The sequence below is a fragment of the Mustela putorius genome, unplaced genomic scaffold, assembly GCF_011764305.1.
Source record: "Mustela putorius furo isolate JIRA1106 unplaced genomic scaffold, ASM1176430v1.1 tig00000129_pilon_pilon_pilon, whole genome shotgun sequence".
Taxonomy (NCBI): domain Eukaryota; kingdom Metazoa; phylum Chordata; class Mammalia; order Carnivora; family Mustelidae; genus Mustela; species Mustela putorius.
In genome coordinates, this window is record NW_025421290.1 from 44,202,008 (window position 1) to 44,345,201 (window position 143,194).

Here is a 143,194-nt window from a genome sequence, read left to right on the forward strand (position 1 = left end):
TAACCTACTGTTCAGCAGGGTTCCCACGGCAGCTGCAGGCCCAGGATGTTAAACCTCCCCTTAAAGGCAGTTTCAGCTGCGGTGAGGCAACGTCGGGGAAAGAGAAAGAACACAGCTGGACCTGGAGAGCTTTACGGGCTCGTTTTCTGGCGAGAGCACTGCCGAGAAAGTTCTGAGAAGCCACGCTGGCCGGAAACTCCGACACAAACCATTCTGGGGACTTCAGGATGTAAAGCTGAGTACAGGTGGGGGAGGCGGCAGAGACCCGTGACGAAGGTCTCTAAGCAGAAAGAGAGAGAGGCCACATGTCAAAACTCCAGTGGGCCAAGATTCAAGAAAAACTGAGCTTGCATGAAAAGCGTCCTGTCGTGGGACTGCACTCCGGTGACGTCACCACGGGAAGATTAGAGTTCTTACCCCAGAAGCTCTGATGCATTGATACTCAGTAAAAACCTTTTTTACTGGTTTACTCACATTTGTGTTTGAGAGATGAGCTTCATGGCGTTCTGAGTCCTCGGCAAGGAGGGAGGAACAGGGTAGCTTCAGGAACCGGAGGGTGAAGTTTTGGAGAAAACGTCATTGGTAATCAAGATGACCACACTGGGGTCACTCAGTAGCAGTGTGACGAGTCATGTCCCCTTCCTGACCTTCAGCATTCTCATCGCTCAGAAGGAGTGAAAGACCCATAAGAGATCCCTAAGATTATCAAATATTCTATGATTTACAAAGCTTGACCAAAGAGGCGGCCTCTAAATGCTTCTGCTTTCTGAAACGCATGCACTGTGCGAGGGGAGACGACTGGTGGGCGTTTGTTGCACCCCAGAAAGGGAGCGGCTGTCCTGGGCAGTGCAGGTTCCAAGTCCTGGTGGGAACCCGTCTCCCTACGGAGGCCAGCTCAGAGCAAGACAGGAAGTGATGCTCAGGTTCCCCGCAGCTGACCAGCAGAGTGAGAAGCCCCCTTTGCTGGCAAACATGAGTATGGGCTACTTGTTTCCTACGTGAAGCCAGGGTGGTGAGGGAAACCTGGAAACTTTTGGACACCTCAGACTAGAGCTTGTGGGGAGGTGGGGGATCCGAGTGTCTGGGGGCAAGGCGTGAACACAGAGGAAATAAAGAAGGATCGCTTCTTACTTGGGGCCTCCTAGCTGAGCTTCCGCAAGCCTTTCAACCCTCTCTGGCAGCGGGCACCATGCAAAGGCACTTGGCCATGGCTCAGCTGGATGGCCATTGCCACGGCCCCAGCTAGACTCAGGGCGGGTTCACAGACAGGTGAACGGAGCGGTGAGCCACACTGTCAAGCGGTGAGCCTTCTGTGGGATCTGTGGTTCAGGATGGCGTGCTGAACACATGGGCTCCTCCCAACCCTCGTGAAAGCTCATGAAAATAAGAGCAAAGACAGACAGACAATGGAGTAATAAGGGATGACAGCAGGCAAGAGATGCCAACCCACGTGTAGTGGGGCAGAGGTCCCGACTGCCCCACACCAGCATGGACATGCCACCGAGCGGCCACAGCAGCGGTTCTACCCCACAGGGGAGTCAGAGGAGCTCTATTTCAGGGGGATGCCGGGCACAGCAAGGCAGGAGCAATTCAGCGAGTCTCAGTACTGATCGTGATGAACTTGCCTGCTTGGGTCAGGACATGAGCACTCACGTGTGCTAGGATCTCTGGGTACAGCTCTACAGTCTGCGCACTGAACAAAGGCACTTGGCTAAGGGAAGAGTTGGTAGTAAAAATCTAGTCCTTGCTCCGCTACTCAAGTCTTGCCCAAGCTCAGGTCTACATCCCACTGGAGAAAGGGGCAAGAGAGGCCACCTGCCAGTCAAGCCAAGTGCCTATGGGTGGCTTCTGCCCATGGGGGCATCTTTCTCTAAGTCAGCCATCGAGAGGGAAGGCCTTTTCTTGAAATTATATGAGGACTCTACATAGGCCAGTAGCAGCTCTATGGATGTCCTGCTTTCCCGGGCAGGAGAGAAGTGAAAATATCTTGAAAGAAACATAATGAGTTCCCCTCCCATGGGGGGTCCAGGTGCCAATCCCATGACTTTAGAGTAAATCCCACCAGTTGATACACAGAGCTTCCAGTCTGTTTTCTGATGGCTCACCCTTCAATATGAACAGATCAGAGAACCCCCAGCCTGTGATGTGAAAGACAGAGCCTCAGACTGACCAAGAGAAAGGGTACTCAGAGGAGACAAAGCCAGTACAGGGAGCAGAAGGAACTTCCCCAAAGCCACTCTCCTGGGCATCCACAGGGAGAGAAGAGCTCCATCCCTGCAAGGAGAATAGGACATGATAAAACAGGAACAAGAGAACAGCAACAGAATATTCCGGAAACCAAGCATTAAACATCCATCAGGTATGTGAGAAGATAAAACTGAAGACCTCTCCCTAAGATCAGATCCCCAAAATAAAGAGGCCACACACAGAAAAGATATAAAATATTAAAGGATTATAGCTCAGAAGATCCAACACTCGGATAATGGGTGGTTCAGAAAGAATGTGAATCATTAGAAGATTTATGGGTTGTCTGGGTGGCTCAGTCAGTTAAGCGTCTGCCTTCAGCTCAGATCATGATCCCAGGGTCCTGGGATCGAGCCCCACGTTGGGCTCCCTGCTCAGTGGGGAGTTTGCTTCTGCCTCTGTGCTCACTTGCTCTCTTTCTTTCTTAAATAAAATCTTAGAGGTTCGGAAATCTGGATGGTGCCAGAAGTCTCCACAACTAGGCTGGGGGGCAGCAGGAGGGAGTTACTCTCCACCGGCAATCCTATACCCAGCTACACTGGGGGACGGGTGGCATCAAGACATTTTAAGGTATGCAAAATCTCAAGAAATTTGTAAGATTGACTTCCCATGTCACTTTCCTTAGGAAGTTACTAGACAACGTGCCACACCAAAAAATAAAAATAAAAAAATAAAAAACCCAAAAAACAAAGATTATCAAACCAAGGGGGATCACTCTGGCAAGAAAGGGCGTGCTACACAGTACACTACTTGACTCGGGAGTGAACTGTCGTTACTTGCCTACACTGAAGAGACATGTATGAAATAATGTGATGTAAGCACATCAGGGACACAAAGTGGGGGACAGAGAAGGGTGAGACCCACCCCATCTACCATAATAGAAGTTGCAGGTGCTTCTAATTTAAAACAGGAAAATAAGCATAAGCATGTTATGCAGCAAAGCAAAGGTAAATAATAAGCAATAGTTAAAAGCTCTGAAAGTGTTGCTTCCAGGGAACCAGACTTAGGGGACTGCTAGTTTTCATGAAAAGCCATATGGTACTTGTTTCTTCATAAACTATGAATATGCATTACTTGGATAAGAATTAAGAGTCAGTTCTTAAAAAAAAAAAAAAAAAAAAAAAACAACACTCAAAGCCATGGGGTGGTCTGTCCTGCAGGCTTCTCTAGACACCTTTGATACCCAACTTCCTCTCTCATGGAAGCCTAGACCCAAATGAGAATTTTTTTTGCCTTCAAAGAAGAAATTTGTTTACAGCCAACCGGAACCAAACGATTTTTAGGCAACGGGCCACTGGGTGGTTCTACACAGTACTACATGTTGTAACGGGTGGGAGAAGCAGCCTGTAGAGATTTTCTGGAACAAGGTCTAGCCCCACAAAATGGAATGATTCATGTTTGGGTCAGCTTCTCCCTGGCTCTTCCAGCATCTAGTTTAGACAAGGACCGCGTACTGTGCGGGGTTATGAAATACCACACACGTCATCTGTACTATCCGTATCTCTGAGCTTTCAATGATGCCAAGGGAGCTCAGTAATTAGCCCGTTCTCCACGGGACGCTTGGCCTTTAAGATGGAACCACTCCAAGCTCTTGACAGCTTTCGACAAGGAAGGCTCAGATTTGTTCTAAGAACCAAGGAAGTGAGAAGGCAGGCTATAACCAGAATGGGATTTTGGCTGTCATTGATCAAAATATGCTATGTAAATTCTTTTGGCCATGCTGGAATTCTGTAAACTTGAAGCCCGCTGCCTGAAATTTTAAGCAAGCTTCTCGCCTTGCTTGGAGAGAGCTCTGATTTCAGGAGGAGGAACAATTACCAGCGTGGTAGCCAACCGGCTGTCCCAGCGGTTGGCTGGGACCTCCAGAGGTCACAGGGGCCAGGCATGAAAATGAATGCAGCTTCTTCGCTGGGAAAATACGAGCGCAAAGCAAAGATTGTAGTTGGCCCCAGTTTTTGGTTTTGTTTAAATGAGGACATCTTTATCTAATCATTTAATTTTTTTTTTTTTTAACGACACTCATGGATGGACCCGAGACAGGTTTCATTAAAGAGGGGCCGGCTCTGGACCAGACATCAGGTGGCACAGATGCCCTTGCAAGTCTGTTCCTGGCTGGCTGTGTGACCCTGGTCAACCTGCTCTGCCTCTTTGGGTTCAGCAGACAAGAGGCTGTTTGAGGTCCCCTCCTGACCTATAGGTTTGTACCTCCTTGACCTACTGGTATGTGATTTTTAGAAGTATGGCTAAGGCCATGGAGGAGGAAGTAAGACGAGGGCCCCAGGGCCTGCAACTTGGCTTGCAACGGGGGTAGGAGGCTGGTGCAGGGCAGAAGGAAGATGGGAGGGTGGGTGGAGGTCTCCCCACAAACCGCCTGCTCCAGTCTACTTTTCCAGGTACCTTCCAGAATGTCTTTTCAAGAATCCCAGTATGACCAGCCACGAAGGCTGTCCGTGCTGACGCCCCAGCTCCAACGTCAGCCGCAACTTGTCCTGAGCCCAGCCATTCCTGCACTCCTCCTCCGAGAGTCTCCCCTGGCTAAGACCTCATTTGAAAGGAGGGTTCCATGGGTGGAAAACATTTGAAAATCACAGCTTTAACCTCAATCCAATCAATGCCAAATTGAACGTCCACCCTCTCTTCCCCTGCTCCCTCCAAAAATATTAGGGGGACAGAGTGCACCCTAGCTCCCTACACAACCCCCACTTTCCTCCTTGGGTTTGCTGTTCCGGAAGACAGCAGCTTTGTGCTGCTCCGATATAACCAACAGCCAGGCCACAACAGGTGCACGGACACCCAGCACCTTCACTCAAACCCCCCTCTGGGAGGAATACGGGGCAGTTTTCTTCCCCATGGAGGTCCCCCGTGGGGCATCCCCCCAGCTGTTCCCGTCAGGAGGATGTCCTCTGTAGAGTCAGGTCACTCGAGTCCATCCGGACCCTAAACACCTGGATGGGGGATGGGCTACGACCCAGCTCATGGCTAGATAGGAGCAAGGACGCTTCCTACCTGACGACGCAGGCACGCAGGATCCAACGCCACCTGACGCTCTAGTCTGACACACACCTGCATGTCGAGGACACAGCCAGGGAGAAAAGCACGCTCAGCACTTAACAGGACAGAAAGGAAACCGGGGAGAAGCAGGGAGAAGGGGGGCCGTTTCCCTGCAGCCCTCTACTGTCTGCACAGGTGCCCCCCTCCAGCCCCGAATAACAGTGAAGGAGGAAAAGCTCCCGCCCCCTGCTCAGGGGCCTGTGGATTTTTATTATGCAGACACGCGCATCAGAGTCTGTTGACGTCCAGCTGTGGGAACAGCAGCAGGCAGTAAACCAGGAGCCAGAGGAAGAGAATAAAATACATCATATCCGGCTGCTGGACAAACTGTGTCAGAGAGTCGCTCTGGGGCCTCTGGCTCTCTAGCAATGTGGCTTCGCCAGAGTTGTTGGCCCTCCTGCAGGACGGAAGACACAGGCAAGGCAGTTACACACGGGTCCCGGGTTGGAGGACTCCCCCGCCCTGCCTCCCCTGCCTGTAACCTCACTGCCCAACGGGAGAGCCCAGGGCTTCCCAGCCAGCCGGTCAAGAGGCCCCTCGGGGCAGGTGCCGACCCAAGAAGAGGGCCGGGGTCCCGGGAGAGCGCTGCGTTTTTGTGCAGGCTCAGTTCATCCGCACAACCCTAGGAGGGCTGGGCCATTAGCCCCATTCTGCAGATGGGCATACCGAGACTCACGGGGGGCCGTGGCTGGCTTGCTCAAGGCCACATAGTGACTAAACCCCCCACCCCCCTCATCCAGGACACCTTCCTTTATGCCACGGTGTCCTTAACGCAGAGCTGGACACTGACGGCACTCTGCCATCTGTCACTAACAGAGGGGACGTCATAAGTCATCTAAAGGAATAGAGTGCCCTGATTACAGATCATTTAAAAACAGCCATTGGAGACACAGGCACGCCCCGCCCCCCACCGCCCGGCTTTGGATTTTGGCTTTGGAACAGAACCTTGAAGATAATGACTAGACTTGACTTTGGTCTGACTAGTCTTTCTTCTTTTGTGTTACAGAGGGTGTCCCAATGTGATGTTTCACTTTGGCTTGGTGGATAAAACCTACGAGGGTGAGGTGGTGACCAACCACAGCTCCTAGTTCCGGCCAAGGAAAGGGCTGGGGGCATCATCTGACCGGAAGGGGGTTGGGGGCTTCTGCTTAGACCTGCATTTATGGAAAACTCAAGTGTGAGCTTCTTAGGGTCATCTGGGGTGGGCAGTGGAGATTATGAGGAGGGAAAACCACCTCTTCCCTGATCCGTGTCCTGATGCAGAGTCGAGGCCAACAAGGGGTTAAACCATGGCCTTTTGGTCTAGGGACTCATTCACATATGACAACGGACAGAATTTTTCTTTCTTAAAACTTAAAAAAAGATTTAAACTCTATTTATTACAAAGGTAATAAATGCTCCAAAACATTGAGAAAGCATGACTGCATTTCTTCATCTTCTAGTTTAAATTGTCAAAGTCTTTATCTCCTGAAAGAGAAAAGCACTACTTTCCTAAGGAGTCTGTCATGCCCGGTGGACAACATGAATTAATATTTCCATTTTACGGCAGAGGAGGGAAACAGGTCTTGCCTCTGGCCAGAGAGACAGGCTTCTAAGGGTCACACTCACGGGTGTTGGGCGATATTCAGAGAGGCTTTTCCACTCCAATAATCTAAGTCCTTCCAAGCCAACCAAAATCCATGGCAAATATTAAAAAAAAAAAAAAAATCAAGACAATTAAATGATTCGGTAACTTTAACACGGATAGGGGAATCTCCGGATTGCCCGAGTTTGGGGGATTTCTCTGGGCTCCTGTGTTCTACATGGGCTGAGATTCAGCAAGATCTGACTAGGTCATCTAGTTCTCGAACAGCAAGAAATACTTTCATAGACATCCTGGCATGTTTGTACTCCCTCTTCATGTCTGCTCTGATGCCATAAAACTGTAAAATCAGCTCAGTGAGCTTCTGAGTATTATACCTGCAGTGGCGACACAGAATGAACACGGGGTCAGGGGCGACTGGGTGGAGACCACACCCAGCATCACATCTCTCCTGCCCCACTCTACCCCTCCCCTGCTGCACCGCATAAATGCAGCTATGGGCTCATGACCCTGATCTGGCTTCAAACGGAAGCCTTATCTGAACCCTGCCCCCCCCCCCGGTGTCCATCAATTTCCACTCTCCCTCCTGCTTATATCCAGTTTCCATTCATTTGCTCTGCACCAGATATCTCCTCGCACGAGCTCAGGTGATGACTATGGCCATCTACCAACGAGAGGTGGAGAAGAGCCACCCCACAAGGTAGACTGCATCATGGAAAAAGAAAAAAAAATATATATCTATAGACCCCACAAAACTTGCGAGGAAAGACACCAACCTGGTTAACGTTCGGTTTCTTCTGTCATCCAGATCTGCTGCGTTCCTCAACTGAACATAGCTAACATGATCCTACAGTGAAATTTATAAACAAAACCCCCGCAACCCAATTAGTAAAGATGAAATCTCTGAAACAGAAAATAAAATGATTTTAAATATACAAAGCCGAGCATGCAGCACTGTTCTCAACATTGCAAACATTCAGTTCCCAAATCAAGTTGCTAACTGAAATTCTACAGCATTCTACCTTCTCCCCCAACCCCCCCCTAGTGAATCAGACAGGCACCACCACCCGCCACCCGAGTTGGGGTGCGGACCACGGTGCTCTGGGTCCCAACACAGCCCATGCTAAGAGTTGCTGCCTTAAAGTGTTGCATGGATATCTCCGAGGGTGGGCTTTCTAGGCGTGGGCACCAGGGTAGGGGTGGGGGTCTTGGGTGCACAAAGAGGCCTTCGGGCTTTACCATCATTTTTTATCACTTTATTTAGTCACACCCCCTACTGCCCACACTGGACATCCCACTGGACTACGCTTAACCACAAGGTTTGAACTTGCTTCTCTTCTATCCAAAAGTCTATCTGTTGCACATCAGTGATTTCAAAGCTCTGGGCTGAGGAGGAAGGATGGAAATGAACTGATTAGCAGGGCTCGTGCAGAAGAAGAAATTCACATACTAACCGATTCCAAAGACCTGTTAGTATGTCGTCGAATGTAAATGCTGGAGTCACTGTGACTAGTCCTGAAAAACAAACACATGTTTTGAATTGGTTGCCACCAAGGGCTCTTCGCGGCTCAGCTGTCTGGTCACCCCCATCCCGAGTCCTCCACCTGCGGATTTAAGGCAAGCTAGGATTTCGGACCCAGCAACGGAAATCTTATCCAATATGTTGGGTTGGGGTGTGCTTACAAATAATGGGATGGGTATTAGAGACACACTGTGGCCTCATCTACAGGAAAAAAAAAAAAAAAAAAAAAAGCAAAAATAACAGTGACAAAGAATTTTAAATAGAAAGCAGACCACATATTTTTCAAAGTCCCAGGGTTTCAGGGAAGGAAGGGAGGTCCTTCTCCCAACAGCCCAAAATCTGGGAATTGCTGGAGGTCCTCTGCTAATATCAGATCCAGGCTGAGACTGGCCATCCAGACTCCCTTTCTAGTGCTCCTTTCTGGGCAGAGCGCTGCTGTCTGACTGTCCAGCTCTGGGGTATGCCACCTCTTTTCCTTTCATGCCCGAGGATGCTCATTTCCTGACTGTATCTTTGAGGCTGATGTATGTCTGATCATCTACTAGAGCTGGTTCACACGGGGCTGAGGCAAAAGATACCCAGCCAAGCAGCCTGGCCATCTTAGTCACATATTGTAGGTCTCTGATCAGTTTTCCTCATCTGTAAAATGGGTCATCATTCCTTCCCCAGCTACTTCGTGGAGCTGCAGTGCTGGTGGTAAGAACAGTATACTCCAGGTCCCAAGGGCCCCGTCTTGCCGCTCGACAGAACTAGGGGTTGGGTGTCAGAGAGAGCCACCTCAGTTTCCTTAAGGCAAACCTCCCACGTGGCATCTGGGGCTCCAAGAAAAAGGCATCTGACCCAAGAGTTTATTTCCTGGGAATTCATACCTGGCAGCCTTGGTAATCCTGCCCGCTGCCATCCCAAAGCTTCACCAACCTCTTCCCCTGCCTTGGCATGTTTCCAGCTAATAGGTATTGAGTACCTACTATGTGCCAGGCTCTGGGTGTGGCCGTGGGAAACTTCAGTCCGTGTCCTCAATGCAAAGCCTGTGCTAGTTTCCCCAGCAGGTATCACAGCACAGGAACGAGACAAAATGTATCACGAAAATGTATCACAAAATGACAGCCTCAGGTGTCAGGGACCCAGCACTGTCCCACTTCACGGGAGTGCCCAGAGACGAAGGGAAGCCCGACCTGCTCATAGTATTTTCTAGTAAGAAAAGCACATCTGCTTCAGGAAGGGCTCCTGTCCTTCTCCCGCCCTCTCTTTTTCCGCCTGTTTTCCTGCAGGTGGTTTTTGTCTTCTAGGACCGTCAGGCTTCCCTCCTGAACCTCATTCTTTCACCAGAAATTATCAAGAGCCTACTGTGTGCCAAGCACTGGGCTTGGTGCTGAGCCCACCCACCACAGCCTGAGAGAGCAACCTGACTCATTCGTCATCCACCCGAAGAAGAGTTCTTATTAGAGGCCAGCTGTGAGCCAGGCGTGGCGCTAAGTGCCAGGACGGCTGTGCTCCCTCCCTGCCTCCGGGAAGCTGCTTCCCCGTCTCAGGGAACAGCAGATGATAAACAGAGCCTTACACAGACGACAGGAGAAAGGACTATTTTGAGAGATGCTGTGAAGAAAGAGAGTAGGATTGTGAGAACAGATGAAGGGGGATTAAAAAGAGCCCAGAGCAATCCAAGAAGGCTACCTGGAGGAAGTGGGAGTGGAGCCGAAACCCAGGGAAGGAAGTCAGGGAACGTGCAGGGGACAGAAGGGGTCCTCAAAGGCAAAGGAGCTTGGGGGGCATTCAATGATTTCAATGAAGGCCAAAGGGCTTGGCAGGCTGGGGAGGAAGGCAGAGGTGACCCAGAGCAGACACGGATGAGCCTGGACAGACAGGTCCTCCAGAGGTCCCACAGGCTCTGGGACAATGGGCCTTTCTGCCTAGACCAATGGGAAGTGCCAGGGGGGACCAAGTCAAGGTACAGTCAGGAAAACAGGCTGTGTCTGGCAGGGAAAGTGCCCGGGGCTCAGTCCCCTGCAGGATAGCTTTAGGCCAGGCACTGACTTTTTTGAGCTCATTTTCTCGGTTGTCAAAGGGGGCGGTGGCCCCCTCTGCATTGCAGGGGGCAGGGGAGATGACGTGGTGCACGGGAGGGGCTCCAGGGCTCCTCACTCATTGCCTCCAAAGAGCGCACCTCTGTCCATCTGCTGAACGGCTGCTAAGAGCTGACCGCAGCTAGAATGCAAGGCAATACCGATAGCTTTGCCCCGGGGTGGGATAGGAGGGGTGATGCCCGCCGCTCCAAGTAGATCCGTCAGATCTTTGCCGGGAAAAGCCAACTGGGCCTCCTTCCCGTACACACACCAAGATGACATCCCCTTCCAACACCGACCCGCTGTGTCTCCTCTTGCCTGGGACGGGTTTTGTGGGCATGGCTAGATGCAGCTGGTGTCCAACATGCTCAATCCGCACAAGGCTCCCCCTGCTCCTCCTGACCCCCTCGCTAACATGTCCTGTGTGACTGCTACCGGCTCGGGCTGTCTCCTCCACTTGGGATGCCTTCTCTCCTCGCCCCCAAATCCAGACCCCGCTATCCCTCCGTGCTGAGCTCAAAGAACATTGCACACTTTCCCTCCCGCTTGCCCGAGCCCCCGGGGGCTGGGGCCGTGCCCACGTCACCACTGAGGCTGACCTCTTCCCAGAGTGACTGGTCAAGGAGCACTACCAGCTGCCCTGTTTAGTTCTCCCGAACTAGATGACTAGTGGCCCCTCCCTGAGCTGGGGGGAACGAGATGGCAGCCCGGGCACCTGCCTACTAAGTCATGGATGTCTGCTGGATGGTCATGACCATGTCGCTATAGGGAGAGGGATTCTGGAGTCACGTGCAAAGTGGGCGGCAGTATTTTGCCCCTCACCTGGGCTCCCGTCTAGCCGCCTTTTATCCTCTGTAGAGCTGGTGCAGGAGTAGAGCGGAAGGGAGATGGAAAGCAGGACCCCTGCCAGCCCTTCCTCTGGGTCCCCCTGCCCTGGCTTCTCCCCACTCTCTCCCTAAATGCTGATCTCAATGATTTCCCTTTTGCAGCCAGTGTGGCTCACCGACCACAGGCCAGGAAGGCTCAAAGAGAGAATGTGGGTCACGGAGTCTGACAAGTCTGCATCCGAGACTCTAGCTCTGCCGTCCCCCAGGCTGGGTGGCACCCCCAGAGCCTCTGTGCCCACCGTGGTGACACACAGTCCCTCCTACCCGCCTTGGGTGCTGCTGTGAGAATCAATGAGGGATCGGATGGGAAACACTGAACGCATCAGGGCAGGTCAAACAGTGGCTATCGGGGGCTGGGCTATCGGGAGGCCCCAGAGCCTCTGAGTTGGTGATGTTCCACGCCCCACACTTACTCGGTCTCTGCCATCTTGCTGCCCACTGCCAGCTGCCCCCCAAAGGTCCTCGGAGTGGGGAGAAGGCAGGCCCAGGTCCTTCTAGCTCTCTGGGCAGCGTGGGGCAGCCCGGTGGAGAGGATGAGGGTGAATCTCTTTCTGATTCTGGCAAATGACCCATTGGCCAGATGAATTTTGTATGAACCTGTCTTTCCCTTGTTTCCCGGTCGCACCCCTCTGAGTCCTCGAATCAGAAACCAAGAGCGGAACGAGTTCAGGGAGCAACTCTTGAGCTTGGTCCCTAGGGAAGAAGAGAGTAACAAGATACCTGGAGAGGACTTTGTGGTCGCCAGGGTCTTCTTCTAGGTCCTCTGAGGATCGGACGCTGCCGGGTGCTATAAATATGGAACTTTCTACGTGGTCCACATGCTTCCTTTTCTCCTTTTTTTTACTGCTGATCGTTTCTCCCATTACCTTTTCTTCTAAAGAGTTCGCTAAGTTTCCCTGGTTTCCGAATTCCTGGGACTTAAGGACAAGACAACCAACCGTTTCAAGTCAGCGTTTCATGCTGGGAGGCCCAGGGTGTGAGCCACCCCCCGCCCCCACCAGCAGCGCTCCACTCCACCCCAAGTCCAGGAAGCTAGGGCATCCCCTCCAGTTCTGCCCCTCCTGGGGAGTCCTTCCAGCATGGCCTGTCGTGGAAGACAAGCCCACCCGCACTCGGGCTCCCTGGGCAGAGGGCAAAGGCCAGAGATTGTAAAAACAGCATGGGTTTCAGAGCCACTCAGACCTGCTTTCACATCCCAGCTGAGTGAGTTAGCTTTACCCAATCGACTTTCTCTTGCCTCAGTCTCCTTGTCTAATGGGTATAATCAATATCAGTCTTTTCTCACTACACCACAGTGTTTCCCATGAAGGCTGCCCCGTACAGTGGGCCATGTGGGGCCCTATACGCAACCATCATCTGCTTAAACAGAGGAGCGGATCGGGGAGGCCACGTGGGCCACCAGATGCAAAGGGGGCCCCTGAGCTGGGAGAGTTGCCCACAGACACAAACCCATAGCTCGTGGGATGACAGCTGCACTGTGCCTTTGGTGGCTCACAGGGCAACATATCTAGCATTTCTTTGATGAGGAAGATTCTTTGACAGCTGTCCGCAGTGGGCAAATCCGGAGCCCATCAGCAACGCTCCAGAGGGAAGTTAAGAAGCCAAGAAGCAGCGGCGCCTGGGTGGCTCAGTCAGTTAATGTCTGCTTTTGGCTCAGGTCATGACTGCAGGGGTCCTGGGATTGAGCCTTGCCTGGGGCTCCCTGCTCAGTGGGGAGCCTGCTTTTCCCTCTCCCTCTGCCTGCCCCTCCCCCTGCTTGTGTATGCTCTCTCTCTGTTCAATTAATAAATAAAATCTTAAAAAAAAAAAAAAAGGAAGCCAAGAAGCCTGGGGGTTGCTGAAGCCCGCTCTCCCTGGGTGTTACATGTAAACCGTGAATCTTGGAATACTGCATCAAAAACTAATGACATATTGTACCATGATGGACATAACAAAATTAAAAAAAAAAAAAAAAAGAGTCCCTTCAGGGGCTGGAAGAACCCGCTCAACAGGTATGGGAAGTGGGGGATTAGCTGTGCTAGTCCAGGAGAACAAAGGTCCTTGCAGGAACTAAAAAAAAACCACTCCCAGTAATTTGGAAATGCCAGTTCCTTCTCTGGGACCCCGGGGCCAACACTACCTTTTCTGAAAGGTGAAATGAGAAGAGGACATTTTTTTTAAGACTGGAAGAAACTTTCCATGTTCTAGTCTTCTTGGAAGACTTTACTTTTTTTTTTTTTTTAAAAGAGGCCCAGGTATCCGAGAAATGTTCCCGTGTCATCTTGTCTGACAGGAGGCGAGACTCCCAGGCCTCACCTGTCCTCCTGGGCCCCAAGCCAGCACCCCCTCCCTGGGACTACTGCGACCCCATGTGTGCCACCAAAGGCACACCAAGGACCAGGTGTGCTTGGGGGGAGCATGTGCTCCCTCTCATGGGAGGGGCGAGTGCCATGGGAGGCAGGTCAGAGCCCAGAAACGGAAATGGTGGCCCATTGGATCCAGGAACAGAAGCTCTCCCCAAGGGTCGTGCTGAGATCAGGGTACAGTAGAGTCAAATCTACGTCTCCCAATTCCATTCCCAGCCCAGGACTCGTCCAGCTACACCCCAGATCACCTGTCCACTTGCTGGGCACATGCACCTGCACCACCTGCTCCTGGCAAAGAACTTCTGTCTTTGTAAAGCAGAAGGACAGGTCTGCATGGCCGCAGCGACATTCAGTCCGCCCCGGGGGAGGAAGGGAGCTGCTAAGAAGCCATTTTAAATAGTAGAGACGGGCCGAGATGAAAATTAGTCTTTCTTCCTGTCACCCACTCAGTCCCCTTTCTTCTGTCCTAAAAGATCTTCTGTCCCTTAACAGTCCCGAGAATTGCTGTAGTTGTTGTCATGGTCCCCAGCCTGGGGACCCCAAGATCTGGTCTTCAGCAAGTCAGCAGACGGCAGGTGGCGGGGGGGGGGGCCCGGGTTCCTCACCCTGGCGGCAGAAGGGGCAGGTGGCAGGTGGGTCCGGGCACCTGCGGGACTCCCCCACTCCCTTCTCTCTCCAAACAGACACAGCCTCGGTCCTGCCGTGCTGGCTTCTAGGTCGTCCCTGTCGGAGAATTCTGCTCCACCCAGTGCGTTCTCTGGGATTGGCGAACCCAGAAGACCAAGCCACCCCTTCTGGCCCATCTAAAGCCTACGGGTCTTTTGTGGGGCTTCTGGGAGTGTCCCTTTCTCTGGAAGCCCTCGTGCAAGGATTTCTCATTCCCCTGAGCGCCTTTCAGCCCCTCCCTCAGCCTTGACTCTCCCCTGCTGCAAGCCAGAGTGTCATCTTTATCTTGGCCTTTGACTTGACCCTATGTGTGTCGCCTTACACCCCCCCCAAGCCATCATGCAATCCAGCCACCTTTGTTTCCTGCACGTCAAGCCCTCCCAGGATGCTCTCCAGAGTCTGAAGATTCAAATGCTCACTCTTCTGCTGGGACAGAAAATCACAACTTACCACACCAGGCTAGCAGAAGACTCGAGAGCTGTCATGCGTTGCTGGCTACAGAGGAGAAAGCAACTGTTCTGCCTGCGGAGAACCTAGGAAGGCTCCTAGGAGGAGGTGTCACTGACACTGGGCTTTGAAGGGGCCATCAGTGTTTGCCAAGCGAAGCTGAGGGAGGCAGAGCGGAGTGTGGAGTGCCTGGGAGCCTGGGGGAAGGCTGGCTTGGCTGGAGGGGAGGGAAGGGGGAGGACTGAGAGGAACAGCAGCTCAGGACCCCCTGTACCCTTTCATAACCCATGCCAGTAGCCCCTCAAGCTGCTGGGCCAGGCAAATGGGGATACCAAGTGGTGGCTGAGTGTATGCCCCGCTGCTAGAACTCTGAAGTGCGTGTCCCCCGCTTGTAAGCAGATAATGTACCAACAGGCAATTTTCAAAACTCAAGGCCAGAGTCAAGTGTGAGCGCACTGGGTTTCCTCAGACTGCTGCAGGAGGCGGGGCTCAGGTTCACTGAGCGTGCACTAGACGTAGCTATGAGTAGCACTGACCGTGATCACGGCTACCACTACCCTTGGCCCTCAAACATGACCTCATTCCATCCCCTCGGCCCCCTTGGGTGGAGGGCCAGGGCTATGGGGAGGCCAGGGAGGCACCCGACGTACAAATCTCAGGAGTGCTGAAGGGTGCCAGCCCCGTCCTTGCCCGAGCCTGAGCGAGCGCCTCCTTAAATTCTGGCCTGGGCTGCCCACGAGGGAATCTTCTCCTTCTCTATTTTGTGGAGGGAGAAGGGCAGAGTCCTCATGTAGGGCCCAGGGTTCCCGAACCCACGATCAAGTACCTGCTGGTTCTCCACATGGGAACTGTCTTCGGCCTCCCCTTGCTGGTGGTCATCTGGTGGGGACAGGTCGGCAGGTTCTGAGGTCAGTCTGGTGTTTTCCACACCCCCAGCGGGACATGGCACTGCGGGGAAACTGGCCTCGGGGACATCCTCGCCCAGCCCTGAGAAGCTGCAGCTGCTCTGAGACACCTCGGCCTCCTCGACCTCCTCGGCCTCCTCAGTCTCCTCGACCTCCTCGGCCTCCTCGGCCTCGTCCCTGGCTGCCACATCACACAGATAGCCATCCGGCTCCTCAAGATCCAGGTCTTCGTTTTTCAAGTCCTCCGCGCCCTCTGCATAAGCCTCCAGAACCGCAGCCAGGGGCACCTCATAGTGCGGGTAGTAGAATAGCTCGTGGGGGATGACGGAGACCTTGGACAGCGGCGGGGAGGGCTTGAAGTCCAGGCCCACCTCGCTGCGACTGTGCAGGGTCTCCAGGCTGACGCTGCTGCTCGGAGGCTCAGAGGGCGCCTCCCCTTCCGGCCCCTGCAGCCCCACAACCTCCCCTTCGTCCTCGTCCAGATGGCGGCGTGTGGACTTCCGCTTGGGCTTCTCGTACACCTCCGGCTTCTTATCAGCAGGTGCCTCTCCTGGGGCCAGAGAATGGCTTTGGTCTTCTTGCCTGGGGTCCTTGTGAGGTTCAAGCTTACTGGGCCTCTCCGGGGACTCATCCGAACCTTTCCTCTGGTGCGCAGACTTACTTCTCCTCTTCCCCAGTTTCTCAGACTGATTCTCCAAAACCTCATCCTCTGCTGGTTTTTTCTCATGAGGCCAAGGAACCTCCTTGAAAGCCTGGCTGGTTGAGGCAAAATCTATGAGGTCGTTGTTAAACGTAGAGGCTTTTAAAGGAACATCTTCATAATAGTCTTCGTTACTCATAGCTTCTACGGTCAGCAGCTTGACCTTGATCTCCAAGGAATCAGCCATAACAGTGTTGTCCCCAAAGGGTGAAAGCGGACAACTCTCCTCCCTGGGGCTGGCCGCACCCTCTGGCTCCCCGTTCCAGGAGGGAGAACTCTGGGCAGTCTGTGAATGATTGATCTTACCGTCCACCAAAGAGATGTCACCTGGGGACTCATCAGAGGCTGCTTCCGAACCTTTTGGAACCTCCTGTTTTGGCTTTTCCTCAGCAGTCTCAACTGCCAGGATGTACCCATCCTGCTTTGGCAATGAATCCTTTGTCCCTCTTGGGCTCCCTTCAAAGCGAAGGTCTTGACTGTAGAAAGGGTCCTTACTGCAGGAAGCAGCCTTGTAGGTGTCAGCCTCGAAGTGCACAGTTTTCTTGATGGGTAAAGAGTTGGACCTCCGGCTGTCCTTTCTGGATGATAAAATGGAAGATTCTGGAGGTGGGTCATTGGTGCTGCTGGCCTTACCTGGGACCCCTTGGAGGGCCTGGTCGATGATCTGGGGCGTGAACTCGGGGGAGCTGTCTGACAGTGCATGGCTGGACACACCACTGAGGAAGCATTCTTTCTCGCTCTCGGGCTTGTCACAGACAAAGACTTTGGAGGGTGGTGGTTGGCTGGCTTCATGGTTAACAGTGTAGGCTCGATCCCCGTTTTCAGTCAGAAGGAGCACTGTGCTCTCCTGTTCAGAGGGAGTTTCTTTGATGCGGACAAAGGTGGATTCGATAGGGGCTTCTCTATCTGAATCCATGAAATCTTCCTGCGAAGAAACAGGGCAACATAAAAATCAGAAGCGCTGAAGTACAATGTATATTCCATTTTCACAAAACAAAGACCAACATGGAAAAAGCCACTTCAGAACTAATGCAAAGCGTTCTCATGGAGAGATGCTAATAGTTGCTCTTGCTGAAATGTGAAAACACCAGAGAAGTTCAAAATAACGTATTTTTAAAAAATTTTTAAAAGATTTTATTTATTTATTTGACAGAGATCACAAGTAGGCAGAGAGGCAGGCAGGGAGAGAGGAGGAAGCAGCTCAGCTCCCTGGGAGCAGAAAGCTCGATGCAGAGCTCGATCCCAGGACCCTGGGATCATGACCTGAGCTGAAGACAGAGGCTTTAACCCCGAGCCACCCAGGTGCCCCAAAATAATGTATTTTTAAAAGCTATGGGTGCAAAGAGATCTCAAAGAACTGAACTCTAGAAAAGGACCAGCCCTTCCTAAGTGAGTCTCAGCTACTTTACATGGGTGGGCCATTACCTAGTCTGAGCATGGCTAAGAGAGTGAGCCTACTCAGGCTAAGGAAAGATTAGCTGAATCTTAATTGATTGCAGGGGCCAGTGTGAGAGATTAAATGTGGAGGGGCCCCAAATGCAAAACCAATTGTCTTCATAGACTATTTCTTCCACACGGGGACTTTTGCTAAGAAGCAGCTGAGAGCAGGGGTGGACAGCAGAGAGCCATCTTAGTGGTACTGGCTCCTGGCATACTGGTGGAGAGAGTCAACTGACTTCATCCTAAAATCATTGGAAACCAGATGGCTGACATTAAGTGAAACTGCAATGGAGCTGTTAGTGACTCTTGAAAAGGTCAAAACTATCAGCTACTCAACTAGGTCCTTGTTTGGGAAAAGGCTACATGTCTCTGGGGTAAAAATGTTGGCTATCTCAGTCTCTACTGTTCTTTCTTATACCAGGTCTAGCATAAAATATAACATTTTAAGACACAGAGAAGCAGGAAAATGAGATCCACAGTCAAGAGAAATGACAATCATTAGAAGTAGACTCCAATATGACCCAGGGTTAGAACTAGCAAATTAAAAGGCTCCAAAAGTAAGCAGGACGACAAGAAATACAGAGATAGTTCTCCAGGCTGAAGGGAAAGGACCATAGACGAAAGCCTGGATCTGAAGGAGCGACTACAAAGCACCCCATGGTGAATATATGGTCAACATAAAAGACTATTTAAAAACTTTTCTTAGGGTGCCTGGGTGGCTTAGTGGGTTAAAGCCTCTGCCTTCGGCTCAGGTCATGATCCCAGGTTCCTGGGACGGAGCCCTGCATCAGGCCTCTGCTCAGCAGGGAGCCTGGTTCCTCCTCTCTCTCTGCCTGCTTCTCTGCCTACTTGTGATCTTTGTCTGCCAAATAAATAAATAAAACCTTTAAAAAAAAAAACCAAAACTTTTCTTAAAAAGTCTCCTATTTAAAGCAGCAACAATAACAAAGCACCAGGGGTTAAAATACATATAGAAGTAAAGTAAATGACAGTAATAGCCCAAAGGAACAGAGAAGTGAATGGAATTACATTGTTACATACTTAAAAATGTATACAATATGCATTTTACTCAAAGCAATATAACAATTCAAGGCCGACTAAAGTAGATTCAAGATGTGTATTATAATCCCTAGAGAAGCTACTGCAAAGATAAAACAAGGAGATGTGGTCAAAAAGCCAACAGAGGAGATAAAATGGAAACAAAACAAAAATCAAATAATAATAATAATAAAAAAGTTAGGAAGGACCAAGGAGCACAGAACAGACAGGACCAATGAAAAACAATAATGGTAGATTAAATCTATGTCAATAGTTGAGAAACACACTAATAAAATGACTCACTAACTCTTGTGAGAACAGATAAAAAAGACAACCTAACTGTTTCCACAAGGACTGCTTTAACTATAAGCCACACACACTGGAAAGAAAAGATGGATAAAAGAAAAAAGGTAGATCATGTAAACACTAATCATAAGAAAGCCAGTATGGTTAGATTCCTATCAAACAAATTGCTTTGAGACAAAGACCAAAACAGCACAAAAAGCCAATGATCAAGGCATTGGAAACAAACAACAATCCTAAATGTGTGTGCGTTTATAGCACAGCTTCAACATCAGAAAGCGAAAACTAACGGAACTAAGAGAAACCTATCCACAACCATTAAAAGTTGGAGATTTTTAACATTTTCCCCTCACACTAGTTGACGGGGGAAAAAAATCAGTAAGTGTACACAATACTAGAAGAACAGAGTAAGCAACTCTATCCAATCGGTATTCAAAAAATGTCCAATTTTTCACTGCCTAAGACACCTTCTTTCCAAGTGCATGTGGTCCATTTACTCAAAGAAACCATATGTTGGGCCACAAAGCTAGACACGGTGTCTGGCACATGGCTGAGCTGGGCTTACCCAAGGTTTAGGAAGATGAATTACATTCAGCTGAATGGTTAAGGGACCATTGAGTGAGTGTCTAGATCGGCTGGGACTTCCCACCTGTATTCCCTTGAGGATGTATATGGTCAGTTCTGCAGTAATGTGCTGTGTTCTGTGAACACGGACCACTCTCTCCAGGTATCTTATCTCATTCAATCTCTTTCCTTCTAGCCCCAGTCTCCGACCCCAGCGCTGGGGAGGTCCAAGTGTCAGATTTGTTGACACGGTTACCGTAAGATTCAGTTGATTTCAGACTCTGCCTACAGCTTAAGAGCTCAGGGTTCATAAAGGCTCTGGTGCCTAGCATCTCAGAATTTAGTCATGGGCAGAGAAAACAGAATTATAAAACAGTCACAATCACCACCCTTTGCTGAGCATCAACTGTCTGGCAGGCAGAAGACTGGGTACTTTATACCATCAATTTATTCTTCATGCAACTCTGCCATGTGGGTACTATTTTCATTTCACTGATGACATGTATCAGAGACGTTAAGTAAGCAGCTCAAGGTTGCAGAGCTTTAAGTGGCAGAACTGCCATTCCAGCCCAAGGAATTCCTTTTTGGCATCTTGGGGAGTGATCTGTGGTGCAGGGACAGGGGGAAACACAGACACACAAAAAGGGAATGGAATGAGAGCCGAGCCACAGCACAGGAGGACCCTATCTGGCTCTTTGGAGGTGCACGAAATGGGGCCTCAGTTTCAGCCACATGTTGTCAGGGAATCTAAGAGCCCGAACTGAGGAGTCACAGAGACCTGGGGTCTCTCAGTAGCCGTGATCCTGGGGTGGTCTTTGAGCTTCTCTGACCATCTGTATCCTCATCTGAAACACACAGAGCCATGTCGGGTGGGAGGGGCAGCCAGCCTGGAGACGCGCAGGGCACCGATCTGACCAGCCTCCAGCTCCAAGTGCGGCTCTGCTCCCCGTCAGCATCGGCTTCTCATGCTTACTCTGCTTCTGTCTAGTACTTAACCACCACCTGAACCACTAGAATGTGTTTGCTCACTTGTTAACTGGTTTATCTAGTAGAACAAAGCTGTATCAGGTCAGGGGCCTCATCCATCCAGCTTACTGCTGAGTCCCCTTGAGCGTGTCTGGTAAATTACCAGTGAATTCAACAGAGATTTACTGTTACATTGTTGCCATCACTATTATCATCTCAAGGTTAGGCTGGGGTGGGTGCAAGTTCAGTAGAGCTGTGATAACTTCTGAAAGGTCTGATTTTGTTCCAAGTATAATCTGGGATTCTGAAAATAAGAGGGTGTGCTTCTGAACAGTCGGTCATTGTCTTTTTTTGCACACTCTGATAAAATCTGATAAACTGCTAAAATGTTCCATCGAACGCCTAGAGGATCAGGTCACCAATCCACGTGACAAGAGAGCACCGTTGACAATCTCAGTGAAGTCTGGTATGGGAAGATGTCTGTAAGAGGTATGGCTAGCCAATTTGCCATCCTGCTTTTAAACATAAACCCTACCTATGATTCTGAAATTAAAATGTGCCAAGGCAACGCTCAAGGGACTTGAGATCCAATTTTGACTATCCCTGCTTGTTGCACAGAGCAACGCGGCCTGAACCCCAGCTTTGTGTGATGCCAGCAGATGCGAATGTACGCTTTCTATATTAAAGGTAAGGGAAACAAACATACGGCCTCCAGCTCCGGGAAATGTTCCAGAAACTGTGCCACGTAAGTCACGATAGACTGCTCGTCTGGCGTGTCAACCATGATGTCTGTCAAGAGAGACACAGGAGTTAGAAGGATGGCAATCGTGTGGTGTTTAGACACGATCAAGGAATGCTTCATGGTGAAGAGCCCCCAAGAACTTTGAGGTTTTTTCTTCTCTTTGTTTTGTATTTGAGGAAATTGAGACCCAGAGGGGATGAATCACTTGACTATAGTCTCACATCTGGCTGATGGACAGCAGAGCTGGGATGCCGAAGAATCCAGAATTCCTCGTTCCCAAGGCTGTCCCCGTTATTTCCTGCTGAATTCCCACCTCCTCCTGCTCCCCCCACCCCAGGAGCAGCCTGTTCACTGCCGGCCCATCCGGGAGCCCGCTGAGTCAGGACCCTTCCTCTCTGCTGGAGGGAGTCCCAAATCAGCCCCAGCCACGAGGAAAGCAACCTGACAGACAGCCAAACACCTTAGAAGGGTGCTCACTTTCCAAGTCCGGCATTCCCCAGGCGGCGTCTGGTCCCGGAGGACATCCTGTGGGACGCCCGCCCGCTGAGGTCCGTTCAGTAAGATGGTCACTGCAGGCTATATATAAAAGTGACTATTTCCCAAACAACCTCAGTGTCCCCCGGGGGTAGGAGACCTACGGAGACTTTTGGTATGCCCATGAGCTAGGCCACTGTATAGAAACGGATAACAGAGACATGACAGCAACAGGCACAGCGCAGCTGTCATAATGACAACGCTCAGTAAAAAAAGCAAAAGACAGGCAGTGGGGACGGAGAGCACGGTTATCACGAGGAGCACTGAGCAATATACAGAACTGCTGAATCACTAGACTGTACACCTGAAACGAATACAACACCGTATGGTAACTATGCTGCATTAAAATAAAAAACTTAATTACAAAAAGTAAAATATAAAATCACAGCTGACCCTGGAACGACTCGGGTTTGAGCTGGGCGGGGCCGCTCACACGCAGATTTTTTTTTCCCCCCAAAAAACACAGTACAGTCCTATAAATGTATTTTCTCTTCCTTATGTTTTCCTTAGTAACATTTTCTTTCTCTGGCTTACTTTACCGTAAGAACACGGCGCAAAATTTATATAACGTGTTAATTAACTGGTCATGCTCTCAGCAAGGCTTCTAGTCAGTAGTAGGCTACTGGCAGTCACGTTTCTGGGGGGTCAGAAGTGACCCGTGGATTTCCAAGTATGATGGGCCAGTCAGCACCCCTACACCCACCCCCCCATGTTGTTCAAGGGTCACCTGTATACATGCACCAAATGATCTCAATTATATATATAAAAAAGTAATGAGATGTGCGGAAAAATACTAAGGGGCGGGGATATGGGAAATATAAACATGTCTTCATTAGATTTTTCTGTATTTTCCAAATTTGTCTACATCTTATGTCACAAAAATTGTTAACAAGCAAAAAAAGAGAGAGAGAGAATGAGCGCTACCTTCTGGCTCCAGGAGCCTGGGGATGTGGAGGGCCTCGTGTGCGATGCTGAAAGCCTTCTCCAGGTTCTCCCGCATGGAGTCTTCCAGGGCCTGCTTCATGTCCACCAGGCTGGGGTCGATGGCCTTGATCACTGCCAGGAAGGCCATCCCGCTTCTCCAGCTGCCGGCAAAGTCCTGCACCGCCACGCCATACCTGCAGCAAAGCGGCCACGCCGGCCACGCTGTGGGTCAGGACAGGCACGCCCCTCCCCGGCGAGGAGCCCACACGTGGCAGCCTCACAGGCCTCGGAGCCCCCTGAGATGCCGATTCGCGAGGCCCTGGGACCCGGGAGAGCGGTGCCAAACCACCCAGATCTCCATTTCCAGGGAAACAGAATAATGTTAGAATAATCTAGAATAATAGAAGAGAAAGGTATAATTTGCACTGAGAGGCCAAATATAGGAGCTTGTGCTCTCAGATTCCCAGACACGTAAAGGAGCGACTCTGCACACTGTGCAAGCTGCAGTGAGGGTCGCAATAGCCAGTCAGGGCATGCAGTTAACACCCAAGGTCACAGCCTGGCTGCCCCCTGTGCATTGCCAGGGGTGCAGCCCCGCTGCGGCGAATCCTGGATCCTCTAATCCTCCAGCTCCTCAGTTGTAAAATGGGGATCGTCTCATGTTGACCCCTTGGCGGCTGTTGGGGGAAGCGTTAGGTTTTGCCCACGTGGCACAAACAAGCCACCAAGTAAGTGGCAGCCATTGTCATTATTCCTATCAAAAACATCAACCATCTACACATGAGGGACAGAGAGAGAGAGTCCTGCCAGGCACTAATTTCCCATCCCAAGACACCATCCATCTCCCAACTGTGGTCACTGACCTCTCTGAAAAGAGAGTTTCATTTAGAAATCGCTTGAGATTGCTAAGAAGCTGGAAAAGTGGGTACAGAGAGCTCCCATACTGCCTGTCTGGCTTCCCTTGCATGCCTTCTGTCTCGAATCAACCGCCAGAAGCGAGACCCTGACATTGGTGGGAAACTACTGAGCCATTGACCTCACCTGGATTTCTCCAGAGGCTCCCCCGTGGGGGTGGTATAAGGTATAGATGGCGGCCACTGCCATGATACAGACACAGACCCGGTCCACCATCCCGTGGACATGAAAGCTTGACTGTCACCCCACCTCCTGGCACTGAGCTCTCCTTCGGCTGATTTATTGTAAACCACCTCTGAGGGTTGTTAGTGTTCACCGACTCTATCATGCCCGACCCCTCAGCCCAAACCCGAAGACCCAACTCTCTTCTCTTCTTTTTTCTTTTCTCTTTTATTCCCATTGAGTGGGGAGAAGGGGCCCGACGAATGCTTGTTAAGTGCTATAGGACTGTGCAAGGCGCTTTCATGAGCTTGCATCACTTAATCCTCACGGTCCCAGAAGGTGGGTAAGTTACCGTCTTGCAGGCGTCGCTGTGATGTACCAGGAGGGCACCAGGTCTCTGTGTGTCCCCGCAGGGGCATGGCTCTTATCACAGGTGACCTAACTTTCCAGCTATCCCCATCCAGGGTTCACTGCCCAGGGGCCCCAAGAGCCGTCAGCTGGCTGCCAGTAAAAGCCTGATGCAAAATTGCAGAGAGCCCCAACCTGCTGGCACGGGGTCACCCAGCCGCCCTAGGACCTTTGCTCTGGGTCACCTGTCTCGGTTTTGGCAAGGTCACACCTAACAGAGCATGATACAGCCTTTACTGTTCCCAGTGTTAAAGTTGGTACAGACTCTGAAAGAGCCCCTGAAGCTTAGCAGTGGATACGCACCCATCATGAGGATCCAAGAGTCTTTCTCACTTTGGCATTAAACGGGGCAAAGCCCCTTTGATTTGTATTCCAATCTTCCTGTCATTTTTTCTGCAAACCAAGCACTCTGCAAATGCAGCTCTGCGTGTGCAGAAACTGCAGATGCACAGCGCTCCCTGCTCTTAGAGCCTCTAGGAGGCAACAGGTGTGTACATTAACACATGCTGAAGCCCCCTTCCTCTGCCCCACTCCCCAAAGAAGCCCCCCCTCACTGCCCTTGGCCTGATGACAGCATGTGCTGGGCGGGATACAGGGCGTGAGGGCTTACTTCCTTGTCTTCCTCTGCACCCATGCCAGCAGGGTCCTGATGGCCTTCCTCTGATCCTTTACTGCTACTGCTAGGCTCCTCTCTGCGGTGGGCGTGGGTGGGAAGGAAGAGTCGGAGTCTGTGCCCCCCGAGCCAGGCGACAGGCTGGAAGATGGAGAGTTTCTGCTGAGATTGCCCGTGAGCTCCTTAATCTGGAAGGAAAATGGCATGTCAGGCTCCGGAGACAGTCCCAGGGCAAACCCTTCTCTGCCCACCCCCCGGCCAGGAGGAGTCTGGCTGGAGGGCCCAGCTCACGCACAACCAGTTCTCTGCATAGGGAAAAGCCGCTTCCTAAAGTACCCGTTACGGCCAGACTGCTCTGTGGGGCTGGTGGTGCGTGTAGACGTTTCCCAGGAAAGCGCGTTTCTTCCTGGAGTCTCTCTCTTTTGGGGCTTTGGCCATGCACGCCTGCGAGGTCTTCCTGACCTGCTTCTGCCTATACCTTTCCTCTCATGGCTTACGGGCCGCAGGACGCAGGAGGCTGTTTCAAGCCCCATGCCTGTGTTCCTCCTGGTCCTGCTGCCTGGATGTTCCTTTCCTCCATCACCAGATTCCTGGCTCCTATCATGTGGCTCTTGCAAGAAATACAGAACCCCAGGCCCTGCCCCAGAACTACAGAATCAGAATCTGCATTTCAACACCCCCCCCCTCCAGGCAATCTGTATAATCTGTACACACAGCGAAGTCTGAGAACCGGTCTAACGCACTCCTACTCATCCTTTAAAACCCAGCTCTGGCGTCACTTCCTCTAGGAAGTTTACCTCACTCCCTTCTCTACTCTGCTTGCTTGTGCTCTGCATTCTAACACTCTGCTCATACTTTGATCAGAACCTGCACCACAGAGTTCTGTACTATGGGACTGCCTTGTCCGTGGTCCCAGAGTGTCAGGAGGGCAGGACTTTGTGTGTGAAGAGCCTGGCACGTACGAAGAACTCACTAGACATTTACTGAATGAATGAATGAATGAATGATTGGGGGTAGATTTAAGGCCTTGACCTTGGACACATTTTCAGGATGTTTCCAGCATTGACCGGAGAGTTTAATAAGAGACATTAGTAATTGAAGCCTGTATATAACACTGTTTTATTAAGTTCAAGGCTCACACGGAACTGGGTCTGTTGTCCGTAAACCTTGTTTGTGCACATTCCTCTTAGCAATGCAAGCACTGAGAAAAAAGCCCCAACACATCACCACTGGGCAGGTCACTGTTACTCTTGGCAGGACAATTCAATGAGCCAGGACTTTCTACTTCAGAAGAGGGGATTATAGAAGAGAAAATGTCAGCTTACTCCCTCCTGCTCGGGGACAAGAACTTGAGCTTGTTTTAAATGCCACCCTCAGACTCCAGCCACCAATTCTGTCCTTCCCTATAAAATCCGTGTTTCCAAAAACAGGCTGACGTCACCAAGGATGGAGAGCAGGGGCTCACCCGTCACACCTGCGTCTTCCCCACCGACTCCTTAATTCTCTCTTCTGCGCGTCGGTCATTTTAGTAAAGTAACTCCAAGCTCAGTTTTTGGTTAGAGTGACATTTACTTCACTCATTCATTCATTCATTCATTCATTCATTCAGTAAATGTCTATTTCCCCGCTTTACAACAAAACGATTTTCTGAAATAAATCTGTAACTCCCTAAGTCCCAAGGGGACGGCTCTACCCTTCTGGAGGACGGAGTTCATATCCCTATTAAAATCATAGGGACCCAGATGGTCAGCAATCAGATGGCCCCTGGTTCTTTCTCAAGACGCAGAGAAGTCACAATCCGTCAGGAACACGATCTCACAGTCTCCTCGACGTGCCCCCCCCCACCCCATTTTGCTGGCCCTAACCAGGCTCAAGGAGATGATACTGTGTGTCACAGAAGTCACTTTACCTGGAAAAAGAGGATTATGTTCCATATCAGCCCAAGAACCAGAGAGGGGTTGCCGTCTGCTATTTCTGCTGCGTCGATGCTAACCAGTTTAACCTGCAGAGAAGCAATAGAGGAGGTTAATGTGGGGCCTTCCAGAAGGCTGCAGCCTGTTCCTTTGTGATGCCCTCGCGGGCTCTCACTCTTTCTCGTCTTATCACTCGGGCCTCGCGTGCAGAACTCACGTAAATGAGTTTATTAAACGTGTCCACAGTACTTACCAGTAGCCGCTATCATAAGCTCCTCATAAGGAGGAACTCAGTTCGACCTCACAAGCGCCCCACAAGGTAGGTGCTTCTGTTATCCCTAAGTGTCGGGTGAGGAAATCTCACCGAGGCCAAATGTGATGCGCCTGAGACCCAGAGCCAGGAAAGGTCTTGGTCATTGTTCTCAAGGGGAGATGGTGGTGCCCGCTGGTCTGTTTCCATGCCCCACCAACAGCACAAAAACTCCAGATTTAACACGTTTGGACAAACACAGAGCACCAACAACAGCAATCATGGACCACCACTGGCTAAGATAATTATCCACTGCTAAGTACAGACAGCGGCTTGCGGGGGGCGGGGAGTGCCTGGGTGGCTCAGTCGGTTGAGCGTACAACTCTTCATTTCGGCTCAGGCCATGATCTCGGGGCTGTGAGATTGAGCCCTACGTCAGGCTCCTCACTGGGCGCAGAGTCTGCTCAAGATTTTCCCCTTCTGCCCCCCCATCCCCTTCCTGCCTCTTTCTCTCTTCCCTCTCTCTGAAAAGAAAGAGAGAGAGAGGGGGAGAAAGAAATAAAGAGATAGAGAGTGTTGGTATAAGACTTATACCTGAGTGTCTGCACCGTTACTAAGTATTTTGGTTCAAATGCTCCCATTACAGAAACTCTTAGGGGACTAACCTATTTATTTAACTATGTTCTGACCATGGGATGATGCTCTTGGTGAATCCCTACAGCACTCGTTTTCAAAGTGTGTTCCCTTGGCCCGGGGCAACAGCATGGCCCTCGATTTGGTTAGAATTCTGGGGCGCCTGGGTGGCTCAGTGGGTTAAAGCCTCTGCCTTCGGCTCAGGCCATGATCTCAGGGTCCTGGGATCGAGCCCCACGTCGGGCTCTCTGCTCTGCAGGGAGCCTGCTTCCTTCTCTCTCTCTCTCTCTCTCTCTCTGCCTACTTGTGATCTCTGTCTGTCAAATAAATAAATAAAATCTTAAAAAAAAAAAAAAAAAAAAAAGAATACACATTTCTCTCCTTCATCCTCCTGAATCAGGAATCAGGAAGTCCAAGAGCGGGGCCCAGCCACCTGCCCTTGGAACCTGCGCTCCAGGTGATTCTGATGTGCGCTCAGGGTTAAGGACGTCGCTTTATCCTGCAAACAGAATCTGAGTGCACAGATCTGGGCACAGATCCGCACCCTTCTTCTGGAAAGGGCGGGAGATAATCACAAGGGTTTGTGGGCCACACCGGCCTCGGGCACATTGGCTTCTTTCCTTCCCAACTCCTCTACAGAAGTAAAAACCATTCTTCGGGGGCAGAGAGAATGAAAGTCAGTCAAGTTCTCCTCCCAAATCTACCCTGCAAAATTCTGCCAGGAGACCCTGGAAAGCAAGAATGAGGAGCGCGTCTCGCTCAAATACTCCTCTCTTGCTCCTCCCAAGGCCTTTTCACAACTGTCCACGCAGGTCTCAGGTTCTCTCAATGTGTCAGGGGGATCTGATGACCCCCGTCCGTAGGGCTGGGCTTTCCTGATCGGGGGAGAGACTCCCGAGGTCCCGGTCTGCCTAGCAGAGAGCACCCGACTCCGGCAGCTCGAGCTCATCACCGGCAGCTGGGAGCCCGGAAGGAATCCGTCAATGTTGTGAATGAAAGGGCTGACGGAATTTGGGTCCGGCGTTCTCTTCGCGCTCCTCATGGGCAGCCCCATCCCAGGGAGGAGTCACCTGCCACACGGGGTCCTGCTGTCTCCGGACACCCTTCGCTGACGGCCCCCCTCCCATCGGCGACGCCCTGCACTGGGATCATAGCAGCCCATGGGCCTGTCTCGGGCCTCACTCCCACCTGGAGGAAGCCCAGCGTAGCCCTCTGAGCTGGGCTTTTATGGGAAACCTTCCCAAGCCAAAAAAACGCCAGAGTGGCCTTGTTGGGAGACGCTGAGTCGGCTGCTGGACCAGCCGCGGAGGATGACAGAGGCCGGGCCTTCCCGCCTTAGCTGGGGGCTACCCCAGTCCTACCTGCACGGCCCACCACCCCGGCTGCCCCCTGCCAACCACAAAGGGATCATGGCTCCTTTGGATGCCCCTGGTGCGACACGCAGCGTGCTGGCCATGTGAGGCCTCTCCCGCTGGACTCCAGGCTCCCCAAAGGCGCAGGCGTGCTTCTCACGCAGCTGTGTGTCCCCAACCCCGGGCACAACCCAGGCCCACAGAAGACACTTGTTCAATGTGCTCCGAAGGCTTGTTGGAAGCAGACCCGCCACCTCCGCTGCCCACACTGCAGGTCCAACAACTCGCGGCGGCGGACAGGGCAGGGAAGGGCTGGGGGTCGACCAGCAGGAAGGAAGAGCAACGAACCTTCCAGGCACTTGTTCCAAGGCTCTACGTTACCACAAAAAGGGCCGCTTTGGGAATGGGGGACACACTGCCCAGAAGAGCCATGCCCGGTGCTCCCTTCCAGAAGCAGAGATGCAGGGAGCAGGGAAGAAGTCAGAGCAGGTGCCCACGGAGCCCTGGCCCAGGGCCAGCACTTGGCTGACCTCCACCGGGCCGGGCACACCCAATCCTCAACAAGCTCCTGTGTTTTTATCACTTTCATTTTATGGATGGGGGGACTGAGGCTCGGAGCGTCGGCCTGATTTTCCCGGGCTGGAAGCCCTCCAGGTGTGCCCCAGGACCCGAGCTCCGAGCACCACAGGAGCTGATGCCAGGGTGAAGCCAAGGCGGACCAGCCAGACATTTTCATGAAATGTGACCTCCTTTAAAAAAAAAAAAAAAAGTCTTGGGGCGCCTGGGTGGCTCAGTCAGTTGAGCCTCTGACTCTTGACTTCGGCTCAGGTCATGATCTCAGGGTGTGAGACTGACCCCCACCCCCATCGGGCTCCGTGCTCACCGGGGAGTCTGCTTGCGTTTCTCTCTCTCCCTCCGCGTTCCCCCCACGCATGTGCACTTACTCGCTCTCTCTAAATAAGTCAGTCTTAAAAAAAAAAAAATAGAACAGCTTTATTAAGCTGTAACTCACATTCTGTTGCATTCACCCGTGTAAGCTGTATCTGTCAATGGTTTTTGGTATATTGATGAAGGTATGCGCCTGTCATCACAATTTTTAGAACATTTTCAGTACCTCAACAAGAGACTCCATACCCTTGAACTATCACGCCTCTACAACCCTAAGCAGCCATGAATCTATTTTCTGTGGTTTTTTTTTTTTTTTTGAAGATTTTATTTATTTGACACGGAGAGAGAGAGAGCACAAACAGGAATAGCAGCAGACAGAGGGAGAGGGAGACGCAGGCTCTCTGCTGAGCAGGGAGCCCAATGTGGGGCTCGATCCCAGGACCCTGGGATCAAGACCTGAATTGAAGGCAGATGCCTACCTGACTGAGACACCCAAGTGCCCCTATTTTCTGTCTTGAAAGACAGAAAACTGAAAGACAGTGTTGGACTTTTCATACGAATGGAATCAAAGAATAACGTCGTTTGTGTCTGACTCCTGTCCTACGGCACAATGTTTTCAAGATTCCACCATGTTGTACTTGACTCTTTTTTCATGGGTGAGTAATATTCCACCGGGGGGGGGGGAGACAGACCCACTTTGTTCACCCACTCATCTGCTGATGGACACTTGGGCTGCCTCCACCTTTCTTTTCTTTTCTTTTCTTTTTTAAAGCTTTATTTATTTATTTGAGGGGGGGAGGGGCAGAGGGAGAGAAAGAGTTCCAAGCAGACTCCCTGCCAAGCGCGGAGCCTGACTCGGGGCTCGATCCCAAGACCCTGAGATCCTGACCTGAGCTGAAATAGTCGTCTCTTCAAATGACTGGGCCGCCCAGGCACCCCGAGTTCCCTCCCCATTTTTGGCTGTGTGAAAGCTGCTGTAGCAAACTGCTACCAGGCTTCCTGGCTGCCATCACCTGAGCTCCCTCCTGTATCTGGAGCCTTCCCCACAGTATGGGAGGTGGAGCCCACCTCCTTCAAAAGGGAAAGGGCTTTCCCTCCCCCATGGCAGCATGGAACTGGACGGGACCCAGGCATGGTGGCCCAGGCCTTCGAATCTGAATGTGCGACACTAAGAATGCATTCTCAGGGGCCTACAGTGGACTGTGCTCACGGGTCCTTACACATGGGGAGGCAGGCTCTGCAGTGGTCCTGGCACCTCACATCCCTGGACTCCCCACACCTCAGTCCAGTAAGGCACTCTCGGTGCACTCGGCAGCCCTTCCATGAATTCCTTTTCTGCTTACAGCAGCCCAGGTCAGCTTCCTCTGCTTACTATTAAGAACCCCATGTGCGTCACACTTGAAGTTTTCTTGCACGCTCCAATATGTGGACTTTCTACCTGGGCTACCTGGTGAAGCTTTAATGGAAGAGCAGCTCTGGAAAGTTCATCCCTCTAGGACCGCCCCTCCCCACTTTTGAAGGACATGAAGCATAGCCCAAAATACAGAAAAAGCTAACTTCAGTCTAGAAAGTTCCTTGCTAAGAGGAAGTGCCCCATTGTGGCACGCTCGCTGCATCACGCTTCAGAGGGATACAGAAGGAAATGTGAAATACTAAAGTCGGAGGGCCAGCCTGCTGGTCTACCCTTCCCACGGCTGGGTGCCCAGCCGAGATGGCATCGGATGGACAGGCCGTGGTGGGCAGGGAGTCAGGGACCATCTGTCCAGTTGAAGGCTGGCCGGAGGGAGTCCTGTTATGTTTAAACTTAAATTTGGCCGTGTTAGCAGGGCCCCCTCTTCACGCCTCTCCTGTGACTGGCCCTCGTCCTTCTCGTTGCAAGAAAAGCTTGTGTGAACAGGATGTGTCTCAAAGACTTACGTTGCTATCTTCCAAAAACTTAAGCGCTTTCGCTATGTTGTTCAACCGGAAAATGCGGTGGGATGAGGATTTGTACTCCTGCAGCTGCAAGACAGAACAGAGCAAACAAGTAGTGACTCCAGCAGAGGCGCTCCGTGGCAGCGGTGCTGTGGGGGCGGGCCTTTGTCGCTGCCTCTTATTAACCCCAAGAGAAAGTTAGGGGCTCGCAGCTGAAACCCACCCCTTATGTACAGTCCTTGGGACTTAAACTCACTTGAATTGGTGAATGGGGAGGACCTAGGCAGGTTAAACAGGGGACAGATTTGTCAAATTGTTGTCTCTGACCCGGCTCCTGGCTTTGATATCGACCCCCTCTAGAGACCTCCAGGGACGCGTTCTCCTCCCCACGTGGATGGTTTGGTCAGGCAGGGAGCACCAGCCGGGATGTCCCTACAGCTGCTAAATCAGCCACCAAGTCCCTCCTGCCAACAGCAGATGTGTCTGTTTTCTGTCAGGAGCTTTGTGGACAGTTGTCCCAAGTCAGAGAAAGAGGCAGGAAGACAGACAGGTAGAGAGAGAGACAGAGGGAGAGAGAGAGCGAGAGAGAGATAGGCTTGTAGAAGCTGAGACTCTGAGGATGGTAGTTGACCATCCCAAGGAAGCGCCTCCGGTTGGGTGGGTTAACGTTACCCGGCAAACCAGTGGGAGTCAGCTCTACCGGCGGGGACCTGCCAGCCAAGCTAGCGGGCAGGCAGAGGCCAGTTCTTAGCTTAGAATCAAAGACCCCCCCCAACAGAGGCTCACCAAGGACAGGTGTCTATCAGCCAGTGGCCTGGACTGCTGAGTGGGAGCGTGTGTCGCTAGAATCACAGAACAAGGAAGGAGGAGACACTTTTGTAGGAAGCCTATGGGGACTGTGCTGCTGGCTCATTATCAGCCCTAAGGAAACGAACCCTGTTTTTACCGCAGTGGGTCCATCCCTTGTGAGAGTTCATTATGAGATTCTGCACAGCCCCCCTGGAGCGGCAAACAGGAATTTCCCGTTTTGCTTTGGGAGGTGAAGACGGGAAGGGTTAAATGGGTACAGTGAGATCCCAGCAACAGTAGATCTGAAAGCAGGATACACTCTTGACTTTAACTATAATTAGAAGTAGATCTGGAGAGGTCCGCACTGGCCGAGCTATAGGCTGGCAGAGTTGTGACCCATGGCTGTGCCTTCTCTTCTGCCGCCAAGGGGAACAGAGGCCACATCAAATGCTAGACTCTAGAGTACGGTTTCTCAACAGCACTGGCATTTTGGCCGGGTCCCCATGCCCCCTCAGTGGACAATGTCAAGTGACATTTTTGGCTGTCATCCCTGGGGGTACGACTGGCATCCAGTAGGTAGAGACCAACGCTGCTGTTACAGATCCTGCAATGCCCAGGACAGTCCCCATAACGCAGAACTATCAGACCCAAAATGCCAACAGTGTTGGGGTTCAGAAGCCCTGCTCTGGGAAGGGGAGAGAGAAAGGACCAACCTGCACACATCGGACATATACAATGTGGAGAGCCAGGGAAGAGACCCACAGTAGAAGGACCCTCGAGCTTGGCTGCTTCAGTACAACACGGTCCTATCACACTCGCCCCTTATATGTGGTTTCGCTTTCAGCTGACTGCAGACCAGAAGCCGAGGACCCTCCTTCTGACGTGTGGTCAGAGGGTCAGAGTGGCCTCATGCTACATCATGGACCTATGTCATTTCTCCTCGCTTCCTCTCACCACGTGGGCTTGATGTCAACTGACATCATCACGAGGAGAAGGATAAGGACAGGACAGTAAGGCACTGTGAGAGAGGGAGAGTTCACATTCACATAATTTGTTTTTAATTTATTTTTTTCATGTTCATGTAATTTCTGTGACCGTATGTGGTGATAGAATTGTTCTATTTTATCATTAGTTATCCTTGTTAATCTCTCACTGTGCTTGATTTCTAAATTGAACTTCATCACAGGGATGTGTGTATTGGAAAAAACATAGCATAGACGGGGCTTCGTGCTGCCGCCAGTTCCAGGCATCCATTGGGAGTCTTGGCACGTATCCTCTGCAGATAAGGGGGAATGACTATACTTAAGAGAAGGTTCTAGAAGCCAGCAGTTGTATTTTTAGCCTTGGGCGGGTAATGGAATCCGGTTGGCAAGATGCCTTTCTCCTCCAACTTCCTGATTCTTGGCTAGTTATTATAATGCCTGGAGAGCTAAAGTTTAATGATCTAGTTTCCATCTTTACCCTTAGCTGACTCCCGGAAAATACTGAGCATTTATTTATTTACTTACTGAAGTGTATTTACTTAAAAAAAAAAAAAAAAAAAAAAGATGCTGCTTAGCTATTCATGATTGTATCACTCTTGGTCACTGAGAAAGGAATGTCACCCTTCCAAGTTTCTGGTCACAGGATCACACATGGCCAGGCATGGGCGCATACATATAGCTGTGTACTGAACACAAACCAGCAGTTATCCTTTGCAGCTGGTGTCTCCCTGATATCACGTATGTGACATACGTACCAGATTTCGCCCAGACAGGACTTCTAACAAAGCCATTAGGATTTTGCCATCTTGTATATCAACGAATAAATCTTTAACTTCTAGAGGTGGGTTGCACTGTTGAAGAAGCGGAAAAAAGAAGCTGATTAGTGGCCTGTGTGATCCACCAAACTGTGCCCGAGCTGCAGGTCTCCTGCAGGAGAAGACTTCCATGCATCCAAATCTGGGTACAGGCAGTCCCCAGGGGCGGGGGGAAGGCACACCTGGGCTGGTGAACCATGGAGGAGACTTGGCACCAAAGGGCTGATCACAAAAGGGACCTTGGAGATCCCTGGGACCCTGAGATCTGGGATCCCCCCCATCCCCATTACATTGCATCCACACTTCTCCTTAAGGGGAGCAAGAAAGGGCATTATCACCCTCCATAGAATAAAATGATTCTAGCAGGACTTCCAGGAACTTACCTAGTATAAGCCCTTCACTTTAGATTTGGGGAAACTGAGGCTCAAAGAGGTTAGGTGACACCCCCAGTGTTTGGGCAGATCTGCTCTTTTGTACCATCAGTCCTGTTCCTTCATCAGGACACATTGGCTGCCCACGGGCGTTGTCCAGACCCACGCCATGATGCCATGATGCTGAGTCAGTGACCCTCTGGGCCTCAGTGCCAGTGTCCACAAGGATTCCCCGCCTCCCCCACTGCTCCATCTCTAAATGTGACCATCCTGACGTGCCAGTTGACCCTCATCAATCTTCAGTCCAACTCTGGAGGTGGCGGGACCCCTGGCGGAGGGAGCCAGGAAGGCGGCAAGTGTGTGTGACTCAGCTGTGGTGAGTAGGGGCGGGATGGACAGACTGGACGGCTGGCTCAGGAGGAGAATCTCTGCCCCCACCCCAACCAAGTTCGTAGGCCTGTTAGGGACGCAAAGGTTGGGAGGCTGATTTATCATAGGTGTTCATGTATATTTCTATGTTTAGCCACAAAAGTAATCCATGCTTATTATTACAAATCAAACTAACTAAACTGTATAAAAATGTTAATTAGCATTCTGAACGCCACTCCCTTGGTTCTTCTCCAAAGGCCAGACTTCCGGAGAACCAGTGTAACCTCAAGATGCTACTGTTACCTGTTCCACTAAGAATCAAGGGAGTTCCTGAGTTCAAATCCAGGCTCTACCCTCAACAGGAACTGGGCCTTGGGTATTTTCCTTAACGTAGGCTTCCCTGGGGCAACTCGGCCCCCACGATCTACAGCATGAAGGAGCCCTGGGTGGGCAAAGCTGGAGGCTGCCTGGGGTTTCCTCTCTGGGCCTGGATGCAGAGAGATCGACTGTCTAGGTGAACTGTGTCCACCAGGAGTCTCGCTGGACGTGTGGTCTGGGGGCTCCCAGGGCTGCCTGGAAACTGTCAGTCAGAGGCCCCAGCACACAGATCTCCAAGCACGTTTTTCCTGGAACCCTGGCCTAGAGCAGAACAGCTTCAGGGTGTCCTATGGGGACCTGGGGGTGCTGAGAAGGAGTCTTATCGCTGGCACCCCATGCTTTCATCAGAGAAGTTTAGCTCTTACTGGCCTTTCTTTCGGGTTCGAGGTTAATACTTTGCCTGAAGAAAGGTTGCTATTGACCAAACCAGCTTGATAACAGGTCCTTCAATGCCATATGATGAGAACTTAGCATACAGAATCGCAGGGAACAGACTCTAGAAATGCACCTTTGTAATACGCCCTCACCCCAGCGTGAATTCTCAGTTTAGTGTTTGGTCGTGGGGCTTTTGGCAATATTGCAACAGGTGGGGCCTGCTCCTGGGTACAATGAATGGGCCGTTCACGTGGGACACGGGACTGGGGGTGGGGCTGGTAGCTGGAAACCAGCCAGAGACTCAGGGGTCCGAGTAGAGCCTCGGAAACACGGAGGAGCTGTGGTCTGGGCACCTTTCCCTCCAGGAAGGCCTCCTTCTTCTGATAGCTTTGGAGGGTCCTTGTGTTCTTTTTTTATGAAGGAAGGTGGCATTTCCTTACCCCTTATATGAGCCCCCTGACCCCCCCGTTAGTCCAAATACAGGCCGATTCCTCCTGCAGGTGTACAGAAAAGGGATCTGCTTCTAGGGCAACAGTGCCTTTTAACCACCAGGCAAATTATTTTCTTTGCAAACCCCCACCGCTCCCTGGGCACATTCCGCTCAGAACACGACAGCATCAGGTTACAGAGACTCTCGCGGAAATGTTATTCCTGCTAACGCGAGGCAGAAAAACGTGACGCCTGGACAAAACACCCCCTGATAGATGGACTAACAAATTTTCCAGGTACCAGCCCCAGCCACGGCCAAGCCTTGCTTGGGCGTCGAACCCGGAGAGTAATTTCCACCGACAGCGTCTGGAAGGGCCTCGGCAGCAGCAAATGGGGACTTGGCCGGAGGCCACGCGGCGGGACAGCAGCGGGAGACATTGAACCTGCTCCAGCGAAAACACGGCCGGGGCCCCAAAGGTTCCACGGGCTTCACGAGATCGGTATGGCCGAGTAAACAGCACCCCCAGGGCTTTCTTCATGATCTAACTCCTCTGGTAAATGAAGGAATTTTTCCAGAAGCCCCAGACTCCGTAAATATCTCTGACAGCCTTCAAATTGTAGTTAAGCCCAGGTCCCTGAGCGGTTCCCGGGTTTCCTTGACATGAAAGGTTGGTCTTGAAAGTCTCCAGGTTGGAAACATGGCTGTTAATTTCGCCCTGTTTATTAGGCATGGGTTTCAGGTGTTATCTGATTTATTCTCAGAGCAGGGCGACCCACCTGCCCCGAAGAAGGGACGGGGGCCTTGGCCAAGGAGGCCATCCCTGATCCGACAGGTGCGGACGGGGGCTCCCTGAGGCTGGGGAGTGCGTGTACGGGTATTTGCTGCATCACACTCTATCCTTTTCAGTATTTACTTTTCAATTAAGAAAGAAAGAGAGAAAGAAAGAAAGAAAGAACTGCCATGGCTGCCCTCCATCCACCAGGAGGAATTTCCAGCTAACACACATCAGGCATTAATTTAGGAGTCCTGCGAACTTAGATTGGGGGAATGGTTTTCCTTTTTTCCAAAAATAACACTTTGCTTTATGAGCCCTGCTGAAAATGCACCAAGAGTCAAAACAACTGGCAAGTGATTTGTAACTCTGTATCCTGGGCAGTTCGGGAGCCCTCCTGGGTCCAGGGGACCCCACTGTCCAGGTGCGGGATAGAGGTGTGGGTGGTCAGGGGCTGCTCGGGGAAACATGACCGACCCCAAGGTCAACGGCACGAATTAGAATCTTGGTCAAGAGCTGCACTTCCGAAAAACCACTATTATTTTCTTGGCGATCTCACAGATTTCCCCTATGACCCCTTCTTCTGGGTTAACTCTACGGGCAGTCAGTAGCTGCCTCTGCACCTTCTAGGAGGACAGGAGAGAAGAAAATCCACACACCTAACCTCACTAAAGTGGGAGACTTGAACACTATCAGCTTTATAAGGAAACGTGCAGTGGGCTGCATCTATCGGGAGAACCACAAAGTGGAATTTAAGAAGAAACGATGGAAGGACACGCAGCCTGATGAATCAGCTGTCTCTTCAAATCATCTCTCCTCCCCCTGCCCTTGGCAAGTTAGAATGTTCCCTGCCTCGGGGGTAACTGGTGTGTGGGGAGGGCTCAGAGGGCTCAGATTTCCACCGGCTCCGGGCTGGGCTGGTTATCCACTCTCCAACCCGCCTCTCCTCTGCAGCTCATCCTTCTGTCTGTTTCTCAGGGGCTGAAACAGCCACTTCGGTTTTATGGTGACCGTGTGTGAGAAGCCTGCAGACAAAAATGCAATCCCAAATTGCCTGGCCCCAGAGTGTCGGAAAGAAAAGGGGTAAAAGAAGTTGAACGTCAAGTTGAATACAGAGAAGAAGCCACTGGAAGAGGTTTCTTCTTGGTTTCAGGAAAACCATTTCAGGTCTCCAAAGCCTCTTCCCTCATTGGTAGCAGGAGGGGGAATGAGGGTTGTCACAGGGATTGAAGGAGACGTGTGATGCACAAAGCCAGAGGCACCTAAAGGGGCAGGTAATATCGTTGGTCGGTAGCGATGTTCTGTGATTAACAAGGGAATCTGGCTTTGTTAAAAGGTGTTGAGTTCTTGCATAAATCAATCCAAAAACCTACAAATGACCCTCACACAGAGGGTCCCCTACTGTCCCCCTAGGACCGGAAGCCCAGCCCTAGCCCTACCCCAGGTCCCTCTGTTCATGGAGGCATCTGGGGTGTTCGACAGTGAACGTCTTCAAACATGCGCTCACCGATTCCTATTTAAAGACAGACCTTTTCCTTCCGCAAGTGGACTGATCGCCCCACGAGGGCAGAACCCTGTCTTAACGTCCGTGTTCCCAACACAGAGCTGGACACTTGGCAGTGAAATGTACTCAGCAGATGTTTAAACGAACACGTGAAAAAAGCAAACAGCCCAAACCACCGAGCTACCCCTCCCCTCCCACCACGCTCCTGCACTGCCCGCTCACGGATGAATCGGTCACCGAACGAAAGCCCAAGAGCCCCACTTACCTTCTCTAGATGCAGGTTTACCCAACGCGTGAAGGTCCTCTTCTGCACATTTTCCCTTTCGACTGGAAACAAAGAAATGCCATTAGCTGGGTGAAACAGAATACGGGCAAAATGCTGCTCTCCTCTTCCCAAGAGGGGTTCCAGGCAGATGGCAGACGGACCCCAGCATGCCCCTGGGGTAGGGAAGCCCTTTCCGGAACGGGGTCCGCGACGGCTTACGTGGCACCTGGAATCCACTCTCCCCAGCCCCTTAACGAGAATAAATAACCACAAATTCAGAGACACACGGAACATATTCTTTCCGGTAGGAAAACAGAGGCATGTGCCCAACATCACACAACCAGTGAGGTTATTCCCATTTTACTGATGATGAAACAGAGGGACAAACCGCTAATACGCAGCCAAGCTGGGACTCGGCAGCTGGATTCCGTGCGTTTCCCGCTGACTCCTCAGCTCCGCAGGGTTAGCTGGCTTGGGACCCTGGGACCCTGGGACCCCAGGACACCCCGCCCGCTCCCCACACCCCAGCTTAGGCTGCTGCGCCCCTCAGGAAGCTTCCTTGAAATGTCTGAGCCAGAAGACTCTTGAGTTACTAAGTTCTGGATTTCAACATATTGGAGGAACATATCAAATATGCTTAAAACCATTCCATGTTTCTTTAGCAATAAGAAAATGGGAGGCAATTTATCTCCCGGGGGAGCTAAGGGGCTCGGGTTCTCTGTAACCACTATGGTTCTTTTTCCCTCTCAGCCTCATTATTAGGTAGATATTTTGCCCATAAATCAAATTTTAATATTGTGGCTTTCAATCTTTTTAATTGAAGAGCCAGCAGACAGTAATTATGCACATTAACTGCTTTTTTTCTCATTTTCCTCCTTTTCTGTAAGGAAAGGTCACTTAGCAAGCAGGCTTAAGAATTAAAGATCTAATTCCAGTAAACTGTGTTTTGTGGGTAGAAGAGGAGGAAAGAAAAAAAAGTTGATAGAAATGAGGGAGGGGGGGAGGGGGGCTTTTGCTGAGGGCCATGGGCTACAGAGACTCAGAGTTTTCCAGAAGACTGGAGCGCACCCTACCCCCAGCCCCATGTGGGACCTTTCTGCCTCTGCAGTGTTTGACATGGTATGGGTGTCCCATAGCTTGGCGGCCATTTCTCTGTTGATGGCACTTGGCAGTTTCCGGTGTTTCAGCGTCACAAGCAGTGTGGCAGTGCACATCCTTGTGTAAGTGCCCTTCTGAGGGGTTCTCTGGGCACAAGCGTATGAATGTATGTCTCATGCCTGACAACTGAAAGTGCAACCGCAGGGGCTCAGTGGTGGGCACATTTAACATTTTAATAGCTACTTCTAAATTGCCCTCCCAAAAGGCTGCCCTGGTTTATACTCCACCCCCCCACCTGTCTTTAAACAAGTTTATGGGATTGTAAAGTATTTACACACACATTCAAACACTCAGGCTGGTTTCTCCATATGGCTTCAGAGAGAGCAAAGTGCGTCCCCTGAAACAGAAGTGCATTCAGTGAAAGCCTGAGAGAACCTGGTTTGGACTGTTGGTTTAACTATGTGGAAGGCTACAAAAGAGGAAGTGGGTGTCTGTTAGTCTATGTATGCCTCATGTATCCGTCCAGCCACCCATTCGTCTGTCCATCTATCCATCCTTGCAATTATCCATCCATCCAACCACGTATCCATCCGTCCATCCATCCATCCATCCATCCATCCATCTTTCTACCCAACCACGTATCCATCTATCCATCCATCCAAGCATGCATCTATCCGTCCATGCATCTATCTATCTTTCCATCTATCCATCTAACCAACCTTCCTTCCTTCCTTCCACCCAAGTATCCATCCATCCATCCATCCAACCATCCATCCATCCAATCATCTGTCCATCCATCCATCCAACCATCCATCCATCCATCCATCCATCCAACCATCCATCCATCCATCCATCCATCCATCCATCCAACCGTCCGTCCATCCAACCATCCATCCATCCATCCATCCATCCATCCAACCATCCGTCCATCCAACCATCCGTCCATCCACCATGTACCCATCCATCCTTCCACCATTCCATCCTCCTGGCTGGTATTTAGTCAGTGATCATTACATGCTAGGAACTATGCCAGACCCTGTGGGCAAAGTCAGAGATAAAGAACACATCCATGGTGGCACTTCTGGGTGGCTCAGTCTGGGTGGCTCTGCCCTTGGCTCAAGTCATGATCTCAGGGTCCCGAGATCGAGTCCCGCATCAGGCTTCTTGCTCGGCAGGGAGCTTGCTTGTCCCTCTGCTTGTTGTTCCCCCTGCTTGTGCTTACTCTCCCTCTCTGACAAATAAATAAATAAATAAAATCTTTTTTAAAAACCACATTCGTGGAATCTGCACTCCAAGAATTCACAGCTAAGCAGGAGAGAAAACATGGAAGCTAAAAGGCACATATGAAGACAAAATAAATTACAAGTTTCCAGGCTGATAGGGATGAGAGGAGGTAATTTCAGACCCCGGGGGGTACTCCTCCAGGGGTCCTAAGAGGATCCCACAGTGGAAGTGAGACATGGAGGGGGCTCCTGCAGGCAAGGGCAGTGTCCCAGCCCTGCCCTGTCCCACAACCAATCTCGGGGAGGCTTCATTTCCCTTCCAGCCATGGCCTGTGGGTGAATCTTAGCACAGATTAGCTTGGACAGCAAAGCTGACCCACAGGAGGGCAACGTGATGACGGAAGACACCAGGGGACCATGAGACTAAATCACAAATAACAGATGAGTCCCAAACTGAAATAGGGTATGGAGACTGCAATTTCTGGACCTGAAACTGGGACACATTGCTCAATACCCAGGAGAGAGAGAGACTGTGCGAATTTAGCCTGCCCCAGAATATCCCCTGTGAGCCACACACCACTAGCTGTGCAACCTTGGGCAAGTTCACGACGGCCAACATACCCTTGCCTCAGTCTCCCCTCTACAGGAGGAGGAAAACTGTGCCTTCCTCATGGGCATGCGGTGAAGATTCAAAGGCATCACCCTCACAAGGCTCCACCAGCAGCTGCTAAGGGAGGGCCACCTGCCTGGGCCTCACGGTCACACAGCACACCCGGGACCCGCAGTATTCCGTCTGTCGTCTCAGCACCAAAGTCTGACGCTCTTTCATGACCTTCTCCATTTCGAGATACCCTCCCCCACCCCACAGACTCCTTCTATTGCTGGCCTGCCAAGACTCCATAAACTTTATATAGTTTCCATAAATCCCGTGGCCCCTTTTTTCCTCCGCACCTATCACGTTGTAAAGGTGTAGGGAGCGATTTCTCTGGAAGGGGTCTGGCCTTTTCACGGAGTGTTTGTGGGGCCCAGAGTGGGGGTGCCGGGTAACAGCAGAGCAATAACAGAGCTATAAAAGCACCATCTCCAGGCCTGCCTGGATGCCCCGGGTGCCCCAGTGTGGGGCAGGCTGGAGGAGGAGGAGGAGGAGCTTGCCAGCCCCGGGACCCACGGGAGAAAGGCAGAAAGGGAAGCCAAAGCTTTGGGCACAAAGCCACCATCCCGAGTCCCACCCGCCACCCCTGGAGTGACTCTAGCCCCCTGCTTTGCCAAGAATAGGCAATTTCAGGGGTGCCTGGGTGGCTTAGTCGGTCAAGTGTCTGACTTCTGATTTCGGCTCAGGTCACAATTTTAGGGTCGTGAAGTTGAACTGCACCTGCTTGGGATTCTCTCTCCCTATCCCATCTCACCCACACGCACACACGCTTGCTCTCTCTCTAAAAAAAAAAAAAGAAAGAAAGAAAGAAAAAAAGAATAGGCAATTCCAAAATGTGACCTTTCTCCCTTTTCAGGCCACCGGCGGCTGGTTCAGGAGTTGGGAACCACAGAGAGAGGGATGTTGGCTTGGGAGTGAAAATAGATTTATATGGTAGCCTTCTTTCCCTATGTCCACACTTCCCTTAAAACTACTTCCTCTCTAACATTTCCTCTGTAATATCTCTGCTCTTCCTCACCCATGAGAAAGGCCTGGTGGTTTATCTGTCTATAAGCACATGCTCGTAATAAGAAAATTAAAATACAGGAAAGCATAGAGAAACAGATCTAAAATCTGTTGTTGAAATCTTCTTACATCCAGAAATCACCACTATTGATAATTTATTGATTATCCTTCTAGAACCATGTGTGCGCGCGCGCACACACACACACACACACACACAGCTAAAGCATGAAGATACTCATGTATGCAACTTTAATGTGATCAGCAAATGCCTCGGTGTTTCTCAAAGTATGGCCCACAGATGACTCACACCAAGACCTTCCAGGGTGACAGTTAACACGCTAATTCCTGGACCCCATCCAAGACCTCTGGACTCACTCTTTCTGGGGCCTGGGCCTGGGCACCTGCATTTAATCAGCTTTGCTGGGTGACCACGTGGTACACTTGGAGAACCTGGATCTAACTGAGAAGAGACAATTGGCACAATCTCTTGGCTCTGTCCAGGCAGTGTCTGGCGTGCACCAGACCTGTCACTGGGCATGGAAGGAACAGGCTGTCTGGAGCCCGGTACGTAGGTCGCACTGGAGACCAAAGATAGGGGACACAGGTACGGTTCCCAGCTTGTCTTCTGGCAACAGGCAAAAAATAAAAAAAAAAATAAATAAATGGCATTTCTTGTTCCTTCATTGTCCAAAGGGCTCTTCTTGAGAGTGGCTTCAGTCCTGAATTCATACACCCCAGAAGATGAACCAGAATTTACTAGAAGGACTGCAGACCAGAACTCCCACAGGGGGCCTTCACTCTGCAATGTCCATTCAGATGTGTCAGCCGGGAGCATTTCTTTCCAACATCAGAGGCACTACCTAGCGAGAGGCAGGAGGCAGATAGGCAGGCTGAGGCCTCATTGCTCTCCTCCTCCGCCAGGCTGCTGGGCTCAGTGTTCCACACCCACCTCCAGGAAGTCCTCCAGCTTTCCTGCAGCCCTGACCCTACTCCCCACACTGGGCAGGCCCTATATGGGCTGAAGTCCCCTCATAGGCCTGGCTCCTGGCTGGTGCTCAAGCAGTGGGGTGCCTCTGTCCCCGTGGGACATCTGGCAGCATCTGGGGACGTTTTGATTGTCACAGAGCGGAGGGGTCGACTGGCATCTAGCGGCTTGAGGCCAGGGACGCAGCTCCACACCCTAGCATGCTCAGGATGGCCCCTACCACAGGACAGATGTATCCAGCCCTGGATGTCAGCAGTGCTCAGGGTGAGAAGGCCTGGGGGGGGTTGCCTATGGGACACCCCCAGCCGGCTTCTGTCTCAGCCTTCCTGCCACAGAATACAAAGAAAAGCTCCAGCAAACGAGAGGTCTGCTGGTATCTTCCCGGAGAGGCTCATGATACCTACGTCATGGGGTCGTGAAGGTCTTAGCCATTGCAGAAGGGCTTCCCACAGTGTGTGTGTGTGTGTGTGTGAGAAAGAGAGAGAGAGAGATGCATGGCAGTGACTCTTCAGGTCATCAAGCAGCTGGGGAGAGGGTGCAGGAGGGGACAGACAGGGGCAGGGGCATTGGCAGTGACGATAGGCCTTCCACGGGGCACAGCATTCAAAGGGCTCGGCCCAGCGCAGGGCATGCAGCACTGCAGAAACCCAGCTGTCCCCATTACTGCTCACCTCCCGGCGTGTGACGCATGTCGGGAACCAGACCTGCCCATCCTCACCGTTCACGGCCCCTCACGGGCACACGTGCTCCTGTATCCTTTAGTCCTTTAGCAAGTCCGGGACACAAGCTCCTTTTTACGAATCAACCTGGCGGTCGTGGAGGCCGCTCCTCTCGGTCTGGTCAGCGCTTGGGAGGCGATAGCAGTGGCAAGTGGGGGGCGCATGGGGTCACACACCCAGGTCTGGGATGACAAGGGCATCTGGCAGGGGCGCTGCTACCCTGGCTATGGCTGGTGGGCTCTGCCTGTCTCCAGGGGGAGAGTCACCCACCCCTTCTGTCCAGGGGCAGGCAGGGTGGTGGGAGGGCCCCACACGTTCCTATCGTTACTTCTGTTTGGTGCAGGGGTGAGTTCCTAGCATGTGGCAGCTCCCATCCGCCAGGCACGGGACAGATGCCCATCTCAGCTCCAGGGGACAGCTGCAGCCCCCACCGGGGACAATCTCTAGGGCTTCCTCGGGTAATAATCTGATCCAGAAAGCCTTCTACCAGCAGCCTCCTGAGAGGCTTACACAGACTCTCCCATTCCTGCCAAATAGTCTTCTTTTTATCCACGGCTCAGACCCGCTCTCCACTGAAGTGTCCCCCTTGGCTCACATCGCCCGTGCCACCCGCCCGGAGGATCTTAAACAGAGACGGAGAGACAGCTCCCTCTCTCTGGTCTCCCCGTGGACGGCCAGCAGCCCATGCAAGGACACGTCCCGCCCGCCCCCACCCCCAGAAGCACCCTGAGAAGCCAGTGCTCCGGCAGATCCCCCTGGCCCCCGGTCCTCCTGCTGCTGGACCCCCGGGAGCTCCTGGCCACCCCGTCTGGCCGTGGTTTTGCTCCTTTCCCGTCTTTCAACACCTCCCAGAAACACAAGCTCATTACATGGCCCCATGCTGGTTCACTTGAGAAATAAAACTCAGAAACAAATTAAACAGCAATTTCTTTTTCAACAGGAGAGAGGGGCCAGGCTTCAGGAACACCAGGCCAGCATTCCTTGGTTCCGACTCCTGGGGGCCACTTCCCCCCACCGGCTCTGGTGGTATTAAAGCCAAGGCCTCCATGTGGTTTTGCACCCGCACTGATTTTGCATTTAATTTCCTTTGTTTTTCCTCCCTGAATGTTTGCTCTGACCTGAGTTCCTTTTATCAAGACTTTGGTAGTAAAATGCAAAACCCTCCTTGGGACCACAGGCCCAGCAGCACGCAACTTACTATTGCCTAAGTGTGCAGAGAAGTGGCAGGCCAGAGATGGCCGAGCGCGGTCACCCTCTCTCTGGCTCCCGCCTGCTGGCCTCTGTCCCTCGTGCAGACGGGGGACGCGCCCAGGGGCATCCCAGATGGAGACTATCGGCGACCTGCTCGAGCTGGTGCAAACCAGTGGTCTTCCCAGTATGCACCACTAGAGACTCAAATAAAATTGCCAAGCTCATTCTAACTGGGGACTCAAATCCAATTCTCTCACAGGTCCCAAAGGCCACCAATTAACATACCACGTCCTGCCCCGCCATGCCCCTGCTTCTCAGCTGCTCCAAAACCCATAACCCAGGGCTCCACAGAGCTAGTCCCAATTACACACCAAATTAAGTTTTAAGCTTTATATATATATATATATATATATATATATATATTGCCTAACAGAAATAAAAAAGAAAGCCGCTCTAGTTTTTCTCTACAAGCGATTCTGTCTAACCTCAACGCTAAACCTCAGTCCACTTTTATGATGACGGATGACGCCAGCCAGTCATAAAAACCTAAGCTTGGGAAAGGGATTTTTCACATCGACCCAGATGGACAGACCAGGGTGACATGACCAGTCCAGGCGGACCGCTCTGACGTGTCCAGCTGAAGGCGAGTTGGGGACCGAAGGAGCCCCGCATGGATCATTCACGCACGCGCCCCTCCAGGACGCAGACAGTAACGGCGACACTCAGCCGTGGGTAGTAAGACGGGGACCCTGTCCTGACAGCTCTGCAAGGACGGATGGAGAGGGGGAGAGGAAGAGGGAAGGATTAAAAAAAAAAAAGAAAAAAAGGTGGAGAAATATTCTCTTCACACAGCATGGAGGCTCACCTCAGGAAACTCCTGACACCGAGATCCTTGGGAAACTGAACTCTGCTATATTTTGGTGATTTTTTTTTTTTTTTTTTTACACAAGTGTTTTCGTGAAAGTATTCTGTCCTCTGAATACTGAGTTAACTTCTAAGGCAGTGTTTTCTGAACCACATTCCGTAGACTACTAGTTTTCAAAGGCCTCTCAAAAGAGGAGTCCAGGGGCAACTGGAGGGCTCAGTGGGTTAAGCCTCTGCCTTCAGCTCGGGTCATGATCCCAGGGTCCTGGGATCGAGTCCCGTATCGGGCTCTCTGCTCAGCGGGGAGCCTGCTTCCCTCCCTCTCTCTGCCTGCCTCTCTGCCTACTTGTGATCTCTCTCTCTCTCTCTGTCAAATAAATAAATAAAATTTAAAAAATAAAAAAGGAGTCCAAGAAGTCTGGGAAATAGCAGTCTATTAAAGGTTGTGGTAAGTCCCGCAATTAAAAAAAAAATTCTTTAACTTGTTCTAAACTAAACTCACTTGAAGCCAGACCACTCTTCTTCGTAAAACTGATCACAGCTTCCTTGTAGACGTCTGCTTTGCTGAGAGAGAGAGAGATGTTCATTAACGAGGAACGTCTCCACCGGTCCTGACATGTCGCCAGTGAACCGGGCAGCCACACGTCCTGGGACAGACTAGCATGTGTTTGCCAAACTCTGCTTCCTTTTCCTCTTGGGCACATAGCCAAACTATACTTCCCAGCCCCCTCCTCGCAGGTGGCGGGGGCCTCACGACTGGGCCCCGGCCAGTGGCATGTGGGTGGGTCCGAGGAAGGCCACTTTCAGCGCAGGCGCGGGTAATCCGCCACGCTTTGTGACCACTACACAGGGACGACTCCAAGGACACAGAGGATGACAGGGCCATAGGAGGGAGGGAGCTGGCTTTGTGACCACTATGCAAGGACAACTCCAAGGACACAGAAGATGACATGCCACAGGAGGGAGGGAGCCTGGACTCCCAATTCTCCCCTTGGACAAGGATCACCAGCGATACCACCCAATGAGGAATACCATGGTCGGACCACTGAGTGAGTCAGAAACACGCTGTCCCTGTGTTAAGCCACAGGCATCTTGGGGTTTTTTTGGGGGATCCACCTGTCCTAGCTAATACCCATCACAAGTGAGAACCAGGCTCCCCAGGAAGGAAGGGAGGAAGCCCACATTTACTGTTTGCTCCCGGCACAGTGAGACTCAACTGACACCCGCCATTCACTTGTCCCAGCGACACCCGCCATTCACGTGTCCCAGCGCCCGCTCCCCCGAGGGCAGTGACAGTGCTTCAGGCATGGACGAGGACGCCGAGTCCTGCACGCTTGGCAGTTGAGCCTGGAGAAGACTCTAGCGCGGTCCCCGAAAGCCAAGACTCTCCCTGCGGCGTGGCGCTGGGTTGGGCAAAACCCCTTCCAGATGAACACTTCACTGAAGAACCTTCACGAAGAACCTGTTTCGTACCCGGGTTCGGTCAATGGCGGAGTAACGGCCGACCTGGTATTTTATCCCCAAACGGATCTTCCCAGGCCTCATGAGAAGAATTAACTCGACCGCTTGGGTTCAGCTTTTTTTTTTTTTTTTTAAAGGAGATGAAAAACATTCCACTTCATACAAATGACCTTGATTTGCATTTTTAAGCACATCTGTCTTTAATAAGCCCTGCACCTGCCCTCACATACTGATGCTTTCAGATACAAGCAAAGGCCGATCAGCCGTGGGAATCTCGAGAATTAGAGAGTCCCACTTCCCCGGGTCATCCAGGACCCAAGGGGGGACCCCAGGACTCGGGAGGTTCAGGGCTAGAACTGGGAAAGTTTCCGGCACACTGGGATGAGTTGGTCATCCTGGCCGGTAGACACAGTCTGAGGCCGGGCGGATGGGGAGAGGCAAGGTGGTTAATACTTGCTTTACATGCGAGGGAGAAAGCAAACTGTGAAACCCCCATGTACAGCTTTCGCTGCTAACACAAAGCGACAGCAGCATGACTCTAAATTCCTACTGTGAGCAGGACAGGGAGGGCTGGGACCTGCGGCGGGGGTAAGGGGGGGGCGGCTGGACATGTCACCAACATTCCATGTTAATTAGCAGGAGAGAGGCCAGGCTGCCTGTGCCGGGGTCCAGCCACTGAGCTGTGCCAACATGACGACGACTGCTTCACACGACACTGGCTCCTGTTAGACATGCATTGGTTTGAAAGCAGACCAAAGTTACCTCCCGACACAGACCATCCAAATGGACACTTGCGTGTGTCCGTGTGCACACGAGGGCACCTCCAACCCTCTTCAGGCATATTGAGTCCCCAAGGGTCCCAGAGGGATTTTAGTGTGCCTGTGCCACAGACACATGGTTGGGACCCAACAGCTGCACTCTGACATTGAGGTCAAGGTTGGATCATTGTCATGGGTACGAATCCTGCAGAATGGCACATTCCAGGTCTGTAATCTTAAAAAGCAAAACAAAACAAGACAACCCAGAGACTAGACATGTGATTCTCAATCTTGGCACACATGACACTCACCTGGGGAAGCGTTAAAATATAGAGATGTCTGGGCTCTACTCCAGACTAACTGAACCCAGTTCCCTGGGGGCAGGGCCTGGACATCTGCATTTTTAAAGCTCCCAGGTGATTCTGACGCTGAGCCAGAGCTGAGAGCCACTGCTCTGGGCCAAGAGTTGGCAACTTTTCCTGTCATGGGCCAGACAGTAAATGTTTTAGACTTTGCAGGCCACGTGGTCTCCAGCAAGTAGTCAACTCTGTGGTCCTGGCGGGAAAGCAGCCGAGACAGTACATAAATGGACATGACTATATTCCAATAAAACTTTATTTATATGAACAGACAGTGGGCCGCAGTTTGCCAAGCCCGGCCCTGGACTCCACTGGCTCCTCCTCCTGATTCAAGCAGCCATCCCGGGTCTTAACGGTGGCCCAACCTCACAGCGCAACTTTTTTGTTTTTCAATTATGTTCAGGTAGCCACTGTGTAGTACATGATTAGTCCTTGATACAGTGCTCAGTGACTCATTAGTTAAATATTAACACCACATGCCCTCCATACCCATTGCTTGGTTACACGGTTTCCCTCCCCTCTGAAACCCCCAGATTGTGTCTCAGGGTCCACAGAGGCTCATGGTTCATCTCCCTCTCTGATTTCTCCGTCTTTGTATTTCCCTCCCTCCGCGCTATTGCTTACGATCCACATATGAGTGAAACCATATGATAATTGCCTTTCTCTGCTTGACTTCACTCAGCATAATCCCGTCCAGTTCCATCCATGTTGATGCAAAAGTTGGGTCTTCATCCTTTCTGATGGCTGCGTAATATTCCATTGTGTAGATGGACCACATCTTCTTTATCCATTCATCTGTTGAAGGGCATCTCGGCTCTTTCCACAGTCTGGCGACTGTGGACACTGCTGCTATGAATGTTGGGGTGCACATGCCCCTTATTTTCACTATGTCTGTATCTTTGGGGTAAATACCCAACACTGTGATTGCTGGTTTGTAGGGAAGCTCTATTCTTAACCTCCACACTGTTTCGCAGAGTGGCTGCACCAGCTTGCATTCCCACCAACCGTGTAGGAGGGGTCCCCTTTCTCCACATCCTCACCCAACACTTCTTGTTTCCTGTTTTGTTAAAGTTTTGCCACTCTAACTGGGGTGAGCTGGTTTTTCATTGCGGTTTTGATTTGTATTTCCGATGGCTAGTGACGTGGAGCATTTTTTCATGTGTCTGTTGGCCATTTGTATGTCTTCTTTGGAGAAGTGACAGCCCAACTTTTAAAATTCACATTGGGGCTTCAAGAGCGGGCTTTTGTTTGCATTCTATTTGCTGTCATAGGAAAATAAAACAGCAGTGGTGGAGTGCTTTGGGTTGGTGGAGTGGCAGGCAGCTGGGGAATAAAGGCCGAAAAGCAGGGGCACCTGGGGGACTGAGTCAGTTGAGCTGTCCAACTCTTGGTTTTGGCTCCAGGTCATGATCTCGTGATCGCGGGATCGAACCCTGTGTGGGGGTCCACACTCAGTGGGGAGTCTGCTTCAGATCCCTCCTCCCTCTGTCCCACCCCCTCCCCCAAATAAAGAAAATCTTAAAAAGAGAGAAAAGCAGAAAAGCTGAGTGTTTAGTGCCCGCAGATCAGAGAATACTTTCTCTTCTCCCATCACCAACTCCAGTAAGACAACACTTGGGCAATCACACTTTGATGTGATTCTTACCTTTGCTTTCCTTGTTCAGCTACTGGCCTTTTCCAAGACAAACTGGTCAGAGCACCTACTCCTTCCTTGCCTCACCCCTTTATCTGAGGAACCCAAGGGAGCAAGAGGAAAAACCACCCCAAATAATCATCATTGATTTTTTTTTTCTCTTCTTCTGTAATGTTTAAATGGAAATGAGTAAAAAAAAAAAAAAGAAAAGAAAAGAAAAGAAAAGAAAGGCTACCTCCTCCTTCTTGTAGGCAAAACTTCTCAGTAGATTAAATTTTGTTCAAGGAGAGTAATCGTCTTCCCCATTTTCTGAGCTCCAGGAGGAACCCAGAATCCCTCTGTTCATCAGATCATTCAGGAATCTTGTGTTCTAATTGAAAAGGTTCTCAAGATTACCGAGGGTAGCTTCCCCGCCAGCAATGGCATTATTTTATTATTTTTTTAAAGATTTTATTTATTTATCAGAGAGAGAGAGGGGGAGAGAGCGAGCACAGGCAGAGGCAGAGGGAGAAGCAGGCTCCCTGCTGAGCAAGGAGCCCGATGTGGGACTCGATCCCAGGACGCTGGGATCATGACCTGAGCCGAAGGCAGCTGCTTAACCAACTGAGCCACCCAGGCGTCCCCAGCAATGGCATTATTAAGGCAGTCATCCAGAGTCTACTTGAATGCCTCTCAGGATGAGGCACTCAGCACTTCTCCAAAATCAGGCTCCCATGATCTTAAAGCTGTCTTTCGGAAAAGGGCAAATCCAGTAAGGGTACAAGAGTTAGGGAAGGGAGAGGAAGTCAGCGGGCCTCCGTTCGACATCAAGAAGGCAGGCCATAGGAGGTGACCAACAGCACAAGGGGCTACCTGGAGAGGCCGAACATTTCCAGTCCTTCAAATCTTTGCATTTTAGAAACTAAAACTAGACCGTTGCTCGCCAGCAGCTGATTTCGGTAGAAAGCGTGGTAAATGGTTTTCAGGCTGCCAAAAAAGCCAGTGAGCTGGAAGAAGGCTTTGTTATCGCACTTGAAAACAATTCCCTTTCCTCCATCCGGATATGCTGCGACAACTCTCCTTGTCACAGATTTCTTCGGGGTGAATCTGTATTTGAAAATCAATCTGTGTGTTTATGCAGGAGATGAAAACACAGTTCACCCAAAAAAGGGACAGATCCTGTCACGAACAGCTTCTTACAGAAAGGTGCAGGGGCTGCTGGAAAAACTCACATTTTCCTCACTGGGGGCAAGAAAAACCTCACAGCCTGCAGAGTTTCCTTTACTGCTCTGCTGCCAGGAAGTTCTTTAGGAAACCTGAAGTCCAAGTTTCGCGGATGAATGGGGCCGTAGCCCACGTAATCTGGACACCAACTTTCACCCCATGTTTACGAAGATATTATCTGATGCAGCCCTCTTTTGTTGATTTTCTTTTTAAGTCTGTTTTACGGAGCAGGTAAGCCCCCTTAAGGGTTTTTGTTCAAGAAGGTAGGGTATCCTCGGTGAAGGCATGAACACGAGAGTGAGTAAATCCGTTAGCAGAAATTGTCTTGTACATCACTGCTGCCCCTGGTATGTGAGAGCAGATGCTTGTCGACAGAGTGGAAAATCCACATACCAGCCTGCTCCTTGCCCTTGGCCTCCGAAACCACCACACCCATTCCAATATGGCCTGGATCACTCACTTTCCAATTGCAACCTTGACCTCCAGCCTGTCCATCTAACCTCCCCAGAGTGGCTCTAGGAAAAAATCCAGGTCTCCTCTCGTTTTGTACATACCCCCTGCAACTCCCACAGTCTCTGCTCACTGTTTCTGGGAGCCACAACCTCAGGCAGATCTGATGGGGTTGGAACCCAGAAAGTTCGGGGGAAGATTTCCAGGAATCAGTGTGGGGACCAGCTCAGCAGGGTGGTGGCCCTGAGGGAGTAGATCACTGTGGCTCTATCAGTGGGGGTCTGACTTGGAATCCACGTCCACGGGCTTGTTTGGGGGCACTGGGCTGCCATGAAGGGTTTTCTCCCAGGCCAGCATATCTGGTGCACGGGTTCTGGGATCATGAGGACAAGCCTGACGGCAGAATGCCCCCCACCTGCACACAGTGGCCAAGGGCCACCTCTGGCCCATGTTAGCATTTGGCACTTGGCTGAAATGAATGGCCAATGAAGCAGCTAGGTCTGATGGACTCTCAGGAAGACGTGAGATAACATGCCGTGCAGGCCCATGTGCTTAAAGGAAACTTCACTTCAAGAGTTTTTGGCGGTCCGTTCTTTACGGCTTAAGGTGTGAAGTCTTTGGGGCTCACACCATGCATGCCTTGTCTCTTTCTTCTGAGCCTGTGAACCCACGAGGTGTGTGTACTGTCACTGGGGTGCGTACCCCCTGAGTGCTCTGCCTGTTGCTTTGGGTGGTAAGGGCAGTGGGACCCTGGAGGCCAACTCAGATGGGGACTGAATACCGTCTCCATCCAACTGGACCCTGAACGGAGTGGATGGTCCAGAAGCCATCAGCTGCCGTGTAGGCTGGAGGGTAAAAAAAGAACAATCAGGAGAAAGATGGAGCGGGGCAAAGCGTGCAGAGGACAGTCCTGTCCCAGCCTTTTCCTGAGGCTCTGCTACACCCGGGCCTTTGGACTCCGTGGGGCGGCTGTCGTTTTCTTAATGCAGTACTTTAGCCTCATCACACTCTCATGGGTTCTGCTGGTTACGGTTAAAAGCATCCTCACTACCTAACCTCTTCAACAAAGTACAAAGAAGAAAGAGATGAGGGAAAACCTATGGATTAAGAAAGGTTTGAAGGCTTAGGAGACACCAGCCCATTGCCATATAGGGCCCTTCTCTGGATCCCGATTCAAACAACCTTTTTAAAAACAAAATAACTGTGTTCTGAAAGTTCAAAACCAGAACTAAAATCAATTCTTGGAAAACCAGAAACAGCCAAAATGAGAGAAGGAAGAAAGAGGGACTTCAAATAAATCAACAGATGTTAAAAAAAAACAAACAACAACAACAAAAAAACACAGCAAAGAGCCCTTACCAAGAACATCCCTAATTCCTATTTCACAGATGCACTGCCGAGGTGGGGACAAGTGAGGTCATCCCAGCCGGGAAGAAACGGAGCCGGGTTTCACACCTACGTCTGGCCCCAAAGCGTGTGGTCCTAACTATGATACTTCTCCCGCCCTTGCCCTCCACCAACTCAGACTTGCTGGTAAACCAGGATGGAGATCATTCTAGAACATTCGTAGAATAGTCTAAGTCCTTAATTTAGGTCAACACCTCCGGCCCACACTGCCTGCCACCTTGGTAGATCCCTCTGCAAATGGATGCGTATTTTGGGAATTCATTATTTTCAAGGTCACATTTTTACTCAGTTCTTCTACACAGAACCACGCCTTGGGCCCAAAAGAACCCGAAGTGAGAAAGTCCGAAGGCTGCAGAAGGGCTTCCCCGTGGGGACAGGCCGGCAGGTGGAGAAAGCTGCTGGAGAAGGACTCTGCTTTCCTTATAAGCCTGTCTGTGTATTTACCGTTTGAGCCATGTGCATGTATTTGGGAGGAATTTTAAGTTTTACTTTAAAAAACCTGCCATGTACTCAACCCCGTGCAGAGCACAGTGTTTCTGATCTTCTGTCCTCCAGACCATCGGGGGGAAATATTTACAAACGTAATATTCGACAAAAGGATTTTCTGTTTATAAAAGATACCCAGAACAGAAAAAACTGGAAAAGTCAATAGAAAAGGGTTACACGGGTGAATTATTCCCAGACTGCTTTTTTCCTTCCATTTTTGCCTTCTGCATGGGTTTTCATTGTGCTCACTTGTGTTTGTTTTTTTTTTTTAAGATTTTATTTATTTATTTGACAGAGATCACAAGTAGGCAGAGAAGCAGGCTCCCTGCTGAGCAGAGAGCCCGATGCAGGGCTCGATCCCAGAACCCTGAGATCATGACCTGAGCCGAAGGAGAGGCTTTAACCCACGGAGCCACACAGGCGCCCCTCACTTGTTTTAATATACTTTTAGAGCCCGTTACGCGTACAGCGTGGTATTCATGTGGCGGGTGCTGCTGGGTGCCGAGGCAGGATCTCTCCTCGCCTTTCCTGGACGTGGTTATTGTTGTCATTATTATTACCTTCCTTCTCTTCTCCATCACTGTACAATGGGGCTGGATGAGGGGAGGCAGGCAGACAACCTGTCCTTCCGTTTCAAGGAACCAGCCACATTCAGACCTGGAAGGGAACCTGGCAGAGCCCTTCACGATCCTGGATTTTGAGCCCCAGCTGCAGGGGCGGGATGAAAGCCTGTGGCTCTCTCCCTGGAAGAAGGTGTGTATGGACTGTACGGATGCCATGTGGCTTAGGGAGGGCTGAGCACACACTGCAGGGTACGCCCCCAACCATTTTGCTCTTCTCAACTACACCAGCATCCTAATTTCGAGTCAGCGATCTGCCTAGTTCACGAAGGATCATTTCCCAGCCTCCCGGGCAGCGAGGGGTACTCATGTGACAGCTCCTGGCCAGTGAAGTAGGGGTGGAAATTAGGGACTTGGGGTGGGGATTCCAGGAGGGCTCTGTAGAAGGGAGCGGAGAATGCTGGAGTGTGCCCTCTCTGCCTCTCTCCTGACCCTGTGGGGCCGTGGAGCTAGAAACACAAGAGCCAGTGCTAAGGATGGCTGAGCAGTGGGCGGAAGCAGCTGATTCCCTGGCGGTTCCCTGGCGGCCCCACTGGGTCCCGAACCAGCCGTGGGCTGCCCAGCTCTGGGCTTCCCGTTGTGCGACCTAGATCAACGCTCTCGGATGAAGTCCCGTAAGTTGCATTTTTGTTACTTGCGGCTAAACACAATCCTAACTGGTACAAGACACGTTCTCTTGTTTCTTGAAACCCACCAGCGCCGACTCAGCCACATCCCTGTTGTCGGCAGTCCGGCTAGCTGCGATGTTTCAGGCCACTGAAAATTCTTGAGCAATGAGTACAGTTATGCATATGCTCCGGTGGGCTCCGACACCTCTACCCCACATCACAACCTGCAACCCTGTTCCGCACACACCCCATCCCCAGCGCAGCAGCCAAAAATGAATGGCTCAGGAAACACATGACAGACAACGGGCTCTCTGCCACGTCTTTTCTCTCCTTTGTGACCACCCCCCCCCCCCGTCTACGTTGTGCTCAAAAAGCCATGAACTTCAGCGAATCGTGGGTGCTAGTCTACACCAGAAACGAGAAACAACTACACATGGTGAAGAATGGAGAAGAGCTAAGGGACATGTTGTCCCCGCGGATGAGCCCTCCTGGGAGTCCCCCTGCGAGCCGGGAAGCCTCTCACCGCGGGGTGCAAAGAATGAATGGACGCAAGAGGGGGAGGCACGAGGAAGGACTCGCACATCCCGCATGTGGCCCGGGGCCCCTGAACAACGTGGCAGTGGACGGGGCGCGGGAACTGGACAGAAGTCTCAGAGACGAGGAACCGAACGTTCCTGTGTGCTGGGGGTGAGCTGGGGAAGCAGGGGGGAACCTGGGAAGGGCAGGTATTAGCCAAGGGAGCAAAGACTGTGGGATCTTGAAAAGGCATTAGGCTTTTAACGACGATACAGGAAATCTGCTCGGGGGACCACCTGGAACCAAACCTCACCCCATCTAACCTCCAGGTTTCCTGCGCACACTCGTTATTTCCCAGGTGGTATGTGGGTTCCGCGTCTGCACCAAGTGATCCCACGTGTGTGGGGGGCGGTGTGAGGGGGGCTGTTGAAGAGCCAAAGGCAATGTCCATCTTCCTGGCCCTTAGACGGCGGCGATGAGACGTCCACCCACCGTCTTGCTGCCAAAGCCCTGCACCTCTGCCCCGCGTGCTCATTGGACGAATGGGGACCCTAAACGTGGCTCATCTCCCAGCGGAGCGGTCTTCACCATCTTCCAAACACACGGGTTCCCTCCTTGCGCCATTCTGAACGCCTTCAGTTTATAAACCGAGCTCCTCTGCTGTAGAGCAAGGAGGGCCCGGTGTCCGAGTCACAGAGGTCATCTGTTACTCTCGCGTGTGGAAACCAGGGAACTCGATGTGTTAAGTTGTGTGCATGATGCTGGGCAGGGGGTGGGTGGACATCACGATATCCACCTTACGGACGAGGAAAGAGAGGTGATGGGGGAGTTTCATGCTCAGGATCACACAGGAAGAAAGAGAAACCCTAAGTGCAGGGAGCAAATTCCCTCTGACTCCAGGGCCGTGGAATCGCAGAGAATCATTGGGCCGTTTTGGAAGCTGCTCCTCCCAGATTCAATCTTTTTCTTCAGAAGGGGCAGCTGGAGCTCTTCGGGCCGCGTGGTGTCCGGAGACACATTCCTTTACTTCTAGGTCCAGGTTCTATGCTCGGGCCCGAGGGCCGGAGTCAGGCCCGGGGTCCCTTCACGCAGAGAAGAGTTTTCTGCTCTTGGCCCCCGCAGAAGGGAAGGATTAGCGCGGCAAAGCCCAACTTGATTGAAAAATAACTTCCCTCCAGGCTGCTTTATGGCTTTGCACCTCTTCTAGCTCTTGCTGAGTCTGGCCCGGGGACCGGGGGACTCGGGGTGGTCTTTTCTTCTCCAAGGGGCCGGAAATTACCAAAGGAATGCCACGGGGTGCTGGACAGGCCATCTGAAGTAGGGCAGCAACTTATTAATGTTTTTTAAACCAATAGCCAACTCTGAGGGGTCAAGGCCTTCTGGCTCCACCACTTACTAGCTCTGTGATGGGGGGGAGAGGCCTCCCCTCACTGTCCCCATCTGCATCGTGTGTGTGTGTGGGGGGGGGGAGCGGGAGTTGTCTGCGGTACCGTGTGGCTGGCGAGGATGAAATGAGATCTGGGGCCTGCAAAGGGCTTCCAAGGGACCCACGGCCATGCCTGCAGAAGGGACAGCCCCAGGCCTGTCCCCATGAGCTTATTTACATTTACCAGAGCAGCCAAAGCCAGACCCTGCCATGATTTCCGAGCAGGGCCGACTTTGGCCTTGTGCAAAGAGAGGTCTGGCCTGCACGCTGGGCTTCTGGGGCGCGATCTAGGTCACGGGCAATAGGACTATGTCTGGTTAGGGCAGGGCCGGACCACTCTGGATCTTAGGGTAGGGCTGGCCGTGCCAGAAAGACCAACTGTGTGATTTTGTTGGGGGGGGGTGAGGGGGACCCAGTATCAGCTGGCCTGGAGACCAAGTTCCACAAGGAGGGCCGCCCGTCAGTCAGTCCATCGTGCCTCAGTGAAAGCCCTGGGCTCAGGGATCTTCCCCAATGTAATGGGAGGGGAACAGCTTTCGGTTAGTATGGTGTCCTTCTAACGAATTCTCAAAGCAGAGGGTGCTTTCTGGAACTCCTTGAACTTGTAGTTGGTGTCGGAAATACGAGGGGTCTTATGGGGAGACTGCTTCCATGACCTCTGCAGTCTGGTGCCCCCAGGGTGACTTCTACAACGTGAAACCCCCTGAGCTTCCCGCCCACCATCACCCCCAACCACCCGAACTGGGAAGGATGAGGGGACAACGGGAGCTCGGGCGGGCACTACGTGACCGAGTTTCCAGAGGCCAACTCCTGGGGGCCTCAGTCCACCCATCTCTAAAATGGGACTCACTGAATGGGCCTCTCTCTAGGCTGTGGCTTATCCGAGGTCTCACAGCGGGAGCAAGAGCACACGGGTCACCTCCACCGTCTCAGCCTTTCGCACCGAGCTTTGATCCCTCCCCGGGCTGAGGTCAGCTCAGTGGGGAGACAGACCCAACCTCAGCGGCAGGTCTCACTCACACGGAAAACGTCTCAGACATCTGAATCATCACAACGACAAACACGGATCAAGTCCTGCCTACACGCTGGGAGACGGGGGACAGGTGTCACCTAACACTGCCTAGTCGCATCATGACGATCACCCACCCGGGAGCCTCCTCGGCCCAGGCCCTGCTGAGAGCCACACGCCGGCAGAGGAGCCTGGGAATCTGCATGTCCAATATGCCCTGGGGCCCAACCTCTCGCAGGGGCAGGTCTGAGAATCGCCATCCAGATCAAAAGGGCCTGGGTCCCCACCTGTGCAAACAGGGGTGGTGCCTGTGGCTGCACTTTCTCACTCGTGGTCCCAGCCATGAGGATGACATACCTGAGCAGCATCCAGCACCACGACCAGGAGCCCCGCCCTACCCTGCCCTGCCCTGCAGAGCCGCAGCACACAGCCCTCCCTGCACCATCCTGCACGGACACCAGGCCCGCTACTGCCCTTGCCAAAAACACAAACTCCTGCCGGTGCAATTGGCATGTTTGGGAGAAACTTAAGCACGACATGAATTTTGCGTACAACACTAGATGTACACAGATGGCGCCACCCAGCCGATCGGAGCTAAATAGAGTCACACAGGAATCTGTAACAGACACACACGCACACACACATACACTCACACACACTCAGGTGTGCACACTGCAGACATCGACCTGCTACCTCGTTCGCCGCCGTGTCACGAGCCGTGTCCAACCACACCTCCTGTTACGTGTTACTGTGGGCTGACCAGCATCCGCCCCACATTCGTCTGTTGGAGTCCTGACCCCCAGGGCTGCCGCATGGGACTACAGCTGGAGATGTAGACATAAAAGATGATTCCACTGAAATGAGGCCATTAGGTTGGGTCCTAGTCCAGTATGACCGGCGTCCTCATAAAAAGAGGAGATTTGGACACACAGACCCCAGGGCAGCAACTGTCCAGAGGGAACACCATGGGGGGGGCCCCAGCAAGAAAATGGCTGGTTGTCTGCAGGCCCAGGAGAGAAGCTTCCGGAGAAAACAATCCAGCCAACACCTTGATCCTGGCCTTCCAGCCTCCAGACTGGGGGACAAAAAAATGTCTGCTGTTCATCCCACGCAGCCTGAGGTGTGTAGCGACAGCGGCTGGAGCAGACGGGCACATGCCGCCTTCCATCCAGTTCCGGGTCACCCGCCTTCCACCAGCTCGCCGTCTCTCAGGAGCCACACGCGTGCCGCGCCCCCCACCACGAGCAAGCTTCGGGCCTTCCTCAAGGCAGGCTGCCACACCAGCTGCGTCTTTATGACTTTTGCAATCACTTCCCGGGTATAAAACTGGGCTGCTCTTTTTACGAGGTTCCCACTTCTTTTTCCTCTGTGTCCCTGCCAAGTTCTTGAGTGTTGTGCTCTGTTCTAGACCAGATGCTGTGCCCCACCCCAATTCGCATGGTGTAATCCTCACCTCATCATGGAATGGTGTTGGAGGTGGGGCCCCCAGGAGGTGATGAGGTTGAGAGGGTGGTGCCCCCGTGGATGGGATTAGTGCCCTGATAAAAGGAACCCCAGAAAGCTCCCTTGCCACCCCCTCTCTACGCCCCGCCCTGCCAACTGTCCATTAAGGGAGTGCACAAGAAGAAGACACTGACAGTGAACCAGAAGCAGACTCTTGCCAGGCCCCAAATCTGCCAGCACCTCAACCTTGACTTCCAGCTTCCCAAATCACAAGAAACAAATTTCTGTTCTTTATGAGCCCCCTGGTCTATAGCATTTTATTCTAATACTCATGACTCCAGCCTATTTTTCTCTTATTCTCAATTTTTTAAAGATTTTATCTATTCATTAGAGAAAGAATGCACACATACAAGCAAGGGGGAGGGGCAGAGGGAGAGGGAGCAGACTCCCACGGGATGCGGGACTCGATCCCAGGGCCTGGAGATCGTGACCTGAGCCGAAGGCAGATGCTTAACCATCAGGGCCACCCAGTCGCCCCTCTTATTCTTATGCTTATAACAGTGGGGTGATTTGGGGGCGCTCACAGGTCATATGTTACATAGCCTGTTACGGTCGGACTATTCTAAGTACTCTGCCAAAAGCAATACTTTTAATCTTAATTCTCTTACCCCTGTGAAGCAACTCTGGGTTATTATCCCATATTACAAACAGGAAGCCTGAGGCACAGAGAGGTCAAGTAACTTGCCTCGAGTCCTACCCCTAGAAGTGGGCGCCGCTGCAGTTTGAGCCCAGGCCATCAGGCTCTCTGGAGCCCAGCATCCCGAAACCGGGATGTTGGGTGGTTGTATGGGGAGGGGGTGAGGACACAGGCGACACACTCCTCCCACAGCTCAGCTGCCACGGAGTCCCTGCCACCAGTCCCAGTCGGTGCCTCCTACACGTCATTTTCACCCCATCTTATTCACAAAGCAGCATCACTGGAAGGAACTCTGGGTTGTGCTATAAGACAATGACTCTGTGAATTAGCAGATAATTGTAGCACTTACAACGTAGGAAGCTCTTTATGACCACTGTTTTGTTCCCTAAGAGGCTGCCTCAGCGAGCACATCCCAACTGCTGTGCCGAGGGGTGGGCGAGTCCTCCACAAGCCCCCAACCCTCCCTTCTCAACCATCTCTTAAACATTCACTCAAGACACTTAAATAACCAGGGGTTATATGTCCCTTTATTTATTCATTTAAAGGTGAAACAACACACTTGACACAACATGTGTCTTTGCTGGTCTGGGAGAAACACTGCCAAATACAGGCTCCCCATCTATACCCTGCTGGGCAGAGACCCCGATAACGTCTGGATGGCAGAAGGGCTCTGCTGCGGGGCCGGGTCACCCGCCTGGAGGACCTGAGCAGACAGGGAAGTGGGATAACAGTAATGATAATAATACTAGTGACGAATGGTGGCTTCTGAGACGTGCCAAGCCCAGCTCCGTGGCAGGGAGGGCAAGAGGGGAGCTCGGCGAGAGCCTTGAATGCCACCCAAGGGCTTCCTTTGGACGGAGCATACAATGAGGCCATTCTTCATCTGGGTTCCTTAAATTAGAATGTGTGATCTTTCATTCCGGGTTGCAGTTTATACTAGTTAGAATTTGATTAGTAAACCAAAGGAGGTAAGAGTAAAAGAGAATGATTTATACTTTGTTCACCCAAGTAAATGATTGTTGCGTACCTGCCGCCAACTGTGTCTAGACAAGGAACTATTTGCTACTGTGTTTATTCGTTTTCTGTCTTCATCCTCTACAAGGAACGGATTTTAAGTCATTCTCTCAGATGTGAAGGACGCCAACCATAATGAAGGTGTCTATTCATCGACAAAGACCCAGCAGCAGCCATTTAAAATATTTTGTTAATAGAATAATGATGTGCTTCAACGTTAAAAATATTTTAACTGCACCTCATTAATTCAAATTAATCTCCTTCAATTCCCTCGCATTCCATAAGCGGTGGGTAGGGGCAGGAAGCGAACATTTCCAGAGGCAGGTGGCTGGCCAAGCGTGATCATGAGCGCCATCTTGTTTCCTTCCTGCAACACCTGTGCCTGGGAGCTCCGTTTTGGACACTGCCTCCTTGCTCCCTCGCCACTGCCACGTGGCTGAGGGGTATGGAGCTACTGTGTTCTACTGGGATCTCACGTCCGCGGCCATGACCCCACCACCTGTCAGATCCCAGCCCTTTGCAGTCACAGATGGCCTTGGAGGACATGGGACCCAGCTGAGCCAATGAGCTCCTTCCCCGGGACCTTAGGACTTGGGACTTCAGAGACCACTAGGGATGTCTCTCGCTCATGACTGCAGCTAGGATTTGAACTTGGGGGTTAATGGCGTCATTTTTCCACTCTGTGGTGAAAGCTGGTCTGGAGGGTAAGAGAGAATTTTTTTCAAGATTTATTTATTTGAGGGGCACCTGGGTGGCTCAGTGGGTTAAAGCCTCTGCCTTCGGCTCAGGTCATGATCCCAGGGTCCTGGGATGGAGTCCCACATCGGGCTCTCTGCTCAGCAGGGAGCCTGTTTCCCCCTCTCTCTCTGCCTGCCTCTCTGCCTACTTGCGATCTCTCTCTGTCAAATAAATAAATAAAAATCTTTAAAAAAAAAAGATTTATTTATTTGAGAGAGAGACAGAATGAGTGAACAAGGGGAGGAGAGGAGGGAGAGCGACAAGCAGGTGCTGCATGGAGCCTGACATGAGGCTGGATCCCAGGACTCCAGGATCATGACTTGAGTGGAAATCGAGAGTTGGATGCCCAACCGACTGACCCCCCAGGCGCTCCAAGAATTAGAGGGAATTTGACAAAATGCGGAGAGGAGTGAACTAGTGGCTGATGCCGGAGTCCTGGTGTCCTTCACTCCTGGGCCCCCGCTGTACCCCTGTCCGGCGAGTGGCTGCACCAGTATCTCCTCCTGGAAATCCACACGCAGATTTACTCCCTTTTGTGCTTAGGTGAATTCCAGTTAGGGTTTCTGTCACTTGCCACCAAGAGTCCTAGTAGACAGGCACCATCATCACCAACTCACCAAAGAAGAAATGTGTGTGTGTGTGTGTGTGTGAAGTGTGGAGTATGAGGAGTATGTGTGTGGGGTGTGGGGAAGTGTTTAGTACATGTGTGTTGTGTGTGTGGGGGAAAAGTGTAGTACATCTGTGGTGTGTGTGGTGTGTGTGATGTATGTGTGTGGGTGTGTATAGGGGTGTGTAGAACATGTGTGATGTGTATGTGGCATGTGTATGGTATGTGTGTGGGGTGTGGGTAAGTGTTTAGTACATGTGCAGTATATGTATGTGTGGTGTGTGTTGTGTATGTGTGTGCTGTGTGTGTGCTATGTGTGTGCTGTTTGTGTGGGGAGGTGTGTAGCACATGAGTGTTGTGTGTGTGTTGTGTGTATGGTATGTGTGTGGGGAAGTTTGTAGTCCATGGGGTGTGTTTGTGTGTGTCGTGTATGGTATGTGGGGGGGGTCTGGGGACGTGTGCAGTCTCTGTGTGGGGTGTGTATTGTGTATAGTGTGTGTTCGGGGCCGCTGGGGACCCTGGAAGCAGGAAGCCAGGAGGGCCAGCCTGCCAGGGCTGGGGGAGGTGGGGGGGGGCAGGCAGCGCCCCCCCCATGGGCAGGAGAGGGTGTGGGACACAGGGCAGGGCTGGACCCCCCACCCACACCCCATTCCCCCCACTCCCGGCCTGACCTCTGGCCCAGGAGCAAGGAGGAAATGCTGCCTGGAAAAGCCTGGCAGGTGCCAGAAGGCAGACTTCGGAGGACTGGGAGGGACACCCCGCCCCAGGGCTGCTGGCCCCCTGGGATTTCCAGAAACACTGGAGAGGAAGCGAGATGGCTGCAGTTCCCACAGAGCTGCTGGGAGCGGGCCAGCAAATCGAGATCTTGATCTGTTTGGGGATCCTGTTTTCATGCCTCGCTGGAAGGGCTGGGCAAGAAAAGTGCGTCTCGGCCCTCTCCTGGGTGTGAGCCCCCTGGAGGACCATGGGGAGCCTTGGGCCCTAAGCCCTCCTGCCGGCCACCACGGGACAGATCCCTGCTCTGCATTACGCACATGTGTGGTGCAGCTGATTAAAGTTTCATGTCCCACTGCGTGCTTCAACCCCCCAAACGCTCTTGGTCACCCAGGGCCGCTCCCGTGCACACACACGGCCCCTGGGGCCTGGCCCCACTGCTTGTTCAGCTCTACCATCCTTTCTGCCCCTGACGCTCCCCCAGACCATAATCCCCTTCGCTGCTGCACATCTTTGTAGTTTCCTGGCCCATCTGCCTGCCATGCCTCTGGGCCTTTGCACATGCTTGTTCCTGCTGCCTGGAACACTGTCCCTGCGCTTCTGCACCCAGCTGTCCGATTTCCATCCTTAGACGGGAGTGTGCCTCCTCTCTGCTCTCCACGACGGCAGCACCCAAGACTCTGGCACTAAGGCCCTCCTCATCCCCACAGCCTCCCTGCCTCCCAGGGACACGGGCATTCAATGAGCACGTTTTTTCCTTCCTGCCCCCAGGCAGTCTGCAGGCAGACATTCATTCAAAGTAAGGAATCAAACACACAAATCAAATGAATGAATGGAATATTTGCGGAAAGAATCAAACACATTGCCTACTGTGCATAGGGTCCAAAGAATTATAAAAGACACATTCCCAGCCTTCAGGGAGCTCATCCTCTTGTCACACAGGAAGAGGACTATATGGGGATAATGACTACCATCCCGCAGTCTGTCACGTGCTAAATCAAGGATGAACATATGGGGGGTGAAACTGTCTAGGGGAAAGATCTTTGGAGGCTGGAGAGACCATGGGAGGCTTCCTGGAGGAGGTGGCAGCTTCGCATCATGTCTTGAGTGACTACATGATCCTGTTTATCCCTATCGGCCGAAGAGCATACACTTGGTTCTCCTTGTTCACAGTAGTTATGCTCTAGAAAGTCTGAACTGCAGGGGCCTGCTTCTGCGCACACTTTCCCAATCAATCCGATATGTCCTGAAAAAGTATCTGCTTTATGATTTTCCGAGAAATGTTTTCTCTCTAGCTTACTTTATTAGAAGATTACAGTATATAGTACATAAAACATACAATATACGTGTTAGCTGACCATTCATGCAGCTGGTAAGGCTTCCAGTTCGCAGCAGGCTCTTAGCCGGTAAACCGGGGAGGGGGAGGCAGAAGTTACACATGAATCTTGACTGCGGGAGGCATCACCACCCCCGCAACTCCAGGGTCAACTGTACATTGTCGACTCATTAACACTGAACTCCTGACCACAGCACTGTAACTCTGGCCTGGACGAAGTTTAGGTAACACAAGCAATTCTTCCCATCAGGTAGGTCATGGCCTCTTTGGGCGGGGGGCACCTTAAACAGCAAAATCACCAACCAAAAGCCCAAAAATGTTACAAACGTCACACCAACTAGATCTCCAAAAAGACACTGGTTCACCCAATGAGAGCCAAAACAGGAAGACAGATTGTTGCTTTGTTCTGCCTCTGCCGGGACCCCGTGCCCCAGAGAGGACACCAGTTCTTTGGTCACTGTGCGCATGTCTACAAATGACCAGGAAAAGATCACTGCTGTGGATTTTAGGGTTCCAAATTATTTCAGTGAACTGCAAATGTGGGATGTCTGAAGAAGGGGTGTCACCTGGAATAAGTGGCCTCCCCTTTCTCGTTCTCAAAAGTTTGAGTCACCAAGGTCCCCGAGACCTGTGTCTTGCACACAGTGGCTGTCGGGCCAGGTAGCTCTTCCAGCCCTGGCCATCCATGGCCGTCTGCAGCTGTCTGCAGCTGTGGGGGCCCCCTCTCCCCGCCTTCCCCATGAAGGCCTGCCAGGATCCCCACTGCCCATCTCCCACCAGCAGCAGGGGCCTAGAACCGTCCCCACCCTGGCCTCCGAGGGCAGTCATTCCGAGAGGGAACGAATCCCAAGCTGCAAGTAGCTCCCTCTCCCAGATGCCTTTTCTGGGAATCTCTCCTTGGAGCAGCAGCTCGGCTCAAGGTGTGGGACAGCTGGCATCAGAAGCCTGGGTGACAGGTGCTGGGGCTGGGCCAGCGTCTGTATCCCCAACCATTCTGGAAAGTCAACATGCACTCTCCCTGAGTCGCGTGGGGCACCAGCCATCATGCGTCATCACCTGTCCAAAGATATTAAAGCTATTCTCAGAGCTGAGCTCCGGGGGTCTCTCTGGAAGTTAACATTCCTTAGGGCCCGGTACCCATCCCTTGGTGACCCGGGTTTCTGGTCTGGCTACTCGACACGCAGCCTTTCTCCAGCTGTGCGGCTCACCGGAAGGCCAACCCCACCTCCCTCCACAGAAGACAAGCAAATACATTCCAGCGACCAGAGGACAACTCAGCAAGCTATGGCCTCCAAAATAATCTAGAGCAAGCGGAGGGTTAGCCAAGAGATATCCGCTGGGTATTTATTAAATGCCTAATAAAAATAGACACCATTTCTTGAGCTCCTGCTGCATGCCAGGCAAGGCACTGGGCTACGTGGTTTAGAGAGTACTTTCTCCAGTCCTGGTAAGTCCGAGGTGGGCGCTGCTCTTTCCTCCTTTTCCAGATGAGGAGGTCAAGCCTAGGGGGTCTGGGAATGGGCCCCGGGCCACACAGCTTACCCTTCGGGGAAAGGCGTGTGAAGCCAGGGCTGGGTCCCAGAGTCTCCAGCCTTTAATCAGCGAGCAGTGGGGGCCACCCCGGGCCCAGCTTCTGGTGGCTAAACCCACAGCCCAGGGGGCATGAGGCTCATTGGGGCCAGGCACCCAGCAGGCCTGAGTGACCCAGATACTGACGGGAGGAGGGCGCGGCCACAGACATCCAGAAAAAGGGCTGTGGAGGGGCCCAGGAGGAGAAAGAGAATGGAAAACCTGCTCACTTCACCCCAGATGCAGAATTTCAGCAACAAAGCCGTAACATTTATTTGCAATGGGGCCACACACTTAGAATTGGAACAATCGCTTTTCTGAGCTGGATGCAAGGTTGGGGGGCAGGGAGATGTGTGAGGGACTGAACATTTCTGTCTCCCCAAAATTCCTACGTTGAAACCCAACCCTTAACGGGATGGTATTAGGTGGTGGGGCCCTGGGGGGCGGTTAGGTCCCGAGGGTGGACTCCTCATGAATGGGGATTAGCGCCCTGATAGAAGGCGCCCCAGACAGCTTCCTCACGAGGACAGAGCGAGAAGGTGGCGTCTGTGAACCAGGCATGAGCTGTCCCCGGGCATGGTGAGCATAGCCTTCCAATGACCAGAACTGCGGGAAATGAACTGCTGTCACAGTGCACCAGAGTGGCCCGCGCTGACTGGGACAGACCCTGCAGCCACCGGCCATGAGGCGAAGGAGGACACTTCAAGCAAGTCATACACACGGAGCCTCGATCTCCTGGAAGAAGAGGCCAACAGTGTCTCCACCTCACAGGGCTGCCATGACAGCTCCCTGAGCTAGAAGAGCTGGCAAATGCCCAGTGAATGGTGGTTTTCACTGTCCTTGTCGCCATCATCACCTGGCCTGAGACTCTGCAAGTCCACCATTCCCAGTGGGGCTCTTCGGGGAAGGAACCTGTTATGGACCGAGTCAGGCAGATGCCACACATGCACCTGCCTCTTACAGGACTAATTCTCACCCGGGCTGGAGCGTGGCGGTGGGAAGACCATGCCGCCTAGGCCAGACCTGGATCCCACACCCCACTCTTCCAACTCCAAGCGGTACAACGTGAGGACAGTCTTTTGAAATGTCCTGTCTTTAAACTTGGGAAGAATCACGACTCCCCTGCACTCGGGCTCCACGAGTGGCCAGTACTTTTACAAGGCTGCAGGGGCTCAGTGAAGTTAAGGTTACATCCCTAGAAAGTTCAATTGGAAAGATGCCCACCCTGGCTTCCCGGCCTCCATGCACTTTGCGGGTCAGCTGGTGATGGTGTTTCTGTGAGCCTGTCTGGATTAAACACAGCATGATGGATAATTTTATGTGCTCACTGGATGAGGCCATGCACCCCGATATCTAGTCAAAGAGTAAGTTGGACTGTTTTCTGGGAAGGTGTTTTCTGAATGAGACTGATATTTAATGAATGAGACTCTGAGTAAAGCAGATGACTCTTCAGGATGTGGGTGGGCCTCACCCAATCAGTTGAAGACCTTCATAGAATAAAAACTGAGCTCCTCTGAGCAAGAAGGGATGGTGCCCGCATTCAGCCTCTGGACTTGACCTGTTGCTCTTCCCTGGCCTCTGGCCTGTCAGCCCACCTGTCTCCATAATCATTAGTCAATTTAAAAAAATAAATCGCTATATACAATGCCCTGTTGTTTCTTTTCCCTCTGGAGAACCCTGACTAATACACACAGGTATGAACTGTGGTATGTGAAAAACGGGAACGAGGAGGAGAGCGGCCCTGCTGTATCAGACCTCCCATCTGCAGCAATCTGCGATCAACCCGTCTCATTTTCACTTCTCAGTGACTCATCCTTCAGACGGCTGGCTGGGATCAGAAGGAACAAGGCCTCCTCTCCTGCTCAGACACACGCTGTTGAACACATCCCTTCCAATAGCCTGGGGTAGGAAGGAGGAGGAAGGGCCTCCCTGTGACATTCTCCAGCCTCGGGGAAAAAGAACATTCTGATTTAACGAATTCAAGTTTGAATATAATCAGATTTTCTCTATAGCAACAGCTCCACAACACAGGCCTCTTGGCAGCTACAAGCAGCGAGCGAGTGGCCAACTCCTGGTGAAACACATCTCACACGGAGGCCACAGGACAAGCTGCCATGGGAGAAGCCGCCACCGGCACACGAGGCACCAGAGCCGTACATGGCACCGTCACATTGAGGCCTCAGCTGGAGACCAAGGCGAAGACAGCGTAGGCCAGCCACCATAGGCCTTTGGTTCAGCACTTGATAGGTGTTCTGGTAAGAATATGCCTCCCCTCTGATTGGCAGATCTGAAAGGTGTTCAAGATGGTCTGACCCTCAGAACCCAAAGCACTTTACCCCAGCTCATGACCCACGATTACGGTTAGAGTGCTTTGTGTTCCTATGTTGCCTTCCAACTCATCAAAGGGCTTATTCTCATGGTCCGACTGAACAATACTGTGGCCTCCTCTGACTGGTCAAAAGGCTCTGTCAGCCCGAGCCTCTGCCAGGCTCCCCTCCTGGAGCCACGAGCCTGGCTGCCTTCCCACGAATGTTCACACTTTCCCTCCGAACTGTGCAGACATTCCCAGGAGGCAACGGTGTCGTCGGGCCCCTGCATCTAGCTAGCATCATGTGACAGAGTTCTGGTCGAGGGGCTGGGGTGGAAGGTGTCACTTCTAGCTGCGCCCTAACGCCCGCCCTCGTGCTCTCCCACCCACTGGCTAAGGTGGACTTGGCATGAGTAAGAAATTCACCTGTGTGAAGGCAGCCTAGGAAACATGAGGACATATCTGCAAACGGCATACATGACAAGGGGTTAGTAGCCAAAATGTATAAAAACGTATACAACTACACATCAAACAAAAGAAATAATCTGGGGCTCCTGGGTGGCTCAGTGGGTTAAGCCTCTGCCTTCAGCTCGGGTCATGATCTTGGGATCCTGGGATCGAGTCCCACGTCAGGCTCTCTGCTTGGTGGGGAGCCTGCTCCCCCCTCCACCCCCAGCTGCCTGCCTCTCTGCCTACTTGTGATCTCTCTGTCAAATAAATAAATAAAATCTTAAAAAAAAAAAAAAAGAAAAAAGAAAGAAAAGAAAGTATCTGATTAAGTGGGCAGAAGACCTGAACAGACATTTTCCCGAAGACATACCGACAGCCAAGAGATGCACAAAAAGATGTTCCATATCACTAATCATCAGGGAAATGCAAATCAAAACCACAATGATATATTGTACCTGTCAGAATGGCTAGTATCAAAAAGACAAGGAATAACAAATGTTGGCAGGTGTGTGGGAAAAAAGGAGCCCTCATGCACGGTGGGTGGGAATGCAAATTGGTGCAGCCACTGTGGAAAACAGTATGGAGGCTTCTCAAAAAATTAAAAATAGAAATACCACAGATCTATCAATTCCACTACCGGATATTTACCAAAAGAAAACAAAAACACTGATTCAAAAAGATATATGGACCTCTACGTGCATATATCTGATTCAAAAAGATATACGCACCTCTACGTCTACTGCAGCATTGTTTACGAGAGCCAAGATATGGAAGCAACCCAGGTGCCCACTGACGAAGGGATGAAGAAGATGTGGTATGTTTATACAATGGGATATTACTCAGCCACGAAAAAGAATGAGATCTTACCATTTGCGACCCCATGAGTGGACCCAGAGGGTATCATGCTAAGTGAAAGCAGACAGAGAAAGACAAACACCATATGATTTCACTTACATGTGGGCTCTAAAAAACAAAGCTAACAAAACCAGACAGACTCTTAATTCCAGGAAAGAAACCGGTGGAAACAGATTAAAGGGATTAAGAAGGACAAGCTTCCAGTTAAGTCACAGACATGAAAGTACAGCATGGAGAATACAGTCAGTGACGTAACCAACGCTGCACGGCAACAGACTGTGGGAGCCACACTTACCATCATGAGCGCTGGGTAATGCACAGAATCATCAAATCAGAAGGTTGAACATTTGAAACTAACTTAACATTGAATGTCAACTATACTTCAATAATTTAAAAAAAAAAATTAACTTTCAACGTTTGCTGTGTTAAACCACTGCAATGTATAGGTTTATCTGTTACAGCAGCTACATATCCCCTAACATGGGATTTCTCTTTTATGAATAAATAAACAAAACCCAAGGAGGTAGAATGACTTGGCCGTGCATGGGGGACGGCCAGCACGGGGGAGGGCCGAGCCCAGGATGCGGGCCGTCCGTGGGACCGTCCCCACGTGCCATGCCCCATCTCTTTGTCAAGCCACAGTCCAGTTAGCCCTATTCCTACAGGCCATCTTCCCATCATGATCACCTAATTCAGTCTTTTTAATAAAAATTAATTAATTTCCCATTGTATCTGCCAAGTGCCTTACTCATTTTTTAAAAATGTAACTCACATGCCATTACCTATTTAAAGTGCAGGTCAGTGATTTTTAGTAGCACACGGAGTCCTCCAAACATCACTATGACCTAATTTTAGAATACGCAACAAAAATGCTACTCCCATTAGCAGTCATTCCCCAACCCACACCCCCTCCCAGCCCCAGGCAGACACCAATATACTCTCTCCCTTGGTTCAGGACATCTCATCTCAATGGAGTCATCACAGGTGGCCTTTTGTGACTTGCTTCTTTCATTCAACGTAACGTTTTCAAGGTTCATCCATGTTGTAGCACAAATCAGGGCTTTATTCCTTTTTAGCACTCAACAGTGTCCTAGGACACCACGTTGCTTGTCCATTTGTCAGTTGATGGACATCCATTCATTTCTGGAGAATTCTGCTCCGCTGCTGGAACATGCATGTGCAAGTTTTGTGTGGATATAGGTTTTCATTTCTTTTGGGCAGATACTCAGAAGGGGAATTGTGGGATTTTTTGACGATAACTGAAATTCTGAGCAACTGCTAGGCTATTTTCTAAAGCAGCTGCCCCATTCTACATTCCCACCAGCAGTGTATGACAGCTCCAACGTCACCACATTCTTGCTGACACTTGCTATTGTCTGTTTTTGTTTTGTTTTTAATTTTAGCCAGCCATGGGGTGTGACGTGGTAGTTCACTGTGGCTTCTGTGCCATTCCCCTAATAACTAATGATGCTGAGCTTCTACTCCTCTGTGCACTGACCATGTGTACCTCTTCTTTGGAGAACTGTCTAGTCAAATTCTTTTCTCATTTTAAAAATTGGGCTGTTTGTCTTTTTATTTTTAAGTTACTAGAGTTCTTGATATATTCTGGAGGCAAGTCCCTTATCAGATACGTGATTTGCAAATATTTTCTCCATTTTATGGCTCATCTTTTTGCTGTCTTGATGGTGTCCGTCGGAGCACAAAAGTTTTTAATTTTGATGACACCCGTTCCATTTTTTTTTTAAAGATTTATTTATTTGACAGACAGAGATCACAAGTAGGCAGAGGCAGGCAGAGAGAGAGGAGGAAGCAGGCTCCCCGCTGAACAGAGAGCCCGAGATGGGGCTCGATCCCAGGACCCTGGGATAATGACCTGAGCTGAAGGCAGAGGCTTTAACCCACTGAGCCACCCAGGTACCCCTACCCGTTCCATTTTTATGAGTTCTTCCTGATGAATGAAATTATTCTGGACATTCAATAAGGACAAGAGCCATGTTCTCCTGCCCTGACTGCAGAGACCACATCCTCCGGAAGCACAAGGAGGATACCAAAGATACTGGGCAGCCCCTGTCCTCTTGCATCATTGCAGAAGGATGTTCTACTTGGGAACAAAGCTGGTCTCGAAGATACAAATGATGGCCAATCAATGGAATACTAGGGAGCATGGAAGAATGTTTTTAAAAAACCAAGGTCAAGTATCAGGGAACAGAGCAGGATGCAAAGCACAAAACTCTCCTTCATTTCCCCCAACGCACAAAAGTCAAGTGCATATAGTCCAACAAATCTTAGCACAGGTATATATCTATATACCCACAACCAGATCAAGAATCAGAATATGTCCATTACCCAGAAAGCTCTTCTGTGTCACTTCATGGTCCATATCCACCTGGCTCTGGCCAAAGGTAGGTACTGTTCTGACTTTCATTAAATTTGCCTATTCTTGAACTTCACAGACACGAATCACATAGCACCTGGTCTTTGTGCCTTTTTTAAAATTCCATTAATATTTCCTATTTTCATCTATGTTACTGTGTGTATCAATACAATGGTCTTTTTAAAAACTATTACAGCTGTGTATTATTGTATTGTATTAACAAATGCACGATTTATCTGCTCTCCTGCTGATAGGCATTAACCCTGTCTTCTCTTAAAGAAAAATATTTGAATGGGAAAAGGGATGGAAAGGAAAATGCCACAATGTCAAACAGGGATCATAAAAAATAAATAAATAAATAAATAAATAATAAAAAACAAACAGGGATCATCGTTAGGGAGAGCGAGGTACTCAGTCCACTGCCGTCAGCCACCCGTGTGTCACTCAGTAATCTCTCTACCCACCTATTAGGCACCAGGCCCCATGCTGGGGGGCCAGGAAACTCAAGCATTTCAGCGCTAAACTCACCAGACTCTGTGTGTTCCTTGACATCTACGGCAGCCAAGTATGGAGTTTGGTGAATACAAATTCGACTTTACTACTCCAGTCACCAGCCGTATGCCCTGAGTTAGTTCATTCTTTCTCCACTTACGAAAGGGTTAAGTCAGGCTGTGTGCCCAGCCCTATGCCCGATTCCAAACAACGAGGCCAACACGGCCCTGCCTGCGTGTTCATATTCTTAAGGGAGAAAAGAAAAACCAAACTCAAGCTAATCAATAAAATAACTGTACATGGTCTATAGGGCTCCAGAGGTAAAACCCTGGTGGGGGGGCCGCAAAATATTGAATTTCCGTTATTTGTTTTAATGTAAATTTGAATAAACATTCACAGGGTTCAAAATTCAAAACGTGTAACCAAAGTAAATAATGAAATAATAGATAATAAGATAATACACGTGAGCTTCCTCTCTCTCCAGCCAGTCAATTTCCTTTCCCCAAAGTAAATAAGAGAGTCGTGGTATGTGCGATTTCTTCTGGAAATACTTGAGACTTTTATAAACAAATGTCTCGATACACATTCCCACACTCCCTCCCCCGCCAATTTAGCAGACTCTAAAGGACTGGATCCTGAAGGCTGAGGAGGAGTCAGCCCTGCAGAGGGCGGTGGGAAGAACATTCCAAAAAGAGGGACCAGCCGGTGGAAAGCCCCAAAGGACGTACAGACCCTGTGGACATCTGGGCGAGCTCCTCCATTACTCATCCCCCGTGTGGGAGAAGATCCTCATCTGGTGTCGGGCCACGTGCTTATCAGAGAGGAGGAGGAGGAGGCAGCATTCATGAGACCATAGTTCACCTAGAACCAGGAACTGCCTGTGGTCAGCTTTGTACCCGACAGGCCACACATCCCCAGTTCGAAGCTGGCTCACCCCTAGACAAGTAATACTCCCAATGCAGGGAGCCATATTCAGGAATCGCCCCTAAAGGCTCAGGGGTCTTTGGGACAGATCAGTAACAACCACCCTTGTCCTGCACTCCCGACGCCCATGGCTGCATCTCTGGAATGTCATGACCTTGGCTGTCTCAGCCCGCCCCACGGGAGGCGGAGAAGGGAGGGCGGGTAACTGTGCATGTGTATTTGACCTCCGGTTCTGCACATACCGCCTCCACCCTCCCCCTACCTGATCTCCGCTCTGACTGCACACCCTAAGTCAATAGCAATAAGACATCTACAATGTCCCGAGTCCTCACTGGTCGCCAGAACCGGTCCTACGATACGATGACCACAAGGGATCCTCCTGAAACTCTCAAAGACTGGCCCCGGGACGCACGTCCACAATCAGAGTCTCAGGACGCCGGCTCGCTCAGCACTCAGCCGCCCAGCCAGGAACCCTCCTCCGCCCGCTCTGGGTGTCGGAGAACCCGCGGCCGACCCACATGGCTCGGGAGCTGGTTCTACTTCTTTGCTGTGTGGTCGTGGCACACAAAGGCGAGGAAGAGCCTTGCCCTTTCAGCTCTGGGTTTCTTCATTTCGTCTCTGGCTTACCAGTCCATTTCGTGCTACCCTTTATTGCAATTTCCCATCATTTTCCCGCCCCAGTTTTGCTGGGCAGCCCCCGCCCCCTGTGGTGATTTTTCTGCTCCAGCTCTCTTCCTCCTGGCCTGTTTGCCATCAGATCTCTGCACACCCAGAGCTCTCCCTCTTCTGCTCTCTCTCTCTCCCTAGCTCTGCTTGGCAATGTCTGTTTTCTCTCTTTTCCCCTATCAGACCCCGCACGGCGCTAACGGCACCCGATTAACTTCCTGGGGCTACGTGGCACCCAGGACCATGAAGTCAGCTGGTATTTTAATTGCCACCCCTGCCCACACCTTGCACTCGTGGCCTCCTGATTAGCTGTCTCCGTGTCATGGTGCGTCCAGCAGCACACTTACCCCTGCCCGGCAGCAGCTGTCTGGAGCCCTTCCGCTTACTTCCTGGGCACCTCCGCCACGTGGTCCAGGCCACCTCCTGGCAGCGAAGCATGTCCTGAGCCCCAGGGAGCTGGTCACCCTCAGCACGCTGCCTTGGAAGGAAGGCTCCAAGCCTCGGCTAGCTCCTTGCAGGGGAGACTCTGACTGCTTCCTTCTGAGTGTGTCCTGCAGTATTACTGAGCGGTCCCTTGTTGATGCAACATTTATGATCCCTCCTACAGGCCTGGCAGGGTTCTAGGAGACCATAAAGATGAGTATCTTACAGACGACGCAGACAAAAGTCCCAGGTGCACGGCACTTACAGTCTGGTATGGAGAAGCCAACCATCCCTGCATAAATACGTAAAATGACTACTTGGTTAGGAGGGGATAGGGGCTCAAGAGAAAAAAAAATTTATTTTAGATAGGGAAGCGGGATGGAGATTATAGGTGGAGGCAGGGCAGTGCATGGAAATGGGTGGGCAAAGGGTGATTTTCTATTTTCCCCAATTTATATTTCAATCAGAGAGGAATTTTGCCCCTAGGAGACATTAGCAATTCTGGAGGTTTTAATGGTCACGGTGGAGGGGAGGGAGCCCTTGGCGTCCAGAGGGCACAAGCCAGGAAGGCTGTTTCAGCATCCCCCAATGCACAGGGCAGTCCCCCTAGGACTCAGAACCCTTCAGTGAACAAGTGCTCAACACTGAGATTGCGAAACCCTGATTTCAAAACAGTGTCTCAGGAGTGCCTTACTGAGAAGGTAGCATCCGGGTAAAGACCGGACGGAAACAAAGGAGCAGCAGATTCATGTGACTCCACACACAGTGAATAGACTCTGACCAACACAAGGCACCTCACCTATGTCTTTCTGGTGAGAATCCGCTCTTCATCCTGGTGTCTAGCTCAGACCACAAATCCTGGGGGGACATTTAGGACACAATAAAATAAACACGGGAACAAGGAGGGGCTTGTCGAGGAAGGCGAAAGGACAGACGGACAGATGGAAGCAGGAGCTCCGGAGGGGCAGAGGCGGAGACGCAGGGGCTGGAAACCCTCTGAGTATTTCCAAGCCCCCCCACAAAGCACCTCTCACTTCAAAACACCTAGAAGACAGAGCCGCCAAGTACAAGCAAGGCCCAGCCCTCCTTTGGATTCCCACGCGAAGGACAAGGGCAAAACGCAAAACCGAACCCCGATGCTGAGACGGCGGGAAACGGCGCAGGCTGATGGTGTCTGATCACTAACTGAGGGTTTTTGTTTGGTTTTCAGGTGTGATAACATCATCGTAGTTAGATTTTTAAAAGCGTTTCTCCTTTAGAGTTCTACACTATCATATATGTGGATAAAATGATATAATGTCTGAGATCTGCTGCAAATTAACCCTGGGGGCGTGCGGGCGGGTCACCGGTGACACTAGAGTGGGTCACAGCTCCATTACTGCTGGAGGGGCGTCACTGTCCTGTTCCCTCTATGTTGCTGGATGCTCAAGATATTCCATAACCATGTTTTTAAAATTAATAGGAATTAAGGTATACAGTGCTTTTAAGAAGAGGTCTGGGGGGGGTTTGGGATTTTATCGTCCCCTCCTGGCAGATGGAAGTCCGTGAGGGCATCGACTGCAGGGTCCTGACCCAGTCCTTCTGGTGCCATGAATACAGGGACACAGGAGGGGGTGGCTTGTCACTGCGATGAGGCCCCTGCTGCTGGGACCCGCTGTTCCCCTCCCAGCTGAGCAAGTCCGTCACCACCGGCTGGCCGTTCGGGCAGCCCACCTCCACACGGCCTCAGAATAAAATGGACTTGTTGTCAAGTGCCCAGAAACCTCTCCCCATCCCATGCCGCTGCGAACAACTTACAGACGGGGACCTCGGTCAGGCCAAGGAAGAATCACCAAGCCAAGCTATCAGAATCTGGTCAGTTTCCATTCTGGCAACACAAACATCGGGAGCCGAGGACTCCGGTGCAAACTCATGGCCCACCTGCGAGCCCTCTGAGTCATTTCAAGGAACAGCACGTCATTTGGGCAGTTGCTGGGACAGAGAAGGTTCTAGATAACCAAAGCTTATCTTCCCATGATCCAAACAAACTCCTTCTGATGGAAACCTTTGTAAACACACTCCTCTTTGATGTTTCAAATACAAAGCAGGTGGACGCTGCTGAGTATGCAGGGCCAGGCCTAGAGAAGGGTAGGCTAATTGAGAGAAGAGAAACAGAGGAAAAACTGAAATAGGGAAGTGAGGGCACAACCCAGAGAACCAGGTTGTGGGGGGCAGTCAGGCGGTCTCCCCCAAATCCAGAATGATCAGTCAGTGATCACTCACGCATTCATTCAACAAACCCAGAGTACCACCTCTGAACCCAGCACCGTGTTAAGAGACACGCAAAATAACAGCATGAAAATGCACCATCCCTGCCTCCAGGAGCTTGTGGTTTAGAGGCAAATAAGCCTCAGCTACAAACTCTGGCAGCAGTTTTCCTTGCACTAACATTTGGATTTCTAGAGAACCTTGAGGAGTGGCCAGATCAGACTTCATTGTTACGAATAGGACTCTGGCAGCATACAGAGAGGAGACTGACCAGGAGCCATTTAGGAAGCACTATTAATCCAGACATGAGTGCTGGGGGCCCTGACCAAGGGCAGGAGCTGGGGGTGAGGTAGGAAGGGTCAGATCTGAGGAAAGAGCTAATGATTTGCTCAGAGTTACCAGGAGGCAGCAGGGAGTTAAGTGGGGTGGGCTTACAGGGGCTGCTGAGTCCAGTATGCAGGCGCCAGGTAAATGCCACGCCCCCCTGCCCCCCAAAGGCAGAGTTGAGGCCTGAATTCCAAGGCATTTCCCACCTGGGTGCTAGCAGGGTTATTGTCCTGATCAGAGGCCAGAACAGGGACCCCGAGAGGAACAACAGCCCAATTTCTAACAATCTCTCTGCTTCCTCTTGGCTTGCGGTCCTCTCTTCAGCGGGTCTGGACTGTTCTTGGCCGGAGCAGGAGAGGAGCCCTGAGAGGCAGCAGGGCCGGCAGAGGGATCGCCTGTGACCGAGCCCCCGGCCCTGGTGAACACAGGACCACACAAGACCAGGGGAGGAACAACAACCCACCCAAGGTCACCCAAAGTCACGGAGCGGAGCTGAGCTGGAAAAGATTAGCAATGACTGCGCAGGCGGAGAAGGTCTTTCAGAAGAGCGCACGTTTATGCTGGGGGTTCAGCAGGATGAGATCTGGGGGGGTGGGGACATGGAGGACGGGTGGGCAAGTGGGAGGTCAGGGACACGGCACAGGTGACTTCGGTTCCTGAATAAATGCAGAGACAATCTCTGGGATCTGCAGCTAAGGCACAGGCTCCCAGGCGGGCACTGCTAATGACCCGCAGGGCTCGCCTTCCACTCATCCTGGACTTGACCTCAAGATCCTTTTGTGCTGAGCACTCCAGACAGCCACTAACCATCGATCCATGTGGGACCGCGTAATAAAGTCTCCGTGAGCTCTCCGATCTGTGGGAGGAGGAGGAGGAGAGTAGACGAGGCAGGGGTGGGGGCCCAGGGCCAGGCTGAGAAACTTCTTCCTCTGGCTGTTTGGTGATGTTCAGAAACTTTCATTCATTGGTTTAAGTGTGGCCGTGGCTTTTAGAGCGTCCTTACCTCTTAAAGAAACACACTAAAATATTTATGGATGGACCAGTGTGATGTCTGCAATTCACTAAGTCCCAGAGAGTGAGTCGGGACGAGAGGGGAAAGGTAATATCCATGTCACGGAGCATTATCTGCTCATAAAAAAGGAACGCAGTGCTGACCGACGCGACAACACGGATGAACCCAGACACCATGTAACACGGAAAAAACCTGACAGAAGGGCACCTACTGTATGATTCCATTTAAACGAAATATCCAGAAGAGGTAAATCCATAGAGATGGGAAGCAGATCAGTGCTTACTGGGACTGGGGTTAGGGGAGGCACGGGGGCAAACTGCACCCGGGCACAGGGATCTCCTTGGAGGCTGATGAGAATATTTTGGAACTAGAGAGAGGTGATCAATAGACAATACTCTGAACACACTACATGCCTCTAATTTGGACACTTTATGGATTATTTTATTTATTTGAGAGAGAACATGTGCACGTGAGCGGGGGGAGGGGCAGAGTGGGAGGGAGAGAGAGAATCCCAAGCAGACTCCACGCTGAGCGCAGAGCCCAACACGGGGGCTCCATCCCAGCACTCTGAGATCATGACCTGAGCCCCAACCCAGAGTCGTACGCTCAACCAACTGAGCCACCCAGGGGCCCCTGATCTGTATGCTGTAAAGTGGTTAATTTTATGCACTTTGTTAAAAAAGGGTTTTGCCCCAAAATTTAAAAAAAAAAATTGCTTTTCCAAATAAAAAATTATGATAAAATAAAATAATGCAGGAGCTAAACGTGTGAAGATAAAGAGTCAGAGGGGGAGGACCCCTTTCTCCTCCAGGCACCTGCTCTGGGTGGGCCAGAACAGGGGTGCAGAGAAATAAGGTGGGGAGCCCCTGGAAGCAGCAGGAGTCACGTGAACAGGTGCGCGGCCAGAAGCTGGCTCTCTGACCCACCAGCAACCGAGGCCGTCCTTCTCCTCATCATATTAGCCACCTGCTAGGCTCTGACCTGACCCAGCTCTGGGGTTGAATTCGGACTTTTCTTCTTCCCCCCAAGAACAAGGACAATTAAAAGAGAAACGGCCGTGGCAAAGGACCGTTTCTCTAGCTGGCTGGAGCAGAACCCAAGCGACGAAGGTGTCCCTGGTTACGGAAGAAACATTCCCAAGTTGAGCAGGAGGAGTGGCGCTTTCTTGTCTGCCTGGGGCTTGGCTCGCCATCCAGGAAACCACCTGCTGCAGGCCCCCTGTTCAGCGGGAGCCCAGCAGCCTAGCGATGGCTCTGTAAACAGATTCCTCCTCCCGCCCACACCAATCTGCATGCTACAGCTCCTGCCCTTCTCCGAGCTGCCTGACAACTGGGACTGCAGGCTGCCCACGCCAGAAACACAAAACCTGGCCACCCACATCCTCCCTGCAAATGTCACAGTCCAGAGTAGCCGCCTCTCATCCCCAGAGGCTCCTGGTCACAGGCATGGCTGGCACGGATCGCTTTTGCAAATAAACATCAACCCAACCAGAATGCGGACGAGGGAGGGGTGAGGTGACCCCGGCGAATCCGGTCGGGGGAATGTGAGGGGCTATCACCCTTTTACAAAGCTATCTGGTCTCTGTTCCGGAGCCCCAGAAATCAATTCCCTTAGCCTGTGACCCAGTAGGTCTGCTTCTCGGTGTCTGCCCTAAGAAAGGTCATCAGAAATCGGGGCTGACAATCGACATGCAAAGAAGTACATCATCACAGGATGTACAGAAAGGAGTAGAAAAGCTGAGAACAGAATTGTAGACGGTGGCTGAAGACACCGTAAGAAGAATTCTCCCGTAGCCACGGGGCAAGGTTCACCAGACATTTCAGATGGGAAAATTCTGGGAGCCCAACACAACATGTAAAAGATTAGAGTCAAAATTGCACATGTGATTAACTGAAATCGCTAATGGTGACGATGAGCATTTATTACGAGCTCCGTGGGGGCCCGTGCCCAGGGCTGGGCTTCATTTAGCCTTGCCGCAAGCCTGAGAGGAAGGTCCAACCTCACGCCCATTTCACAGATGAAGGTGTGGAGGCACGGAGAGAACATGTCATCAGCACCAGGGCCTAAGATCACTGAGCAGTGACTTTGGGACCCATTTGCAGGTCCAGAATACCGCATGTGATGACATTAATGTTAAAGCCATCAACACATTTATAGGACAAAGAGCCTGAAGGTAAGGGAAGTCATCTCTGGGTGGTGCCCTGTGGGATGATTTTTATTTTCAAAGTTCTTTATATCTTGAGTATTTTCCGTATTTTATCCAGTGCACAAAGACTACTTTTAAAACCAGAAACCATGCTATTTTTAAAAGGCTCCAGAGATTTCATAACCTTCCCTAGAATGGCTTAAATAACAACACAAACAAAGACCAGTAATGCAAGGAAATCTGCCCTCCCAGGGCTTACCCCCCCACCCCCTGCCCCAGGCAGTATGAGCTGTACTGTCTTACACATTGATTTTCCTTCCTGGGAGACTATGCCCTTGACTTTAAATAGCTTCAGGTCAAGAGCCTGAGAACAGCTCTCCCCTTCTGCCCTCTCAGGGGTACAGGGGACCCTCTGCACCTGCTCTCTGGATTCCCAGGCTGGTGGCAGGGGAAGGGGTGGGGGTCGAGCTTGTGCCCCCCACTAAAAACACCAGCTCGCCCAGGACCCAGGACTTTCTCTAGGAGTTAGAGAGAAATCATCAAGGATTACCACAGGCAAGATGAGGCTGGGAAAGGACAGGCCTGAGGGAGCACAGGATACCAGCGGGAGCATGGGGGCAGGAGGCCTAGAGTCTGTGCATCTCCAAGGACATAGCTAACCCAACCCCAATGCCCCCAACCAGTCACTGAACCTGATCCAAGAGGGGAAAGCAAGCAGCAGGAGAAAGGGGGTAGGTAAGTGACACAGAGCAGAATGCAGTTTTTACGTAGCCTTTCATGGCTGTGGGAACAAACGTAAGTGTATTTGAGAGAGGATTAAAATAAACAAATACATAACACGACAATAATGATGGCACAGGGAATGTGCTGGAAGATACTTTCTTTCTCTACCCCCACCCTATATGCCCACGTTTTCTCTAATTTGTATTTAAATCAAATCAAATAAACATACATGTTTCTGAAGCCGTCCTGGGAAGTCTGCCAAGAGCCAGTCTTCACTGCCCTCTTTGGACCCAAGGCCAGGAGCAGTTTCCAGTGGGTTCTGAGCACCTGACCTTGCAGGCAGGAGGAAACCATACCAACTCCAGCGCCAGGGCACAAGGGCAGGGCCAAGCTGGGACGCTGCTCCCGACTTCTCCCTCCCTCCATGAGACCAAGCCATGGTCTCTAGAAACTGGGCCTCGAAATGGCTAGAAAGGAGGCAGCGGAAAGAGAAAAAGGAAGAAGCCCGCTTCCTTCCCTCAGTCTCTTCCCTAATGCTGCAGCTAAAGCTCGCAGAACTCCAGCAGGGAAGGAGCCAGTCCCAGCCTGGCTGGGGGTAGGTGGGCGTGGGCTGCAGAGGAGGAAGCAGGTGCTTCTACACCCTCCTCCGGAACAGAGGGATGCGATGCCGAGGGAGAGGGCAGGGGGAAGCAACTCTCCAGGCAATCCCCTCCCCAAATGGCCAGGACAGAGGTCAGCCTGCTTGCTGAAGAGCCAAAAATGAACAGGGAAGAGCTACCCATATTTTTGGGCTATTTGCTAAGCACTTACTAAGTTCCAGGCTCCAGACTAGGCTACAGTGCGAAGCAAGATGCATGGTTCCTGCTTGCCATGGGGAAGCCTGTATGAATCCAGAAACCCAACCACGGATCTACTGTGATGGTTGCACTAAAGGTGAACAAAGCTAGGCTGCTGGAGGTGAAAGCCCAGAATGCCTCTGGAAGGAGAAGGGCCAGGGTGCTTGGCTGGCACATTGGGGACAGGCCCTGCCCACAGCCAGAGCTCAGGGACCTATGGGAAGGATACACAAGCCCACCAGCTTTTGGACGCAAGGATCAGGTAGAGCAGAAAGAGCCTGGAGACAGACCTTCCCCGCCCCAGCTCCCCGTCCCTCGCCTGTCCCTTCCGAGCAGCGTGAGCTTGTAAATTACTTCATGGTCTATAAAAACACGCAGAAAGACAGTCATTTTCAAGTGCCCTGTTGAGGAGGAGAATGTGAGTCCCTGGAGGGCTCGGTCTCTGCTTGCACGTTCCCTCTCTCCAATTCACGCCCCATCCGGGAGGCCGGTCTCTCCACAGGCTGCATCACTGGGCACCCTTGTCCTCTGGCTGCCTGCTGGGCTCGGCCCACAGGCGACGCTGGCAGGAGGACCAGGAAGAAGGCACCGAGGACTCATCGCACTGCTGCCACCCTCAGCCCCCCAGCTGGGGTTTTGGCCAGGGCTGCCTTCCTCCGCCTCCGTCCCCAGTTCCTGCAGGGGGACCCCTCACCAGGCTACGGCTTTGGGGGGTTCCTCCAGCCCCACCCCCTCTCCGTGCCCGCAACAGCTCCCCGCTGCTCTGAGTCCCCCCAAATGCTGCATGGTCCCTACAGGGGTCCTCCTCCTGCCCCCCTCCCCTCGGAAACAGCCCTTCCACTCTGTACTCACTTCTGTGCGTGCCCAGCTGGGCTCCTCAGTGATCCAGCCCTGTGACAAGCTCGACCCATCTGGTCGTGACCGGGATGGTGGAGGACATGGTGGGGGCGGGAAATGTGTTCAGGCTGCAAGGCTCACAAGCTGGCTAGTACAGGCTCCTGTAAGGAGCTGGGAGCTGGGAAGGCTGAGCAAGAGGCTGCAATCCATGCTGAGGTCAGAGCCACAGTCCCTGTGTTCAACCTCCTCCTGGAGCCACCCAAGCCAGTGTCATAGGACAGTCACGCTCTGGGCTGAGGAAGGAGGATTCAAGTCAGGGGTCATCAGACAGAGAGGAGAGGCTGCCCAGTGGAGGCCCGGCAGAGGAGGAGTAAGGTGAGCCAACAGAAACAGCTGGACCCCGGCACAGCAGGCGGGCGCCCAGGACAAGGTGGCTCGGGGCCCCACAGCGGAGGGAGATGGGGGCAGGAAGGTATCACAAGTCACAAGTCTGGAGCCCAGGCATGTGCAGACACAAAAGGTGAGGCCTTCAGAAAGCAGGAAGCAGGGCCCTGGTCCCACCCCGGGCTCCAGGGAGCTCCTGTCTCAGGGCTGCCGGCAGCGAGCTCCTGAGAAGGACAGGACAGACTGACTTCCTCACTGCCAGCCAGGGCCCCATTCTCATTCCACACTGCCCTCCTCCCACCACTGGCCAGCCCCAGGACAGGTCACACAAACGCAGACTATCACAGAGATTTCTGAGATAATCTAGTCCTGGGGCAGTAAAAGCTCCACCCGCGGGAAATACTCCCAACCCAGCGCCCCGGCAGACATTGCTAATCGAACCCTGCACCGCCAGTCCAAGGAGCCCAGAGCTGGCCCCACCCCTGATCTGGGTGATTGACCAATCAGAACAGGCAGCAAAGTCCAACCCTCCACTCCCGGCCCTGGGGGGTGGGGGCCTGGTGGGGGCGGAGACACAGACCCAAGAGGATGCATTGGAGACCCTAAGACCTGCACAAAGCGGTTCCACCCTCCATCAGGCCCACCTTTTGGTTTCCCCAGACAGCCTCTGTCAGATGATGAACCCCGAAAGCAGACTGCTGTCAAGGCGATACTCCCTTTGTATTGTGAATTATTCATGAGTTTTAAGACGTTTCATTTCCATGGAGTAGGCTGAGATGGAGACAAAGCAAGAGCGGGGTGGATGTGTCTGCGGGGAAGGCGGGGCTGGAAAGCAAGTCCCAGTGCCACCCATGCACCAGGCGGAGGGCTGGAAGCTCATTCTTTAAAAGCCAGTTTTCTGCTTAGCAAAACTCAACATATTGTTTGTAGAAAAATTAGGGACTCCGCAAAGCCAAGAGAGGAAAATAATAGACTATCAGGTCTACCATGGGGAGAGAGCCGATGGCCACGGCCTGGGGTCCAGCTAGGGGTTTTTCAAGGAGGCAACCCGCTCCCCTCCCCTCTGCTGTGTGCAGGGCTCGCAGAGAAAAGGCACCTGTGGCAATGAGATGTGGCCCTGGGGTGATGACCCCCCACCAGGTACGGCAGTCTTGTTGGGGACTTCTTCCACTCCCAAGGAAGAGGGCACGATGGATCCTGACACTGAAGGGGGGCTGGTCTGCTCTGCAGACCCTCAGCCAGGGGAAGTGGAGGCCACAGAGCCCATGAAGGCCACGGTCAGGATGTGTCAAGGGGAGGAGAGGCCATGGCCGACAGGTGCCAGACACTTCCTGATGGATATGTCCAGTCTCCTCAAGCAGACCTGGCATCAGGCCCATGATATGGAGAAAAACAAAGCATAAGTTCAGAGAGGTTACACAGCTGGGATTCACATCGCCCTGTAAACTCAGGGTCAACGACAGCCCCAGCCCTCCTGCCCAGCTCGTACAGTACTTATTTTGAAGACCGACAGTTCAATGCCAAATGGAATGAATCGCCATGACCTCATCTAGATCACTCCCAATGGACATAGCCCTCTTCACCTTCACCAGCATTTCCCTCTGCCTGGCATGCCCCCCTGCACCACCAGCTGATCTCTCTACTGAGTTGCTGTGCTTTCAAGGGGGGCATCAATATTGGGGATCCCATGGCCACCTGTAACGTATCTGCCCATCCCGCCCCACTGTCCTGCCCCACTGTGCATGCTGTCTGTCCCTGCATGGAGCTGTGGGCACCTGCCAGTCAGCAAGGGAGTCCAGGCCCTGTCCCCATGCTGCCTGGGCTCAATTTCAGCCCGCCTCTGACCAGGTGCCCTTGGGCGGGCCTCTGATCTTCTCAGTGCCTTGGGCAGGAATGACAACAGCATCTCTCCAGCTCCCAGAGAGGCCCTGAGCTTGGGCCGCTACAGAGGAAAGCTCATGGTGATACCAGAAAGCGAGGAGCTTGGTCCTGCGAGCCTATTAGAGTTAACTGCTGTGCAAATAGGTTTGGATGGCTGGATCTTGGGTACCTTTAAAGTGTGTGCTCTCTGTATGGTAGTCCCTGAAGTGCCCCTTAATGACCAGAGGCCACTTAGAGAATACACAGTAGGAGTAATAAACACGGTTACCATGGGGAAACTGAGTGCCACCAGGGGGGTATTATAATCATCTTGTTTAATACCCATAACAAGCAAGAACAGAAGGACTTGTGCTCATTTTACAGACAGGAAAAGTAAGTCCTAATGGGCTTTGAACCCAGTCCAGGAACCCAGAGCAAAACCATGGCAGGGTCGGGAGCTGTGGTGGAAAGCAGGGCTTGCATTTCCCACCCCAAAAAGCCATTCTCTCTTCCCTCTGTAGAACTAGAACCCCATTCTTAGGTGGGCACCACTAGACTCAACTTCCCAGCCTGCCTCAAAGTTCACTGAAACTATGTGACCACGTGCCGGCCAATGAGATGTCAGCAGAAATACCAAGAGACAGCTTCTTGAAACTTCTGTTAACAAAGATGTAGCACCCAGCCCTTGCCTGGCCCTTATTTATTGTCCTTCCCTCCACCCTGCTGCCTGAAACACTAAACGTGATGGCTGGAGCTCTAGCAGCCACGCTGGATCAGGACGCAAGAGCCGGACCAGGAGATGGCAGTGCAGGGAGCTAGAGGAAGCCTGGGTCCCTCCGGTTTTGTGGTTCACAGTTGCCACACCAGCTCTGGATTGCCTGTGCAGAATGTGCACCTGTTTACGACACTGTTGTGGGGCTCTCTGTAATGCACAGCCAAACCTAGTCAAGACGGATCCAGAATCACCCCTAAGTCTGTCTCTCTTGGAATAAAGGCGGGCCCATTGGTGTGCTCCCAAGGAAGGCTCTGGGCTTGGTGCCTGCTCGGGGCCAGAGTGAAAGGGTGGCTGCCAGCCTCCGCCCTGTGCTTCTCCCTGCAGGTCTCACTTTACGAGACTTGAAAGAAGTCTGTAAAGTCTCATTTACAAGGTAAATCCATGCCCAGGGCTCAGTGGGGGTTCCCGTGGCTTTTACAAGGAAGAGATTTCAAAGATCAGTTAGAAAGTGCTGACTTACATCAACGGTCACAGGACCAAGGAAGGCCACTTGAGTGTGACGGCCTGTTTCAACGGACACGCCAGCATCATGAGAACAACCGTGATAAAGACACTCTGCTTGTTAGTGGTCTGTCCTCTCTTTCCCCCTCCCCCCACTTTTAAAGTCACATTTATTGAGGCATGACTTATAGATAGTAAAATTCACCCTTTCTTGTATACAGTTCTATGAGTTTTGATGAATAAAGTTGAGTAACCACCACATTCAAGGTACAGAATAGTGTATCCCCCCAAAAATACCTTAGTGCTTGACTGTAGTCAATTCTCTTCCCTATTCCTCGGCCCCTGACAACCACAGATCCACGTTTTTGTTCTACAATTTTGGCTTTTCCAGAATGTTCTATAAATGGAATGCCATTAGAGCCTTTAGAATCTGGCTTCCCCCACTTAGGTTTGTGCAATCTACCTGGGTCGTATGTCCTTTCTTATGGCTGAGCAGGACTCACTCCTCTGCCGGAGGCACCATGGTCTGGTTAGCCACTCACCAGCCTGGGGACATGTGGCTTGTTTCCACTTTTTGGCTACTGGGAATAGTGCACACACAAAAATCCATATATATATATGAATTTCTGTGTGTATATATATACCTACATATATATATGAATTTGTGTGTGTGTGTGTGTGTGTGTATATATATATATATATATATATATATATATATATAAAGAGAGAGTTGTGTGAGTGAACCTGTTTTCATTTCTCTTGGGAAATACCCAGGAGGGCAATGACTGAGGCGAATGCGACTCTATGTGTCGCTTTTGAAAAATCAGTTAAGTTTTCCCAGGTGGTGATACCATCCTTCATTCCTGTGGACAGCGAGGGCGCTCCAGGTGCCCCCACCTCACCAGCCCTTGCTGAGAACTACCATAAAGTCCCAGCTCGTAGATACCAGTGATCATCCCGGCCCCAGGCCCCGGACCACCACCACCACCATGCCCAGCCCCCAACGGGGACCCACCTGCAGCTCTCTGTCCTCTCCCGCTAGCTGCCCCCAAACAGGTGTTGGACCCCAGCTAACCACAAAGCATGAAGCCTGCTTCTCTCTCTTATCATTATGGACAGAAAGATCTGTTAAGCCTGTACCAGGCAGCCCCCCACTGGTAAAGGTCCTCTCGTCATCAGGACCTTCTCCCGCCGTCTGGTCTGCCACCCCTAGAGTCAGGCTGGGTCACAGAAACAGAGATTGTTCAAAGGGCCACAGGGCTGCTGGCCAGGGGCCCCCAACAGGGGAGGGTCAATGGTGCAAAAAGATGGTAACCTCGGCAAAAGCAATGTGGCTCCCCCACTTGTCAGCCCCCTCCCCGAAAACACACAATCTGTATGAGAAAGAAGCTTTCCGCTCAGGCGAAGGAGATCTGGGGACTGAGGGCTGAGCCAGGGATCAACCAGGAGGATCCCTAACAGGTGAGCAGGCACTGTTTCACTCAAAAAGGTGTATTTTAGGGGCTCCTGGGGGGCTCTGTCGGAAGAGAATCTGACTCCTGATTTCAGGTCAGGTCATGATCTTGGGGTCCTGAGATCCAGCCCTGCATCGGGCTCTGGGCTCAGCGGGGAGTCTGCTTGAGATGCTCCCTCCCCCTCCCCTCCGACCCCTCCCCCCACTTGTGAACTTGTGGGCTCTTTCTCTCTCTCTCAAATAATAAATAAATCTTTAAAAGAACAAAAGGTGCGTTCATATCTATGGGGAGGGACAGTAGGCCTGGCACAGGCTAACATGAAAGGGAACAGGATGCACGTAACATGAGCACATCCAACCTAATCCCCTGTGACTTGGGCATCATCATCCTCACTTTGCAGAAGAGGAACAAGAGCCCAGAGACACACAACAACCCGCTTGGGTCACACAGCCGGAGTGGCCAGTTGGCGAGTCCATCTGGGCTTTCCTGACTCCAATGTATCTTTGGAAAGAAGCTTATTTTAAAAACTCCTATGTTACCACCAGGTTCTAGGTATTTTAATGCCTCATAAAAAAAACCTTCTAGCACCTTCTAGAATTCACTCATGCAAATGTTTATTGAGTTCCCTCTATGTGCCAGACGCTGTTCCAGACACTTGGGACATGTCCATGAATGAACCAGATCAAATCCTGCCTTGGCAGAACTTAGGGTCTAATGAGCCAGTGCGTGGAGCTAGGAGATTTGGTCTTCCCGGGGTCCTCCCCTTGGGCCACCCCCAGGTCCTCTCCCAACCCGAAAAGGTTTGCCCAAATCAGGAGTGAGCACCCAGGGAAAATCAGAACCCCCAGAGAATATCCTGTTTCTTGGTACTCAGGCCCCACTGAGATCCACATCAGAGGTGAGGTGCTCTGACAGCAGGAGCGAGAGTGCTCCCCAAGCACATGGCCATTCTGTGCATTTGTTCCGGTGTTTTCTGAGCTCCCACACTCCGCACCAGGCACAGGGGACACAGGAGACCACAATAGAGCCCCTGCCCCAGAGAGGCCTCACACCTTCCAGAGGAGAGCGGTCGGTGCTCATTAGGGGGCAGAGGGCTAAGTGTTGGGGTGCTGGAAACAGGAAGCGGAGAATCAAGGGAGGCTGCCTGGAGGTGGTGAGCAGCAAAGGCAGACAGATGGGGAGTGGAGGGAGGGGTATTCCTCACACAGGCTTCATTGAACCCTTTCTGCCACTGTGAGGAAGACAGGCCAATGGTTTAAACCTGCTTCTCAGCACAGGAGATGGAGACCGGGAGGCCAGTCAGGGTCTGGTGGCTCCTCGGCAGCCTGGAACGGACGGCTGCTGGTTCTGGAAGGGCTGCTGTGCGTGAGGTCTGCGTTACACACATGGTGGGCGTCAGCTAATCCACACCACAGTTCTGCGTGGGGTAGGAGAATCTTCCCCATTTCTTGTGAAAAAGTGTCTTGTGCAAAGTCACGGGAGGAGCCAAGATTCAAGGCCCGGCTTCGCGAGTGTTGGGGTCCAACACCAGCGTGGGCATCCCATAGACCTGGGTCTCCCCCTGTCCTCCGCGAGCCCATCAGGCCTCAGCTCCCACACCAAGTCCCGGGGGCAGGAAGGGGCACAAGGGGGCTTAGTGCCCCCACCCTGAGTTCTGAGGCCCTGCCCATCCACTTCTGGGCAGGAGACAGGTCCCCAAAGCTGGTCCTGGGCAGCCTCCCCTCGCCACTCTTCTCTAGGACAGGGGACCAAAGCCCGGGGGGTCCTAACCGCGCCCCCCCCCCCGTGAAGCTAAGGAACAGAACTTGGACTGGAAGGGGGAAAGGGGGAGGAGCACGCCGACCTCGTCTCCCAGCACCTGCTGGGCCGGGAGGCCGCCGCTGGGCTGGCCTGGGCCCTTCAGAGGGAGCGCGCACCGCTCCACTGGGGAATGATGCGTGCAGGTACTTAGCATGAATCACATTTTACGAGCCTCAGTTTCTACCTCTGGAAAATGGGGGGGGGGGTAGACAAAAGTAGCCCTCTCTCAGGATAGTCGTGACATGTGGGTAACCTGTTCACAAGGCCCCTGGCGAGCTCTCACAAGCACTGAAAATAGCCTTAGCCAGGAGCAGAGCGGGTGAATGTGCCCAGGGGTTGTCGATCTGTCTCGAGGGACCAGTTGCACCTGGGGACTGGCTAGACATGCAAATTCTCGCCCCCGACCAGACCTAGTGGGGTGGGGTTCAGCCAGCCCTCCAGGCAATCCCAACGGGCCGTTGGCAGGGTTCCTCAGCCTCGGCGGGGTGCATATTCTGGGCTGGGTCACTCTCTGCTGGCAGCCATCCTGTGCATTGTAGGACGTTGACAGCATCCCTGGGCTCCCCCCACCAGAGGCCAGGAGCATCCTCGAAGCTGTGACAACCAGAAACGTCTCCAGACCTTGTCAGAGGTCTCCTGGGGGCAAAATCACCCTGCGCTGAGGACAAGGGACCTCCAGTTTGGGAACCACTGCTCTCTGGGGCATGAAGTAGACACCTCCCTCTAGGAGCTCCCCGGGGAACTGCTTCAAGGAGCAGGACAGGTTCAGCCCAGGCCGCAGGCTCTGCACTGTGATCTTCATCACCCCACGGCACCACCTGGCCCTCCCTGGCTGTCTCCCCTCTAGACAGCCCCTTCCCAGGAGAGCTGGCCTATGAGGCTCTGTCCACACGGGCCACCCTGGGGAAGTGGCTTTCATGACCGGCTCTCCAGGGACCACCCAAAATCATCTCACCTCGGCCTGTGCCCACTGGGGAGGGGCTGAGGGGAGCCCAAGGTTCGGTCAGACTGTTCCATTCCATCTTAATTCCTGGCTCACACTTGCTCCCATCAGAATCAGCTTCACAACTGGTTTTTCCTGCCTAAGTGCCCAGTGAAGGCAGTTTGAAGGGAACCCGGAACCCCACTCCCAAAAAGAAGGAGCAGCCCCAAGTTTAAAACTCACCACGAATGTTGATCGGGACTTAGAGAATGTTTGCCCTGGTCGTTTTTCAGGGAACCCATCTAGCCTGAGAAAGTACCACCCCAAGGTCAAGATGGCTGTCCCGAGTGAGACGCTCACGGCGGTGCTCTACTTGCAAAGCAGGGGCGCCTGTCTCAGGAGGGAGCTGGTTAAGGAAATTCTAGTCGGGTTGCTCAGTGGGGCACGGCACGTCCACTCTGTGGGCACAGCTGGGCCGGCTCAGACCGGACCCTCCCGGCAAAGGGCTTCGGTCACAAGTCACGGCAGTGTGACAACGAAGTGACAAGAGCTGAGACATGGTGCCAAGAGCAGATGGGCGCGGCAGGGGTGGGGGCGGCTTCACCCAGCTCGGAGTGTCAGAGAGGCTCCCAGCAGTACGGAAGGCGGCACTGGGTGAGACGCAACATGGAAAAGCCCAAAGCAGGCCTCAAAGGGGTAACAGATCCAAGTGTGGAGCTAGGATCGCGAGAAACATACCGGAGGGGCAACACAGAAGTGTGCGGGGCAGGGCTGGGGTGGGGGGGGCAAAATGTGCTTGTAGCACTTGTAGAACCACGTGAAAACAAAACCAGCAACTGCTACAGATGAGGACCCCGGGCCACACCCCTGCACACCACAGCGCCCAGCAGTGCCAAGGGCTTCCTGGGCCTTATCATAAGGCGGGCCCTGGCTTCCTCCAAGTACAGACAAGGAAATGGACCAGGGAGGTCAGGAGGCTCGCCCTGGAATCCATGGCTATTGTGGCCTACGAGGGCTCTGTGTCCAGAAGGAACACTGTCTAAGAGTGGGTGCGACTTCCCTCGCTGCTGCCCTGCCCTATGTTCGACCCCTGTCCCCTTGTCACTGCCACCAGCCAGGATGGCCCCACCAGCACCGTGAATCACCATTTTAAATCCTGGACCCCAGGGTCTCTCGATCTGAGCCCAGGTGAGGGGACAGACGAACTAGTGAGGGATCCAAGGGCACCAGAGACAGGATTACAGGTGGGCACTTGACCCATCTGTTCAGAGGGTGGACTCTGATTTCCCCGTGCCGGGTATGCAACGTCAGCTAGGCCTCCAAGCCGCAGGACGGGCTGGCACCACCCGGTGTGCCCTGCTGCGGGGGCGTCTCACCAGCCTCTGCGGCATTCCCTCACCCCCTGTCTGTCATGGAGGTGACACGGGTCGCTCTAGAAGGCCCCTACCAGGTGCGGGGACCTGACAGATATCCTCATATATGAACAGCCCCACAAGGAAGGCATGTCACTTCCTTTCTAGAGACGAGCCATTTGAGACTCAGAACAGCCAGAATGACTTGTCCAGGGTGACAAGGGACACTGGAGCAGCACGTCCTGTGATGGGGTCAGAGGCCAGGCAGGAGAGGAGTCCCCCGGGACAGTCTCGGGGACACACATGGGGCAAGTAATTCAGAAGGGGGTTTGGGGGTCAAGGACATTGGAGAGGAAGAGGAGAAAGGCAGACACTGAGTCTGCAGAAGGAACCACTGAAAGGTCCTCAGAAACCACAGTCTCGCCAAAGTCCTGCTGAGTCGAAATATAATGTGAGCCATGCGGGTTATGTTGCAAATTTCTAGTCGCCATATTGCAGAAGGTCAGGCGACACGGGTGAAATTCACCTTAACAACGTACTTTATTTAACCGACTACAACCAGAGCATTTTCATTTCAACATGGAAGCAATATTTAAAGACCACTATTGAGATGTTTTACATCCTTTTCTCCTAGCGGGTCTTCAAACGTGGTGCATCCTTCCCACTCCTAGCCTGTCTCAACGTGGATAAGACCCAAGTCCCCAGGAGCCTCAGATCAGTGGTGGTGACCACAGAGGCACTCAGTGTTCACTGCAGACTCAGAGGTCTACATGGGGGACTCAAAGAAGCCAGCGCCACAGGCTTATAAACCACATTGTAAACTCAACTTCAGTGGGGGACCTGGTGTGGCTTAGGTGGAAAACGCACAGCTTTGGGAGCAAGAAAATCTAAAGCCAAATTCTGAGCCTGTAACTCTAACCAGCTGTGTGACCATGAACTTTGAACTGGACCTCACTGAGCCTTAATATCCTATATAACAAAATGAGCCCCTTCCCTACTCATACAGTTTCTGGAGAGTTAAATATAAAATACCCAGCAGAGTTCCTGACACACAATAGGTAGTCAATATGGGGACATAATGGTGACATATGCGGTGACTGTGTCACCATCACCATCTACACTGCCATCCTCCCCAACACAGAGAAATGGTGCTTGAACAGAGCAGATCTGCCTAGCTTGGGACAGGAGGGACAGGAGCAAGAAGAGGAAATGAGATGACATGGGGACAGAAGAGGACACGCCCCCAGGACACTAGACCCTCAGGGCACACACAGGAGTAAGACAAAAGCCACCCCAGCTCTGTGACCCGAAGCCACGCAGTGCACTCTCAGTGGTGGGGAGCAGGTCTTCAGAGCTGAGCCTATTTGAAAGGAAGTCAATCATAGACCTTGTGATGCCCCTGATAATGGCCCAAAGCCCCACCAGCTTCATTGCACGGAAAAAATCCAGAGGCTCTACCTCCAACTCCAAAGACATGCCCCATCTTCACCCAGGGCAGGGCTCCAGGGGTCTGCACAACAGTGCCTGGGATCTAACACGGCCCTCACAGCAATCTCTGGGGGCCCCAGTCGGTAGCGCTGTGTCTTTGAGCCATGCTCCTGCCCACCGCAGCCCCTGGCTGAGTTGACCCCTCGGCATGGAATGGAATGTTCCTCTCCCCCTTCCATCTAGCTAATTCCACTTCTTCTCATTTCAAATGAAAATGTCACCTTGTCCGCAAGTCCTTCATGGCGCTATGTGGGGCTCCCTTGGGAGACACTCACAATAGCTTCCCATCATGGTCATCGTTAATGTCCCGATGGGACTACGGGGATGGAGTCCTTGCCATGGGACACAGACGGGCCTGTCACTCCCTGGAGCCTGGCAGGGTTGTTGAGCTGACGCCCGTACTACCTGCTGCACGTTGTCCTCGCATGACGTTAACTCAGGAGCCAGAGGGGCTCTGTCTGTTCTGACACGGAGAGAAAACGGGCAATATTTTAGAACACAGAAGTAAAAATTACAGCTTCTCCTGACGCAGTAAGTGATTTTCCACGGAATAATCTGAAAGGGCACGCGTTATCACCTCACTCTGCCGGATTCTTCCAACAGCTGGAGCGCACTTGGTTATAATGGACACGATTCACAGAATGACTATTACATCAACGACTGATTCTCCAAGAGCCTTGGAGCCGGAGCTTCCGATCAAAGAGTCTTTTGAGTGAGGGGCACGTGTAGTGATGACACTTCTGCATACACAAGTGGAGACGGCTCTGGAGAAGCACGGGCTCCCCCTTTGTCTGCATCCACGGTGCCCTATTAGTCTCAAATGGGTGCTTACCCATTTCTCCCCGGGGAGAAACGGGGAGGGAGATTTTGATTGTCACCTGATTAGCCTTTCGTGGGCTCACTCAAGGATGCTAAACCACCTGCTACATCGGGGACATCTCATCCCAGGAAGACCATCTTGCTCTGAAAACCAACAGTGGCCCCCCCCTACTACTCCCTCACCAAGGAAAGAGGGCCACAAGCCAGCCTAGGCCATGTCTCCAGGGTCAAACGCTGGCCGGGGAGGAAATGCGTCCAAAAGGTCACTTGATTATTAACGCGCACCCACAGGCACTGCCCCACTCTGGGTCCCTTTCTGACCCAGGCGGGACCACGCACCTTCTGAACACTCCAGCTCATTCCGGCCTCTGCACCTTGGCTCACGCCAACCACCTCACTCACCGCGAGGGTCATCCCGGCTCGTCTCCTCCTACCATCCTAGACCCTCTCTCAACACAAGGTGCTGCAACTTCCATCTTGCTGGATGGCTCACCCCCCATCATCTGTCCCATCCCCAAAGGACGCCAGGCCTCCAACTACACTACTCACTTAGTGTCAGCTACTGCCCTGTGGTCTTCATAATATCATCCCGAGGATAGACACTGAATCTGTCCTTGAAATATGGACTAAGCAATCGATCCATTCCTATGGTTCAGTTGGACCCCTATCAAAATCTCGATCACCATACCAAAAAGCAAAACAAAAAAAAATTCCTCTTTTAAAGAAAGAAACATTTCAAAGGTCCTGAAGAGCGCTGGGCACTGGGCATTCATGACTTCACGGAGTCCTCCAAACAACCTTGGGAGGGCATTACTATTATTAAAGCCACATTACAGATAGAGAAGATCAAAATTCCATAGGGACCCATAACTGGGCTAACGTTCCACAGCCACAAAGCAAAGGGGCTAAAATTCAAGTCCACACCTGGCCTCAAACACCTCTTCCCACTGTAGATCAGGCAGGCTCTCCTTTCTCTGGTTTTGTTCCTATTCATCAACTCTGTTGACTTGATCAGGGCTGCAGGATAAAAAAGCATCATTATTTCAGGGAGCCTGCGGGGTCATGTATTGATTCTGCCTTTCCTGGGTATCTCCAAGGTTCTTCCACGGCGCTCCTCCTCCTGGGTAATCCAACCCACTCAAAAATCGAGGAGATCAAGTGCAGTCGGCCTGCCAGTGTCTGATGGAGGTTCAGGCAGGATAATCTTTAATCTTGCCATGAAGAATAGCTTAACTTTCAAAGCCTGGCACCAGCCAATTCTCCCCCAGGTAGCCTGTGGCTTTGGGCTTGGGATGTTTTATAAAAGCAGGCAGGGCTCCAACATCAAATAATGTAGCAACCAAACAACCCGTTGTTCCTTCCCTGGTTGGTTTTTCTCTCCTGGGAGCCAGTGTACCCCGTGGGCGGCACAGCCTGCAGCCCAGCTGAGAGGAGCCTTGAGGCTGCTGCCTGGGGATTTGAGACCTCGGAGGACGTCAGGGACAAGTTTGTTAGAGAAGGTCCCTCTGCTCCTAGAGCTGCACCCTTGCCTGGACCCCTGATCCCCATGCCTCGAAACACCAGGTAACCAGAGCGTGCGCCTGGAAAAACAGCCAGCAGGGGTGACCAAACGCATCTGCAATGTCCCTGATCTCCCCTGGTAACCAGGACCGGGCAGCAGTTTCTGATAAACAGTCAAAATGGAAGGGAACACAGGCAAGCAAGTGTCCTCACACTTCAAACCTTCAGGGCTGGGGTGGACGCCGCTGTCGCCAGCTTCTTCCCCAGCTGCTGGGAGGCACTGGGAGAGGTGAGGGAGTGATCTCCTGCCAAACAGGAGTTGGGCTTCTACTCAGCACAAGCTTCTGATTTCAGTCCATCTTGAAATCCTACTAAAACCTAGGGCAAAGGGGTCTTTCTGGGATATACGCTATGTATTTAGAATATAAATCCACAAGGATGGAGAGAACAGAAGGAGGCAAGACAGTAGCAAGATCCCAAAGGGTGGAGAGAAGACAGACCTGTGGTAACTGATTAGCATTGCAAGAAATCCACACCTTAATGTGGTGGTGGGGAAGGGCAAAGACAGCCCAATTTACGACCCAGAAGTCTCAAAGGTTCTTAGGAATTACTGGTGACAGGTATCTGTGGACATGGGGTTGGGGTGGGAAAACACAGTAAGAGTCCCCATATCTCCTCCCCCACGTCTACTTGCAGGTGACAGTCCCATCCTCCATCCGGCATAAGACCACAAGTCTGTTCTCTAAAGAGGATAAAACAGAAGGTCTGAGTGTGAATTGGGCTGAAATGAGGCACAGTAAGTGATTTCTACACACTGGATGCCGAGGACGAGCTCCTCGCCCCTAGCTCCCTTTCTTCCTCCAGCTCCCAGATCCCCGGCCCTCACCCTCCAGACAGAAGACCGTAAGCCTCTCTCAATCTGATCAGCCAGGAGGATTCAGGGAACACGGGGTTCCCTGTGACACAACCCAGCAGGGTGCCCGTCAGAGAGACTCCTCACCAAGAAGTGCCACCCTGGCCAGCCCGTGCTCCAAGCTCACAGAACACTTTTCAGTCCTCAGCTCTTAAATATGAGAAAACAATCAAGGACTATGAGCCAGCGAAACAAAGAAGGCTCTAACGTTAAAGTTCCAGACCCAACCAACCCACATAAACAAGGAGAACGGCAGATGTAACAGACACACAGCACCCCCAACAGCTCTGCACCCTCTGACATCCTGAGGCAGACCACATTATTCTTACTTTCATCTTGCAGATGGAGTGTTGGAGGAATAACGACATTGAGAAACTTTCTCAAGCTCCAAAGCAAGTGAGTAGCAGAGCTGGGATTCGAACCAGACTATTTGGTTCTGTGCTCTTAGATGCTGCCCTTCAAAGCAAGCTCTGGGCTCTCACTGTCCACAGTTAATATTCCCAGTGTGTAGGAGAAGGTACTGCAACCCTGAAATAAAGACTGCTCTAAAGAATAACAAAGACTTCTCTAAAGAATAACTTTTCTTTTTTTTTTTTAAGATTTTATTTATTTATTTGACAGAGAAAGATCACAAGTAGGCAGAGAGAGAGAGAGAGAGGAAAGCAGGCTCCCCGCTGAGCAGAAAGCCCCATGCGGGACTCGATCCCAGGACCCTGAGATCATGACCTGAGCCGAAGGCAGTGGCTTAACCCACTGAGCCACCCAGGTGCCCCACAAAGGGCTCTTGTAAATTAAAAATGTGGAAGATTAAAATGCAGAATATAAAATTGATTAAATCTCCCAGAAAGTTGAGCAAAAAGCAGTAGGGAGGGAAATTTAAAATGGAAATCGAAAATTAAAGGATTAGTCCAGAAGGACCAATATCCAAATAAAAGGAGTTCTAGAAGATTAGAGAAAACCATGAGCAGAAATCAAGATTTAAAAAAAAAAAAAAGAAAGAAAGAAAATTTCCCAGAACAGACAGCTGCAGTTCCAGAGGGAAATGTCTAAGTGATCAGCATGGAGAGACCAGCACCAAGGCAGGCCAACCTGAAGTCTCAGGGCACTGGGGACAGAAACAGGTTCCTAAAAGGTTCCAGAGAGAACAAAGCAGGTCACAGAAAAGATCAAGAATGGCTTCACATTTCTCAACTGCCACGCTGGGAGCTGGAAGACAATGGAGTGGGATGCCTCAGTCAGTTAAGCTGCTGCCTTCAGCTTGGGTCATGATCCCAGGGTCCTGGGATCAAGTTTTGCATCGGGCTCCTTGCTCGGCAGGGAGCCTGCTTCTCTCTCCACCTCTGCCTGCCACTCTGCCCGCTTGTGTGCTCACTTGCTCTCTCTCGCTCCCTCTCTGACAAATTAATAAATAAATTAAATCTTAAAAAAACAAAACAAAACAAAACAATGGAGCAAGGCTCCACTTCCAAAGGAAAGTGATTTCCAACCTTGAATTTGATACCCAGCTAAAGTAGCAATCAAGAGTCAGAAAAGAATAAATTCATTTTTCCATGGGCAAGTTCTCAGAAAGTTAACCCCTCAGGCACACTTTCTCAGGAAGGATGTACCCTTGTATTTAAGAGACTAAACCAGAAGAGGAAGACAGGAAACGAGAGAACAAACCCAGGAAAGATGTGGGTGTGGGCCCAGGTGACAGTGATAGAAGGCCTAGGTGACAGCCACGCCCCAGGTATGGAAGGTAATGCAGATTGGAGTAGATCAAAGGACCCTGATGTGCTCAAGAAGAGAAAACTGAGAAGGTTTAACTGATGCAACAAACAAGTTGCGGGGATATCCAGAACACCAATAGAGTCTGGGAATGAATTAATAAGCACATATGCCAATAACAATGGACAGTTCTAACTCCAAGGAAACCAAAAATAGAACAGGAAAGGAACAGTGATCCTAAGTAACTAGATGACTCAGCTCTGAATAGTGCCGGCCTAATGATGTTAACCTCAATCACTAATCTTCCAAAAGTATGATGAAAACATATCAGGCTTTGGAAGGACAGGAAAGATCTGTGGTTAGAAGAGGTAAAGAGGAGAGCAACAGCCTTACCTTCCAAGTTGGAAATCAGAGCCCTGAACCAAATATCAAGACAAAGGGATATATGCATGTTATTCAGCGACATCGAGGAAAATACCAAAATCATCAGCTAAAAAAAATTTGCAAGCTATTGCTCCTGGGGAAGAGGGTAAAAAGGAGAACCACTGTTTTTCATACATACCTTGGAAAACTATAGTTACATATGATTTAGAAAAGGCGAGTATAGGGAAACATGCTGAAGGTATGTGATACCACTGAATGTTTTAACAACCATGAGAAGGTGGGATTTTCCCCCAAAAGATGTACAGTTCAGATATGTACAGCTAGTCCACAGAAAGGAGACTAACATTAAAATCCCAGCTCTGCCAGATCCTGGAATCTACACTTTCGCATCCACATTCACATATCCAACAGATAAACTCTGAATGCAAGCGGAGTCTAGAACAGGAAGTTAGGCCCCGGGACACAGGGGTGACCAGGATGGGTCCCAGTGCCCAACCCAGTGAGCCTTCTGGTTCATCAGGGCAGGCCAGGCCAACAACAAGCTGTCACTAATAACAAATCCCAGTATAGCAGTGCCCACCCAGGGCAAACACAGTCTATCAAGGGCAACTCTTGATTCTTGGCCACCGCCTCTGCTCGCCAATCATCAGTCCTATGGCATCCACATGTGTCCTCCACATCCGTCACCCCCCTGCCACCACATGCCATTTCGTGGCACTTGCCCACAGCAATTCTGGGAACTTGACAGGCCATCGTCCAGGCTTGCCAACACCCTGCCACTGGGGCCCAAGGCCCTTAGCTTTGATCGGAAAGGTATCACTTTTTGTTTTGTTTTAGATCAGAGTCAAGCTCAAAAGCCAGACCAGCTCTCCAAGGGAAAGTTCCACACAGTCCCTTGTGTACATGAAAGGAAAGTGAATCCCTTGTACAGACTAGCTCCCAGCAACTGCTGGTGGGACTGGGCCACAGGAAGTCTCAGATGCCACACTGACCTCCTCTGGGCCCCAGTGTCTGCATCTGTAGAGGGAACAGAGCACTAATCTCACAGGTTACAGTAGAATTAAATGATAGAGTGAAGGTGACCGTGCTTTATAATCTGACACCGCCCTTATCACAACCCACAATGGGGAGGACAGGATGGTTTCCCATGGCTGCCTCTGGCTCTGCCATAATTCAAGGTTATGGAGATTTCATATTGTCAAGCTCTTAAGATGGGATCCTTGTCTCTAATCTTCTTGACTCTGCCCCTGGGAATCTAGTTGGGGGTCATCAGTCAGGAATTTAGACTTGATTTTGTCACAGTGTGAAGAACCTGGTAGGTACATGGCTACGAACAGCTGAGTCACTGATTCCCCTCGGATAAGGCTCAGTACCCAAGGCTGGTTGACTTCTTGCCCAACATCCTTCAGCCTGGTCCAGCTCTCTTCCAGGGTTCCAAGTCAACTGCGCCCTCCATAGCCAACTGGGCCTGGAGCCAGCATTCACCAAGTCTCTCCCCTACCCCAAACCAAAGTCCCATCAGTGCTCCCTCTTCATACCCCATCCCCCAACTTATTCCAACCTCCCAGACTTAAACTTCTGACTCTTGGTTCTATGGCTTGTTAGCTCAGTAGCTTGGCATTGCTGCTCAGCCTTAGTGCTTGGGGACAGATAATAATGCCCATTATGGGGGCTGTTTGGAAGACATGTACAGTTGTCTAGCAAGTGGCCAGCCCCCTGCCATATTCCCCATAATCACAACATCAATGCCCTATAACCAACGAAGACAATCCTTGACTTAGTTGATTTTTACACAACCTGTACTCAATATGACACACTTTACAACAACACACCAAATTATCCTCTTTTACTCAAGTCAGGTCTTCACGAAGATAGTCTGACAAGGAAGGAGCCGAGCCACAGCACAGGGGAGCCCTTTAGCTACACTGCCTTCTTCATGGTACCACATTTCAGAAATTACGGGAACATCTGATTGCATTTCATCCTTGTTTTATAAAAATGAGTAGAAACAGGAAAAAAAATAAAGTGTCATTATCAGTGATTACTACTGGTTTCATACTTAATACCACGGAGAAGAGCCACTTTAAGTTGGTGGGAGGCAAGGGGGTACCCTTCAACTAAAAAGGAAGGGGAAAATGGGTAAAATGGTAGAATACAATATGGCGGCCTTCCATCATGCTCCAACCGTGAGGCTTGATGAGGACTTTTCTTTCATTCTCTGGGAACTTAAGTTCCTCATAACTTATATGTCTAGCCTTGGACTTTGAACGATACCAACAAATCACAACTGCCCACAAGCCAATACCCTACGCATGTTCTCTTGTTTTCTAAACAGACTTCAATGTTTCATGTGAAGTAGACAACTGTTTCAAGCCACTGGGACTGGACCCACTCTTGGGTAACAGCATTTCCAGGGTTCATGTAGCTCAACCCTAAAGAACATGAGGCTTAGAAGGGAGGTGTCACAGTTGCCGAAAGTGTTGGATCCCAGCACGGTGGGTACCTTGAGGCCACTGTGATGTCACCCTCTTCACGCCCCAGCCATCCATACCATCCAGGCGCCAGAGCAGAGATCGATCTTCATGTCATTGTTCCCAGGGTCATTCACAGCCCTGTGTGTATCTCAGATCACACCATGCCTGTGGATTCCTGGCTGGAATCCCTGAAAGCCCAGGCCAGCGCCCTCTCCTGTCCCCTCAAACCCTGCTCTCCTGCCCTCTGCCAGGTAGCCTCAGCCAAGTGGTGGCAGCCCTGTGGCCAGAGCCCCGGTCTCTTTGCTCCCAGCTCAGGCTCCATGCCACCACCTGGGTGTCCACTGGGCTTGACAGCCAGTTGTAATTCATTTGCGTGCCAGTTTCCTATTGTTGCTATGACAGGTTACCAGATACTTAGTGGCTTAAAACAATATAAATTTATTACCTCTGGATATGGGCTTGATGTGCAAAAATTGAAGTTATCGGCAGAACTGTGCTCCTTCTGGAGACTCTTGGGGGAGAAGCCATCTCCTTCTCTTCTCCAGCTTCCAGAAGCTGCCTGCACTCTCCTGCTCACGGCCCCTTCTAGCATCAGCATTGCTATGATCCTAATCGGCTTCCCCTATCACCTCTCCTCTCTCTCTGAGCCTCCTCCTTCGCTAAGGATGCTTGAGATTAATGGGACCCAGCTGTGTAACCCAGGATTATCCCATCTCAACATCTTTCAAGTAACCACATCTGTGAAGTCCCTCTGCCAAGTGAAATAACATAACACAATGCGGTGGACAGTTCTGAAGACCTGGTCCCCAGGAAGTGCTCGCAGAGGAAAGATACACGCACCCCTCTTGGGGACCTAGTCGTGGGGGGCCCCCCGGGGACCCAGGGGAGGCGGCCGTGATTTCCACCCAAGTGGGTGCAGGCAGGGTTCAGGGAGGCTGCTCTAGGCCGGGTCATGGTCCTTCTCTGCAGGAGTCATGTACAGGGTCAAGGGCGGATGCAGCTGGGGCTGGCTCATTCCAGGAAGGGCAGGAGAAGTGAGGGTGACCCAGAGCGCACAGCTCCGCTTCTTCCTGCAGGCCAAGAGGCATCTTCTACCAAGACACAGAAAGATCTCCGGGACTGCCGGGATGAAACAGGATCAGAGGTGCCGGAAGCAGAAAAACGGTGGTCCTGGTGACTGAGGAGGAGGATGTTGGCAAAAGCAGGCAAGCACGGAAAGGTGAGAGGGGAGAGCTTCGGGCCCGGGCCTGACGCGGGACGGGAGGGAGGGCGCGTGGAGGATGCCCAGGGCAGGCTAAGCTACCGCACCAGCCAACTGGCAGGTCATCGCTGTGCCCCCTCCCCACCCCCCGTCCCAGTTCCCAGCGAGAAGGCCTCAGAACCCTGCTTTTTAAGTATGTCATACCATAGAGGATTGAAAATAGTTTAAAAGAGGAGAGGGATATAAATATCGCCACGGTTCCTGCCTGCGTGGCGAGCCCCCCAGGAGCGGGAGGCAGGAGTGGGGCATGACATCATCGGAGCCCTAAAGGTCCCTCCAGTGAGACCTCCAGTTCTGCAAGACCGGACAAGTGACTCTAGGGCTTTCTGCAGATTCCCCAGATCCTCCCAGGCTTGTCCCCGTCCTCGTCTGGGGGACTTGGGCTCTAATCGCCCATACAGTGGATCACAGGGCTCCAAAGGGCAAGATGAAAAGGAAATTCTCAGGGGCACGGGCTACTTCTGGGGCCCATTCCCCTATATGCCCCGCACCCCAACCATGGCCACAGTTCTCCCCAAGAGCCCCCACTTCACCCATCACCATACACTCCCCTACTCCCTGGTTGCACACAAGATAGAGACCTGCAATTACAGACTTTTCCCGTCCTCCCAGGAGCCGCACCCTGCGGGTTGGATTGGACCTCCCCTCCCCGCCATACTCCTGCAGCACCCACGGAGCACACTCAGTCCTAATGTGCTTCCTCTTAGCCTCATGATAACCACCTCCTCTGTGTCCTGGGGACACGCCAGCTCCCAGGATTTCAGGATTCCAGCAATCCCGGGACCGCGGCTTGGCTGAATGGCCAGGCTCACAGAGGGCATGTGGTTTTGTAGAGGGCCGGAACCCTCCTCGGCGGGCATCATCAACCTTCTAGAAACAAGGCTGGGCCTGTTACACATGGAACCACCATCGTCCGCTGTGGTCATCAGGGCATCTCCCACTGGTCAAGTGCCGCGTCTGGGTTCCAGGCCCCAGCCAGCCCACAGAAAGCCCTCTGGATTCCCACATCCCATACAGTAAATAACCAAACAGTAAATATTTCCGGTTTTGTGGGTACTTCCTTGTCACGACGCCTCAACTGCCCTCGGAGGGCAGAAGCAGCTGTGGACAATAGGCAAACAAATGAGCACAGCTGTGTTCCAATAAAACTTTATTCACAAAAACGGGCAGTGGGCGAGATTCAGCCGCAAACCAGAGTTTGCTACCTGCCCCCACCCCCGGCCCCGCTCTGACAGAAAACAACTGATGAAAGACCAGGGGACAGGCCTGTGAGGGGGAAAAACCCACAAGGAGTCTTTAAACCCACACTTGTGATTTTTGATGCTGCCTCTAATTCCTTCTGTGACTGACACAATCTACCACTGGGTAAAAAAAAAAAAAAAAAAAAAAAAAAAAAAAAAAAAAAAAAGACACACAGGGAGGGGGTGGGAGAAATCAGAGAAGGTTTCTATGGGAACAGGGAGTTCATTTTTAATGGTTCAATCACTAAAAAGACAATTACTTTATTTTTCTCACTTCCCCTCTGGAGCAGGGCGGGCGGGACCTCTGGCTGGTCAGGCGGAGGACCGTGCCCTGGGCCTCAGCTGTTCCAGGCAAAAATTAAATGCCAGAGTGTTCCACAGGTCAGGGAGGGCACTTAATGCAATCTGGGCCTCTTCGGCTAAGGGCCGCCTCCCCGGAGCGCTCAGTAGAGTCAGAAGTACTGCCTCTCCCGTGAGGCTCGGCGTCGGTGGATGGCTCTGGGCTGCTCACTGGAGTCAAGGCCAAGCAGGAGCTGGGACCGGTAGTAAGTAACCCTGTGATGACACCTCTTCCTAGCTCTGCCGCCAACTGGCTGGGCACCCCCCCCCTGCCCCCTAGTACAGACTTCCACCTGGTCCCTAAACACACTCGTTCCTCAGCATAAATGTGACATGGGTGACGCCAGGATCCCCTCATTCACCCTGACTGTGGACGGGCCACTCCACCCATGGGGGGAACTTCCAACTGTGCCCAGCTGATTTGGAGCAGGTGTCCCAGACCTGCCCTGGGCTCTTCATCTTCATAGAAGCTATGATGGATCTGCCGAGAACAGACCAAGAACGCACACCATTTACTGCGCCCTACTTCTATAACGAGCTTATCAACTGCAACCTTTTCTACAGGGGACCCTCAGTGGGGGTGAGTGTCTAGCACTTAACACTGTAAAGAATCCAGGAGGGAGCCCTGCTGTTGCATGCTGGCCGCCCAAGCGTGCCAGGGACTGGAACTCAGGTGCCTTTACCGGGACACGCTCTGGTTAGGCCATGCCACTCCTCACACCACCTTCCAGGGGGCCCATTTGAGCCAGGGAGGTCAGCCATCTTGTTTTGCAGTGAGGAAACTGAGGCACGGCCAGGAGAAGAGATTTCCCAGGATCCCATAGCAAGTTAGTGACAAGGCTGGGACTCGGGCTCAGGGTGTCAACCTCCAGGTCCTGGCTGTGGGTTCCCCAGCTGCACAAAATTCTCCACCCAGAAAGGCCCCTGGAGAAGAATCCACATCCCAAGTGAGGGTTAGAGCCGGACTGGAACATGGTCTTTGAGGGAGGCAAAACCCAGCGTTAACCCAAAGCCTGTGGCCTGACTCCAGCAGGGAGCCTGGAAAAAATGTTCTCCATGAGCTCTTATCCTTTAGAACCAAGCACACAGACCTGGGCTGGGACTTTATAGGCAGCAGTTCTTAGAGGCCTGGAAACCTCTGCATTTGATTTTCTTTGTTTTCACACAGAAACTTCCAGCACGTTTGCTGTGCTCTCCAGGAGCTGGGGGAGGTAGAAGCAGGAACGATTCTTCCTTGCTGCTCGGTAACTTTGACCACAGTGACATCCCTGATCTGTCTGCTGTTTGCACAGGAGGTCTCCAGGTAGAGGGATAAGAGCCAGGAGGGGAGGGTGTGGGGGGCTGGGAGCCGGTAGGGAGCTGTGGGAGGGGAGGCTGGCTGGCATCTCAAACATGACCACAGAAAACGTCGCATGCCAGACTAAGGGGCTTAGCCTTGATCCCATAAGCCAGTGCGGCCCAGCATTCTTCCCATCGTGACGTCCGTGGACCATGATGCTATCATCTTGGGATGGACTCAGGGGCTGCCTCAGCCCGCAGGTTGGTCATGGAGACCCACCGAGGAGCTTAGGAGGGGCAAGTGAGGGGTGGCTAAGTGGTAGATAGTTGGGAAGAAGGGACACAAGCCCTGAGCCATGAAGACGTGACCAGAGAGTCCAGGCAAGCACAGGAAGGCCTGCTCCTGGACCCGAGCCAACACAATCAGAGAAGGGGGCAGAGAACACGGCAAGGGCTGATCTTTTTAACCACACAGGCACTGTCCTGCCCAGAGCCTGCCTTCAGGCTCTCCTACTGTCCTTCTTCTGACGCTGTGAACTGTGAAACAGGGATTTCACACCATCACGTTTCTGCTTAGCCCCCAAGGCCGGACCCCAATGCCCCTCCTCTGCGAGGCCTGCCCAGCTCCCAGGCCTGAGGCCACCAGCTCCTCCCTTGGGCACCCATCATACTTGACTCATGGAGCTAGTGTGACAAGATACGTGGGCTCAGTGGGTCCTGGGTTCACAACCCAGCTCCACTTGAAGCCCATGACTATGGGCAAGTCCCTCCCGAAACAAGCACCCCGCCTCAAAGGCCTGTGGGAAACCTTGAGGAGGGCTAGCACTGTGCCCGGCACCATCTCAGTTCCAAGGGCCCCAAACCGCAGTCCTGTTTGTCAACCCTGGGCAGTACGGCTTCCCAACCCATCTGACTGAGGGAGACACTGAGGCAGGGGTGGGGACACAGCTCAGGGACGACCAGCCAGCAGGGCCCAGCTGGCAGCGGCGGATGCTCCCCCGAGCCCCACCACCAGAGCAGCAGCGGGCCTGGGCCCACCGAACTCCAGCCACACCCCCCACCCCCCTAGCTCTGGGGACCCCCCTAGCTCTGAAGCAGTGAGGTCTAGGTTCACAGCATCAGAAGGAACAAGGCACCAGACAGCCAGAAGCCGGAAACTGGAGGCCCAGCCTGGCTTTGTGCTGCTTTAAAGGCAGGAACAAGGACCAGTGACATTCCTTGTTGTCCACACATTGCTATATGCTTTGCACACATTTGCCCAACAGAACAGAAAAGTCCAGGGAATTCTGAGGATAGTGGAGGCTTCCGACCTGAAGAGGAGTGTCTTCCAAACTCCCAACAATCCACCCAACCTTTGGCCCAGCAGTCAGACCTGGTGGAGCACTAGCCTGGACCCTGAGGCCAAGTCAAAGGGGGATGGGGGGGGGGGCGGGTGGTAGGACGGGGGAGGGGCGGGGGTGGGCAGGGAACAGCCAAAGCAGCCTTGTCGCGCGGGAAAGGCACTGGAGCGCCCCCCACGCACAGCCAGGCCAAGAACTAAGGCACAGACAGTCCACCGACTACCTCAGACCTCAGGGCTACCCCACAAAGCTCCAGGGAAGTGGGACCACCGGCGGGGGGGTGCGGGGCGGGGCATGGCTCTGCTCTCTCCTCTCTGAAAAAGTCAACTGCCTGGGCCACCTCCATTTCCCTGAAGGAGTCCCCGTAAGGGTGGCAGAGGCAGCCTGGACCCAGAGGGACACCCGTGCTCTCCACCAGAGTGTCCTTTTAGGAGCCACCAGAGCGAACGTATCCACGAGGACTTCATCGGCTCCTGCGGCAGCGACAGCAAGCTGAGGGACAGGCCTCTCCGGAGAGACCATGCTTTCTGCAGAGCTCACCCGGCTCTCCAAAGACAGGCCCGGAAGTCTTCGTTCCAGTGGTCCGCAGGGGGTGATCGGGTGACATGGCAATCATATCTGCTCGAACTCCAGAACCCCACAGTTCAAAGGGCTTCAAGGGGCAAATGAGAGGAGGTGAACAGACCTCCAAGTCAAATTTGAAATACAGACACGGAGAAAGATGGAAACACACAGGTCATTCTTCCCTGAAACGCAGTGTCCTCCAGCCTGAGATTGTGGGGCAAGCCCCGGTCCCAGGACCACAAGAGTCAAAGCCTTGTGAAAAGAACAGGATTCCTGCCCACAACAGCAGCCACCACCTGCAGACGGGAAGCTGGGCATCCTCGGTCCCTAGGATTCCAGAGTCATGAAATCCCACGGTACCCGGCCTCCCATCACCACGACAACTGCGGGCTACCTGTGCTCTAAGCAAGCACACAGCTTTATTCAAAACACAGCCCTTCTGCCTGGACTCCCCCTGCTTCCCTTGCCTACCACCCACGCGGAGTTCAGATGACAAGGTCCCCTACCCCGCCTGCGGCCTGCAGAGCTGGCCATCCACACATGTCCAGGCCCAGTGACACTGGCCAGCTGGTCTGGGCAGATGCTCAAAGCACAGCCAAGCAGAGCCTTCTGGATTTGGCCCTTGGGCTGGGGCTTTCTGAGGACCATGGAGATGGGGAGAGAAGATCTCCACGAAGCATCCATTCTAAAGACGGGGAAGCCCAAGGAGAAAGGGACAGAAGGTGGATTCCTGCCCCTGACATCAGCGAAGCCATGAAAGGCACTTCTACCATGCAAACACCTCCCCCCCAGGACAAACCGCTTCACAATAATGCCGACCTGCAAACAACGCCATGTCCCCCCACCAATGAGCAGCCCCACGAAGAGGGGTGCACCCATCGGACAAAAGGAACAGGAACCACGTGTCGCCTGGGCCCAGGGCTGAGACACGCATATGTGCCCACAACCGGGGAGCTTTTTCGAGTGGTGAAAATGTTCCAGGGGCACCTGGGTGGCTCAGTGGGTTAAAGCCTCTGCCTTCAGCTCAGGTCATGATCCCAGGGTCCTGGGATCAAGCCCTACATCGGGCTCTCTGCTCAGCAAGGAGACTGCTTCCTCCTCTCTCTCTGCTTGCCTCTGCCTACCTGTGATCTCTGTCTGTCAAATAAATAAACAAAATCTTTAAAAAAAAAAAATGTTCCAAACCTGGACTGTTGGGAGGTTTCCCCAATTCTGTTGATTTCCTAAGCATTGTAAACTTAAGGCAAGTGAATTTTATGGTATGGAAATTATATTTTAACAAAGCAGTCTACAAACGCTCTTAAAAAAAACACAGGCAAGAACATGGATCAAGTACAGAGCAAAGCAAGTCCGTGCAAAAGAGGGTGTATCGTAGTCTTCCATTTTATAGGAAGTTCTACAGGCAAAATCAGAGTGATAAAGCTCAGAATAGTAGCTGCCGTTGGTGGGGGCAGGCAAGGGAGGGAGTCACTGCCCGGGAAGGAAGACGAGGCATCCATCCAGGGCACTGGAAATCATCTGTATCTTGATATGGACAGTGACTACCTGGGTTATCCATGGGTAAAACTTTGTTGGCCCGGCACCAAAGAGCAAGGCACATTTTCTACCATACAGAAGATGTATGCATAATATAGACGCAAATCTAAAAGCTTATCTTTTTAAACGGCAAAGCCCACGGATGCTCACATTGTACCTGACATTGCCTAAAGGGGAAGGGCAGTTTGCTCACTGGGAGCTGAGGGGAGAACCCATTCAGTGACCTCCTACCCAACCTTCAGGACTCATCTGAAATTGCCCCATGGAGTGAAGCCCTCTCTCAGAGTTCCAGGTGTAACTGCTCACACTGCTGAACATTGGGCATGAAAGTCAATCCCCTTTACACTGAAAGCTGGGCTTTGAGGAATGCAGGGAGCTGCTGCATTAAAAATTGGTTAGCATGCGTTTATTAAACACCCACTGATTGCCTCACACACACACACACACACACACACACACAGCACGACCGCCCAAACCACATGCCATCTCAGCAAGAAATGCTAATTCCCACCCCCAAATAGGATGTCAGTTCTGGGGCAACAGGATCCAGACACCAGGCTTGTTATCAGAAGGGATCATTTGCAACATCTCCAGCCTGATCCTCCTCCTCTTACACAAATCACAGCCAGATGGGTGGGGGGAGCCCAGAGCAAACTCCATTTCCAGTGGACCCTGCACTGGGCTTCCCCCACCCCACGTGAGCTCACCTTTCCTAGCCCTGTCCTTGTGTAGCCTAGGGGTGGAGCAGGTCCACACGACTCCAAGTAAACATTCTCTCAGGTGCAATGTTTAAATTTGACTGCCGGGGCCATCCCCACCCTCCCCACCCCCCAGGCCACCCTCGGGCAGTAAAGGCAGGTACCCGGTAGGGGGGCACCCACCACCCCATCCTCTCTCTGTCCAGGGCTCCCAGCTCTCTCTGCAGCGCCCCCAACCTTGGAATCTCTAGAAACCCAAGTCTGCCCAGAAAACTTAGAAAGAAACTTCCCTGGCCAGCCAGGTCTCTGTGCCTGCGAGGCCGGAAGTGGAACCCTGTCTCCTTCTGCAAAGCCCACAGATGAAAAGGGGCTAGAAATACAAACAGCAGCTTTCTTTGGGTAGGCGGGTGGGTGCGTGGGTTAGACGGTGGTTGTGGGTAACTTTTTCCCTTTATTGTGCTTTCCGAGTTTCCACCATGAATAAACTCTTGAAAGGTTAAGACACCCCCAGCCCCGGTCCGACGCGCCGGCCTCCCGAGTTTCTCTTTCACCTTGTCGAGGTGGCGGCGGGTCCCAGCGTCCCGCGTCCGGCGGGCGGGGCCTCTCGCCCCCTCCCCACTGGAGCCCCGGGCCCGCGGCAAGTGGCTGGCCCGGAGCTGAGCCCGCCCAGCCCCCGCATCCGCGCCCCCGGCCCTGGTCCCCAGCCCACCCCTCAGGCGCCGCCCCCCGGTCCGTTCCCGTAGGCTCAGAGGCACTTGGGAGGTGTGCAAGCTCACACGCGCGCGCGCGCACACACAAACGCAGTCGCACTTTCTCCTCCCTCCCTGACCTGGGCCACAGCCCCCAAGAGCCCACACGTTCAAACTTGGCCAAAGTCGCAGCAGCGGCTGCAGGGGAGTCGTGACGTCCCCCCGCCAAAGAAAGCGGGACCCCCGGACACACACACGCACGTGTGCCGCCCCACCCCCTGGGCGACCGCGAATCTGGCCGGGCGGCCCCGTGAGGAGCTGGGGGGCCGGGGGGCGGCCGTCTCTGCCCCCTCCCCGCCAGCGGGCGACCCGAGCGGGGTCAGGCGGGGCCAGGTGGCGGCGCCGGGCGGCGCTGTCCCGGGCGGGAGCGGCGCCGGGACTCCCGGGGCCACCCGACCGGGCGTCCCTCCCCGTGGTTGGTGTGTGTGGGGGGGGGTACTGGGGCGCCTTACCTTGCAGGTTCTGGACGCGGATGTCGCTGATCTGCCCTATGAGCTCCTCGCGTTGGAACCAGTCCCACTCGTGCGCAGCCATGAAGCGCGGGCGGCGGGCCGGGGCGCCGGGGCCGGGCGCGGGCGGCGGGCGGAGAGCCTGGCGGGCGAGGGCGCCGCGGAGCCTGAGCGGCGGCGGCGGCTGGCGGCAGCGGGCGGGGCGGGCGCGCGGTCGGGCCGCCCCCGCCGCGGGCGGGCAGCGGGCGGGCGCGGGGCGGCGGGTGCGGGGCGCCCGGCTGGCGCTCACTCCCCCATCCGGGGGCGGGGGCCCCGGGGGGCGAGGGGCGGGGCGGGGCGGGGCGGGACGGGGTGGGGGGGGAGGAGGAGGGAGGCTGGGCTCGGGCCGGTTTCTTTTTTTCCCCCCACCCGGGGTGTTTGTTGGGTGGATTGTTGGGTAGCAAACGGGCGGTGATGAGGCGCGGGGTCCCGGCCCCCAGATTGTGATGTCTCAGGGGGCGGTGGGCGGGGCGACGCCGGCCAGGGTGAGCCCGCGGGTCCCAGCGCCGGTCCGGGAGGGCACGCCCCCCCCACCCGGCTCCCGGGGCCTCAGCGCACCCTTGTCCCGGGTACAGACACCCGCAGACACCCCACCACCTCAGATCCCCTGCCTCGGCACAATTCCGAGAGGCCACCTCTGCGGAAGACAGGGACCCGGGCCGAGGCCAGGCGCCCCTGTGGGCACCTGGGTAGGGGCAAATGAACGCTGAGATGGAGTCAGGGCCAGTCTCTCCTCTGCCTCCAGACTGGGGAGCTCGAGCGAGAGGACTGCTTTCCCAGCTTGGAAACCTTTTCCTTGGGGATCCGGTCCGGAGATGACCCCAGATTCTGGGGAGGGAAGAAGCAGCCCGAGCCCCCACCCCCAAACCCGGGCAGTCCCAGGCCCCTGAATCTCCCAAGTGACCCTTTCTGGGGCTTTCCTGAAAATGAGTATGGGCCTTCTGGGTATGTGGGGGCGTGTGTGTGTGTGTGTGTGTGTTGGGGGGGGGGCGGTTCTTCACTGTTTCTTTTAACTCTTGAGAGTTGCAGGATCTTAACCTTGTTTGGGGCTGGCTACTACATCAGGCAAAGTTAACTGGTTTCCCGAACACAAAAAGTGAGGTCCTGGGATCTTGGAATTTACCCAACGCTGAAGAATGAGTTAAGGACATGAGATCCAAGCCCCTGGCTCAGTACTTTGACCTTTTCCTGAGTGCCGGGACAGGCTCTCCCAGCCTGGCTCCACACAGAATGGCTTATATATAGGATAGTCAAAAAAATAAAAAATTGTGGGCAGGTCTCCCAGAGCATTTAAATACAGGTTGAGTTGTGTTCCTCATTGCCACGTCCATGCTACCGAACCTCTAGAAACTCAGATAGACTGGCTACTTCCTCAGTAGCTAATAACTATGCAGCCCCTACTGGTGAACAGACCCTGTGCCCTTAAGATGAATGAATCTATGATCAGACTCAGATTCCTGGAGGGGAGGGGGGACATGACAACCAAGAAACCAAATAATACACATGGAAATGATTTCCAGAACAGAGAAAATGCACTGGGGTAGGTGACAGAGATGGGGAAGGGGTCCAGAGAGATCTCAGGAGGACCGACCTTAGAGCTGAACCTGGAGGATGAAGGGAGCCCCCACCGGGAAAGCGACTTGGGCAGGGTCCGTGGACACAGGTCCCAGGATGGCGTCCTGTGTGCCACCGGTTTCTAGACGGCAGGGGCATAATCAGGGACGGGACACTGCAGCCCAGTGAGCTGACCATAGCAATAGGGATAAACCGGAGGATAAACAGGAATATAATGTCAAGCTCTGCATTGCTTTTTCTTTCTCTTGTTCTTTTTGCCAAGTTTCTCACCATGAGCAAGTATTTTTATAATCAGGCAGAAAACCAACACGTTCTCCTTTAACCTCTCAAGATTTTGTATTTCCAGGCTCTCCTCATCGGCGGGTCGACATGCCCAATGGAGGCCAGTGGAGCCAACGGGGGGTGGGGGGAGCTCCTAGGTGCCTGGGGGCAGGCCCTGGGGCTCGAGGCAGGTGCTGCCTTCTCCTTGACTGGGTCTGAAAGCTCCTGTTCATTTCACACTCGGGGGAGCAGGGCTGCTTCTGTGTCCTCCGGAGCTGGGTGCCAGTAGCCAGGCATCACTTGGTTTTGCCCCATCTGCTAGCCATCTCCCGTGTTTATGCTTCAATTTATTTTCCATAATTGCTGTGGAGAGGAGAGTGAGGCTGAAAATCATTTTCTTTACAAAGCAAAGAGCCAAGAAAATCAGCTTCCTTCTGCATCGAGAAGAGGGTCTCAGGGAGCAGAAGGTGGTGCAGACGTCAGGGGCAGGGATGCGCCCTTTTTTGGGACACAAAGACGACTGTCCTGTGAACGGAAGGCTGCTTCATTGGAGGAACGTCGTGGGGACGATAACAACACCCTAGCAGAGCGGGCCTGATCACATCGATGGGGCACCAACCGTGTGCTAAATGTCGGTGCAGAGGAATTCTTTGTACCAAGGCGTAGAGAATTTTAGGTAGTTAAGAGGGAGTAGGAACCCACGTTGGCACAAAGCATAAGGCTAAGCCCCTAGCAGGTACCCGAATATTCACTGAGCTAATGTGTCAGTATCACTCCTCTTTCCTTCATTCTCCCTGAACTCTGGCCCTCCCGGACTGGTCCCTGTGTCACCTCCTTGCCCATAAATCCTGGTTTTATTCTTTTCTACCTAGGAAGTGGAAAACAGAGGTCTGGCCACAGCCCACTAACCCCTAGGTCTCTACTTATTCTGTTCCCTTTGCGATGCCCTTCCCTGCCCCTGTTCCCTGCACTTTCCCTTCACCCAGCACACCACTGCTAACTCGTCTTAATCCCAAGAGGACCTCCTCAAAAACCCCTAAGCCCAGCTGAGTGCCCATCTTCTACGAGTCCCATAATATTCAGTACAAGCTCATGATACCCCATGAACCCCATCTTAACACGTTTCATAATAATTGGGTATACTTGGTGGTTTCCCACTGAAGCTGAAGTACTTGAGAACATGGCTGTCTCATGACTTTATCTGAGCACTAGCACAGTGCCTGACACAGAGAGAGTTCTCAATATTGAGTGGGTGGATGATTGAAGGGTTCACTATAGGCCTGAACTCACAAAGCAAGGACCAAATGACAAACGGTTGATCCCCATGTCCTGGGCCCAAGTGAACCTCTGGAGTGGCCGTCAAAGCAATGTTCACATACTGGCAATGGGCAAAGCTGGGCCCCAAGCAAAGACCACACTGTACCTTCTTTGGGTGTATACAGCCTCCTGGTTCTGGAAGTCCAGCGGGGAGAGAAGGGCATGTGACTTCCATGGGGGTTTTTAGGCTGTTTGCCCTCTTGCCTGAATTAACAGTACTATTTTTCTTTCACACTTTTATTTTTGGGAAGGAAAAGTACTCTGCCTGAAGGCTTGGCTTCCTGGGAGTTTCCAGAAACGGATTTTCTAGAAATTGCCCAATTCCACTAGAATCTGTGCCATTGTTTAAAACTGAGTTCTGCCAAGCGAAAGGACGTGGCATCAGAGAATCTCAAAGAATCCCTGATGGGACCTCAGAGATCAAGTCCTACATCCCTCCCTATGTAGGGACTTTTAAAACATCTGGCCCAGTTATCTTCTTGCCTCTGTTTATGGGGACGGATGACTTCATGCAGATGATCTGGACGGGAGGTTTGCATGTCTGCATCCCAGACCCACTTTGGGAAAGAATGAAGACAACGGAGATAACCCCAGTGTCCCCACCAGTCCCTGCAGGAGAGCGGTATGATGAGGGTCGCAGCCAGTGGGAAGCTGCCTTCTCCAGTCATTGTCATGATCCCGTATTTGTGTGTGACACTTGAGGCTTGAATGGCCCTTGAAGAGCCCTTGAATAGCCCTGAATGGCTGGTGTCAGCCAGTCTTCTTAATAACCGTCATGAGGCCAACAACGCAGGCTCATTTTTTGGTGGGGCTTAAAGCTGTTCAGATACCTGCCCAACGTCACAAAATAAAGCAAAAGGAGACTTTGAACTGTCCTTCTCACTGCCTGCCTGTGTCCAGCGCAAGTACAGCTGGACTTGTGCTGTGGACCGAACACATAGCAGTTTGGTATTAGTCATATGGACTTATGTATTGTCGTGTTTATTTGACATTTAAAAAAAAAGACAGCTCATCAGCATGTAAAAACTGTTGGGGAGGGGCACCTGGGTGGCTCAGTCTGTTAAGCATCTGCCTTTGGCTCAGGTCATGATCTTGGGGTCCAGGGATCGAGCCCCACATCGGGCTTCCGGCTTGGCGGAAAGCCTGCTTCTCCCTCTACTCTCCATTCATGCTCTCTCTCTCACTCGCTACCTGTCTCCTGTCTCTCTCCCTCTCAGATAAATAAAATTTTGAAAAAAAAAAAAAAAACTGTTGGGAAGTCCAGTTAAGAGGCTGTAGTGGATCCCAGTCAGACTCACCGATGATGATTCACAAAGACCCAGACCACTTCCTGGGCTGGGGTGGGCGGGGTCTGCATTATGATGTCACAAGGCTGCCCTTGTGTTGTTCATGCCCTTGTGTAGCATGAACAGCACCAGCCTCATTTATGCACTTAATAAACATTGGTCGCATATATCTACCCATGGCCTGGCCCTGTGCCAGGACTCAACCATGGACAAGACCCAGAATCTGCCTGCTCAGGGGTTTGGACTTTGTCCTAAGAGATGACTTTGGAGGACTCTCACGGGTCAGCTTGTCCCTTCTGTTGTGGTGTGGAGGGAGGGTCAGAGGTGTGGGACAGGATCTCAGGGAACAGTCAGTCTCAGTGAGGCAGTGAGATGGCCATGGCCATGGAGGCAGCTGTTCAGATGGTGGAGGTGACAGCACCCACCCGAGGATGGCCCAGAACAGCGCAGTGCCTAACTGTGCTCAGTAAGGGTTAGTAGTGTGTATGAGTGAACAAATTATATTGAAACTCCATCAAGCAGTAATTCTTAAAACTTTTGGAGCCCTGGATCCCCTAAAGGAGGTCTCCCCTGTGCCTTAGGAATGCCAGGTATCTACCTATCTGCTGATTTTTTCCCTGCTAAAGATTCCCCACTGATTGCTCCCTGGCCCCAGGGAGTCCTGCAGTAAGTGACGCAAAGGCTGGTGGCAGAGAGAGATCCTGAGAAATGGGAAGAATCAGGCTCAAGCAAAAAGGAGGGAAGGTGTGTGGGGTGGTGGATAGTAGGCAGACAGTAATGGCCTGAGCTGTGTGACCTCAGGCAAGCTCTGAACCTCTCTGGGCCTCTGATTTCATCTGTAAGATGGGGCCCAGAGTCCCTATCTGGATTGTTGTGAGAACCAAGATACGGGGGTATAGAGAAGAGATGCTTCAGTAAGATTTTTGGTAAGATTCTTCAGTAAGAGTCAGGTCATTTGCATGGCATAAAATGAACCACACTCAGAAGAAAAATTGCCCCTGAATTTGGGAGATTACCTACAGTGTAAAATATTAATGTGTTCTCTGGGATTTTATTAAATTTTTTGGTATGTGTAGGTGTTGATGGGTGGTTAAAAAAAAAAAAAAACCTGCTTCCCTAAGTAGACAGCACCGGATGTCCCAATTTCCACAAATAAAACCCTTCATTTCTTCCAGGTTTGAATAGTCAAAGGCTGCTTCCCTGGAGACAGTACTGCTATTTTTTTTTTTTTTTTTTTTTTTTTTTTGCAGGCATTAGAACACTATTTAAGGACAGATTTTCCGGTAAAGCAAAGGAACGTGTGAGATGTTGGCCATGTGAAATTGTGGGGAGAGGGGAGATGTTATGTACAGAACAAAAACATCCCATATTGTTGTTTGCAACAGTACTGCCGAAATATATATAGTTTTTAACATTTTGGAATCCAAAGCAAACTTTGTTGATGATAATCCCAAGAAGGGGGATTTAAAAGCCAAAGGTTGGTGCAGCTAAGATCCCTGGGACCAGCCCCTCATGCCTGTGTTCCCAGCACAAGCAAGTAGATCTTTTTTTTTTTTTTTTTTAAGATTTTATTTATTTATTTGACAGAGAGAGATCACAAGTAGGCAGAGAGGCAGGCAGAGAGAGTGAGAGGGAAGCAGGCTCCCTGCTGAGCAGAGAGTCCCGGTGCGGGACTCGATCCCAGGACCCTGAGATCATGACGGGAGCCAAAGGCAGCGGCCTAACCCACTGAGCCACCCAGGCGCCCCCAAGCAAGTGGATCTTAACAAAGTTACTCTGTATCTCTTCCCCGCTGTGCAGCTAACAGTTGATGAGAGTTGTGTCAAGGGTTTGGCATTATCTACTTTAATCCCACAACCCTTTGAAGGAGGTCCTATCAGCCTCTTTATTGATGGAAACTAAGGATAAAAAGAAGTTCAGTAATATCCCCAAGGTCACACAGGTCATAGGCTAACAAGAGAAGGGACTTGACCCTAGGTATTAGGCAGAAACCAAGTCTGATCTTTCTGCTGCTTCTCAGCAAATGCTGACCTTTTGGAACTAGCCCAGGTCACTAAGTGTAACTGTTCATGTTAGAGATTCACTTAAAAAAAAAAAAAAGTACAGCCAATTGGTGGCCTTAAGGAAACAAGACCACTAGGAACATGTTTTTCCTAGTAGGTCAGGAAAAAAAAATACACTCTCCTTTGCCCTCTGGAGGGATGATTCTTACTTAGGTTTAGGTGAAATGCTGTCAGGCATTTCCACTTCCGACCCCTGTGCAGCTCAGATGGCAACTTGTCTTTGTAAAGATCCCTCAGTGTGGCTCTGCTGGAAAAGTATTTCAGGCTATGCAAATGGCTTTGGACTTGCAGATTCCAAAGGACGAAGGGCAAAAGTCTTAAACTCAAGTCAGCAGCACGTCCTGCCAGTTTTACGTGCTCTTCCCAAATCCATGCTTGTAGCTAGCGTCCGATGTTCACTTTCCTATGCCTATAGTGCTCGGCAAGGTCTCACTTCTCCCCTAAAGCAATGCTGCCCTGTGCCATCCACCTGTTCCTTTCACTTCCTTGAAAGAATTGCTCTATATGCAAGCTTCATGGCCTAGCAGTTCCATTGCTGGTCTGTACTGAACACAAATGCGTACAGGCTGCTGAAATATGTGTCCCAAAGCATGCATAGCAGGTTTTCTCTGCGTAGCTAAGATGACCCAAACATCGACCAGGAGGAGAATGGATGAATAACAGAATTCCTCAATGAGGATGAAAGAACAACACGGGTAAGTCTCAGAACCATCATGTGGAAAAGAAGCCAGGCACAGAAGAATGTGTCCTTTAGGATTCCACGGGGAAAAAGTTCAAGAGCAATCTAGGAAGTTCAAAACCATTCCTTACTGTGGTGATACAAGCCAGGCTACTGGTCAGCCTGGGAGGGAGGGGGTCCTGGGAAAGAGCAGAAGGGGGTCCTCTGGGAGGTCACTCATGTCTTGTTTCTTATATGGGTCTGGTTACACGGTATTTACTCATTACATGGACAGTCCAATTTGTACAAAATAAAAGCACAGTTTTGCCTCCTGCCAAAAGACACATGCTCTTTGCCGCACCTGCAATTCTCCACTTTCCCTCAGCCTTTCCGTGGTCAATTCCTGCCCATTGCTCAGATCTAGCTCAGATCTTCTTTCATTGGGGGATCCTTTCCCTCTTGTATCAGTCAGCCTTGGCTGTGTAACAAACCACCCAGAAACATAGTGACTTACAGCAACAGTCATGAACCAGCTGCAGACTCTCTGGTTGCCAGCTTTGGGGGGAGGGGTCTTGTGTGAGTCTCATCTGGGCCTGCTTAGTCTCTGCACTTGGCCGGGCCTGAGGGCTCTAGGATGGTCTCACGTGTGTCCCAGCGGGTCCAGTGTTGGTGGAGGCCCCTCAAACCCGCATGTGGCCTCTCCAGTGGACTAGTTGGCCTTGTCACATCATGGGCTCAGGATTCCAAGGCCCATCAAAGAGGGCCAGCCTCAATGCCTAAGGTCTTCTTAAGCCTCTGCTAGTGTCACATTTGCTAATGTCCATTGGCCAAGGTGAGTACAAAGCTAAGCCTAGATTCAGGAGCTAAAGCAAGGAGCTCCACCTCTGGATAGGAGGAATTCTTCTGGCTGTGTCTTCTAAACATTCCAACCACTGCTGTCCTCCCCAGCAACTCCCAGAGAACAACCTCCCTGTTAACTCTCCCTGAGAGTTCCCTCCATGCACTCACCCCCCTGTAACAGACTATTTGTAGACTGGGTAGTTCATTATCTTCCCCCCTCGCTTCCCTATAACTCTGCACACAAGGACTGGGGCGTACAGTCCATGTCCAGAACAGTGGCTGGGACATGATGGGTACTGATAAATATTTGATGAAGAAAGTCGAAAGAAGAGAAGAAAAAGAGAGACAGGGAGCAGGAAGGAAGGAAAAGAAGGAAGGCGGGAGAAATCCTAGAGAAACGGAGGCACTTCTTTGGAAGAGGACAGACTGGGCCATCTCCGGGAGGCTAGGTACCCACAAAATTCACTATTCCTCCTTTAGCTTTTGTATCTTAGCTCCCCCTGTTCCTCTCACGGGGCTGCCCTCCCACCTTCCCCCTCCTGCATGCCCAGCCCTCGGACCCTCCCGTAGGCAGCTCAGAGTCTACCCGTCCCCCTCCAGCAAACACCCCCCCAGTCCTCTCCTCCTGGATATCTGCATGGCCCAAGGGTCCCTGGCATTCAACGCCCACAGTGTTGTGAACACGTTCCTTCACGATTTCAACTGAACACCCCACCATCCCAGTGAGAAATCTGGGACAGGTATACTGATATTTCCATTAAGGGGATAAGAATGGGAATGGCTTTGGGGAGGGGGGAGGGGGGGCATGTAACGGGAGCTGAAAGAGGCCTTGGAGCTGGGGGGCCAGGGCACGAGCTGTTTGCCTTCATGGATGCTGGAGCTGGAGGATCCGTGGTTCTGACCTCTGGGCAACAGCAGATAGAGGGGAGCCAAGAGGACTCGTCTCCTGGCTGGCACAGGGCTGTCCTGGAATGATGGGGCCCCGGGGCAGACCAGCGCTTCCAGGGCAATGCTCCTGTGGGCAGTGCGGGGCCACAGTTTCCAAGGAAGGTCAGGACAAGCCCAGCCCACTGGCTCAGAGAAGAGATGAGCCGATTCTCGAGAGGCAAAGGGACTTCCAATCCTATGCAGCAAATTAGGGCAGCCTGGGGCTCCCGGTGGAGGCCAGCATCCTTTCTGTCACAGCCTGTCCTTCCTTGCTGTCTTCCCAGCCCCCCTCCCCACCTCCACACCCAGCTTCCAGCTGGGTCTGTGACCAACCCAAGGAGATGAGACTAGTTACTGACAAGGCAGTTCCCGATGCCCAGGAGGGAAGGGGAGTTGACTGAGACACAACCCCGCATGAGCCTTTGTCACACGTCCGTGGCCATCTTTAGAAGCACGCTTCAGTAGAAACTGCTGCGTGAGCGCGGGTGCACTAGTTAACTTTAACCTTCACCCCAGGGGCTAGTGTTTGAAGTAACACGAGGGTGACTCCCACTCCACATCACAGAGAGCTTCAAATATGGCTTTGCTAAATGGGCACCCAAGAGTTTGGCTAATTAGCATAGAAGATGCGGCGAATGCTTTCTCTTTGGTAAAAGGAGCCGTGTGCAGGAAATGTGGTCCGAGACCAAGGTGGCACAAGCCCTTCCTCTCTCCGTGAGCCAAGTTCAAGGATATGGGAGCCCCGAGGCTTCACACCCCATGCCACAGCTCCCCAGGGACCCTTGTCACCACTAGACCGCTAGAAACCCGAGGGCCCTGTCTTTAGGGAAGGTCCTGCCTTCATGAGGGGTCCTCATTTTGGAAGAGGGTTGTCCTTGCCTTAGAGCAATGGGCCTTCAAGGTGCTAACCGGATGCCCCGAAGAACAGCGAGTGGTCCTTGCTGTGCGCCTACTACATGGTAGGGACATTTTTGATGCCGTTCATGTATCACCTTGTTGGAAATTTACCTCGGTCAGTGGACAAATCAACTGTGGTCTACCCACACGATAGAATAGTATTCAGCCGAAAGAAAAGAAGGAAAAGGAAAGTGGTATCACGCCATAAAAAGCCATGGGGAAAACTTAAATCTGGAAAGGCTGCATACTGTACCTTTCAACCGCGTAACATTCTAGAAAAGGCAAAACTACGTAGAAGGTAAAAAGATGAGCAGCCGCTGAGGGTCCGTGGTGTGGAGGGATGAACAGACAGAGCACTGAGGATGGTCAGGACAGTGACGTCATTCTGTTTGCCCTCCCGGTTTCAGCTCAGGTGATGACCTCAGGCTGGTGATCTCAGAGTCCTGAGATGGAGTCCTACATCGGGCTCCGCACTGAGCAGACTCTCTTGGGATTCTCCCACACTGCCCCTCCCCCACTTGTGCGCGTGCTCTCTCTCTCGCTCTCTCTCCTCTCTCAGAATAAATCCTAAAAAAAGAAAAAAAAAGATTCCACTCAGACCTCACCACCTGTACAGAGACAGCGGGCCTGGACAACCTCTACCCTTGGCGGCAGACCACCCTAGGGGCCACCCTCACTTTGCCTCACTTTGCTGTGTGACCTTGAACAGGTGACTCAACTTCTCTGAAACCTCAGTTTCCCCCATCTGCGCAGTAGGATGATCAAGCTCCCCTCCTGGCTGGTGTACGGGTTAGAGAAAACGCACACCAGGCATCAGATACAGCTTCTGCCACGTCGCAGGAGTTTGAAAACTGGTACGTCTTTTCAGAGATCTCTTCCTGCTCAGTAACACAGGACCCTACACGCTCATAGCTCCATACCTGGAATGTCCTTGTGTGTTGACCTGCAATTTTAGGAAGCCCCAGTTACGCTCGCACCAGCCTTGGCCTTTCCTTATCAGCCCCTTTCACAAGCTGGTTCTGGTACTTTCTTGCTTCTGTTTGTTCTCTCCCCTCCCCCTGTTTCTGCACTCTGAGGCACGGCTCCCTGAGGACAGGGATCTGGTCCCTCCTGCTCATCACGGGATTTCAGTGCATAGGATGCTGCCCTGTGCTTGGGAGGCCCCACATTGAACCTGGTTGGGGAAAATGAAACCAGGTGCATCTCCTGCCCTGGACTTACTCTTACAGTCTCCACCCCTGCCCCTGCCCCCAGCTTGGCTCCATGGCCAAGGGTGTAGCCTGAAGAATGACTGTAGAATGAATCTTCTTATCGAGACCTTGTTTTTTGCTCTGTAAGCTACAAGAGTATAACCAATGCATCAGATCAATTTGCACAGAGCTTTCCATGGAACTGAATCAAGACTAATGGGCACCACACGACCTTTCTCCTTCCCCATCCCTTGCTTGCTGGAAGCCCATCCCGTCTACCCCCAGCCTCAGGGACTCTTTGGCAAAGAGGCCGGGCAGAGACCCTGCAGCCCAAGGGAGCTGGGCTTCCTTTCAAATGCCCAACTTCTCTGCTTTTACAAGTTGCAGTTTGCATGTCCCTGATTTGCTGGGTTGCTGGAAATGCACACAGGCGTGAAATAGCACACAGGAGAAGATGGCTCGGGGAGGGGTGATCATGTTTCCCAGAGTTCCTAGGTGAGACCTCAGGACCAGAAAAGTCTGTAACTCCACTCCTGACCCACAGCCTTGTATAAACAAGTGGGCTCTACTTGCCACCTGATAGCTTTGCCGGGGCGATCCCCCGTCCTGGGAGGTGACGGAGGCCAGCCACTCAGTAGAAAAGGCTGGCCCCCTCCCACATACCCGTGCCTAATTTGGGAAGGAAAGGAATGCAGACACTCTGAGAAAAGTGACCTTTCCAGTTAGGGCATATGGCCAGGCTTTGGTAACACCTCTCCATTAAAATTGATGTTCCTCTTAATCAGCGGTGATGGGGGGATTGCTTCTTAAATGCTGCTAAATACAGCGATGAGTCCCAGGTGAGAAGGTAGAGTTCTTGCTAATTCTCTGGCGGGATGTTCCAAAGCCGGAAAGGGTTTCTGGCTGCCCCTACCTGTGAGGAGGGCCTGTTTCCTGACGTTGGTTGACATGCATCTGGAAACTAAGAATTGTCTGCACGTTGCCTATAATTTTCTATTCATTTTACATGTCCTCCTGCCCCCAGAACCATTATTTCTTAAGAAAAGCAAAAATTAAAGCTTCATACCTCTCAAGAAGAGTGAGGGGGAGGCCGTATGCCAGCATCTGGTACCTCATTCACCTCAAAAATGACTTCAAGTGAATCCACGTAATACTCTTCCAGGGGCAAAGCTGCAGAGCTCAGGGGCCTAGAACTCATTGAGGGATTCCAGAGGGAATGCAGCATCCCTGGTGGGAGGCTGTGAATCAGACTACTCATTTTGGATGTGCTGCACTGTCCTCAAACCGTGACTGTCATCGTGACTTTGGAGTTGCATAGACTGGAACCAGACTCGGCAGTGCCCACCACTAACAAGCTCTCCGGCTTCTCCGAGGCTCAGCTCCCATCAGGAAAATGGGCTGGCTGTGGGATTAAACAAGACGGGATGCCTGTATGGCCTGCCCCTTTCCTAGTGGAGGAAACACCTTCCGGACCCCCAGGAGCAGCCACGAACATCTAGCCCTTCGTCAGTTCCAAGTGCGTGACTGTGCAACTGACACGAGGTATGGTCTTGACCAGGCAGGACGCGCTTGGACTGTAAGAGGAACAGCCTCTGGGCACCGTGTCAGCACACACAGCTGCATGGAATCAGCCCCATCTTCACGTCAGATGGATATCATTATTTCCATTTTATGGATGAGGAAACTGAGCTCTCGGAAAGGGCAATGGGGTAGGAATGTGTTCATTTTTCCTGTCCAACACTGATTCCTGCTCCTTCTGATAGTAGTGCCCTGACTTCCTTGAGGGCAATCACCTCCTCCTCCTGATGGGCTGGATGGTGGGATTCTCAACTGAGGGGCTCACATCCTCTGGCCCAGGAATGGATCTGGGACCCAGCTGGGGCCCTCAGAGGCTCTGTCTCTGCTCTCTGGAGTTTCGATCTCCTGCACAGGGACAAAAGCACTAAAGGTGGCTGAGGCTGAGGAAGAGGTGGGGGAGGGTGTGCAAAGAGCCCCCCTCCCTCGTTGGTTCCTGCTCCCTAGCTGCCCCTCTTGCCCCACTGTCACCCCCAGGGAGCCTTATCCTTCTCTCAGAGTCTGGTCCTTCACTTTGCTTTCCATTTGAGGCCTTTCTGGGTCTGCAGTTTTCTGCACCAATGGGCCAGATTCGGGCAGCTTCGTGGCCGTGGAGCTGGCTGGGGGGCTCAGGTGTGGGAGCAGAGCTCTGAAAGTTGTCCTGTGAAGCTCGAGAGCCTCTCTAGGCACAAACTACGGGGTTGTATTTAATGGGATGTCTTTACCATTTCTGTCAAGCAAGCTAGGCTGTTCTTCAAGCCCCCAGTTCACCCAGTATAGTCACAGGCAAGAGTGGAGACCTTCCTCAATGGGGTTTCCTCATTCTCCTTACTCGGGGTGTGGCACTGACTCAGCCGTGACCTTCTGGGAGAGAATTACTCCCTCACAGCCTGCCTGCAAGGACCTGAGGCCGTCCAGAATATAGCAAGGACCAGCCTGGTTTGCAGTCCAGCCCCTGCCCTCTGCCTGCCCCCGCACAGGGCAAGTCGCCCGCATGCCCTCATCCGCAGTGAGCACCGGGCCGGGCCAGGGCTAGGGGCAGAGGCGTCACAGTGAGGCAGGCTCAGGTTCACGTACTCACGCTCTCCCTGAACTCACTTCCTGTGTGACACAGGACAATGTGCTGAAGACTGTGTCAGGTTCCTCATCTGCAGAAAGTGGGATTAACAGCCCCTTCCTGAAGCCTGGGTCAGGGAGGGGGTACTCCGTGGCCTGTTGGCGTGGCCACCACCCTGTCTCCCACACCCATTCCTTTGCAGGTCGATGGATCTGAACTCCGGACATCTGGTCACCCAGCTGCCCAGCGTAGCTCAAGGCCACAGCAGCCAGCCCGGAGCGCTCCCCATACCAGCCTGGGCCCACGCCTCTGTCTGAGCACCAGCTATGGCCCGCCCGCTTCTCCCAGCCAACCTCCTCCAGTGGAAACTTGGAGTTCTAGACCCTCACCTTCCCAGACTCCTCTGTGGCCATCAGTGGCCACATGCCCGGCCTGACCAAGGAGAGGACAGTAGCAGTGTCTCACTGGCCCCTAAAGAGGGGTGAGGTGCTGTGGATAAAGCCCCTCTCCTCCCACCTGCGGGCGTCGTGACTGTGACCCGACGGTGGGCAGAGCAGAGGCAGAGGCTGGCGGTGGGGTGGGGGGCAGTGCAGTCACTCGGAAGCACCCCGCGCTTGGCATCTAGAGCTCTGGGGTCCTTCTCTTAACAATTAATGAAATAAACAAAATCCATTTTATCTCTGAATGTGTGTTTTGTAAGTGAAGTCTGATGGAGCCTTCGCTCACCCGTGGTCCTGCCTCCTACTGCCTTTTCCCCACCTCTCAGGAGGGGGTCTCCGCGGGGAGGGGGGGGGTCCTCACCTCCTGGCACTCAGGGCCGCAGCCTGGTCACCGCGTGTCAGTCCCGCGGTCACCGGGAGAGGGGCCCAGCCGCCAGCGCCCCCCATCGGCTGCAGGTGGGATGCGCCTGGCCCCCTGCGTATCATTAAGTAGCAAATCAAACCACTGTGAAGGGTGGAGAAAGAGACAATAGAAAAAAAGAAAAGGTTTTATTATTCCAGTACTTTTCCCATCACTTTTATCCTCCTTTTTAAACCACGGGCCCTTCGTTTTCGTTACACTGGGCCTTGCGGACTGTGTGGCTGGCCCTGACTGAGAGGACAGGATGGCGCGGTGACGGGGACAGAGGGGAGAAAGAAACTGGATCCTCTATTCGTTGGGCTGTTAAACCGGACCAGACCTGGAAGAGCCCCCCCAGCTGCTGGCCGAGCTAATTCTCTTCATGTTTAAGCCATTGTCAGGTGACATCTTGTTATTTGCTCCCCGAAGCATCCTAACATGGTGTCGTTTCATTTTTTCCTTTTTTTTAACTCTTTATTTATAATTTAGTTTTAGAAACATGAATATAATAAAGAAAAATAAATATATAAATAAAATAAATAAGTATAAAATATAATTTTTTTTTTACTATATTTTATTTATGATGTTTTAGGGCCCGCACTGAGCAGCCGAGTGACGGCCGTGTCCCCACGCACATGGCCAAGCAGCAGTTAGCCTTGGACTTTGTACACACAGCAATAGTACTGTCATGACTCATTTCAAAGTGCCATCTTCTACGATTCTGATGTCAGGATTACTTTCCTCATTTGCAGATGTGGACTATGAGGCTCAGAGAGGTTAAGTAATTTGTTTAAGGTCACACAGCTTGGAGGCAGAGATGAGATCCGTATTTCACAGCTAGAAAGACAGTGGTCTTTCCACCCTGTGTCAACCTCTCTCGAAGGGGTAACTCGTTCCTTCACGACTTCCTCCTATCGTCCCTGGAACCTGCTAGAGTTCTTCCATGTGCCCCATGTGGCTCTGGAGGCCACTTTCTGGCTGCCTGTCTTCCTTAGGACTCTGCTCCTGAAGTTTCTGCTTGGACAGAGGACAGTGTGTGGACATCAGACACAAGGAGGGCCCTGGGGTTTGGCTCAGGGTCCTGCATCCTGTCTTTGCTTTGTTCTTGTGCCCAAAGGAGGCCTCTGGCTGGTTCGTCATAGAGCTGTGCCCTGTGCTCGGGAGCCAGAGAACGCTGATGCCCACCTCTCTGCCAAGCACAGCAGTAGCCGGTGTGAGAGAGCCCAGAGTCCACGGGTCTTCTCCTTACAGGTCTCCAGAGCTCACCTTCTCTCCCCACATATTTTTCCAGGACCCCTGCTTCCTCTTTGCCCAGAGAACATTCCCAGACTCCCCTTTGGCCTGTCTCCTGGCCAGTCATCCACGCTGAAGCTTGGTCGTGGTCCATGGAAACCCTTGGAATTCCGGCTGCCTTCCCACCAGCCCTGTGGGACGCTCTCACCCCTGCCATCAAGACTGAGCCGCTGGGGCAGACTGGGAGAAGCCAGGCAGCCCTGAATGGTAATAGTGCTAAGTGCGGCCAATTTTCGGTAATGGGTGGCATTTGCCGGGGCATTCCTGCCTGTCGCAGCCGCTCCTTTGTGCCGGCTTTGATCTCTACCCGTCTCCACAAGAGACAAAATGCTGTTGTCATCTCCAATTACTGCAAGGGGCAGCATGGCCTTGACCTTGCCACTGCATGTCCCCAGCCAGCACAAGGCAGCAGCAGCCACAGAGGGAGGCTGGGCGGTAGGTGAGGGGAGTCCACAGCTCCCTTCCTGGAAACCCAGCTGACATGATGTGCGACAGTGGGACTCCGGGGCAGAGGGCGGGGATGGGGGGGCGGCAGGGTGTGAAATGTGCCGACAAACAATGAAGAGCGCAGGTGCCCAAGCACTTCTGTGCCAAGCACATGGTTTCTCTCTAAAGCTCTCAGCGTGGCCTCTGCTGGGACATATAATTATCCCCATTTTATAGAGGAGGAGGCTGAGGCTCAGAGAAAAGCTGTGGCTGGTGGGGATGGGGGTGGGGAGGGGGTCCACCCCAGGTCTGCCAAGCTCTGATCGGAGATCTTCCCACACTGCCCAGCTTCTGGGCAGCTTCAAGCTCCCTCTTGTCCACCAGGCTCGGCGCTCCCTGAGGACAGAAATCAGGTCTCATTCGAATCCGTGCCTCCCCCAGCTCCCCGTACAGAGCCAGCCACGGTGCAAACGCCCAGCCTCGGGGAGTCGATGTGGGGATGAGTTGCTTGTCTTCTTTTTTCTCTTACACGTACTTCTCAGGGATGTCATCCAGGCTCCTGGCTTTCAGATATCATGCGTGGCCTGATCCCTCCCACAATTGGTCGCACACATCCAGCTGCCCCTGTCCCATCTCCACTGGGTGTCTAATTGACACCTCCAATTCACCACGTCCCAAACAGACATCCTCGGCTTCCTTCCAAACTGGCTCCTCCCGGGGTCTCCCAGACCTTCGTGTTTGGGTTCTCTGGGACATCCTGTCAGTGCTACCTTTAAAAAAAAAAAATTCCACAATGCAATGACTTCACCCCACCTTCCCTGCCACCATCACCTCTCCCGGAGATTACTGCAGTTGCGTCCTGACTAATCTCCTGCCATCTGTCCCTTGCTCCCCCACTGCTCCGCAGGCTCGGCCCAGCAGCTGGATGGATCCTGCAAATCCTTAATTCAGATAATGTTGCTTTTCTGCTCCAATCATCCAGCTGCTTCTCACTCCCCCATGGGGAGATGCACTAGGGTCATTGACATAATGCCTGGCACCAGTGGAATGATAGAGGCCCATAGCGTGGGGCATGGAAGCACAGCACACGGGGATCGATTCTGACTAAAGTATAGGAAGGCTCCCAGGAGGAGGTGTCATTGGTTGCTAAGCTTCAAACCCTGAAACCATCTAGGGTGCCGTCATGGACTTGAGACCGGCAGAGCACTGCCTGCAGGCAGCACACTGGTGAGTGTCCCCAAAGGCTGATTCCCCCCCCCTCCAAAGAATTTAACCCAGCTTCTGGGCATGCATAGCTTCCCGCTGCCAACTCTTTCCTGTGCTCCTTCCGGTGCACTGGCGCTGGGTAGGTTCTTAGGGCTCAACATCCTTGCTCCCTTTCTGAAACATATTCCAGCAGGGTCGACAGACAAGTAGCAAGTCGGCAAATGAGAAGGCTCTTGGGGAGCATAGAAAGAGTGTTATTACTGAGTTTGTAAATGTAAGTACCTGCATTGGCTTCGTCCCGATCTGCCGGTGCAAGCTCAGAAGATGCAAATCATTCGTAATATTGGCTGGAACTAACAAAGCTCCACCTCCAATGGCAAGAAACCCAAATCAGGAGCAGCTCAGCTCTAACCACCGTCGGCTTTCTGGGGCTCTGAGTCCCATGCGTGTGATGTGACAATACCACCTCTTCCTGTGCGGCCCTGCAAGGTACAGACTGCTGTTGACATTTCCCAGGCCCGGGGAGAGGGAAGCCACTTGCGCAGTGTCCTAGCCAGCTAAGAGCAGTCCCAAGACTCGCACTAGCTCTGCTTCTCACCCGAGTGCCTGCTTTCAGCCACACCAGGCCACCAGCCTGGGGGGCTTGCAGAGCCTCAAACAGATCACAGGTGGATTTAATTCTCCCAGGACTGATCCTCTAGGTGTTCTAGGTGAGTAAGCACCCAACTGAGCTGAAGGGCTCGTTCCCGTGGCTTCATCCTGCTCTCGCGCCTCCCCCAACCGTGCTGCCTGCTGCTGCCACCCCGGCTGCCAGGCACAGACCCAGAGACCTTTGCACTGCGATTGGAAAAGTTATTTAACAAGAAACTTTCTGCATCTTTCTTTCTCTCTTGCCAGAGGCTTCTGCATACATAATTCTGCAAATTCTGCTGTGCTATTTCCTTGTAGAAGGCGAAGCAATTTTTATTCCCTTTCCTCCTTCTATTTCAATTCCCTCTAAATATTTCTGTGGCCACTTCCTCCTCCTTCTTCTTTTTTTTTTTTTTAAATAATGGCCTGTCTTTCTAACTATGTCTGCCCCTGTATTTATAGTGTATGTAGGTGCTCTGCTCCGTCATTATTTCAGCATTTCAGGAGGAGGCAGGGATCTAAAATTCCAAGCAAGAGCTGTCTGCTTATTCACCTCAATAACCCCCCCCAAATCATTCACAGCCAGCAGGAAAGATTCAATGAGATGTTCCCGCATAATCAAATTCCAGACTCAGGAGAGTGTGGTGGGACTCAGTGTGCTGATGGTGCTGTGGAGGTCCACCGTGGCCCCGGGGCCCCCTCTCTGGCAGGAGCACTGGGTAATGGGGTGGCAACCATATGGGCTTTAGCATCAGCAGTCTTGGGATTCAAATATGGCGCTGCCAGTTCCTTGGGAAAACTTCTGAGCTGCCCTGGCTACAGTTTCCTTGGTAAATAGTGATGAGGCTGATGTTTCCCTGGCCTGACTTTTGGAGGATTGATGGCATAATGCCCTCAATGGGCAGAGTGCAGAATCGGACACAGACTTGGCCCTTGGCCCCCTTTGTGGACTGCTGGGAGACTCTGGGAACATCAGGTGTGGGGGTGGCGTTTGGCAGATGCCTAGTGCCTTGCCGATGGGTTGTTGCTTCCTGCCTGGAGCATGTTCTCCTGCAACATAGCTCCAGAAAGTCCTTCCCAGGGATGAGGTGAGCAAGTGTGCTCTTACGGGCCCCGCTGACTCACACCTAAGCACCATCACGATAGAGAAGTTTCCCCAGGGGCTGGAGTGACGGCTTGTAGATTTTGCAAATTCTTTGCTTCCGTTTTTTTTTTTTTTTTCCCCTCCACTAGCCCAGTGGCTGGTCACTTTCTGTTTCCGGGTTAGCCCTGCCTGGGTAAGGAGGGGAAAGGATATTACCTTTGAGTCTATCTTTTACTCCATGTGCCAGCAACGCTGTATGTGGGGATGAGGGCAAGGACACAGCAAATATTTACTGAGTTCCTTGTTATTGCCAGACCCTGTGCTAGACACCGGAGATCCAGTGATGAGAAGATGAGGACCCTGCTCTTGTGGGCCTTATATTCTCTTGGGGAAGGCAGCTCGAACAAATGCACAGGTAGTTAATAAAACATCGATGGCAATAAGAACTATGAAAATATGAAGTAGGGCAAGGGGATAAAGCAGGATGAGAGGATCAGTGCGGCTCTGCGGGTAGAGTGACCAGACAAGGACTCTTTGAAGAAGGGACATTGGAACTGAGAAGAGAATGAGGATGTGAACCATGTGAGTATGTGGGGGGAAGAGTATCTGGCTGAAGGTGACGATCCAGAGATGATGAATTGGTCCGCTAGTGCCACAGTAATGCTGTGTAACAAACATCCCCAAACTCAGTGACTTAAGAAAACAGTTCCTTATTCTCTATGTGGCCTCTGCAGATCCGTCAGTGGTTGGATGATTTAGGGTGGCCTCATCCAGGCTTGGTTAAAAGCTGCAACTATGTGTCTCTCGTCCTCTTTGGATCAGCATGCTAGGGAGGATGGGTTCTCAGCTTGGTGGTGGAAGAGAATAGGAGAGGCAGAAAGAGGGGGGCTCTCTGAGAGCTTAGGCTTGGATCTAGCACACTGGGCTTCCACCCATACTTCATGGACGAAAGCACATCATATGGTCAAGCTTAACACCATTGGGCAGAGAAGTAGACCTTACCTCTAGTGGGTGCACCAGCAAAGTACAGAGAGGGAAGGGTAAAAAACTGGGAACAGTGGTGCTATTGACTACATATGGGAGCCAGCTTTGTGTTTGAGGATCAGCCATAGGCCAGTGTGGCTAGAATGAAGGAAGAGCAGAGAGGTAGGATTTGAAGTCAATGACCCAGGTAGGGCCATATCAGATATGACCTTGATAAGAATGTGGACTAATGAGTGTGATGAGAAGCCACCAGGGGGCTAGTTATCTTTATTTTAATTTTAATCAAAGTATATTGCACACAGTAAGTACACAAAAATTAAGTATACACATCAGCGATAAATGTTTACATAGTGAAAGGTGAGTTTTGCCTATTTTGAACTCTATATAAATGGAATGAGACAGTATACATTTCTTTGTGTCTGTCTTCTTTTGATCTAACTTGTCTCCAAGAGTCACCCATAGCATTCCATGTAGAAATTTGGTTCCTTTTTTCCACATCACTATGTAGTATTCCATTATACTATATCTTAACTATCCATTCTATTATTAATGGACATTTGAGTAGTTTCCAGCTTGGGGCTATGAATAAAAATCTTGCTAATAATATTTTTGTCCATGTTTTTTGACACACATAGGTAAGCATTTCTGTTAGATACATACCTAGGAAATTTATATATATGTATTCATTAGATGTATGTATAGTCTACTTTATAGATATGGCCAAAAAACATGATTATTGGACATATGTACTACAAGGATCTCCCGTTATGTGGCTTTCCTTTTGTTGCCTTTTAAAGTGTCTTTTGGTGACCAAGAATTCTCAATTTTAATAAAATCCAATTTATCAGTCTTTTTCTTTGTAGTTAGTGTTCTTTTTATTCAATTAAAGAAGTCTTTGCTAACCCAAAAATCATAAGGATATTCCCCTATGCTTCCTTTGCATGCTTTATTGTATTATTATTATTTTTTATTGTATTATTTTTAACATTTAATAACTCATATTGAAAATATTTAATGAACTCACACAAATCAATAAGAAAAAGACAGAAAAACTTGTTTTCGAAATTTTTAAAAAAGATTTTACTTTTAAGTAAACTGTGCACCCAACGTGGGGCTCAACCTGAAAAACCTGAGATCAAAAGTCACATGCTCTACCCACGGAAGCAGCCAGGTGCCCCCAGGGGAAACCTATTTCTTCAAATGGGTAAAATTATTGAATAGGATCTTCACAAAAGAGGACATTCAAATGGCCAATAAGCACATAAAAAGAGGTTCTACCTCATTAGTCATCGGGGAAATGCAAATTCAAACTCCTTGAGATTCCACTACCCACCCACCCACCAGAGTGGTTAAAATGAAACAGAACAGAAAACAACTAGTGTTGGTAAGGATGTGTAGTGACTCCTGGGAGGAGTGCATATTAAATACAACCTTTTTGGAAAACTCCCAGGTGGTTTCTACTGATGCTGAACATACGGACATCCTGTCAACATACATATCAGATGGGCCTGAGCGGAGCATCATCCTACAGATTGGTTGAGGACCTGAAAGTTAGGGAAAGAAGGAGAATTCATTCCAGATCGGTGGAGACTGCAAAGACATGAACACAGAATCCAAGTTGGTTGTTTCTTATAACAGGACTCCATTACAACAATTCTGTTTCTTGCTTTATTGCATTGGCTAGGACATCATCAGAGAATTAGAAGGAGATGAGTGGCGTGATATGATTTGTTGCTTTGAAAAATGACTCAGGTGTCTGTGTGAAGAACAGATGGGGCAGAGTTCGGCAGTAATGGGGCGAGTCAGGAGACTGTTGCTCATCCAGGGAAGAGACAACACTGACGTGGACAAGGGCAGGTGCAGAGAGAAGAGAAGTACTCAGAATTCAGAGACACTTCAAAGGGACTGCCCATAGGATTTGCCAATGGGAGGCAAGAATGATGATGCTAGGTTGTTGGCTTGAACATTTGGATGAACAACTGTGTCATTTACTGAGATGGGTGAGGCCAGGGGACTGGGACAGTCCAGTGAGGTGAGTCATGGGAATCAAGAGTCTGAAGTTTGAGATATTCAGAGAAGGGTGGGGGTGTCAAATAGGCTGTCAGGATTGTGAATCTGAAGCTCAGGAGAGAGGACAGGGCTATGGATGGATATTTTAGAGTCATTAGGGTTAAGTCATATTCAATGCCATGAGAAGGGACAGGTCACTGATGGAGGGATTGTATGAGGAGAGGGGGAAAGGAGAGGAGACCAGGGGAAGGCAGGATCTGGAAAGCACCATCTGCTCAGTAGGAGGAAAATCAGGAAAATGTGGTGGCTCAGAAAGTATGTGAAGAAAGTATCTCAAAATGGAGGAAATTGTGATCAGTCATGTCAAATGCTGCCAAGAAGATGATGAAAGTTGACCATTAGATTTGGCAAACTGGACGTACAATGACTATTGATTCCAAGTGAGACTGGATAAATGGCATCCCTCCATAAACTGTCAAGGGCAGGACTTGGTCAGGGTCAGACAGTGTTCGTGATCACAGTTACCAGCACCCCACAGGGAACAGGTCCCTCACACCTCTTGAATCACAGGAATGGCAACCCCAGTAAAATGTGAAGAAACCACTGTCACTCAAACTACTGATTTTAATGGCTCAGAAACTTGGGGTTTGTCAGGGTCCGGGCCACTCAGGTAGTTGGCTATGAAGACCTGAAGTGAACCACATTCTTGCTACCACTCACTCACTGGTCTTTATTTTTAGGTGAATATGAAAGAAAAATCTACATTTTTTTTTTCTTTTTAAATGCAGAACAAATCCCCAGCTCCATTTTAGATTCAAGTCCTCATTGAAATCAAGGGTGGGAGCTTAGGGCAAGATTCACCGAGGAGGAGTTCACTTCCTTTTACTTGCGTGTTGATTGGTTGATTGGTTGGTTGGTTGGTTGGTTGGTTCCTTGATTGGTTGGTTGGTTTTTTGATTCTTCAATTCATTCATTCTTCATTCATTCACTTACGACTTATTTATTCAACAATCCTTGCTGAAGACAGGCATGCTAGAGCTATGTAAAAGCCTAAGACCTAGTTCAAAGTCGTGTTGGGGAAGAAGGGCATACAGCAGATAAAGGCCATGCAGTGGGTTGGATTAGTGCCAGGACAGAAGCAGGATAGTTGCTGTGGGGAGCACCAGAAAAAGAGAGGGGTCAGCTTCATCTGGGCAGGTGGAAACCACCCACAAGTGAGGCCAGCAGCTGCCTGGGGTGTGAAGCAATCGGTCAAGTCCCCAAGACTGGGAGTGGGACAGGGAGGTATCCAGGGGGGCTGAAGCAGGGAACTGCAAGGCGCTTGCAGAGCTTAGACCATAAATGGGGAGAAGACTTGCAAGAGCTGAGCCTGGACAAGTAAGGATAGTAATTACTATTAGTAACAATAGCTCCGGGTAGCAGTTATGTAGTTAGCTGAACAGCAACATTTATTGTGTGGTAGCGGTGTGCCAGGCGCTTCTCAATGGAGGGAACACTGTATCCTGCAGTGTTTAGACAGAGCTATTTTATGTTCCTTTTCTATCGAAAAGGACAGAGCTATTTTATGTTCTTTTTCTATCCAGGCCCTGAGATGATGGTTTCAATGCACAGACTCCCACATTGTAGAGTGGGTACTGGACGGCCTCCGTGGAACTTGCCAAAGAGGTAGCCCACAACTGATCTCAGGACCTCTGTCTTCTTCTCTGCCCCAGACCACGAAAGAGAGGCCAGAAGATGGGGGGCGTCCTTCAATGGAGGAGTCCCTGTAGATGAGCCCTTCCCCAACCCCACCCTTTATCCCTCCTCCAACCGGGGACATGTTGGTGGTGGGGGGGCATCTGGGTGGTGCTTTTCTCTCCAGCTCTGGTTGGGAGAGACTTCAAGGAAGCAAGGCTCAGAGAGCCTGTCATGTGTCTTCCTCAGCCTCAGAGACACAGCGGACTGGGCTGTGACTCACTTATAAGAAGTCTCAAGGGCTTTGAGAGGCTGCCTGAGTGGATCTGGCAACCTAGGAGGGGACAGCACAATGGTCCTCGGGTTGAAAATGGGACAGAGGGTGCAGAAGCGTTCTCCGCAGACTGCGGGGCGTCTAGCCTTTTGCTTCCTGGCTGAGGGAGGAGAGGCTTTAACTCTGAATGAAGTGAGGAGTTTTGATCATCGTATTAAAGGAATACAGTAGTTATTAAAATGTGACAGAAGGCCACTGTGATTACTATTATTATTGGAGGTATTGTCCCAGAGGGAGCAGATCAGCCAGGAGGACTGCCCAAGATTTCATCATGGGGCAGAAACTAGCCCCAAAGAGCAGGTTTGGACGAAGATGTGGAAGGCAGGCTGGAGTGGCTTCATAGTCTCACCTTTAGGGCCTACGATGGGACAGCTCTGGAAATCCAGTATAGGACAGGCGGATGGGTCTCCCTGCCAGTGGAGGAGGATGTAAGAGCTGTTCCCTGTTCCCAGGACAAGCAGGCTCTCTCCCTTGATGTCACCTGGAGTGGCTTGGGAGGGAGGAGGCTGGTGAAGATCTGGGCTGGAGATGGTTAAGCCCCCCACCCAGAGCTGCCTCTGGGGCTGCCCCTGGGTGAGACCCAAGACAGTGCAACAGTCCTGGGGTAGATTTGTATGTAGACCTTGAACTTGAGATGGAAATCCCAGATAGAATTCAGGAGCTACCAAAGGTCTGAAATCTATCCCAGAGTGGGGCTGGAGAGAAGTCAGATTGTAGAAAGATGCCCAGACATTTGCTTCTGAAGAGAAGCAAGTTTCATGCAGGTGGAGAGAAAAACCTGGGGGAGATGACACAGTGGGAAAACCCTGGCCCAGAACAGCGACTCGGCACCACTTTCACGTGGTACAAGCTGCTTTCCAGTTCCTTCTCTGTCTGGTTGTATCACCCTGGCAAATACCATTCTAGCCTTTGGAAACCTTTCAGATGTTGACACAGGTTTGGAGAGTCAACCAAACCATCCCCAGAAGTTCACCACCCCCAAAGGTTGCTTTGGGTCCCTTTACAGCAGAAGGGATAACCCCACCCCCACCACGCCTGCTTGGCTTTGACTCCCGGAAGGGACTTACAGATTCCAAACAATAGCTCTTATTTGTTTAACATTTTACTGGCCCCACCTGGCTCCAGGGATATTTACAAGTGTCCATTACAAAGCAAAAATGCCCCAGCTAGTTCTTCAGCACCCACAAGAGTTTTGCACATCGCCTCCATTACTGGTAGGAACAAGGGAAGCCTGTGCAGCCCAGGGTAGAGAGGACAAAGACCTGGTTACTGTGGGCCCTTGGGCGAGTCACTATGTCCCTCTGATTAACAGTTCTCTCTTCCATGAAATGGGCATGCAATTTGTACCTCAGGGTCATAGATGATGGCTGTGAAGACCAAGCGAGCTAAGAAGTAGGGCTTCCCAAGTGGTCAAGTACGTGCACAGGCATATTCTTTTAAGCCTATAAGTATCTCCTTCTCCTCTTGATGTTTTTCTGTGGTTCTTGGATGGGTGTGAGTGAATTCTGCGTTGTCCATGAGTATAGGACCAGAGCCCTGGAGGGAAGTGTTCTCAGGACCCTTGTGGCTGGAATTTCTGGTCCCCCAGCCAGTTCAGAGGAGGTGACTGGGTCAGCATAAGCCACACCCAGGGCAGGCGTGGCTTTGTACCAGGAGCTGGAACTAGTGAGCACCCTGAGGGGCAGTCCAGACTCATGCAGCTGGTAAGGGGCAGAGCTGGGATTTCAAACCTGCCAACCTAAGTACCCTGGCCCCTTCCCCTACCTCCGGTCTTCCAGCATCAACAGCACCCTTCTCCCAGTCCTTGTGCGAGGGATGAAGCCACAGCTGGTGAAGCACATGATGCAATCCAGAGCTTCTTGTTCAAGAATCAGCCTCTAGGGGCTATTTCCCAGACAGCTGACATTCCTTTTCAAACCTTGACCACTTTTTAGGTGTTATTTTTGTGGTTGTTTTTGTTTTTTTCTATTTTGGTTAAAAACTTTCTAAATCATAGTACACATGTCCCTACCACCTCATTAGAGTACGGACAACCCTCAAGTTTGTAATAAACTTGATTTCCAATGCAAAGATACTGCCCTGAAGTAACATCAAGAAACTGATTTTTCCATAGAAACAGTGTCACAATGATGGACTGTGTTCTTCACCAAGGATCCCAAAGCCCGATTTTAATAAGAGTGAACACAAATGATTAAATTTAATTCACCATTAATCAATATAATTAGCTGGTATGTCCCTAATACCTTAGTACAGTGCCCTGACACCTAGTAGGTGCTCAGTAAAGCTTTGCTGAATCAACAAAAGAATGAATATATACTAGGTAACAGAAAACTATAAAATAAAACATAGCAACCGATAACAACATTTAATTACTGTGTTTCCCAGAGGAGGGCCAGGTGCCAGGGAAACCTGAGATACAAGATACACAGGGGTTGAAAAATTATCTGGAGCTGGAGGGGAAAGTAACTCTATCTGAGAGCAGGACTAAATAATTTCAGATGTTTCTATTTCTTCTTGAGTCAACTTTAGTAGGATGGGCTTTCTAAGTAATCTGTCTGTTTCATCCAAGTTGTCAAACATATCACCATAAAGTTATTCATTATGATTCACTGAAACTTTGCAGCATGTGCAGCAATGCTTCCTCTTTCATTCCTGGTATTGGTAAGCTGCACTAGGTCTTTTCCCCCTATCTTTTCTTTGTCAATCTAGATAGAGATTTGTATGTTTTAGTCATCATTTCAAGGAAACTACTTTTGACCCTGCTGATATTTACTGTTGTCTGTTTGCTTTTGGTTTCATTGATTTCGATGCATCTTTGTAATGAACAAATTGTTCAAATTCAGTCTGATCTTTTTTTCCCCCCCTAGCTTTTAACATGAAAGCTTAGGTCACAGACTTCAAAACTTTATTCTTTTTATTATATAGACATTTAAAGGTAAACATGTTCCCATAAGAAGTGTTTTAGCTGTATCCAACATATCTCACTATATTATCTTTTCATTATGATTCAGATTGAGATATGTTCTAATTTCCTTGGTGACCCATGGGTAGAAGTGCTGAAGAAAATATAAAAATGTTAAATAAAGAAGGATCAGTGATGTTAGCATTCAGATCCATACTGTAGCCTGAGGTAAAAGGAAAGATCAGAAATACTGATCCCACTATTATTTAAAGTTTTCGTGTTTTGTTCCTCATGGATTTTTTGGCATTAATTTTCATTTTTTAAAAATATAATATTGGGGGGATGCCCGGATGGCTCAGTCAGTTGAGTGGCTGCCTCTTGCTCAGGTCATGATCTCAGTATCCTGTGATCAAGACCCACATCGGACTCCTTGCTCCACAGGGAGCCTGCTTTTCCTTCTGCTTCTGCATGCCTTTCTGCCTGATTGTGCTCTCTCTCTTTCACTCTAACAAACAAATAAATAAATTTTAAAAAATAATAATTTTTTTATTTTTTTAAAAAGACAATTTATTTCTTTAAAATATTACTTATTATGATGACAGGGTTTGTTTGCGAACTTTTACATTTTGTACCTAAGGTGACTGCCTCACTTGCCTTACCCTAATCCTGGCCCTGGTTCTATCAGTTATTGATGGAGTGATTGTCAAAATCTCCAACTGTGATTGTGAATGTGCTTATTTCTCCTTTTAATTCTGTGAATTTTTGCTTTACTTGATTTGAAGCTTTATTTTTAAGGTTAGAGTTTAAGCATATATTTTTAGGTCTCTTATGGTTTTATTTCTTTCTTTCTTTCTTTCTCTAAGAGAGAGAGAGAGTGAGCGGGAGCTGGGGGAGGAGCAGGCTCCTCACTGAGCAGGGAGCCCAATGCAGGACTCAATTCCAGGACCCTGAGATCATGACCTGAGCTGAAGGTAGACACTTAACCCAGTGAGCCACCCAGGTGCCCCTATTGCATTTTTTTAATGAATTGATCCTTTTCATTATGGAATCTTCCTCTTTTTCTCTGGAAATACACCCTGTCTTGAACTCTACTTTCTCTGATGTGAGTCTATCCACACCAGCCTTTTCATGCTTCATATTTCCATGTTATGCATTTTCTCCATCATTCGAATTTCATATCTGCTTTCTTCATTATGTTGAGAGTTCTTGCCTGTCAACTGTGTAGAGTTGGATCTTGCTTTAATTTTCTTACTGTTTACTCTTCGATCGAGTCTGACAACTGCTATCTGTCAACTGGAGTGTTAATTTTATGTGTGAAGGAGTTGATATGGTCCAGTGCAGGTCTTTTTTTTCTCCTTTTTTTAAAAAAAGATTTTATTTATTTGACAGACAGAGATCACGAGTAGGCAGAGAGGCAGGCAGAGAGAGAGAGAGAGAGCAGGGAACCAGGCTTCCGGCTGAGCAGAGAGCCCGATGCGGGGCTCGATCCTAGGACCCTGAAATCATGACCTGAGCTGAAAGCAGAGGCTTAACCCACTGAGCCACTCAGGTGCCCCTCTCCTTTTTCTTGTTGTTTTTTGTTTGTTTGTTTTTTGTTTATTTTTTGGTCTTTTCCCTCTGTGTCTTTATTTCTCCTTTGGGGTTTTCTTTTGAGATAATAGAATATTTTTAGTGTTCCATTTTAGCATTTGTGTTACTTCTTAGTGGTTCCTTTAGGTATTATAACATGCACTCTGAACTTATCACAGCTCACCCTGAATTAGTATTATGCCCTTTCATGTAAAATACAAGCATTGCAATGGATGGCAGAAATCCATTTACTCTTGCCCTGTCCTCTGTGCTTTTCCTGTCATATATTTTACAGCTTCGCAAGTTATAAACCCTACAATACACCTAAAACATTTTTGCTTTAAGTGCTTAAGTGTCTTTTAAAGAAATTAAGGAAAAAAATCATCATTATATTTACCGTCATACTTAACATTCCCAGTACTGTTCTTTCTTTCCATGAGATTCACGTTTCCAGCCTGAAAAATTGCTTTTACTATTCCTTGTGGTGTGGATCTGCCAGCAGTGAATTCTCTCGGCTCTTGTTTATCTGAGGATGTCTTCATTTCCCTGTGTTTCTGAGGAAAACTTTTACTGGCTGCAGAATTCTAGGTTGACAGACACTTTCCTTCACACTTGTAAAGCTGTAAATCTGTTGTCTTCTGTCATCCTGTTTCTACTGAGAAGGCAGCTGTCACTCCCGTTACTGTTGCCCTGTACTTAATGTATCTTTTTTCTTTATTCTGGATGCTTCTAAGATTTTCTCTAGATTTCATTTTCAGACATTTCACTTGTGATGTGGATTTCTTTATATTTTTTTCCTATTTGGGGTTTGTTGACCTTTTTGGGACTTGCAGTTTGTCAGAAATTTGAAAAGAAAAAAAAATGTGGCTATTATTGTCCTTGCATTTTTCTGTTTCCTTATCGCTCTCTTCCTCTGAGTCTCTGGATGAACATGTGTTAAGCTGCTGGTTAGGTCCTACTAACTATTTAACCGGTTTGAATAATTTCTATTACGTTTTCTTCAAGTTCACTGACCATTTCTTCTCTTATGTCCCGTCTGCTTTAAGCCCACTCCATACATTTTTACAGCTTTATTGATGTGTAATTGACATATAATAAATTACACATATTTCAAGCGTAAACTTTGAAAAATTTTGACATATGCAACCATCATAAAACCATCACCACGATTAAGAAAATGAATTTACTTATTACCCTCCAACTTTCTTTGTGCTTCTTTGAAAGCCATTCCCATCTCTCCCTCCCATCTCTTGCCCTCCATTCCCGGGTAGCCACTGACCTACTTTCTGTAACAAAAATTAGCTTGCTTTCTCTAGAGTTTTATATAATCAGAATGTACTTTTTTTTTTTCTGTCTGGATTATTTCTTATGGCGTCATGATTTGCCCGCATCCACAGTGTTGCAGGGGTCAGTAATGCATTCTTTCCTATCGCTGAGTTGTGTTCTGTTATACGGATGTACCACAGTTTATTTATCCACTCACCTGTTAATGGACATGAGTTGTTTTCAGTTTTTGGCTATTGCAACAAAACAACTGGTTGTGAGCTTTCATGTATTGATTGGCCTTTGTGTGGAAATAGACCTGCATTTCTTGTGTATAAATTCCATGGAGAGTGGCTGGATCATACCTAGGTATGTGCTTAGCTTGAAACCACCGAAGTGTGTTCAAAGTGGTTGTATCATTTTATATTTCCACCAACAGAGCAGAGTTCCAGCTGCTCCACAGCCTTGGCAATACTTGGTATAGTCAGTCTTCTTAAAGGTATGAAGAGCATTCATGATAATGATATATGTGGGAAATAATGATATGTAGGTAAATATAAATTTTTCTGCTTTTAAAGAATCCCTTTAAAAGGGACTGTGGGGTGCCTGCCTTCAGCTGGTACAGCATGCTACTATTGATTTCAGGGTGGTGAGTTCAAGCCCCACGTTAGGCATGAAGCCTACATAAAAAAAAAAAAAGATAATTGTTTAAAGTTATTATACTAACAACATAGTATGCAGCTTCTAGCACATATTGAGGTTAAAAATGTCTGACACATTAACATACAAAGGCCCGGAGAGAGGACATGGGAGTTCACTGAGGGAAGGGTCTCATATGATATGTGAAGTGATGTAATATCACGTGAAGGGAGCCTGTGATAATTAAAAATATGCACTATAACCCTAAAGCAACCGCTAACACCAACAGAGAACTATAGCTAAGAAACCAACAAAAGAGATAAGAGGGAATCATAAAAATATAATCTAAAAGGAGGCAGAAGAGGAGGAAAATGAAACAAAAAACAAATGGGACACTATCGCCCAGCACGGCACACTTGATGTCTGCAGAAATGTCACTCACGGGTGGCAGAAAACACACTCCTTTCAAATGCACATAGAACACACACCAAGGCAGACCACATTCTGGGCTGCAGACCAGGTCACCGTACATGTCTGTGCATCCCAGGCACATAAACTGTGTTCTGTGGTGGGGGAATTAAATAGGAAATACTCAAAAGATATCTGGAAAATTCCACAATATCAAAAACACAATAACACACCTCTAACTAACCTATAGGCCAAGAGGAAATTGAAAGTGAAACCAGAAAGTTATTTGAACTGAATGAAAATTAAAATACGACAGATCAACGTTTGTAAGATGCAGCTAAAGCAATGCTTAGGGGAAAACTTATAGCCCTGATTGCCACTAGAAAAGAGGAAAGTTCTGAAAGCAATGATCTAGGCTCTCACCTGAAGAAACAAGAACAGGGAGAACAATTAAGCCCAAAGTCAGAAGCAAAGAAATAATGAAATAAATTAGAAATCAGTGATTTGAAAACTGAAGAGAGAATGAAACCAAGTGCTTTTTCTTTAGGAAGAGCAATAAAATTATGTGTTTCCTTTTTTTTTTTTTTTTCAAGAGTTGGATTACCTCCTGTTTTTGGTTTCTCTCCAGTGCTTTAATTTTTTTTAAAGATTTTATTTATTTACTTGAGAGAGAGAGCACATACTGGGTGGAGGGTTGGAGGGATAAGCAGTTTTCCCGCTGAGCTGGGAGACAGATGTGGGGCTCCATCCCAGGACCCTGGGATCATGACATGAGCCAAAGGTAGATGCTTAACCCACTGAACCATCCAGGCACCCCCTTCAGATGGTTTTTAAAAGTGTATTGTCCAGGGGTCCCTCCGTGGTTCAGCGGTTAAGTGTCTAACTCTTGATTCCTACTCAGGTCGTGATCTCAGGATCATGAAATTAAGTCCCTGCATCAGGCTCTGTGCTGGGAGTGGAGCCTGTTTAAGATTCTCCCTCTCCCTCCCTCTTAACTCCTCCTCTCAGCTCATGCATGTGTGAACGCTCTCTCTCTCTCTCTCTTTCTCCCTCTAAATAAATAAATATGTATTGTCCAGAGATTTTTAACTGTTATCATTAGAAGGG

General features: G+C 51.3%; 1 protein-coding gene across 6 annotated transcripts; it reads right to left on the reverse strand.

Annotated features, from left to right (window-relative positions):
* Positions 1–5,467: 5,467 nt before the first annotated feature.
* On the reverse strand, positions 5,468–111,352 carry CLMN (calmin). Of its 6 annotated transcripts, XM_045073274.1 has the most exons (15): positions 111,165–111,352; positions 39,023–39,084; positions 34,499–34,594; positions 31,975–32,058; positions 26,931–27,023; positions 25,019–25,209; positions 22,924–23,117; positions 21,430–21,512; positions 15,634–17,337; positions 14,715–14,783; positions 12,070–12,266; positions 8,332–8,392; positions 7,654–7,724; positions 7,162–7,254; positions 5,468–5,692 (listed from the first exon to the last, which is right to left on the reverse strand). In XM_045073274.1, exons 1-15 carry the CDS (start codon positions 111,244–111,246, stop codon positions 5,524–5,526), a joined length of 3,249 nt encoding a protein of 1,082 aa, XP_044929209.1. In that variant the 5' UTR covers positions 111,247–111,352; the 3' UTR covers positions 5,468–5,523. The 6 variants fall into 6 exon arrangements, with proteins under 6 accessions (XP_044929209.1, XP_044929213.1, XP_044929214.1 ...); XM_045073278.1 differs by lacking the exon at positions 14,715–14,783 and having other exon boundaries at positions 111,165–111,351; XM_045073279.1 differs by lacking the exon at positions 7,162–7,254 and having other exon boundaries at positions 111,165–111,351.
* Positions 111,353–143,194: the final 31,842 nt, after the last annotated feature.

Excerpts from the sequence above, each read along its gene's own strand:
- CLMN (XM_045073274.1), bottom strand. The coding sequence starts at position 111,246 with ATGGCTGCGCACGAGTGGGACTGGTTCCAACGCGAGGAGCTCATAGGG. Across the intron at positions 27,024-31,974 it reads AGTTTTTGGAAGATAGCAAC|GTTAAACTGGTTAGCATCGA; the intron begins GTAAGTCTTTGA and ends GCTTCTCTGCAG. Across the intron at positions 8,393-12,069 it reads GACCACAAAGTCCTCTCCAG|GACTAGTCACAGTGACTCCA; the intron begins GTATCTTGTTAC and ends TTTGTTTTTCAG.